The 110,540-nt window shown below is 38.3% G+C and overlaps 6 protein-coding genes and 1 long non-coding RNA gene across 17 annotated transcripts; 3 read left to right on the forward strand and 4 right to left on the reverse strand.

Annotated features, from left to right (window-relative positions):
• Positions 1-1,649: 1,649 nt before the first annotated feature.
• LOC129731284 (protein transport protein Sec24C) lies at positions 1,650-6,792 on the reverse strand. Of its 3 annotated transcripts, none has more exons than XM_055691149.1 (10): positions 6,636-6,792; positions 6,362-6,481; positions 5,622-6,302; positions 4,349-5,194; positions 4,003-4,291; positions 3,779-3,939; positions 3,552-3,720; positions 2,900-3,496; positions 2,640-2,833; positions 1,650-2,572 (listed from the first exon to the last, which is right to left on the reverse strand). In XM_055691149.1, the coding sequence occupies exons 2-10, from the start codon at positions 6,461-6,463 to the stop codon at positions 2,429-2,431; spliced, it is 3,183 nt and encodes a 1,060-aa protein (XP_055547124.1). In that variant the 5' UTR covers positions 6,464-6,481; positions 6,636-6,792; the 3' UTR covers positions 1,650-2,428. The 3 variants fall into 3 exon arrangements, with proteins under 3 accessions (XP_055547124.1, XP_055547122.1, XP_055547123.1); XM_055691147.1 differs by having other exon boundaries at positions 4,349-5,197; XM_055691148.1 differs by having other exon boundaries at positions 4,349-5,197; positions 6,362-6,495; positions 6,636-6,782.
• A 642-nt stretch (positions 6,793-7,434) lies between these two features.
• On the forward strand, positions 7,435-9,103 carry LOC129727918 (peroxisomal biogenesis factor 19). Of its 2 annotated transcripts, XM_055686200.1 has the most exons (4): positions 7,435-7,558; positions 7,648-7,821; positions 7,888-8,002; positions 8,101-9,103. In XM_055686200.1, the coding sequence occupies exons 2-4, from the start codon at positions 7,740-7,742 to the stop codon at positions 8,780-8,782; spliced, it is 879 nt and encodes a 292-aa protein (XP_055542175.1). In that variant the 5' UTR covers positions 7,435-7,558; positions 7,648-7,739; the 3' UTR covers positions 8,783-9,103. The 2 variants fall into 2 exon arrangements, with proteins under 2 accessions (XP_055542175.1, XP_055542174.1); XM_055686199.1 differs by having other exon boundaries at positions 7,458-7,821.
• Positions 9,104-9,678: 575 nt separating this feature from the next.
• LOC129729486 (probable ribosome production factor 1) lies at positions 9,679-10,957 on the reverse strand. The gene has a single exon (XM_055688094.1). The coding sequence runs from the start codon at positions 10,829-10,831 to the stop codon at positions 9,728-9,730; it is 1,104 nt and encodes a 367-aa protein (XP_055544069.1). The 5' UTR covers positions 10,832-10,957; the 3' UTR covers positions 9,679-9,727.
• An 8,210-nt stretch (positions 10,958-19,167) lies between these two features.
• On the forward strand, positions 19,168-22,797 carry LOC129731266 (Golgi phosphoprotein 3 homolog sauron). Its single transcript, XM_055691124.1, has 5 exons — positions 19,168-19,315; positions 19,377-19,693; positions 20,797-21,043; positions 21,121-21,296; positions 21,423-22,797. Exons 2-5 carry the CDS (start codon positions 19,481-19,483, stop codon positions 21,669-21,671), a joined length of 885 nt encoding a protein of 294 aa, XP_055547099.1. The 5' UTR covers positions 19,168-19,315; positions 19,377-19,480; the 3' UTR covers positions 21,672-22,797.
• Positions 22,720-24,876, reverse strand: LOC129731267 (uncharacterized). The gene is made up of 5 exons (XR_008728989.1): positions 24,781-24,876; positions 23,734-24,719; positions 23,456-23,651; positions 23,171-23,398; positions 22,720-23,102 (listed from the first exon to the last, which is right to left on the reverse strand). It is a non-coding gene; the product is annotated as an uncharacterized LOC129731267 (long non-coding RNA).
• A 2,689-nt stretch (positions 24,877-27,565) lies between these two features.
• Positions 27,566-34,457, forward strand: LOC129731232 (cullin-associated NEDD8-dissociated protein 1). The gene is made up of 9 exons (XM_055691064.1): positions 27,566-27,838; positions 29,814-29,983; positions 30,042-30,545; positions 30,606-30,768; positions 30,826-31,084; positions 31,149-32,544; positions 32,608-33,497; positions 33,553-33,699; positions 33,761-34,457. The coding sequence occupies exons 1-9, from the start codon at positions 27,803-27,805 to the stop codon at positions 33,898-33,900; spliced, it is 3,705 nt and encodes a 1,234-aa protein (XP_055547039.1). The 5' UTR covers positions 27,566-27,802; the 3' UTR covers positions 33,901-34,457.
• A 15,441-nt stretch (positions 34,458-49,898) lies between these two features.
• Positions 49,899-105,544, reverse strand: LOC129727266 (protein piccolo-like). Of its 8 annotated transcripts, XM_055684917.1 has the most exons (14): positions 93,033-93,241; positions 92,554-92,844; positions 73,562-73,805; positions 73,032-73,494; positions 72,091-72,956; positions 71,885-72,035; positions 71,471-71,819; positions 71,226-71,297; positions 70,517-70,755; positions 70,316-70,444; positions 57,414-57,473; positions 57,175-57,306; positions 52,694-56,543; positions 51,209-51,333 (listed from the first exon to the last, which is right to left on the reverse strand). In XM_055684917.1, the coding sequence occupies exons 2-13, from the start codon at positions 92,745-92,747 to the stop codon at positions 52,984-52,986; spliced, it is 6,459 nt and encodes a 2,152-aa protein (XP_055540892.1). In that variant the 5' UTR covers positions 92,748-92,844; positions 93,033-93,241; the 3' UTR covers positions 51,209-51,333; positions 52,694-52,983. The 8 variants fall into 8 exon arrangements, with proteins under 8 accessions (XP_055540891.1, XP_055540892.1, XP_055540896.1 ...); XM_055684916.1 differs by lacking the exon at positions 51,209-51,333 and adding an exon at positions 49,899-50,571 and having other exon boundaries at positions 92,554-93,241; XM_055684921.1 differs by lacking the exons at positions 92,554-92,844; positions 93,033-93,241 and adding an exon at positions 104,860-105,544.
• Between the last annotated feature and the right edge of the window lie 4,996 nt (positions 105,545-110,540).

Consider the following 110,540-nt stretch of genomic DNA (forward strand, 5'->3'; position numbering starts at 1 on the left):
CCAGGTTGCATATTCAATTTTAGAGTGTCAAATTCATTCAATCGGTCGCGTGCCGATAATCCGCTCCACAAGTACAATTTCGAAACATGCTGTACGACATACTTGCAGTCCTAAAGTAATGCTACGAGTTTGTCAAAGAAAGCTGTGCTCTAACTCTTATGCCTAAAGTGTGAGAGCCCATATTCGGTGGAGTGTTCAGCCAATATACCGAATGTTGACTGAATATTGCGCTGATTATGGGCTCTCACACTTCAGGTAAAGAGTTAGAGCATTGCACTATTCGACAAACTTGTAGTACTACTTAGAGATTACAAGTTTGTCATACATCGTTGCCCTTGTGGAACAAGTTATCGGTACGCGGCAAAAAAGCACGTCAAAATTGAATATGCAACCTTGGTCCACACCGCTAAAATTAGCAGGTTACGGTGGGCTGGGCATGTCGTAAGGATGTCTGACGACAGCCCGGTGGTTCTTGAAACTAATCCGTCAGGGACGAGACGAAGAGGTGCACAGTGGGTAAGGTGGATCGATCAGGTGGCGGACGACCTACAGACCCTACGCAGACTGCAAAGCTGGCGGACTGCAGCCATGGACTGAGTGGAATGGAGACGACTCTTACGTACAGCAAAGGCCACTCCACAACTTGAAACTGTTTGGTTAGTATGAAAATGGCAACCGACTTGCTTGCAGTAAATATCGAGCTATTACACGCCTGAATTCTGCGTATAAGATTCACTTCCGCATCCTGTTTTTTAGACTGAAACCATTGCAGGATGTTTTTGTTGAAGAGTACCAGTTTGGTTTCCGGGAAGGGCGATTTTCAACGGACCAAATGTTCCTGAAGTCAAATGCTTGACAAGTTTAAAGAAGTAAACTTGCAGAATTATCATCTGTTTATAGACTTCGATGCGGCATATGACTCAGTTAAGCGCAGCGAGTTATTGTAGATTATGCTTGAACACGATTCCCCAACATTCGTGCTACCTTTGACGGTTTTTCATCATGCCTCTGGTTAGCGGGCGTAATTTCAGACCCGTTCGTGAATTTGAACAAAGTTACGGGCTCTCGAGTCTGTTGTTGAACATAGCCTTGAAGCGTGCAGTACGAAGAGCGGACGTGAAAAGAAGCGGTTTTATTATCGCGAATCTCATAACTCCTTGGCTTTGCGGATGATATTGATACTATCGGTATTCGTCGCAAAGCAGTTTAAGTGGCATTCGTGCCTTTTAGGAGGGAAGCTCCGAGAATTGGACCACCAACAAAACAAAGTAGGTTCTTGCGGAAAACTTGAGAATGAAGTGTGGCGCAGCCGCATAAACCACGAGTTGTACCAAGTATAAAATACGGCAAACTACAGTGGACCGGTCACGTGGCATGAATGTCTGAGGAGCGGCCAGCGAAGATAGTACTCAGCAGAAAGCCCAACAGAGCCCGTCGACGGGGATAGACCACGTACTAGGTGAATGTGTGGTGTGGCTGAGGACGCCTGATCGGCGGCCGGTAGAGGCGGTCAGAGAAGAATAGCCCAAGATTGAGTGACGTGGAGACGTATTCTGGATTCAGCAGAGGTTACTTCACCTGTCTTATCGTGGAATTCGTTGATGGAAAGTTTTTTTAGTATAAAGCAAAAACTTCAAGCGACAGTACCGTTTATATTAATAAATTTCATATATTTTTGCTATTTTGCTTCATCTTTTGAGGGTGCTGACAGTTTCAGTGCAAATATTATTACCGACACGTGCATGCCTGCAACAACGCCACATACACCCTGTTGAAAAATTTCCCTCAAATATGATTCATTGTAATAACAGATGTAAATCGGTTTGTTTTTCTTTTAAGAATTTAATTGATTCATTACACATTCAATATAAACACCTAAGCAAAACGTCCCGCTAGTACAGATTTCTTATGCGTTATTACTAGGTATTCTCGCACAGATTATTGTTAAATATATATATTTCTAAATTGGAAAATAATCGTAAAGTAATAAAAAATAATAATTGTGTATAATTTGAAACAGTTACAATTATTACCACTTTCCCATGAACGCTTTACGATATCGCAATACTCTGGTACGATTTTGAGAGATGCTCCTGTCAGCTGCTGCTGATCCTTTGAGGTGACCATGGCGACACTGGCTAGCTTGTACTGAGCCATCATCATCCTCTTCGTCTTCCTCCTGGATGGTTTCATTCTCGTCATCTCCATCATCACTTGGTGGTCGCTGTGGGTAGTGTCTGTAGATCGCCTGTTGATTTCCATTGTTATCGCTACTTCTAGTCACATGCCGCTGGCATTGTGCATTATTCTTACTATTGTTGTTCGTTGACCGCGTAGTACAATTTGCATTGGTAGTGGAACCGCAACTGTTGTTATTGTTACCGTTAAACTTGAAGCGACTACTAAAACTCTGCTCAGAGCAATCCAGCTAGCTAAGTAATGTTCGAATCTCTTTGTGCATGTGACAGAGGAAATCCACGTAGCTAGCAGAACCATCAGTCATGCCACGATCTTCAACCAGGAAGTGACGTAGAACGTTTTCCAGTTTGTCTCGTTGCTTAACCAGGGTGAGCTAGTTAACAAAAACATGCAATTGATTAAAATATAACTGGTATAAATAAAATACAAATTTCACTAACCCTCATGTACCGATGTTTTGCGTTCTGTATACTGTCGACAATTCCTCGCACACGTTTGGAAAGCGGATTATCGAATACTGGTAAACCCGTACGATCGGTGTCAATTTGTTGCGTGCATTGGGCTCCAAACACAGATAGTGTGAACTCGGATGGCAGACCCAACCCAAGCCACATGAACATATGGACACCATTTTCTGAATGAAATTAGTTTTTATATGTTATTTATCTCCACGAAAAAAAAAAAAAATAATGCCAATTACCTAAGATATAAGCACCGTCCTCCATCATCTTGTCAGCAGTGCAGCGAATGAAAGCTGGAACATTCGTATCATCTGCCTTAACATCGTGAACCGGTATCAATCGCGGATAGAAGAATTGAACGGATGTCGGTAGATCCATGCTCATAACGAAATAAATCACGTATGATCGGTCATCCACAGTTAAATCGGAACCACCCGAAAAAGCATCATTTTTCAGTAAACACGAAATGTACAATGGCAGCAGCTTCATACACTCAGGTAGGATCAACTGTCCAGCCGAGGTTGGTGAAGCACAATTTTTCCGATAACAAGCCAAAATTTGCGCGGCTCGGTTGATGAGCGAATCTTTAATAGCTTTTGGAGAGTTTTCAAGCAATTTGAAGAGGCCTTGTTTCGCAAAGAATAGAATGGTCGTGTCCAAGTCGCAACTGCGGAACAAATCTGCCAGCTGGTTGCATGTCTTCAGACTGAGATTAAGAATACGCAAACGACGCTGCCCAGAACAGCTGGTATATAGGAGAGCCACCTGTATGAATACATTTTCATCGGTTAGCTTATCGTCATGCTTGATCTCAATCGCAACTGATTTGTCACAATCTGAAAAAAAATACGGTTCTATGAAATTTGAACAAAATTTGAGTCAGTGGCTTACCAATGCTAGCAATTTCCATGTCGGTAGTATTAGACATGAAAAAGTGTCCAAAGAAATCTGTTGGTCTTATTCCAGTGGATGTACGCACACGCATAACTGTATCAAAGGCGATAGGTCGCGAAACATTTTTAATTAGATCGTTCACTAGGCGTTGTCCATCGATGTCGGCCTAAAAATATTTGGTGCATTTAAAATAAAAGTGCCACGTTCCGCATTCGTTTAGCTACCTGGAAGTATGTGTACTTGTAGATTTCGCCACCAGTTAGTCGTGGTACTTGGCCAATAGTGGCTAGATCTATGTATGAATTGTTGAAAACAAAAAGATCTACGGATACTCCGACTCCTACGCATTCCTGTCCGAGCATGTTATAAACGGTTGATTGCGGAGCTGTGAAAAATTAACCAGCAATAAGGATTAGTATATCAACTCAGAATCATAAAAACAACTTACTCAGCACCGTCTTTTCCTTATCCGTTCCTAAGAGTTTGCGATCATCGCGTGATTTTAACTTTCCTGGTGCTTCTGCAGTTGGTAGCGAAGAATGGAACACGTATAGCTTACCGGCTACTTCCGAAGCTTTTAAAGCTTCAAGACCCGCTTGCAGCGCAGGTAGCAAAATAGTTTCCGTTTCACGGGTATCCCCAAACATTTTGGGAATCTGTTCCATCAATGCATCAATCACGGCAGCCGATTCTTCAGGATCAACCAAAAAGCCGTCCAACAATGGCATGAACATCTCCTGTTGTGATAAAGCTAGTTATAACATGGTCTGTAATAATTATTAATAGTATACAACCTGAACGTCACCTACGACCATCATCTGAGGCTGAGCAAGGCTGCTCTTCACATTGTAGAAATGAACCGAGCTGTTGTAGGTGATAAAGCCTACTTTCATGGCGCTACGCGATTGACCTTCGTCGATAGGCAAATGTTTAATAATGTTTTTCATCTCCGAGCAAAGCAGCTGTACCAAACCTGATTTGACGTTATTATATGAAACATCAATCAGGAAGACCATCGCCGGTGGCTTGGTTGGTACATTGTTGCGACAGTAGTCCTTTGTCGCGACAAACTCATACGTTCCCAATACCAGTTCGGGGCGCTCATATTTATCCATGCGTTGACCAGTATGGTCAAGATGTTGAAAATACTCAGATGGTACATCTGTAGTCGCCTTGCACATCAAACACTGGAAGCGTCGACCACCATCAATGAACTGCATAAATGGACACATGTATGCCTTACAACGGATGCATCGAATGGGTCCCAATTCACCAAAGTTAACGATCGGTGGCGCCAGTTCTTTATCGGCTACGCGCGCAAATGGAGAAATAATGAGTGAAAATGGAACTGCACTCTGCTTCATCATGTCTGTGTTAACCGGTACGTTGTACATTGACGAACGTATGAAACGTGGACCAGAGTTGCCTTGGTCTTGAGTTACGAAGTCTGAAGTTACCAGAGGTGGCACTAAACCCGCTTGATTGGTAGCAAATACTCCCCCACAAATGCGCTGATTTTCATTGATCACTTGAATTGGATTAGGCATACTGTCCGGATCGAGGCGTTTCTGCTGTGGCGGAGACGGCATCCCACCTTGGGGATAACCAGGCATCTGATTGAATCCCTGTGGCCCGGGAGGCTGCTGAAAGTGTGCAATATTTTAAATAAGACATGTGAAAAAATAAAGATAACCAATGGCGCGGACTTTGCATGATTTTGTGATTGGTGTTTTTGTAAAAATCTGACAAATCTACATAATATAAGTGTGTTTGGCTGTAGAAGTAATCCAAATCTCTCCCTTCAACTCATGAAACAACTTTTTGAATAAATAAAAGTCGTTAGGATGTACATAGTTTTGACAAAGTACTACGTCTGTAAATTAGATAAAGGGGCAAAGCTCAAATTGAAACATGTGACCGTCACAAAATGTTGTCCAAGACTAAATACTACTGTAGTATATCATATATCAAATATATGTAGTATATCATATAACATATATCCCTTTCATTTTCCAACCAGGTTTTTGTACCAATATAAAACATTCAAGTACATAGACGAGTACTTACATTATACCCATGAGCATGGGGTGGGGGCAGATGGGGCGGACCCGCCATTTGGCCTGGTTGTGGATAACCAGGCATTCCACCAGTCGGTGGCATTGTTGGAGGCATAGATTGTCCAGGTGAGTACTGATTGGAAACACTACCTACAGGAGGCATTGGGGGCATTCCAGCTGGATTGGTGAAATGTTGCGGCTGTTGCGGTGGTGGTGCACCCGATTGTTGTTGATATTGTTGATTCGGTTGTGGTGCATATTGCTGTGACGGCGGTGCTTGTTGTTGTGGCATTGGCTGGTACGACTGTGTTGGCTGAGGCGGAAAAGATGGTGGGGCACCAGGTATTGCTTGCGCAGGATATCCCATAGGTGGCTGAGCTGGTCGGACGGCGGAGGCCGGTGGAAACTGGGCACGCGGTACACCAGGTGCCATAGAAGGTGCAGGAGGCATTCCTGGCTGAGCAAGCAAAGGCTGTTGGTGACCGTTTGAGAGTCCATAGTTTTGTCCAGGTTGTCTCGGTCCTGGTGGTGGACCATTCTGTGGCAGGGTTTGAGGTGGGAAGAACCCTCCAGAAGTTGGCGCTGTCATTGACGGGGGTCTACCAACCTCTGCTTGATTAGGGAATGGTGGACCACTTACATTTCCTTTTGGTGGCCCACCAAGTGACATATTTTGGAACTGATTGGGAAGCTGAAAATAATGCAAAATTATTTATTGTAATCAATTCAGTTGCCTGAACAAAAATATACATTTTGCGGGGTTCCGTTCACAGGTGGTGGTGGCACCTGGTTCATTGGGGCCTGTTGCCAACCTTGCGGGGGTTGTCCATATGAAGTCATTTGGGGATTCATTGCCAGCAACGATTCAATCTACAAGGATAAAACTACATTGAATTCATTTTTTGGCCTGTATCGTCTACAGCGATGACATGGAACTTTGTCAAAAGATACTCTTAAGAGACGTGACGAGTTGCAAAAATACATTATCGCCATGGTAATAGCTTAACCGAAGCCTGTAATTTACCTGAACTGTACTAAAGTATGTAACTAAACACTCTGCTGCTAGAAAGCACAGTTTTTAGCATAGTTTAAGAGCAATAAAGGTAAAAGAGCCTGCAATTTGCAACCGACTTTGCTTTACTTTCCACGTCAGACATGCACAAGAAAACAGAAAAATGTCAAATCAAATGACATTCACGACTATACACTCTACTAGAAAAATACCTAACATAACGGCATAAATACCTACTTTTAGATAAGATTAACTTTTAAAGTGCGGTATGCAGTTGAATATTAATTTTCCTAAAAAAATTTAGGCACTGAATCAGACAATGACATTATTTTCCTTGAGCGGTGCACAGCTGAAAAGGTATCATAAACGGAAAGAGACAATAAAGGTAATTTGGCGTGAATACTGCTAAATGTCACCTGTTCCGGTGCGGAATCATGAGCAGTGACATTTTAGGTGCAGAAAAGGCCAGGTAGTTGGTTGTTCGCTCGTCACATTTTCCCATAGTTCTGAGATGTTTTTAGCTTGCGGGGTGAAAAGTCATAAACTGACGCCAGATAACCTTACTGTGAAGCACGCTCAACTGTCAAAATATTTTGCAGCAAAAATGGCAAAAATAATTGGCCCGCTTTTTTTTCAACTGCACTTTACGAAAGCGAATTTGATTTGTATGTCAATTATTTTTGGCCGGTGAAACGTATCAAATTGGTATACGATCATTTAATTTTGTCAAAACTGTAACCGCTTATAACTTCACAATCCGTTTTCTGTTTACCCCATTTACACAAGCTGAATTTCATTCATATTTGAAGCTGTCGTGATTTAACGTGTCTGTGAAACAAAGCTGTCATTTTCAGCTCATTACTCTTCACAAATTATGTGTATTTGTCAGAAATAACTTTTACATAAAATAGTCCGTTTCTTGCTCTTTCATCATTGTAATTTAAAATATATAAATTTCATGTAGTGTAACGAGTTCCAATAAAATATATTTTTCATATTCCCTTGACGTCGTAAAACCGAGCAGAGCAAATAAAGAATATCTAGGACCACACTACACTGTCCGTAAAATCGGTAAAGGGTCGAGAAATATACATTTGAACCCACAAGCAAAGAACAATGTCCGAACAAGGCAACAAGAAGTCTGAGATACCGTCAAATTGCAGCTCCGATGACAAAGAGCTTGACGACTTGCTCGACAGTAACTAAAATTGTTATATAATCGTACGTACCTATTAATAATCACATGCACTTGTTAATTTTGCAGGCGCTTTGGAAGATTTCAGCAAACACAAGGAAGAAGATACCAAACCCATAAGTGGAGATATTCAACAGCATGAGGATCCTCCAACTGAACAGCTTTGGAATGAGGAATTCATCACGTAAGTCTGAATTGCGATAGTAAGATGGGTTAGATATTCGTTAATATACAAAAGTATACCTATAACCACATCGCAAAATTAATATCAATTTGAAATAGTTCACAGGCAAAAATGTTCGAAGAAAAAATGGCAGCGCTATTCGGTGGAGGAGAAACGGTCGATGCCGACCAGATCACTCTTGGTTTCCAGCGTATTGCTGAAGCCGCAGCTATGGCGGTTCGTGCGGCTCCTACGACCGTTCCAGCAGATTCAATAGATCCTTCTGTTAGCCAAAGTATCACTGATGCATTGAAGGGCTTGAGTGAAGGGCGTGAAAACTTGCAGACGCCATTTTCCCCAGAGGACATTGCCGGCATGTTCGGCAACATTGACTTGAATGAGAGCGGCGAAAACAACGCGTTCTTACCATTCATGCAAAACATGATGCAGAGTTTACTGTCATCGGAAGTGCTGCTGCCTAGTCTAAAAGATTTAACCGGAAAATATCCGGAATGGCTGCGAGAGAATGGTGACAAGGTACCGAAGGAAGATAAGGAACGATACGAGAAGCAGCTCAAGCTAATGGAAGACGTTTGTCGAGAATTAGAAAAGGAGAAACCCGATGATTTGGCTGAAGTGAAGAGGGTACGGTTTCAAACTGTATTGGATATGATGCAAAGTATGCAGGACCTTGGTCAACCGCCTGCAGATCTTGTAGGGGATCTCGGGCCTGGAAACTTGAACTTGCCAACAATCGACCCGTCGGCATTTAGTGACCCTAACCAGTGCGCTACAAGTTAATTGCTAATTATAACTTATTAAGAGGGTAATGGTTTTTAGTACTCTTCAAAGTTAATACGAAAATTTACGTTATTTCGATACCTTCAATGGTATAAATTTGGTTTACAAGTTGCATGTCGCGGCATCACTGGTAGATATGGTTTGCATACAAAGGTTTATTTTTTTTTTGTTTACGCTACAGGTAGAATGTGTACTGCTGAAGATGGCTAGAAGTTTTTTACGGTTGAAAGCCGTATGAGAGCAATAGCTGAGTCAGTGTGATTATTTGTAGATGAGTATATTTTTACTTTAAATGAACAAATAAACTGTAACAGCTATGAATACTTTCGTTTCACGAACTTTGATTGTTCTGTTCCAAGTCCTTCTCATAACATCATAATAACTCCGGTTCTTGTAAAAAATAATTTTAAAGTATTGGATTTCATTGGTAAACCACAATAACGAAAAATGAATTTATGTAATGAAAAGCCGACCTCGTAAGAAAAATCGATAATGTTTTTCGGCTACCACATATCTGCATTTCGATCTTCAAGAATACTGGCGACAGCATAAAATTTTACAAAAGGTTTTCACTGATGAAACTTCACAAATTTTGATTCAATAAAGTTCGAACATGCGAATTGATTTGTACAAAAATAATAGGAAGTTCCAATACTCCAATATTATAAATATTTTATCGTTCATAAACTCTAGTCCTTTCTCTTTGAATTGGTTGGACAGAAGCTCTAGTTAAAATTTCAACCATTTCAACGAATCAAGTAAATTAAAGATGCACAATAATGATGATACTATAAATTTAGGTATGAAGTGTTTAAAACAGTTTCTTAAGAAGTTGAGAAGAAGTTGAATGGGATGTCATATTTTTCAAACCAAATACAAAACACCAGTTATCCGTACTTATACTTTATTTAACAATTATCATTTTCTAGTCGAATAGAAGTGGCATCAAAGGAAGAAACGCCGTCTACCCTCCATCTGGTGCCGTTTGTTGGTAATCATCCACTCGTAATCGCCGCATTTGACATCGAACAAACCCTGCTGAAGTGAGCGCAACTTCAGAGTGAATCTCGGCCCCAGCTCACGTAACTTTACTCGTTTACCATTTTTATCGAACTCATACAAATGATGGCGGAAAAATATGAAATCGCGCTGATTGTGGAACGTGGCGACTCGACGACCAACGAATTCGGGTTCGTAATGAAATAGTGCACCAAGCATTCTTCCTATCGTTAAACCCAATCGAGTGGTGAAATTTGTCAGAATAACCTCCGGTCGGTGGGCGGTGATAAGCGAAGGGCGTTTTTTCAAATCTTTCAACGATTTGAAATTACTCACTTTAAAGTGCGCAGTAGGCCCCTCCGGAAGATGAATAACTAAAAGCCCTTCGGGTTGTTTATTATTCTCGTTAATGACGACAATGTCGGTGTATTCTTCTCGGATAGCACTCTTGCAGACCTTTTTCAAGGTAGCTTTATTTCTTGAGTGTATCATTGCGTTTGGAATCATTTTCTCCATTTCTGCTCCGAACCGCCGAGTACGAGTATGAGGGGTTGCATTGTATGTTATCAGTACTTTCGGTTCATAGCTTTTCTGAAAATATTTGCTAAATTCGTCATTATTCAAATCATTGGCTATTTCCTCTTTATCATCATCTGTTGCGGTTGTAATTGCCGTTTGATCTTTTTCTCGCAAACTTTCAATTGTATGACCAACAGACTTAGGGCCTCCTTCAAGTTTTCGTGCTTTTCTGGCCGCTTTTTCTTCTTTTTTCTTTGAACCTTGCATGCGCTTGAACTTTTTTGATCGGATTTCCTTATTTTTGATAAAGTTGATCGGATTTATCACCGGATAGCTAACATCCTCACCTTCTTCATCATCATTCAGACCTCTCTTCCGGCGTTTCCTTAGTTCGTGTTCAGCTCGTTCCGCAGCTTCGCGAGCAGCTTTTTCATCTAAATAGTCCTGTAAACGTTTACGTTTTTTCGTCTGAGTTTTATCTTTAACCGAAGCAGTTTCCTTAGCGACATCGCTATCGCTATCACTAGACATTTTTGAGCAAATTTATACACTTATAAAATTGAATAGAAATTTTCTCGACAGGTAACCAAACCACGTTGCTTTCCTGATATTTTTTTATAAAGTCGGCGATGTCGGAGATTGTAAACAATGCCAAGCAGGAATGCCAGTTTTACCCGTTTTACCTGTTTTCAACCAACACGCTCAAAATAAAAGCTAATAGAGTTATTCCACATAATCGAAACGAAATCTTCCAAAAAAGTTGGTACAAAATGAACTACTCGAGAGTACCAACCTCTGTAAAAAAACCTCTGTTTGAGTTGTTTTTGAAGGCAGTGTTCCTGCGCAGCCCTGCATTTGTCCCGTTCCTACTCGAAAAATGCTGCATTGATTTTGTAAATAACTTTTCGACAGTTCCTTATGGGATTTTTTTTTGGGGCTCGATAAGGCCGAGAAAAAGAAAATTCATTTTGTTCATTATTTATCGAGCAGTTTGACAGGGCGAGGTACGGAGTACTATGGGGCAACGTGTACCAGAAAAAAAACGCCAGTGTTACGTATGTCTTATGTATGTGGTTATTCTCTCACAAAGCGAATTTCATTATTCTCAGAGGGGTTTATTAATGTGATAATGTGAAGTAAATTCGGTAATAAATACCTTTCAGCTGTCTCTTTTTTTAAATTAGTGTTAACCGTGAACGTTTCTCACGTTGTTGACCAAGCTGAAAGTCATTCGGAAATATTGTTAAGATACTGGAATACAGGAATACAGTATACAGTAGATGTAGCTAAAACAATATCGCACGCTTAGCCTTGGGGCTCATAGCGGTCTCGATCAACTAGAAGTTGAGAGAAATCGTTATCGATATTGTTTTTGGCACATTTTGTATGTGTAGGATAAGTACAACGATACACCGTGCCCCAGTGCTAAGTCGAGAAAATTTCCAGCTCGAAAAGATCCTCGACTCGATCGGGAATCGAACCCGATATCACAACCGTGTGGGAGAACTTTACCGTAAAAAGTGAGAGAGTGGTATCACAGACATACGAGACGTCCAAGCAAGAACAAAATTGATCGTAAATCCCGTGTAAATTTTCAAAGAGAATAGAGTGTTTTAGGGGTATGCATATTATTTTTTCTTTTGACAAAAAATTTCAAAAGAAATACATATTCTACTGACTTTTCTTAATTTAAACAGCGAAACTATTGAAAAATCGATTTCGAATTACACTGCTCGTTCGCTAACTGGGCTGAGGGCCTAGCCCAGTTATCGAATGTCGCTCGCTAACTGGGCTGACATTTCAAATGTCGTCAAATACCGAGGGGGATTTCGATGCAATGGCGCTAGGCAAAACTCCCTCAGCGAATATTGGAAAATGTTTTAAAACAAATACACTAAAAATTCTGATTGATGAACAGTAACTGAGAAATAATAAATTGTCTTTAGCTATGCGTGTGCTTTATTTGCACTAACCGTTGCTTGGAAACATTTTCTTCCAACAAAATATTTATTTGACCTGGAAACGAGTAGATGGATATCTGGTGGATCGCATGTGTGATGACAACCAAAATCCATTGAACTGAAAAAATCAATTTCAATTTACTATTCATGTGCCCCTATCTCGTTTTGACAGCGATATGCCAAACGCTGATTTTTGACGTTCATCTGCTTTTTAACTGGGCTATAGCCCAGTTAGCGAACGCCCAGTTAAAAAGCAGCCCAGTTAAACAGCACCCAGTTAGCGAACAGTTACTGTATAACAAATGTAAGTGGTTTTAAGACATACCCTACCGTCAAGAAATCATGACACAGGGAGGCCAGGTCATTTTTTAAATATCTTCACACTCCATAAAACAATGTCTATACATAGGAAATCTCTAAACACGGTCCTCGTTGAAAGTTTACAAAACTTTCAGTGACACATTAAATCGAGTGTGGTTAATCAGCCGATTATTAGGCTTCCACTTATTACCACACGCGCTCAAATGATTTCAATATTAAGACATGTCTGCACATCTGGCATCACTGTCATAACACGTTAACCAGGGGTGGCATATACACGCTCGTAAATAATAACTCATGAACTGAGCAACTCTGACTCAGTTTAGAACGATGTTCGTAGACGTCAAAAAATGAGTAGAAGTCCTTCTTGATTTTGAGTAACTTTGACTAACTTTTTGGATTCCCTTCATATAACTTCTTTCTGAGTAACGTCGCATATAACGACGTCCGTTTTGAAAGATGATTACGATGTGCTTTAGTTTGTGACATATGTTTTTTAATTGTGTGCGCCTCAGAAGGCATTATAACTGTTTACTTTTATTACAAGGTAATTATTGATGAACATGTGGTGTCGTTTATTGGCCGTGGCGGATTTCTAGCCAGTAATGAAACTGAACTGTACCCAAAAAATGAGTAATGTCGTACTGAAATTTTGAGTAGTAATGACTCATTTTAAAGACGCCTAGTGTTACTCAGTTTTGAGTATTTGTGGAGTTACTCAATTTAAGAGTTGTTCCACTTTTTACGAAAATGCGTAAAATGTTACTCATTTTAGAGTTATTATTTACGAGCGTGTAAGGCAATCCATGGGTGACGTTTCTTCGCTTGTACGTGTGTTATTGTTGCTGTTTTTCAAGCTGCAAAACCAAAACACGACCAGAACCGGAATCTTTTAATGTCGGCAATAATATCAAAAGTGATTTTTTATTGTTGTATTTCAGATTGGCACTCGCGATACTAGAGCTACCGATCGGATAACATTTGTTTTTCACGCTTCTATATCCGGGTTGCATCCAGTTGCGACCGGTCTAACATACATAAAGCTGTCATAAGTTGAAAACAGACTGAAATCAGCTGATCGCAACTGTCTCGTGGATTGCCTTATTGCGCAGCTCGATTCGAACGATTTTCGCTATTTTCGAGTAGGTCACATACTGCCAGTTATGCTTTAAGCAGAGTCTATGTTTATAATAAGAGTCCCGCAAAGATGAAACCAAAGGAACCAAATCAGTGTCAAACGAGGGTACCAATCGAGCAATATAAATAAACAAGGTGATAATGTTAGGAGTGGATGAAAAGTGTTGTAATTGAGCGTAATAAAGAATATGTGTTTTTCCGATGTTTTACTTACACATTTCAATCCAACATTAAACCTGTACACTGGTTCACTCAAATTTAACAAAACATTACCGGTGTAATCTTTCAAAACTGTGTACCTTGTGAAGAATTTCAAAAAATGCTATTCGCTTATGCATGGTGAAAAACAGAGCTGTATAGTTCTTGGCAACAAACGGCACAAAAACTGTGTTGCCGAAACGATAGATTTCCTCTTCGCGCGACTCTATATACACATAGACTCTGGCTTTAAGCTTAAAAGGAGCTGTCATTGTCATTTGTCCTGCGGCTCATCTAACCCGCAATTTGAAAAAAATACGAAAAATGAAGCATAACGCCCCCAGCGATCATTTATACCCCGTTCACACTATAGTCACTGTATTTTACTAGTCTGGCGGAGTGGGGAGCCATGCAACTGGCAACCCACTTTTTCACATTAAAATCCTGACACCACTGGATATAATTCATGTTGCATATGACTTCTTTGAAAGTAAACATTTGATGTGAAAATGAAGTGCGTTTATAACAAATGTAACAGCAATTGGCGAAGGATAAAGAAACAAACAAGTTTACTCCGGTTTCCAAAAAATGTGGAGATTAGAGAAAAATGGCTAAAATTTTGCGAGTTACCTGATAATGCATTTATTCGTTGAAAGAGAAAATTATAAAAAAAATCATTTTGTTTCGATTGAGCATATCCCGTACAATAGTACAGCGTGAAAAGCGACAGGACAGCAAATCTATGGTAGTATAATGTTATCAATAAACAATTAATTATAAAAAGAGCACGTTATTGATGCGACGAAAAAAAATATTCCTTGTGATTTTCTCACATCTATAAATTTAACATTATTGTGATATCACTAATTCATCACAATAACTATTCTCAAAAAATAGCAATTGTCACAAAAAGTCCAATTATTGAGTCTAATTTATTCTGTATCTTTTTACGGCACGATCACAATACTTCAAATGCGAAAATCGACGCCCTATCCACTGGTTCCCGTTTTGACAGTTCACACTGGTTCCCGAAATCCAGTCCGCCAGACTAGTAAAGTATACAGTGACTATAGTTCACACTACACCGCATATCACCTGATATCAGGCGATTCGTGCTATCGAGGCCATATCACCATCCATATTACCTGATATCCCATACAATCGAGCTGTCAACGGATATTACCTCGGCTACATGCTATCGCGGATATCATGTTCGAAAACCAATAATAACCACATTTCAAGCAGTTGGCAACACGGCCAACAGACATTTGACGCAACCCTACAAATTTCGCACTTCGCGTTGCATGCGAGAAAAAGGCAAGGAAATATTTTTGATATTTTCATCCCGCACATGTTGACAATTGCATATGAGAGTTCGCGTTGGTGCGAGCCAACAAACTGGCATCTCTATCCTAATCCCGTTTCTCTTGTTGTCTTGTTTTAGCTTTAATTTGTTTTTGTTTTCTTCTCTTTTCAATTACCAAAGCAAATGTCAAATCATATCAGCTCACTGAAGTGTGAACGCTCGAGGTGATATCCGATATCATCTTGCGATATTAGGTGATATCCGGCGTAGTCTGAACAAGGCATTAGTTTTGTTCGAGTTGCTCGAAACGAAATGCGCAATGTCACCACAGGGTTATATTTCCCAAAAGCCAGCAACAGCAACGTCACTCGGTGCACTACTTGCCAGTTAGTGAAAATTTAAAACAAATATAATTTTTCAATTTTAAAATCAAAGAAAACTCGTGGAGATCTTAGACAAATTACGTAATGCCTACTGAAAGGTCGGTTATCGATTAGTATAAAAAACAGGTATTTTTTTAAAATTAAAACTCCCTATTGGGTAATAATGACGATATCCCTAAGTAACCATCTAATTTATAAGCACTATTTCAGCCTTGTTAATGCCAAATAGCTTTATATAATGTTATTTAATGTTTTGGGCATGCTAAACTAGCATTACTGAGAGCAAAATATGCGCTTAAAGGGCTACCGTAAATGCTACGATGTAGTGTTAGAAGAATAAGTTCTTACCCAGAATATAATTGGAATAGTATTGTTGTAGGGCAATGATTACTTACTGGTTACTTCCCAAGTAACTTATTCTGATCTAAATGCTTGTATATATTTGATATAATTTTAAAAAGATGACATAGCGAGCTGATAAAGTGCTGCAGGTGGAAACCATTGATATGCATTACTAATGTTGATATGGAGCACCCATGAGATTTTTCTTTTCTGACATGTGAGTTAAGAAAACAAACGAAAAAAATTTAGAACCTTAATTATTTGGTGTCTGAACGAGTGCAAAAAAAATATTCAGAAGTAATACCTATGGTTTGTTTTATGCATTTTATGCATTATGCATCCTCAACATCGTTTGGAATTCGAAAGGGACTTTTTCCATCTTTTGATATTGACGGTTCAGAAACCACGAGCCCAGGAGATGTAAATCTTGGATCCAACTGACTAGTTTGCATTTTATTTGCATTAGGTACACTAAGGTCGCTTTTTACGCAGTTTTTTTTACGCGGTTTTTTTACGCGGATTCCGGAATTCACGCTTTTTTTTACGCGGATTCCGGAATTTAGGCGGTTTTTTTTACGCGGATTCCGGAATTTACGCGGATTCCGGAATTTACGCGGTATTTTTTTTGCCCGGATTCCGGTTCCCCTTCACTCGGAATGCAAAATTAACGATGGTTTTTTTTACGCGGATTCCGGAATTTACCCAGTTTTTTACGCGGATTCCGGAATTCACGCGGATTCCAGAATTAACGCGGTTTTTTTTTTACGCGGCACGTATCCCCCGCGTAAAAAGCGACTTTAGTGTATTTTGGAAAGTTTCATGCTTTCATATACCCGAACTTTGCGTCGAAAATTTACACTCCTCAAAGTTTTTTTTTCATTTACGTGGAGTATCCATGTTCTGTCTATTTTTAATTGACCACTCAATATCGCTCGTTATTGGCACTTCTTTTGTTAGGGAATTAGAATTACGTTGTCCATTGATGTGAACTTTTGTAATAAGGCATTGGCGCTTACGAAAACATGTAATGCGTCTTCTATATGCACCTAAAACACTACATCGTAGCACTTACGTGCACTTTAACCCTTTCTTTACCACAAGGTTTTTACTCATACAAAAATCGAAAAATAGGGTTTTGGCGAAAGCGCTTAAACAAACCCTTCTTATTTTATCCCAAATTATAGTTTGAACGAAAAAAAAAAAATCCAAAATGGTGCTGTAGAGCACCACTGGGTCTTATGAGTCACATTTTACAATCAATACAAAATCAACAACTAACTTCATTTTGTCTAGATATCTTATAAAAAGTTAATAAAACAGAACGGAATAATATTTTATATTATGTATGACATGCTGTAAAGCAATTACGGTCTCTTAAAAGGCATAACGGCCTTCCAAATTTCGAGCAACAGAAATATGTGAAATGGTTACGAGAATCACAATGGTAACAACGTGATCGCTCGTCACATGCTACAGGCCAGTGAGCAACACCATCTAATCTGGAGTTCAACTCGGGAGCTTTCAGCGTAAGTCGAGATTTTTTTACAGGCATCTGTTTCTGGGATCGACCTCTACGCTTTACTATTTGTTTTCCACGCTGAATGAGCCAGTTTGCAATTTCGATACGAAAGTCCAGCAACGTAATTCTGGTTTCATCAAGTCGCGTATCGTGACGTCGGTATTGTATTAAAGGCATCGATGTGCTATTTCAGTCACTCTTTAGAAAACAGCACTTTGAACGATAATTCTTAATTTTCAAACGTGTTGAATACAACTTCATTTTTGTTGTTATTCGCCCAGTGGTGCTCTGGTGCACCAAGGTTTGAACATTCATAAAACTTGATTAAAATGAGAAAAATGACTACAATTTGTTTTAAGGAGTGTTGTGACACCTAATTAATAAGAAAATATTTTTTGCAAAAATATTGAATTATTTTTCTAAGAAAAAAACGGCACTTTTTCAAATGTTTGATACTCTAATAAATTATTGATTGTACATTTTGGGATAATTTTTTGCCGGAACATAAGTTAGGTGTGCAAAAATATATTTTCGAAATTTGAGCGAGATTGCCAAATAATTCGTAACGATACACACGTCCAAACTTGTGGTGCTCTAGAGTAACCATGGTAAAGAAAGGTTAAGCGCATATTTTGCTCTTAATAATGCTAGTTTAGCATAATGCCCTAAACAATAAAAAACATGACATAAAGCTATTTGGCATTAACAAGGCTGAATTAGTCCTTAGGAAATTCTATCTCCCAATGCTTATGGTTACTTGGGTTGGGTCAACTTCGATTCTGACAGCACACTGAAGGCGGCATCAGGGGTGTCAGGTTTATAGATTGAACTCAAAACAGACGTGGTATCTGTGTTTTGTTTGATTTTTCTGTTCCTCTAGTGATTAGTTATCCTTTTCAGTCGCCGCCGTCGCCAGCCGTGATTCCTTCAGGGATTTTTCTGATACTTTAAGGTTGTAGTGTGTAGAAGCCCCATGGAAGCCACCACGTGGTTGACTACGAATTTTCATTGGCACTAGACTCGGAAATAATTGATCCGTTACTTAGGGCATACTTTACGGTGCGCTTCTATACCCCGTTTGGTAGCGCTCTATCATCACTTCATACCGTACCGGTCGCTGCTAAACGCGTTAGAGAAATAGTAGCCGGGCCTCAGAAAAGCATCGCGCTCTCAAATTTGGTAGCCCGATAGCAGCGCTGCTAAAGGTTTATGCTGGATGAAACGTCAAACTGAGACGATAGCAACGACCGGTGTGCAAACGGGTGAGTGCGTAAAATAGCCGCGCTGTACACAGTCGCCATAACAACTTAAATAGTAGCGAACTGTTGAGGATGCCCTTATGAAAACACTGTTTTATGTTTTCAGCACCATAGCAAAAATGAGGATGTGTTTTCATTAACTATTACCGAGCAGTATGCCGTTGAAAATTCGAAGTCGACCACGTGGTGGCTCGAAGTCGGCCATTTGTGGCTTTCACACACTTTCACCTTAACAACGAAGATTGATGCAGATAAAAACAGCATACTTCTGGTAACTCAGCGCGGCCCTTGATTCAAGCGCGGTACTTGAGATAGACCGCGTTCAGTTTTGGGCAAATTTCTCAATATTATACATATTTTTGTTTCAGTGCAAATTAGTGGATGTTTGCCTTCTCATCAAATAATTATTATGGCAACACTATTGTTCTTTTCGATGACGTTTAATTGCTCTGTTCCTCTGTATTTTGGAATCTTTTCCATTTTTCTTATGTCTTCGTGATTTGTGTGATTTGTACATTCCGCCATGTTTTTTTCGTAAGTCGTGTCAAGTTGCTGGAAAATCTCTTCGTGTTAAAACCAGCTTCTTCGGGTGAATTTACTTATTGAACATCATCAACAATATTGAATAAAGCGTCCAATCCCTTTCGCAGTGTTCTGTGATATTTTCAAGGTGCCGATAAGACGGAAAGAAAAATTTTAGAGCTGCCAGCAAAAAACAACAACAGAACAAGGCAAGTGGATTTTTGCTACAGATATGAATCGGAGTGAAGGGTTGGTCCGACGTGTTAAAGCACGCGACACGGAATCGAACAGTGGTAGTGGCGGGAATGGAGGTGGTCCATCCACTAATAATTATGACCAAGAAGTGAAGAACGATAAGGAAGAAGAGCTAGATGATTGCGACTCGAAAGAAACGAGACTTACCCTGATGGAGGAAGTGCTACTTCTCGGCCTCAAAGATAAGGAGGTAGGTCGTATGAGTGTTTATCCAGTTGGTGTTTGTAAGTGTATTTTGCTGAAAAAAGCTTCTGAAATTCCATAAAAAAAGAAACTAAAATATTTATTTATTTTATTGAGAGTTTAACCGACAGTCATTCGCCTCAGATATTAGCTATATGCCTATAACATTAGCATGTTCTTCTTGAGTTGGTATCGAAAAAACTAAAATAGTCGTTGCATATTAGTGTAGGTATGCATATATAATTTGTTCAAATATTCCAACGTACAAATATGATATAAATGCCAATGTGTTTGGTTTTAGTTGTATATAATAGAGATCAAGTTATCCTACTCGTCTTCTCTAGAGCTTGGATAAGTCTGGAAACTGAATCATATATCTTTTTTTGTTGTAAACCTTAGTCGATTGCAACTCGTCATTTATATATTTACTGTTTTATTTATCTTCCAAAAATACTTTTGTTAATTTTTCTAAATGCATCAGTTTAATTTAAATTCCAACAACCAATTATTCATTTGATCGAACAAGGAGATTGTCTCACACTTTTCAAACAGACACTATTTTCAGTTTATCATTGACTCGTGAATCGGCTTTTTTACTGATAGAAAAAGAGGATGCCACAATACGCGCATGATGTATACTCTCGGTGTAGTCGCATGTAATTGGTTCATTTTACGTGGAAATTCTGTTCAAAGACATACAACAGGTTTATTGCAATCTATTATGTTGTTAAATTTTTATGACCGTTTGAAAGTTGATTTCATTTTTGTTATCACAGCAATTACCCTTAAAGACAGAGCCCTACATCAGAAAAGATTTCATAATTCGATGTGAATCAATGACCAGTGTTTAGAGAAAAGGTCATGCGTTTCGATATATCTTTTGTAGGGCTCTTGCATGTAGTTAAACACGGTATGTAGTGTTCAAACATAATCTTCAATTGAGTTATCAAAATCGGTCAATCATGATATAGCTTTCATTCGTAGTATTATCTTGATGGAATTGTATTGAAAATCTTGATTACCAATTTTCAGAATATTGAATCTTTCAACGAATTATTTTAAAAGCAGGCGATTTTAGTATTTTTTTTTCTTTATGCTAATTTCTATCAGGGTTACACATCGTTTTGGAATGATTGCATATCGAGTGGGCTACGTGGATGTATCTTAATAGAATTGGGTCTACGAGGACGCGTTGAGCTTGAACGGGCTGGTATGCGGCGGAAGGGATTGTGTACGCGGAAAATAATCCTAAAATCAGACACACCTACTGGCGACGTTTTACTTGATGAAGCACTGAAGCACATCAAAGAAACTGAGCCACCGGAGACTATACAGAACTGGATTGAGTATCTGAGCGGTTCGTATACGCAATAATGGATGTTACACGAAAATACAATTATTCAACTTCAAATCTCTTTCATAATCTTATTTTAGGTGAAACGTGGAACCCACTGAAGTTGCGGTATCAGTTAAAAAACGTACGCGAACGACTTGCCAAAAACTTAGTGGAGAAGGGAGTGTTGACCACCGAGAAACAAAATTTCCTTCTCTTCGATATGACCACTCATCCGTTGAATGATAACGTAATCAAGTGTAAGCTGGTTAAAAAGGTAAATTATATTTGATACGGATGCCAAATCTGGCTAGAATTGTTTTATATTTTTTGAAGAACTTTTCATTAATTGCCTAGCGATTGCTCTTACTCAAAAGAATAACTAATGAGTGACTATTTCTAGATTCAGGACGCAGTGCTAACAAAATGGGTCAATGATCCGCAGCGCATTGATAAGCGCATGCTGGCTCTAATCCTTCTCGCTCATGCGAGTGACGTGTTGGAAAATGCCTTTGCCCCGCTGAACGATGACGATTATGAACTAGCAATGCGACGCGTTCGGGAACTTTTGGATTTGGACTTCGAAGCGGAAGCTGCCAAATCGAACCATAATGAAGTGATTTGGGCTGTGTTTGCGGCGTTTACTAAGTAAGCTCTAGTTAGGTAGATTGCCGGTAGTTGTCCCTTCTCGCCCTTAGAAAGGGATATGATATGAGATGTAAGCATAGCATATTATACGAGTAAAAGGACACGAGTTCCGGAGTGCTACGAAGCTCTGGTGCAGTTTCAGAGCATCTCTCCTGATTCCGAACTTGTTCCTTGCATTCCTTTCGACTCCCACTTCCTCGTATAGTCCATATTACCCACTTACAGCGGTAAATCCACACAGCATAAACAATGCAGATCATAAGACAAGCATGGATCAAGCAAGATAGTAGCTCTAGTAATACACTTACTGAATATATTTTATTTTTACCTATTTATAGCGAATAATCCAATAATCACAAAAAAACGTTTTTAAGGATACCGATACGATCGTTACAAGCAGCGCTTATGATAATGATTAATTAGGTTATCAACTAACAACACATCCAAGTTACTATATATGACACAGGTAAAATTGAATGCGATCAGATCTTTTTTTTTATCTCGGTCATAGCATTCAACAAGAGAAACCTTCGAGGTCTTTAAAACATTGTGATTTCATGTTTTTGTTTTAATTTTTAGTTTGTCCAATACCGTTTATCAGCTGAATTTTGACCATTTCGTTCATTCGAATAGAAAGTGAAAGTAATTCTACCTAATTGAATTCAATCATTTATTAAAGCATGTTGTGTACTGCAAAGGGATTATGATTTTTATTTTATTTTTTGGGTGCGCACGCTGATTTTTCATTGACACTTTTGACGCTATCAAGTGTATGTTTTGTATATGTGAAAGTTTACGACGGCAACGAATGGAGTATCGCTCGTTGTATCTCTAGAAACAAAGAAAAAAAAAACACTATTTCAGTAAGATGTTTTTTACTGATTACGAAATTAAAGAAAAGGCAACAATGATTGTTGGTAATAGCTAAAAAGTAACAGAAAGTAGTGAATAATCGTAGGATGGTTATGTTCAACAACTGCAGTTGGAGTTATTGCACGCTGTAACATAACTCATTCGGTATTGAGAGATCAAGAAACGCTCGATTAGGGGAGTGCTGTGTAAATAGATTGAAACGGAAGTTTATTGTTATCAAACATATATGTAAAATACATTAACGATTTAAAAATAAATAGTTCTATGTACTTTTAGTATATCAACATTATCACATCTACTGAATATAAACAAGCGATGATTTTCAAAGGCCAGAATCCGACCTGAAACGTCATTTTGAAATCCAGATAGGCTACTTGTTCCTTGAACACATCCCAAAATGGTTGAATACTATCCCGTATGAGTTTTTCCGTGACCGAGTATAAACTTCAGAGATTTTGGAGTCCAAATTGGCGATTTCCGATTCTTGAAGAAGCCCAAAATGGGTATTCCTGTCGGAATGCCGCTCAGAAGCCGGAAATCAGCTCCAGATGTATTCCAGTGTCTGCAAAACAGTTTTAAATAGTCAAATACAGTCAAATCTGTTTTTGTGCTAATTTTATTTTGTGCTACTTTTTATATGCGGTTTTTTTTTATTTGTGCGACTGTTTTGTGATTCTTTTTTTGTGCGGTGTATGTAAAAGGGTCACATCCGACGAGATTTTCAGCAATTTAGTTTTTCCGATCCACGCATTACATAAGTATTGCTTCAGCCAATTACTATTTGAACCAGTTTACGTAGGAAAAGTCACGTGTTGCTAGCCTACGAAGGATAGCGCTTGGAAAGATTAGTATATAAGACTGAAAAAGTGATGTTTATTAATCATATGTTCAAAGACGTTCTCGACGCTGTATTACCAAATCTGGGTATTTCTTGAACGGATAACGGCGAGGCTGAAAATTAACGGCAGATACAATTTTGAATTCGAATGCACCTTCCAGTTGGTTTTGATGTACGATGCTGGCCTAACAAGCCAGTCGTCGTAGGTTGGAGTTCCGGCTCGGGAGAGACTGTTGGTGCCAGTAGGATCGTAGCGCTAGCCCCGCAATTGTCCTGTACATTAAATAAATTGTGTAAAATGAAAAGAAGGTCAAATTCCAATACGGGGTGTAGCACCGAGGCTTGCTTCGCTTACAAATTTGAATTCCAAGATGACGAGGAACTAAAAATCAGCGCCAGTTGCCAAAACCAAGATTGCGACTGCCGGTTTCTGAAAGCCTAAAATGGTCAAATACCCTACAATGTGGCCAAATTTCCAGAATCGGGATGATGCTCAAAATCGAGAATCGACTTCAGACGTCTTTTCGAAATTTGAAATGGCGACGTTCAGTTTTTGTCAAACCACCCAAAATTGCAGAATTCAATCCAATATAATAATAAAATTAAAAGATACGAAATGTAACGTCATATGTGTGTAGTTAGTTAAATGGAAGGTTGAACCACTATAAAATTTTGTTTACCAAAACAAATTTCGAATCAACATTTATATTACATCGATTTGTTTACAATAATTGTTTCAAACATTATCGAATGTGATTCATCGCATACAATAGAGAGTAGCATTGCTATTATGTATATTAATTGGAAAAGGCTTCCAACAGCTCAGACAAAATCTTCTGTCGTTTTTTCTGCTTCGGAACTGCTTCCATAACTTCTAGCAAACTGTTTTTGATCGAGCATTTTTCGTCAGCAGCTTTCTTTTCCAATTCCTTGTATTTTTTTGCAATAGGGGTTTTCTGTTCAAGATCTATTTTGAGCTTGTCTACGCGCTTCAGGTATGGTTCAGATATTTTACGGCAAGCTTCGTTGAACTGTTGCTTATTCTCGTGTGTCGCTTCTTGCATGTTATTCATACTTGTATCCATCAAGCCTAAGCTTTGGGAAAAATGCTCATCCATTGTATCATCATTATTAGTAATTGTTAGCTGGGTCTGGTTTACTGTTAGCTTTGTCTTTGCTGGGACTGCGCCACTGCGTTCCACTATTTCCGTGTATCGAGCTGATCTTGTGAATTCGATAGTTTTTCGAACTTTGTCATTGCCGGATTTGTGGGAGCGAGCCTCAATCGATTTATAGAAATGCTGGTGTTTTGTTGATGACATGTTTGAATATATCTTTAATCTACAGAAGAAATAACGGTTCAATAAAATCAAAAAATAACAAAACAACAATACATAGTTACCTTTACAACTCGTTTATCTGATCACGTGTGAGAGAGAAGTGATGCTAGATTTTGCATTTTGCAAAATGTTTGCTCGAAATCTAAGAAAAATTTGCTCGAAATCCGAGCAATATTATGAACGAAGTTTAGAGCTGTGATCAAATTAGCGGAATGTGAGCTTTTGATCCTTTTGATATTGAAAGTTTGACTGAAACTTATTCGCCGCGCTGTGAACCGCTACTTTAAAACCAAATCTAGAGCAACATGTCAAAAGGTTCTATCTCGGATCTGATAGTTTCGAGAAAATCAACTTCGAAGTTTTAGCACATACATAAGACATACGTAACACTCAGGAAGAAATCTTCCAAAAAAGTTGGTACAAAATGAACTACTCGAATGGTACCACATTCTGAATAAAATCACTGTTTGAGTAGTTTTCGAAGGCAGTGTACCTGCGCAGCCCTGCATTTGTCTCGTTCTTACTCGAAAAATGCGCATTGATTTTGTAAATAACTTTTTGGCAGTTTCTCATGGGATTTTCTTTGGGGCTCGATAAAGCCGAGAGAAAGAAAAGTCATTTTGCTCATCATTTGTCGAGCAGTTGGACAGGACGAGGTACGGAGTACTATGGGGCAACGTGTACCAGAGAAATACGCCAGTGTTACGTATTTCTTATGTATGTAGGCAAACTGTCATTGTAACTTTTTGGAGCAGATTTCGAGCAGTTTTATGCCGTGATTTAAAAATTGAAGGACAACGAGAGAAAATTTTTGAAAATCATTCTTTGCTTAGAAAATGCAGCTCTTTCAGATGATATAAAAAACTGATATAGCTGAACAACCCAATTCGGTTTTTAGAATTGGATTTTTGATTTTTATATATTAGCTAGAAGAGTGTAATTTTCTGAGCAAAATGCTTGCCCCTGTGTTGATATATATCCTATATTTGATATTACAAAGTATTTATCGTTGCATTTGCAGATACCCATCTACCTGTATCACAACTCCTTGACAGCACAGCATTGTCGGAGTCTGTCGGAGTGATATGAATGAAACAGATAAACAATAAATATCAAAATATATCCACCAATATCGAATAACATTACCGTAATATTTCTCTTGAAAATAAAATTGTCTAGCCCCTAGGCAAAACGTAATTTTTCGAAATTTTATAAATAAATTTTATAGTCCTTCGATTTTTGAATGGAAAAATAAAATTCGCTCTAAATCGCTACAATGACAGTTGGTACATGGGCGAACCACATACATAAGACATACGTAAGACTCAGGAAGAAATTTCCCGAAAAAGTGGGTACAAAATTAACTACTCGAATGGTACCATCACATACATAAGATATACGTAACACTGGCGTTTTTTTCTGGTACGCGTTGCCCCATAGTACTCCATATCTCGCCCTGTCAAACTGCTCGATAAATAATGAACAAAATGAATTTTCTTTTTCTCGGCCTTATCGAGCCCCAAAGAAAATCCCATAAGAAACTGTCAAAAAGTTATTTACACAATCAATGCAGCAGTTTTCGAGTAGGAACGAGACAAATGCAGGGCTGCGCAGGTACACTGCCTTCAAAAACAACTCAAACCGTGATTTTATTCAGGGTGTGGTACCATTCGAGTAGTTCATTTTGTACCAACTTTTTTGGAAGATTTCTTCCTGAGTGCTACGTATGTCTCACGTATGTGGTACCATGCTCTGAATAAAATCACTGTATGAGTAGTTTATGAGGAAGCTGCGCAGCCCAACATTTGTCTCGTTTCCACTTGAAAATTACTGCATTGATTTTGAAAAGAACTTCCTGACAGTTTCTTATGGGATTTTCCTTAGGGCTGGATAAATCCAAGAAAAAGAAAATTCATTTTGTTCATTATTTGTCGAGCAGTTGGACAGGACGTGTAACAGAGTACTATGGGGCAATCCCATAAGGAACTGTCAAAAAGTTATTTACGAGATCAATGCAGCAATGAAGCAATGAAGAAAAAGAAACAACCCAATTGGGTTGTTTAGCTATTCACGGATTTTTGATTTTTATATATCGGCTAGAAGAGTGTAATTTTTGTCCTTCGATTTTAAATGAAAAAATAAAAATCGCTCTAAATCGCTACAATGACAGTTGGTATATGGGCGAACTGTCATTGTAGCCATTTCGAGTAGATTAAGAGCAGTTTTAGTTCGTGATTTAAAAATTGAAGGACAACGATAGAACATTTTTGAAAATCACGTTTTGCTTAGAAAATGCTGCTCTTTTAGATGATACAAAAAACTGATATAGCTAAACAACCCAATAGATCATTGCACGATGACGTCACAAAACAAGAAGAAAGGGATTTGACAGTTGTCGCGGGTTTGTTTACATAGTAAAATTTTCGGCTCGAATGAAAATGCGGAAGTGTCTTGTTAAAAATTGAGTTTCTCAGAATAAACCAAAAGATAACAGTAACGAATTCGCCTAGGCGGAAAGTTTTCCCACCTTTTTCGTACTCGTATCATTCAATTTCACTCATATCACATAAAAAGAGAATGAAACACATTGTAAACAAACCCGTGGGAAGTGTCAGAAAAGTGAGGTTATTTTTCGTGTGCAATGATCTATTAGAACTAAATAAATAACTTATAATTTTTAGGACTGTTCTCTTTTTTTATTTTTTTTTGGTTATGAGTGTTGTACTGGAACGCCGCTGTGCTAGCAGAGCTGCCATAGTTTTAGTATTGGGCATTGCTCGCTATCGGGTGCTGTCAAAAGTGCACATTGTAACGAAAACTGTAAACCCTATTTTTTGTGTTTCCGTGTGTTTGTGAATATAGATGACCGGTGCACGATATTTCACGGTTAGCAAAATTCGCCTTTTCATTGAGTTTTGGTCGGAACGTCAATCGAGTGAAGTGTTGTGAAAAGTGCAGAAAAGTGTACAAATTTTCCAAGGAAATTTTTGCAACGCAGTCGAAAAGTTGTGCGCTCGCTCTGTTGTGCATCAAAAGTTTCAGTTTTGTTTAAACGTAATCAAAACCATTGGAAAATCAAACGCTATGGCGTCCTATCAAATAGCAAATCTGCTGGAGAAGGTACGAAATACAAAAATGAATTCCGTCGTATTCCGATTGCCTTGAACTTACTTTTATACTTTAATCGGGAACAGTAATGGTGAGAGAAATTTTGGTGTAGCTTTCCTTGAAAGCATATCAATCGAAGTAACATTTAAGGAAACTTCCTCTTCTGACAAAAATTATACACAGATACAGAGCATAGACAGCAAACTGCTTATCAATATGCACTCTGACGGAAATCAGGTTGTCCGATCTGTGAGATAATTATTATAAGAAGTCTTGCTGTCAGTCATTGATTTTTTTACAAATATTTGTAAAATATGCCGTTTTGGACAAATTCTCACCTTAATTATAAAAAAAATAAAGTCAACAGGTAGTGATGAAAAAAAAAACTCAAATACTGAATATAAATACATTTATTTCACGGGGAAAAGGCCTTCAATGAAGTGCAACTGTTGATTAAATTACAGTTTTATACAAGTGCTTCGTGTTTTGTATAGCTCCATTCCTTCCGAAACGCATATGATTTAAAAGATTTCAACAAGGCATTTGCTGGATTGTCCTTAGCTCTGTGTATAGACCTACATAATTGAAGTATACAGTATTACGAAACGTTCATTCGTTACGAGAACAAACCTAAACTGCCTTTCAAGCATACCGTATCCTGAATCAGTAGGAAATTTAAAAAAAAAACAGGAATGAATGTGTCAATGGCCACGCCCTATGCTGATCAATCGGGGGAGGGATTGTAGGACAGTTGGATTAACCCTTGCAGCTACCAGTGAGCATCATCAGCATCCACAGATGACATAGGAAGGAGTTAATGTTAGTGGGAAGGCATTGATCTGGATTCAGAGAGGATGTTGGTTTGAACTTTATCTTGCGAATTCGGGCACTGTATACATACTTTGCCGTCTTTGAGTATCGGTCCACCAGGAGACTGGCCATTTTAAAAGAAAATCGCTAAATATCTGCTTCGCGCAAAAATAAATAAAATTATAAAGGTAGTACATATGATCCTTATAGACTTTTATCACAGTGACTTACTAGACAAGAAATATTTAAGTTTGAGTTATATAAATATTAAAAACATTGAAAAAGCAGAGAAAACCAGTTTGTTTAAAACATTCGTATGTACCAAAACTGGATTACTTCTCTGCACATCCTGATGTGATTTATTTTTTATTTTTTTGGGATTTTATACATTACTGCTAACTTGTGACTCTGCTGTAATTACACGATGTATGTCTCTGGGCACCCGGTCGCATTGACATTCGAGCGAATGTTTCGTTACCAGCTGTTATTTACATATTTACTTGATTGAGTACTTAAGCTTACTGTATCGGTTGACTAAATAATCTTCTAAATATTGCAATCTCTTCGTTGGAAAGCATTTTTACTTATCAACAGAAAACGTAAAGTTATAGCGTTCTACACGTAATAAAATGGTCGAATGTTTTAATGAATGTTACTGTAAGAAGATGCTAATTAGTCTTGCCGTCTCTACTACGGCTCTTGTACATGAAATTTGATCTTAAATCTTTCAAACAACACATTTCAAATGGTTGGCGTGCGACCAGACCGAACCAAGCGCCAAAAACTTTATTTCGAGTAATCGGCGATCAAAGTTTAACCACCCCGTATGTTTCCTGCAAACTGCTGCGGAGAAATTTCGTTATAATACCATCATAAACTGTTCCAATGATTTCGTTTTATCATGAAAGATAGATTTAACATCCACTGGTGTTAAAAACTCAATTTTTTAAAAAAATGGCGCTTGGTTCGGTCTGGTCGCACGCCGACCAAATATAGTTCTTAAGATGTTGAGCTGGAGAATTTGAAGTAGGTCGAGAAGCCGTTATCAGACTTACATCCAGATTTTAGTTATAGCGCCTAACATTCACAACTTTTGGTTCAATGGTTTTTATTCTCAGGTTTTTATTTGACGATATTGTACAATCTTTTATCACGATTTTATCTCTGCAATCAACAGATGACCTCCAATGACAAGGATTTTCGTTTTATGGCCACGAACGATTTGATGACGGAGCTTCAAAAAGATAGTATCAAACTAGATGATGAGTCAGAGAAGAAGGTCGTCCGTATGGTTCTTCGCTTGCTTGAAGACAAAAATGGCGAAGTACAGAATTTGGCGGTTAAATGGTAAGTTTGGTGAATTTCTCAAGCTACTAAAATTTCAAAACCTTTCGATTTGATACAGTCTCGGTCCTCTGGTTAACAAAGTAAAAGAGAATCAGGTAGAGACGATTGTGGATTCGCTCTGTGCAAACATGGTCTCTAACAATGAGCAACTCCGTGATATCTCGAGCATTGGTCTCAAAACAGTTATTTCTGAGTTGCCGCAATCATCGAATTCGCTGGTTCCGAACGTATGCCAACGAATAACGGGCAAGCTTAGTAATGCTATCGAGAAGGAAGATGTATCGGTTCAGTTAGAAGCATTGGATATTTTGTCGGATTTGTTGTCTCGTTTCGGTGACTTACTAGTCCCGTTTCATGAGTTAATTTTAAAGGCATTGGTTCCACAGTTAGGATCTGCCCGCCAAGCAGTTCGCAAGCGAACGATCGTGGCTCTATCTCATTTACTAACTACTTGTAATAATAATGCCTACAACAAGGTGATTGAGCATTTGCTGGATGGTTTGGAAAAACCACAAAATGAGGGAATGGTGCGTACTTACATCCAGTGTCTGGCTGCTATTTGGTTCGTTTTGATTAAGTTTTTCTTGTTTGCAAAAGTAAAAATAGCCATAATTTTCCACAGTCGACAAGCAGGTCATCGTCTCTGCAACCATATCGAACGTGTGATGTTCTTGTTGAATCAGTACAGCCACCGAGATGACGACGAACTTCGCGAGTTTTGCTTGCAAGCCTGTGAAGCCTTTGTTCAGCGCTGCCCGGAGGCTATCTTACCACACATTCCTGCGGTATTATTAGATACTGTTATTGCGTAGAATCTTGATGGATTGCTATTTTATTTTCAGATTGTGGAATTGTGTTTGAAGTACATTACTTACGATCCAAACTATAACTACGAAGCAGATGACGGTGATGGAGGTGTGGCCATGGATATGGAGGATGACGAAGATATTGACAGTGAAGAGTATAGTGATGATGATGACATGAGTTGGAAGGTTCGCCGGTCAGCGGCCAAATGTTTGGAGTCGGTTATTTCTACAAGACACGAATTGCTTGAGGACTTCTACAAAACATTGTCGCCAGCTTTGATTTCTCGTTTCAAAGGTATACTTTACAAACTAAGAATAATTTTTTTTGTGGAAAGCTCTTCAAATTACCTCTATTTCAGAACGCGAGGAAAACGTAAAATCAGATATTTTCCATGCGTATATCGCATTGTTGAAATCCACTCGTCCCATCGGAGATGATATTGCTCATGATCCGGATTCAATGGAACAAGTTCCAAGCTCGATAAGCATGCTGCAAGACCAAGTGCCAATGATCGTTAAAGCGGTGCAGCCCTTGATGCGTGAGAAATCCGTTAAAACTCGTCAAGATTGCTTTTTGCTCCTTCGTGAGCTTTTGAATGCTCTCCCAGGAGCTTTATCCAATCATATCGATCAATTGATGAGTGGCATTCATTACTCATTGAATGACAAAAATTCTACATCAAATATGAAGATTGATGCGTTGGGCTTCGTACATTGTATGTTGGCAGGTCATAACCCGCAGGTTTTCCATCCTCATATAAAGACTTTGGTGCCACTGATAGAGGCTGCTGTTTTTGATGCATTCTATAAAATCGCAACTGAAGCTCTCATGGTTCTGCAGCAGCTGGTGAAAGTCATTCGCCCACTGAATATACAAACTGATTTCGATTTTACACCTTACCTCCAGCCTCTTTATTCGAGTACTTTGCAAAGGTTGCGGTCTCCCGAAGTGGATCAGGAAGTCAAGGAACGTGCTATTGCATGCATGGGTCAAATAATTGCCAATATGGGGGACATGCTTCAACAGGATCTAAATACTTGTTTGCCGCTGTTTATGGAACGTTTACGTAACGAAGTTACACGACTCAGCTCAGTCAAGGCTCTTACTATGATTGCTGCTTCTCCGTTGCGAGTTAATTTGAGCCCAATAATTGCTGAAGTGATCCCTGTACTAGGATCATTTCTCCGAAAAAATCAGCGAGCTCTTAAGCTCAACTCGCTTACTTTACTTGACACTTTGGTCACTCATTATAATCAGTTTATCGACCCCACACTTCTACGAAATGCTGTTTCAGAGGTTCCACCCTTACTCTGTGAATCGGATCTTCATGTGGCTCAACTTTCGCTGGTTTTGTTGACTTCTGTTGCTCGACAGCAACCACACGCATTGATCGGTGTACACGAACAAATTTTGCCAGAAGTTATGATCTTGGTTAGATCGCCGTTGCTGCAAGGAACCGCGCTAAACTGCACACTGAACCTGTTTCAAGCGCTGGTACAAGCCAACTTACCAGGACTCAGCTATCGCCATCTACTAAACATGTTAATGCAACCGGTGTATAGTCAACAACAGGGACAAACTCTACACAAGCAGGCTTATCATTCATTAGCCAAATGTATCGCTGCATTGACATTACAAGTATCAGCAGAAGCTGTCACAGTAGCTCGGGAATTTCTTCGGGAGATACAAAATCGCCGTAGCGACGCTCACCTAGTGTTTTATTTATTGACCATTGGCGAAATCGGAAGGCACTTGTAAGTACACCTCTAAATTTAATCGCCAACCCAATGTCTAAAAAATGTACTTTTCCGTTTCAGTAATCTAAATTCCATCGATTCCCTCGCACAGATCATCTTAAACTGTTTCTCGGCCTCTTCCGAAGACGTTAAAGGAGCCGCCTCACATGCACTTGGAGCAATAGCTGTTGGCAATCTTAACCACTATTTACCATTTATTCTCAATGAAATCGAAGCTCAGCCAAAAAGGCAATATCTACTGCTTCATTCTCTGAAAGAGGTTATTTCCTCACTTTCAACTAGCAAACAAGGACTGGAACAATTGCTTCCATCTGTTCCATCGATCTGGGCTCAATTGTTCAAACACTGTGAATGTTCCGAGGAAGGGTCTCGTAATGTCGTTGCTGAATGTTTGGGTAAACTGGTTCTGGTTAATCCTGAGGAATTACTTCCGCAGCTACAACTAGCGTTACGCAGCGAAAGTCATTTGATGCGTACAGCTGTCGTCTCAGCTATCAAGTTTACAATTTCTGATCAACCACAATCGATAGATCCCCTGCTGCGACAATGTATTGGTCAATTCCTTTTCGCGCTGCAGGATCCCGAGCCAGCGGTACGCCGAGTTGCACTAGTTGCATTCAATTCCGCAGTTCACAATAAGCCTAGCTTGGTACGGGAGCTGCTGCCGGAATTACTACCCCAATTGTACTCGGAGACAAAGGTAAAGAAAGATCTCATTCGGGAGGTCGAGATGGGTCCGTTCAAGCACACCGTTGATGATGGGTTGGATATTCGAAAAGCCGCTTTTGAATGTATGTACACACTGCTGGAACAGGGACTTGATCGGGTGGACATCATGCAATTTTTAGAACATGTTCAGGCTGGATTGAAAGACCATTACGATATTAAAATGTTGACTTACTTGATGACGGCTCGACTAGCTGTTCTTTGTCCTTCTGCTGTGTTACAAAGTAAGTATTTAACTGCCATAATAATGACACGCGCTAACATGACACTTGTTTGTAGAGCTCGATCAATTCGTTGACCCTCTGCGGGCTACGTGTACCCTAAAGGTCAAAGCTAATTCTGTAAAACAAGAGTATGAGAAACAAGATGAACTAAAACGATCTGCTCTACGCGCTGTGGCGGCACTATTACAGATTCCCAAAGCTGGTATGTTGTTGATGTTTGATGTTTTACTAATATAGGCAATCAAATTGTTTTTTTTTTGCAGATAAAAATCAGCATTTGGCAGAATTTTTGTCACTGATTCGTAGTTCCTCTGAGCTGCAACCATTGTTCGAATCAGTTCAAAAGGATTCTTCAGTTTTAACTAACAATAACGCAGATAATCTCTCGATGGACCAGAGCTAGGTGGAACGCGGATTTGGTATCGTCGTTTCGAATTATTTGTTTAAAAAACGTAAAGTATGGTAAAAACGCTGCTCATTGAGAATAATTTTGGTTTGATCAAATGCATGGATTTCCTGATTTCCTCTTCCTAAATATATAAAAACGAGAAGAAGGTGTGAGGTGTTTGAGCTATACTTGATCACTCGATTCATGTATTCAAAATATACTTTTTAGACGGTGTAGAATCCCAGACTTTTAGAAAACGAAGATGTTAACATACATTTATTGATTGCATTTAATCCGGTTGACATTTCTGTTGTGCGTTATCTACGAAGAATCGAATAGGATTGATTATACAATTTGAAACATTGATATTAATCATGCCAAGCTCTATCACACAGATTAATACGTAGAATAAGGGGTCGCTAGTGCACGGTCACAAAACTCTGAAAATGCATACGCGTTGTAAAATAATTTTCATCCCTTATTTTCTAAATTTAGTGTTCAATTGGAGACATACAAAACGATGAGAGATTACTGTTTAAAGTAACCAGTAAATAAACACGGATTATTAGTAATTGTCGGAGTTTTTTTTGTAACTTCATCAAAAAATTCAGTAACATTTGTATTCTTGCAAAAATGCGTTATGATAGTTTCCTCCCAGCCTACTCCCAGTTGTAAATTTACGGAATCAAATTGCATCATTTTAAAATGGCTGTAACCTTTTACTCATTGGGTATTTTCTAATGAACATTTGGATGGAATTTGTGCCATGTGCAACTATGTAAGTTGCACTCAGCTGCTGGTGCAATCGTTGCGAATATGTAGTCGGAAGAACAGAAGAGGTGTAAAACAAATTTGCGCACATACCTCGAAAATCCGAATCTTTCCCATCGTGCAATCAGTAGGAAGCTGGGAATGGTTCAAAGTGGTCAAAATGGATCTCCGTATGGTGTAAAGGATTACAAGCGGGTAGTTCAAGCTTTTAAGACGAATCCGAACAGTTCAGTTAGAGCTGTGGCTGTAAAACTTTCGTTCAGGATGCGGAAAAAACGTGAAGTATTACACACGCACAAAGTTCAAAAGAACGGTTCTGCGGTGGCGAAAACACCTGCACGGAAGCTCTATACCCAGATGATGATATGTAAAGTCAGACTTCCGGCAGTATCCGGGGCTCCCGTACTTCACCGCTCATCATAAATTCTAAGTTCCTGAGGATGTTAGAAAGCAAGAAGTGTCAAAGTTTGCCAAAAACGTGATAACCGGGACGGTCAATGGGCAGGTATACCTGAAGAGATGCCTACAAAAGCGTTAACTTCACTTCTGAGGTCACACAATGGTCCTACAACTTTATGGCCGGATTTAGCGTCGTGTCATTGCTCCAAAGATGTTCTGGAGTGGTACGAGACTAAGAAAATCAATTTCGTACCGAAGCATCTCAATCTCCTGAACGCACATGAACTGCAGCCAATTGAGGATTACTGGACATCATGAAGCAGGCCCTTCAGAAACATCCTAAGGAAGTTAAACCGGAGGAGGATAAAAAGAGTGGATTTAAACGTTGTACAAGACCATATAAGCAGTGTTAAGAGGAAAGTTCGTGCATTTGGATATGGGGAGGAATCGAATAAAACGAACAGTGAAAAAAACTACATAACATGTTTTTTTACTATACCTGTAAGTTAGAAGCGATTGGTTGGATGAGTGAAATTTACCATTTTTTTATGATGCAATTTGATTCCGTACATCCTTTATTTTGAAATCATTTCGTCCGTTTCTGATACTTTGCATTTTGAATGTTTCAGAGAACATGTGCAGATTTTAATGTCTGTACAGGACCGGGTTAAGGCTTGTGGGGGCCCGGGGGGCAAGTAGCATGTCAGACGGATCAGGCATCAGGCGGAGAATCTCTCGTCTCTACTGCATCCTGTTTTATAGACTCAGGCCGTTGCAGGAAGCCTTTGTTGGTGGATGCGGTTTTCGAGTGGGACGATCTTTAACGGGCCAGATGTATACTTCGAGACAGCTCCTAGAAAAGTTTCAACAACACAACTTACAGACACGATCGATCGACGATCAAACAGTCCTAAGCCGTGGTGTGTGTACGCCCAACAAACATTTGGGCTGAATAAAACAGCTAATAATTTTAAAATAGCTGAATAAAGTCTGTATACAGGTGAAACGGATTGCCACAACGCTCAGGTTGATTTATCAGCTGAACAAGCAATAAATTCGGGTTAAAAAAAACTTGTGAAATACTCCACGCCATTATTTAATTGTTGGCTGGTTAAGCGCTATTTCGGTTTAAAAAATAGCTATTAGACAACATTAATCAAACACTAAACGAACTGGTTGAATAAACGCTTCTTGATACTTCCCAAGAAACATTTTTTGACTAAATAAGCTCTATAAGCTTATAACTATCATTATTCAACTGACGGCTGAACATAGGTCGAATAATGTATTTCTAAGTGTTTAATCAGCTTTCAATCAGTCGGTTCTGGAGGACTAAATCAGCTACCTGTTACATTCGGCTTCCTAAATAGCCGACCACGGGTTTAATAAGAAATAACTCAGCCATTTGAACAACTTTTATACATGCTGATCGGTTCTGTAGAAGCGATTATTCATTCTTTGTACAGCTTATACAAAAACTCTTTTACAGCCAACAGCAGCTGGCTTGTAGTATAAATAAGCGTCTATATGACAATTCCATGGCTATAATTGTACATTCTGTTTTTCTGAAAAAGTGCTTTTTCAGTTTTATTACAGCTACGATTAATATAATTTAAAATATTTATTCGTCTAAATTAGACAATTTTTTTACTGTATAGGCGATTCGAACACATCTAAATCTTTCGATTTTTTGCACTTCTGCCTGTATTTTCCATCGCTTATTTTCTATTATTGTTAGTGAAAATTACCTTTTTAGTATCCAATTCTCCAATTCCAATTCAAAAAAAAAAAAAACTCGAATCTCGAACTCATGCTCATGAGGTTCCTGGTAGAACACGTTGCCGATTCGTCTATCTTGACATACATGCATAGGTATCGATTTAACCCGTACATATATTTCCAGTTTATTTCATAAACAGTTCTACATTGACTGTATATATACTGAATTGTAGCTGAACAAGCGCTTTAGCATTTGTATCCCTAATTGTAGAAATTGTAGAAATCATTGCTAGTTTATCCACTTCGTAAATAGAAACGTACAGTGCATACGAAAAATAATGATAGTTTTTGCAGCACGGCTAGCAGTACCCACTAATATTAAAATTCTACAGTGCCTTGTATTAAATCGACCGAATATAGAGGGCCGTCACTTTGACAAAACGTGTTCTATCGTGTTCAAGGGTTATGATACAAATGCTGAAGCGCTTGTTCAGCTACAATTCAGCATATGTACAGCCAATGTAAAATTGTTTATGAAATAAACTAGAAATATATATACGGGTTAAATCGATACGTATGCATGTATGTCAAGATAGACGAATCGGTACCGCGTTCTACCAGGAACCTCATGAGCATGAGTTCGAGATTTGAGACTGGCAGTAAATTAATTGGATACTAAAAAGGTAATTTTCACTAACAATAATATAAAAATAAACGATGAAAAATACACACAAAAATGCAAAACATCGAATGATTTAGATGTGTTCGAATCGCCTAAGCAAAAAAAATTGTCTAATTAAGACTATTATATATTTTGAATCATAGCTGTAATAAAACTGAAAAAGCACTTATATAGACTATAAGCCAGCTACTGTTGGCTGTAAAAGAGTTTTTCTACAAGCTTTACAAAGAATGAATAATCGCTTCTACAGAATCGCTCAGCATGTATGAAAGTCGTTTAAATGGCTGAGTTATCTCTTATTAAGCCCGTGTTCGGCTATTTAGGAAGCCGAATGTAACAGATAGCTGATCTAGTTCTCCAAAACCGACTGATTAAAAGCTGATTAAACACTTAGAAATACATTATTCGACCTATGTTCAGCCGTCAGCTGAATAAGATTAGTTATAAAAGCGCTTATTTAGCCAAAAAACGTTTCTTGGGCGTAGTTCGTCAGCTCTGCAGTCTACGTAAGGTCCGCAGGTCGTCTTCCACCTGATCGATCCACCTTGCCCGCTGTGCACCTACCGCTGTCTCGTCACTGACGGATCCTTACAACATGCCCAGCCCACCGCAACCTGCCTACCTTAGCGCTGTGGACGATAGATGGCTCCCCAAGCAGCTCCTGCAGTTCGTGGTTCATTCGCCTTCTCCACACTCCGTTTTCCTTCTGCAGTCCACCGAAGATGGTACGCAACACCTTCCGCAAGGGCGCGTTGGTCCTCCACAAGCATAGTCCATGTCTCATGCCCGTAGAGGACTACCGGTCTGATCAGCGTCTTGTAGATGGTTAACTTGGTGCGGCGACGAATTCTACTCGATGGGAGCGTCCTCCGGAGACCAAAGTATGTACGATTTCCTGCCATAATGCGCCGTTGAATTTCTCTACTGGTATCGTTGTCGGCAGTTACCAGTGAGCCCAGATACACGAACTCATCGACCACCTCGATTTCATCACCACCAACTTGAACTCGAGGTGGGAGGTTAGCACTGTCTTCTCGTTAACCCCTTCCTTTCATGTACTTCGTCTTCGATGCATTGATTGGCTTCAGCCTTTAGTCCGATGTACGTATCCGCCATCTTCACAAAGGTCCGAGCCACAATGTCGATATCGTCGGCGAAACCAAACAGTTGAACCGAGTTTTGAATATCGTGCTACTCGTGTCAGTCCCCGCTCTTCTGATGACACCTTCCAGGGCAACGTTAAACAGTAGGCACGAGAGACCATCACCTTGTCTAAAACCTCTTCGGGTTTCAAAGGGACTCGAGATTGCCCCCGATACTCGAACTACACACATCATTCGATCCATCGTCGCTTTCACCAAGCGCGTCAGTTTGTTCGGAAATCCGTAGTCGTGCATAATTTGCCATAGCTGATTGTGTCGTACGCCGATTTAAACTCGATGAACAAATTATGTGTGGGCACGTCATTTTCGCTGCATTTCTGCATAACCTGCCGAATCGCGAATATCTGATCCGTGGTGGCGCGGGTACCCATGAATCCCGCCTGGTAGTGCCCCACGAACTGCTTCGCAAATGGTGATAGTCGACGGCAGAGTATTTGGGAGAGTACCTTGTAGGCGGCGTTCAGCAGAGTGATTGCCCGATAGTTGCAGCACTCCAGTTTGTCGCCCATTTTATAGATGGGGCACACAATACCCTCCATCCACTTCTCCGGTACTCGTTCTTCCTCCCAAACCTTGACAATGACCCAGTGCACGGTTCTAGCCAGTGCTTCCCCACCGTATTTCAATAGCTCGCTGGGAAGTTGGTCCACTTCAGCAGCTTTATTGTTTTTCAGCCGGCCAATCTCTTCCTCCACCTCCAGGAAAACGGGGGCTGGAATCCTAATGTCTTTCGCTCGTGCACCAAGGTCAGTTGCCATACCGTCCTCGCGCTCTTAGATGCTTGTCGAAGTGCTGCTTCCACCTTTCGATCACCTCACACTCGTCTGTAAGGAGGTTGCCGTCCAAGCTCCTGCACATATCGGCTTGCGGCACGAAGCCTTTGCGGGAGCTGTTCAGCTTCTCGTAGAACTTCCGAGTGTCGTTAGCTTGGTACAGCTCTTCCATCGCTAAGCGATCTCGGTCCTCTAGCTGGCGCTTCTCCCTTCGGAGGACCGAGTTTTGGCTGTTTCGTGCCTGTCGATGTTCCACGTTCGCTCTCGTACAGTGTTGCAGCATTCTCGTCCGTGCTACATTCTTCTCCTCGACTAACCGTTTGCATCCGCCGTCAAACCAGTCATTTCTAGGATTCGGGGCCCTTGTACCTAGTAGCGCTACAGCAGTGCTACCTATGGCGGATCGGATGCTCCTCCAGCCATCTTCAAGGGTAGCTGCGAGAAGCTGCTCGTCAGTGGGTAGCTCTGCCTCAAGCTGCTGCGCGTATTCCTGTGCAGCCTCGGCGTCTCGCAGTTGCTCAATGTTTGTTCGCGACGTTCGACTTCGGCGGGTGTTATACACCATCGATAGTTTTGAGCGCATGCACACAGCTTCTAGGTAGTGGTCCGAATCTATATTCGCACTGCGGTAGGTACGAACGTTGACGATGTCGGAGAAGAACCTGCCGTCGATTAAAATGTGGTCGATTTGGTTCTCTGTCTGTTGGTCGGGTGATTTCCAGGTGGATTTGTGGATACCTTCGCGGGGGAAAAGGTACTTCGGACTACCATAGCACGGGAGGCTGCAAAGTTTACGCACCGATGGCTATCATTAGACACGGCATGCAGGCTGTCTGGTCCGATTACCGGTCTGTACATTGCCTCCCGTCCTACCTTAGCATTCATGTCCCCAATAACGATCTTCACGTCCCGTCGCGGGCAGCTATCGTAGACCTGCTCCAGCTGCGCGTAAAACGCTTCCTTCTCGTCGTCGCGTCTTCCTTCATGTGGGCAGTGCACGTTGATGATCCTGTAGTTGAAGAACCGGCCCTTTATCCTCAACTTGCACATCCTTGCGTTGATCGGCTGCCACCCTATCACGCGTTGGCGCATCTTGCCCAGTACTATAAAGCCGGTTCCCAGCTCGCTGGTGGTGCCACGACTCTGGTAGAAAGTAGCCGCTCGGTGCCCGCTTTTCCATACCTTCTGTCCTGTCCAACAAAGTTTCTGCAGCGCTACGACTTCGCCATCTTGAATTTGGCCGCCATCTTGGATTATATAAAAAAATGCAATTTTGACCGTGTTCGCAACTACCGATTTTCGATCTGAGACCAGCATTGGAAAGCTGAGAAAAAATGCTATAAGATGCAAGAAAAAAATTAGGTGAGCATTACTGTTAACCCACCAATTGAACCTATTTTCCAAGCTGAGTTTCAAAATATTCAACGTACACCGCGCGATCAACGTAGTAACCTGTCTACTGAGACCAAGTGGATGCACATGTTATACCCTACTAGCTCCATAAATCATAATCGATTGATGCTACAACTAGTACGCCACAACACTAGCATGTTTGATACTAACAAAGCGATAGGTTTTTTATTAGCAGTTCCACAAAAAAATTTTAGTATTTTATTTATATTGTCATTTTTAATTTGGCTGAAACTTTGCATAGACGTTTCTATAGGCAAAAGATGTCATTTTATGCTATTGGTTTAATTTTTTGGAGCAAGACTCATTATTGAGAAGCAATTGAAAATGCTATTTTGGGAAGGTATTCATGATTACATATACATGACGTTTTCTATAAAGTTGTAGTTAATATTTTTGTCTCTTCGAAAAAATATACACTTTAAAATAATTTTTTTTTAAAAAAAAAAGGTAAAAGAAAAATGTAAAATTATCGTCAGGTTTTACCTATTATCGCCCGGGGGGACATAGAGAACTAATCTTTTGCAGGAAGATGCTCTGTATTATGAAGAACCATCATGCAAAAAATTAGCGCTCTAGGACATCATTTACCCCCCGGACGATAATAGGTAAAACCTGACGATAATAGAGTCGATACCTATCTAAAAAAGCTCATTTTTAATTTTTTTTTTATAAAAACTACAAAAGATTACCTAAAAAATGCAACCAAAGAAAATGTTGTAGAGTGTATATTCTTTTCGGAAAGACAAAATTATTATCTACAACTTTATCGAAATCGTCATATGAATCAAACAAACCGTTCTGGCTCTAAAAACATTTGTAATCATAAATACCTTCCCTCAATAGAATTTTCAATAGCTTCTTAATAACGAGTCTTGCTCCAAAAAATTAAACCAATAGCATAAAATGACATCTTTTGCTTATAACGTCTTTGCAAACTTTCAGCCAAATTAAAAATGGCAATATAAATAAAATATTAAAACTAGTACATTTTTTGTGGAACTGCTCAGTAATAAAAAACCTATCGCTTTGTTAGTATCAAACATGCTAGTGTTGTGGCGTACTAGTTGTAGCATCAATCGATTATGAATAATGGAGCTAGTAGGGTATAACATGTGCATCCACTTGGTCTCAGTAGACAGGTTACTACGTTGATCGCTCGGTGTACGTTGAATATTTTGAAACTCAGCTTGGAAAATAGGTTCAATTGATGGATTAACAGTGATGCTCACCTAATTTTTTTCTTGCATCTTATAGCATTTTTGAAGTAGAATACTTCTCTCAGGAAGTTCGGCTACATAGGGATGTGAAATGAAAATCTAAAACCGAAAAAAGTGAAAAATATGTCCAATTTCAAATGCTAATAAATCGGTTAGTATTCGATGGATTTCCTTCGTTCTTGCAGCAATAGATTGGAAAATCTTCTAAGATTCTTCCTAAATGCAGATTATTGTAATTTTATTTATCAAACTATTGTACAATTGAAAATAGTCAAGTCTTGTCAAAACGAAAACTTCGGCCTCTGATTGGTCGTTACATGATTGCTTCCCAAGCACGGTCGACAGAATCATAGACCTTGCCATTTGAAATGTGCTATTTGGTCTATATAAGAGCCTGTTTCACCCGAAGCCGCTCATTATAATTCTAGACTGCAACAACAGCAGTCCTCCCTTAGCAGCAGCAGTGCATACAGCAGCAGTAGCAGTGCAGCGGACAACGGCCACAGCTGTTGTATGGCAACGGATAGCGGAGTGTGTCGCAGCATCGATAGCAGGACCAGGTGATACAGGGCAGCGGATACCAATGGCAACGGAAGCGTCCACTACTGTGGCAACGGTGATAGCGCAGCGGTTGACGTTGGTCTCAGCATCAATATAAGCAGGGCCAGCTGATGCAGTGTGGCATTTTAGTGAAATGCTGTCTCAGAGCGATAGCAGGCACACTAGCAAATGCATCCAATAAAAAGAACGTTCTGGGAAGTTTTTCGGTGTTTATTTTCCCCCAAGGAATATTTTATTTGCACTGCCAGTGTTAACGCAGAGATGTGATCGGCATCTTATCAGACATTGAATTAAGCAACAAATTGTTCTTTTCAGGATGAAATAAAAACCTAATTGAAGGGTTAATATTTTCTCTTGAATCAATTTACACTTTCAAGAAATTCGGAACAGATATATATATATATATATATATATATATATATATATATATATATATATATATATATATATATATATATATATATATATATATATATATATATATATATATATATATATATATATATATATATATATATATATATATATATATATATATATAGATATATATATAGATATATATAGATATATAAACAGATATATATATATATATATATATATATATATATATATATATATATATATATATATATATATATATATATATATATATATATATATATATATATATATATATATATATATATATATATATATATATATATATATATATATATATATATATATATATATATTTGGTTTCATCTCCTTGTCTCAGAACGTACTGAATTGTCAATCCTTGTTGAAGCGCAAAATTCGACTGATCTGATTAGTCGTAAATATGATTGCTTCCCAAGCACGGTCGACAGAATCATAGACCTTGTCATTTTAAATATGCCATTTGTCTGTATAAGAGTAAGGATGGGAAATATCAACTGAAATGGCTATCGATAGTTATCGATGATTTCCTACTGCTATCGATAGGTTTTTCATCCTTATATAAGAGCCTGTTTCAGTCGAGAAGCCGCTCATAATAGTTCTAGACAGCGACAACAGCAGTCTTCCCTTAGCAGCAGCAGTAGCAGTGCAGTAGATACCAGGCGGATAGCGGCCACAGCTGTGGCACGGCAATGGATAGTGTACTAGTTGCAGCGGATCTCAGCATCGATAGCAGCTGGGCCAGCTGATGCAGGGACAGCGGATACCAATAGCAGCGTATAGCGGCCAAAACATTAGCATGGCTACGGATAGTGTAGCAGTTGCAGCGGGTTTAGCATCGATAGCAGCTGATGCAGTGAGGCACTTTAGTGAAATGCAGTCTCTGTGCGATAGCGGGCACTAATAAATGCATTCAATGAAAAGTTGGCTCATTTTGACAACACATGAGCCATCTAGTTTTGAGTGTTAAATCAGCTTTTCACTGTTTATTTCATCACAAGGAATACTTTATTCGCACTGTCAGTAATAACGCCAAGATGTGATCGGTAGCTTATCCGATATTGAATTGAACAACAAATTAAAAAATGACTGACACGCAAGCAGCCGGGTTTCATTGTAAAAGTATTCTACTTCTTCCTTGCGGTCGTGGCTTTGCACACAACCCTCCTGTGATTTTTCTCAGATTTCCAATGCTTGGTCTCAGTAGACAGGTTACTACGTTGATCGCTCGGTGTACGTTGAATATTTTGAAACTCAGCTTGGAAAATAGGTTCAATTGATGGATTAACAGTGATGCTCACCTAATTTTTTTCTTGCATCTTATAGCATTTTTTCTCAGATTTCCAATGCTGGTCTCAGATCGAAAATCGGTAGTTGCGAACACGGTCAAAATTGCATTTTCTGATATAATCCAAGATGGCGGCCAAATTCAAGATGGCGGCCTAAATTGTTGTCACTTCAAATGAAAGCCCTATTATTCCTCTTTACAGAAAAGTGCTACTTGTAGTACTTTACATAACGAATTTCAGAGATATAGCTCAAATAATACATCAAGAATTGCTAAAATTTCAACTTTTCTGAAAACTGTTCCGCCCCTTGGTGACCAAGGGGTCAACAAATTCGATCAAACAAAAATGGCATTATCATTTTTTCTCTATTTCTAATAACTATGTGCATTTATATCAAAATTGAAAGACCTTGTGCACCTAGTGGCCTAGTTTCAGCGAGAATTGCTCAGAGGTGAGAGATAGGAGCTTGTGGGGGCCGAAGCTATGTTTGACGCTCCTTCAAGGTTGTCAACTCACCATTTGTTGCCCAACTTACAGACACATCATCTGTTAATAAACTTCAAGTCGATGGACGATGCAACGAGTTGTAGCAGATTATGCTTGAATATCCCTTTCCGACCGAGCTCATATAGTTGTGTAGCTAGAAGGTGGCTAAACCAAGATCTTCTCTCTCTCTCTCTTTGAAGGTCTAATTCAAACTAGTGTATTCATTTAAGAATTACTTCGACTTAGGTTTTGTTCTTCGTATTTTTTTACCTGCACAATGGTGTGGGCTCGGTCGGATAGGGTATCCAAACAAAACTGATTGAGTGATACGTGCGACTTTTGACGGTTCCGCATCAAGCGTCAGGCAAAATTTTGGACGCGCTTGTGACGTTGGATGGTCTGAAGCACGGGAACAGGTGCTCCAACTTTAGGCTGACCAGACGTACCGTTTTGAACGGGACAGTACCGTTTTTTCGACTATTTTTAACCGTCCCTAATTTCTGCCATTTTGTACCCTTTTCGGATACTCGTTGAAAAAATCTTAAATAGAGCTTTGCATTGAAATTTCCCTGAATAGAAAATAAGATTCCAAGCAGCCAGGATTTTTTTTAATATTACTGAGTACGTTTTGTGCCTTCCTGACAGTACCGCACCACTGGAAGGACATCCCCTATCGAGAACTGACGAAAACGTTGCGATTGAAAGTTGAGATCATCTTAAATGTCAAAATCTTGATCATCATGTGACAAATTTCAGGAACTCATTGCAAAAAATCACGCTTTAAAGGATCGGGTAGGTTTATCAAAGCAATAACTGTTTGCATGATTTGGTTGGTAAAAATTTTCAAAGATCAATTTTATCATGTGTCCCGTTGTCTGAACCCATTTGTCCCGTTTTTATCCCGTTTTATCCCGAGAAAATCTGGTCAGCCTATCTAACTTCAGGGTGGCCACTCGAAACCCGACATAAAATTCCCGGTTTTTTCTTGGTTTTTCCCGGGTGGTTCAAATATTTTTCCCGGTTAATTGTACTTCTGAATTCTGCAGTTATTCCATACAATTAAGGATTAAAAAGTGTGACTTTCGATTTACATCCCAATATGCTCAAAGTCACTTTATTAAATGCTTTATTGAAATCAAGAGATATTGTCGCAGAAATTCGAAAAATCTGACGGACGTCATCTTTTCCGAGCGGAGATGTTATCTACAAGTATCTTATGAATAACGCATATAATGCTCATTACCGGGGACTCCTAGGCCAAATTAAGTTTGTAGGTACCGTTTTTACCTCAACAATATAAGAACCAATATATAAAAGAATTACGTGGTCCCCGTGGTTAGCGATGTCGGTCGGCTAGCTCTCCCACACACGGTCATGAGGTCGGGTACGATTCCCGATCAGGTCGAGAATCTTTTCGAGCTGGAAATTTTCTCGACTCAGCACTGGGGCACGATGTGTCGTTGTACTTATCCTACATTAGTAAAATGTGCCAAAGACAATATCGATAACGAATTCTCGTAACTAATCTAGTTGATCGAGACCGGACTAGCCCTCCAGGGCCTCCTGTTGTTTATAAAAGAATTTTGTTGCACGTTTCTTGTAAAACAAACTTCATTTTATTCAGGCAAATCAGCAACTCACGAATCTCCTCATCCACCAGTGCTGCCTCTTTCTGGGTGTCCGCGAGAAGTTTTACCTTTTAGGCTTCTATCGCTTCAATAGCACGGGCCGTGGCATTCTTCTTCCGGGTTTCTTCATCTTGATCTGACTGCTCTTTTTTCTTTATCTCCAACAGTTCAGCATATTGGCTATGTGAAATGCGAGCGTAGTGGATCAACGACTTGGTGATATCAATTTCGTCTCCACCACCGGCATCGTACACCAAGCGCTGCGCTACAAGTCTTCTCTCTTCCAGATTCATAATTACGCACTCCTTGTTCACGGAGAAACCTCACTCCACCCTGGCATTTAATCAAAATCTTCTAAACCCTCTAGTGCCCAGTGCCGCCTTTAGACGGTCTTCAGTTGAACCTTTAAAAAGTTTCAATCAATACTTGAAAAATGTTTATATAGTTTCATAGTGATTTTTTCGAAGTTTGTCTGAAAATTAACTAGGGCACTAGAGGGTTAATAAGCACGGTCAAGTTCGGAAGCTTCTTGCCTGAACCAGCTAGCAAATCTTTACAGAAAGTATCGAGGCGTATCTCGCTACGGTGGTATGGAAGGCAGCAATGTCTTCGTCGAATGCATACTCGATAGTTATGAGCATTCAAAAAATTTAAAAAAAAATTCTTGGTGACATCTGTCAGCTACAGTTCCCGCGAGTTTATCTCTGTGAACCATTTGCTCCAGGCAAAATTCGTGCTACTTTCGGGGAGCATACCATGGTCAAGTTGGCTTCAGAGAGAAAGATGAATAAAAACAAAAACTGATATATGCACTGTAAGAAATGAGTGGAATATACCGTCAGCCGGGGTGAGAGTGTGCCATTCACTCGTGACTTATCAGACATCTTTTCCGGGTCAGAAGACTAGTCTTTCTCGGTTAAGTATTCGAGGAAATTTATTCAAGAAATTTTAATCTTGTGATCGCCATGAGATGGCTGACAAACAATGGGTTTGTATGGCACAATCTCACTCCCACTGGCATAATCCCACCCCGGTTTGTAGTTAATATTCAGTGAAATTCCGAGTTTTTCCCGGTTCCAAACAATTCCAAGTTTTTTTCCGGTTCTCCCGGTTTTCCCGGTTGGGTGGCCACCCTGTAACTTGCTGTTCAACATAGCCTTGGACGGTGCTACCCGAAGGGCAGTATCATCACATGCTTCTTGGTTTTGCGGACGACATCGATATCAGCGGTGTCAATCTTAGAATTGGCGAGGAAGCTATTACGGCTTCCAGAGAGGAAGCTGCAGGAGTTGGACTCATTATAAGCACACACACTTATAAGCATCTTTTTTATTGAGACTAAAAATCTTGGAGTAGTTTTACATCAGAAACTCCGTTGGAATGCACATATTGAATATGTCATTGGTAAAGCTATGAGTACCCTCTGGACGTGTAGCAAAGCTATCGGCAGAAAATGATTTATTGGTTGTACTGAGCAATGATGAAACCAAGTACCTATAACATATGCCTCGCTATAAATTGTTTTTGATGGACAATTCTTAGCAAAAAATCAAAAAACCATCAATGAAACGTGAAATTCAGACAAATTTTATAAAAACTCGTAGATTTCTGAAACTTGAAGAGTTAGAAAGTTTGAATATTCTGTAAAGTTTCATAGAATGAAGAGATCTACAACTTAGTCGAAACCTGCAAAGCTTCAGCGTGTAATGGGAAAAAGTTTGTATCGCAATGCCACCTTCGCTGCTAAATTCCGAACTAATTCAAACATCCAAATTGAAGCCCTAACTATACAAAGAAACTGTGGAGAAGACCGGAAACCGATTGGTCAAACCCTGAGAATGCTAATAATTTCGTTCTACTGGATTCCAATCCTGGCCCAGTGGGCAATGGTGACAGCTGAGTTACGAACGAGTCGAGCAGTTTCGTCATCGAGCTACTCGTCCAAAATCCAGTCGACTGGCCATCTGCAATACCGAAACTTTGTCAAGTTGATGAAACACGGCAGATTCCAATGGGATGGTCTCGTATGGCGGATGGGCGACCGGCAAAGTTGATATTCAGCAGAGACCCGAATAGAGGTTGACGACTTCGAAGCAGACTCCGTACGCGATAGATGTGTACTGTCGACGAAGATATCCGAGCAGTGGCTGTAAGGGGCGACTGAAGAGGAGCAGCTTAAGGCCGAGTTTTATGGAGACGTGTTCTGGATTCGGCATAAGATCTTTTTATTCTGTCGCCAAAAAAGTTAAGTAAGTAAATGTGATTCAGAACAGTTATGTAGGTTTTAGTGTTAAGGCCCAAATATACACACGGCGCAATGACACCTTCTCCATACAAAATAGAAGGCGTGATCGCTATCCCGCCTTCCATTTTGTATGGAGAAGGCGTCTTTACGCCGTGTGTGTATTTGGGCCTTTAGGTTCGGTCAATTGTGAACGACTAGTCGAGTATAGACCAAGTTTTGGAAAGATTAATACTGATATCTTGAATTTCAAATGTGCTTTATAAAGTTGTTTGCAATGCTTTTTAACATTTATGTTATGATTTATTTGGTTTAAATAAATACACTAAGGTTCCAAGTTTGTATGGGCCCGCGTAAAACAAGGCTTATGAGTTACAAATATAACAAAGAAAACCGTCCTAAAATATTTGAAGCTCGTTTGGATATGATAGTGGTCAATCTAGAGACCAAATTGCAATATTTTAAATTTTGAGTATCTACACCAAAAACTGTGATTTTTTTTTTAAACTGAAATATAATCACTAGTGGCCTAAAACGGAAAACGTGATTGAAATGAGGTCGATATCTTGTACCGTTGTCGAGGAATGAAGGAAAGCATCCCGCGTAAAAAGAAACCGTGTAAAAAAGGACCTTACTGCATTTCGAAAATGATGTTAGGGTAGTCGTTCTTCTTTCGCTCCGGACTGGTCGTGAACGGGGGAATTTATAGTACGAGTTTCCTGCCGGAAGTTGCGTCGTTCGTCAAGAAATCCCATAAGAGCTGGCCGGATCAGGTGTCGACCCACTACTCGAAGCAATCGTTGGAAAAGAATATCGATGTAGTACCCAAGTCGGCGAACCCGCCCAACGTCTCCCACCTGCGTCCCATCGAGAAATTCTGGGTAAACCTGAAGCGTAGAATCTACTCAAACAATTCTAGAGAAACAATTTTAAAGGTCCTATCTGCTTTGATCGACTTTTTGAACGATCACTTTCATTCAATCACCACAACTTATCAAACACTTTTTAAGCCACCTTATTTGCACGAGTTGATAGTTGAGGGATCACTCTAGCCTTCTGAATGAAAATCACGCTTGGGAAAGTTACTAAAGCTGAACCATTACCAAAATAAAAAGACGCTTTACTAAACATGTTCTTGAATTCATGCTAGAATATGTATGAAAAAAATCAGTGAAAGCTTCTTCCAAATTGAAGATCCCTGGTTGTGATATGTGATTCATGCCATATGTAAAAGGGTTGTTTAGTGTGAAATATTTTTATTTGCCATGAATAAATTCTGAATTTTGCTTAAACTCCCTGCAGTATTCAATGCTTTGAGTATACTGCAGCATTCGGATTTGCCAAACATCGCTTTTTTCTTAACATTAAAAAACCTCAATTGACAGGCAAAAATAAATATCATATATTAATTAACAAAACCAAAAATAAGCATTATCCTTTCTGTTGAGTAACTTCCGACATGTTTTGTTTGGATATCCTTTGCTGCGAAAAAAATCTCTTGGTGTTGATCATAATGGTGCAACTAACAAAAGTTGACCCAGATAACAAGATTTCAGTGACAAGGCCAGAATCAATCATAACTATTCTTCATAAATTTGAGATCTCACACTCACACAAACTTTAGTGTATTCAATTGATAGCGGTATAGGATTATAAAAACCGTTAGGAGAAGTTTATTGTGTTTCGAATATAAAGTATTTTTTTGTGCTTTTTTCATTTTTTTTCTGAACGGTAAACTTATTTAGTAGGTAGTATACGCCTAACGCTAGCTTTTTATATAACTAGTAAAATGCTACAACAAGTTCGTTAGTATGTATGTGCGTCTACGGGATCGTGTAAATTTGTTTTATGTTGACGGTATAATTTCGTAATGTGATAGCTCTTCGGATAGTTCCTTGCTCGATTAAAAGTCAGTTTCTCCAGGCCCTGGAATGAGAGGAAATATTTAGTCCAAGAGATTACAAGTTTTTGATCGTTTGAAGATGCATCAATAACACTGCAAACAAATAGGTGTAAGTAAGGGTCCGTCTTCGATCAGGTATTGCATCGAAAGCTTCGTTGCTACTGTAGGGCACAGAAGGATCATTACGTAACAAACACACAAATAAATTAAAGCGAATTAAGGCACTATGCATGCTGTATTTAGGCGTTGGTACCTACACGAATAAGTTCTATTTTTACAGAATTAATTCATTGAGTTGATTCATACCAATTGACACACAAAGCAGTATTGTCAATGAATTTTGTTTATTCAGTATTGAACCAGACTCAATAAACGAATTCGTCTTTCAATTGATTTGGATTTATAAGTTTTAAAGCATAAAACATATATTATCAAGTGAATTATTACCAAATAAAAAATTAAAAAGAATAATTTTGTCTCTAATAACGGAGTAATGAGCCTTGGTCTAAATCTCGAGCAAAGTAATATGTGCATTTGTGTTTTTATAGACTTATGATATACACATTAAGTCTGTACTTGGCATTACATTGTTATGTTGTCGTGCTAAAAGCATTAAAATTTGATAGTTTTTTTATGCATAAAAAAACACAATTTACTCACTGTAAAGTGTTTGTGTGATGTAATAATCCGTAAAATCATTTTACTAGTTATATATCGTATTTAAGACATTAAACAGCAAGATCACAAATGTACCTTTTTCTTTCATTTCATCGGTACTGTTTTTACTGAAATAAAAGAACAGTGAGAACGGTGGATGCATTCCTTGATTATTACTTAAGGTGAAATGATGTTGAAGCCACAAGTGGTCGACTTCGAGCCTCTACTCCGAGTTTTCAAAAGCCCAAGATTCGGAAATAGTAATTGCGTTCCCTGTGAAAACACTATTTTGTGTTTGCTCCACCATAGCAAACATAAAATAGTGTTTTCACAGGTGACGTATAAGTTATAGGCGAGTTTTGTGCCTTTGAAAATTCGACGTGGTAACTCGCAGTCGGTTATTAGTGGCTTCAACACCGTTTCACCTTAATGGTAGGGGTGATACGTATTATAATCTGTATTACTTAGAGTCTCAAACAAAGCCTGCACAAGTTAGTTGAATTAGGCGGTACACTTTAGCTGTTCATAGATTGTTTCGTATTACTTAGGTTTAGTGTTAATAATTAGAGGAAAACTTCACCTTCAACTTATATCTCTGTTTTAGTATTTTGAAGAATGCAAAACAAAACTTGAGCAACATTGGTGTTGGATGGAATATTATTTATATCACTCCAATGCATTCGTAGGAAACTTTTGAATATAAATCTCAAATTTAGTCCGAGGATAATCTTTTTTTTATTAAAGTATTAATTTGACAGTAGTAAATGATTAAATCAATTTAACATATATCTTGTGTTGAATGTGAAAACTGAAAAAAATCCAGAATATCCAGAAAATACACCCTGCACTGCTGAAATCAGCTTAACTGCCAACATGTAGGAGATTATGCTCTTCTTCTTTTACGAGTAAGGTACTTAACGCCAAAGGTGGAGTTTACTCTTGTGTAATGGCGGGAGATTGTATTACAATTCTATATCGATTATTGTGGTTATTGATACAAAAAAGCACTATCTGGTATTGTGTCCAAAAACATATATATTTTGCAGCTATGTAGTGTACTGAAAAAACTCTGTTGCTGTCTAGAACTCACAAAAATGCAAAATAAAGCTTTGAGAGTTTATCGTATGTTGCAAAATCAAACAAAAAGATAAATTTAGGTTCTTCAGTCTTCTTTATCGAGCCCTAAACCTATCTTTTTTCTCGGAAAACGTAGTATTTAACGTAATATTTCAATGAAATTATTGATAAGTTTAGTGCCTGTCAACGTTTTTGAATGGTTTAAAAAAAGAAGAAGATGCACGCTTGTTCAAATTCCTTGATTTCGGCATAAGGCAGCTTGTTTTGGTACATAGTCATTCGATACCTTTCACGAAAGTGATTTCGAAACTTTTAAAATATTACTTTAAATACTACCGATATAAATCGATAAACACAGTGGTGCGATGAAATTACAGCCAATAAAACAAAACCAAGTAATTTGGAAGATACCTGCGTTTCTGAAATCTTGATGGTATGCTTTTGTTATTCATGCTTTCTGCTGCTTCATGTTTTGAACCTTTTCTCATAAATATACATTTCGCTAAATGCTCGAATTAAGTAAATCGTTCCAGTTTATGACAGAAAAAAAAAAAACAAAGCGCTTCGTTGCGGAAATGTGTTTCATCTCATGTGCAGAATAGGCTTCCTCGCGGATTTCAGTGCCCCCTAATTCTCAAATATTTAGTTTTAATAAATCTTGCGCCTTTTGCTTTTGCTAAAGCAAACACTAATTCATCAGCTCAATCCAAACACGGAGGCACGGAGCGACTGGATGCACGAGATGCAGGACGTGAGCGGGAAATTAAACCTGAATCAGAGGTGTCGGATTCTCGGACTTCCGCAAGTCGCGATATGCTTTTGTTACTGAGTACACATGGACACCTGGCAGACCAGTTGGTTGATTTTCGATTCGCGGTGTGCTCTTGTAAGTTTTTAAATGCTTTTGATGGTAATGTTTCCAGATGATTAGCTGTATCATGAGGAGATATGTTTCTAGGCGCTTCATTCCATGTTTCGTAGTAATCGGAATAAGAGTTCCGATAATCTGATTTAAACTCCTGTGGGGTTAAGGCAGGTGTCGAATCGACAGTTATTATATTATCCTCATTGGAACTGATTGTTCCGTTCGATTCTAGATCTTCCTGGAGAATCTTCAATGCAGCTGCATGCAGTTTCTCTAGCGGCAAATTACGGAACAATCTACCCTTCTTTTTCATCAATAAACTAAGTACTAGTTCCTCGGCAAGTTTTTCATTGCTCACTCCTGATACAGGAGATGCGGAGGAAGTGGAAGACGATAAGCTTTCAATACCAGAAGAAGACTGATGTCTGATTGGCAGTGATAAACGATCTCTACGATCGGCGGCAGTGTTCGATGTACTGGAGTTGTCCTCGAAAGATGATTCTTTGCAATTAATGTAACTAGGACGGTATAGATTCTTAGTCTGTTCGTCGTTCTGCTTGCTACCCTCGACGAACTCCATTGGTTGAACTTCTTCGTCCTCGCTATCACCATTGTTACTTTCGTCCTGCAAAAGTTTGAATAATCTGGAATGTGTCGCCGCTCGTTGGTAACGTGTCATTTTTCGCATCTCGGGGAAACATTCAGAGTCCGTTTCCACTTCTGATATATGTTTGCTTATATCCGACGTAACGCCAGAATCATCTTCTGCTTCCGATTCATCACAGGCTCGTTTCTGCGCTGCCGGAATTGATGAATGGCTTGAAGAATCACCTAGTTTTTGTCGCTTGGAGACTTCAGATTTTGTATTTGACGATTGAGTTTCGAAAATAGATATTCTTTCTCGCACCGAAAGTTTTTTATCGTCCATTTTAGAAATTTGAGTGAGTGTACTCAGAATAGTATTGCATTTGTGATCAATTTTTTCCAGGGTTGGTACAGTTTTCAAAACAACGGTAGAAGCTGTCTCTTTTTCTGCTGCCTGTGTATTATTCTGATTCTGCTCCGTTTCGGCAGTCCCCAAATCTGATTCCTCTTTAGAAGTATTAGTTGTTTCATACTCTTCACTGTTATCTTCGCTCTCTTCTTCAGAACTTTCTTCTTTCATATTGTAGGCCGATTGCTTCCTGTCTTCCGCAATGTCGCTACTATTCGGACAGTTACTGTCAGGTGCTTCTAGACCTATTGTCCGTATTTTGTTCCAGGTACTAGAGTTATTATTTTCGTCCAATTTTAAACTTTCCTCGTCAGTTTCGACGCTATGTTTTCGCTTATTGAACAAGTCGTGAGTCACTCTTTCGTTTTCGCTTTGCCAAAATTGAATCGAATCTTCTTTGTGCTCTTTGGTGCATTGTTTTAAGAAAGTCTCTACATTTTCGTCAGCCTTCCATAGATCGATTGCCTCCGTTGGTCCGTTTTCGTTATTCCAGAAATCAGGTTCACCATCCCTGTAGTTGTCATCATTACTTTCGCCATTGCACATTCCATCACGGACAATGCTAACCTCTCGACTACTCCAAAACTCTCTTGAGTATGATCTACTCGGTCGATTGAACTCTTCCTCTTCTCCAATTTGACTCCAAAAGTCTATCTCTTCATCATCGTTTTGCGGTTCAGCTTCTGCTGATACTTTCTCTTCGGCACTTTCTTCGGATTGTTTTACTGAACATTGAGACTCTGTAGTAGCCGCTGTTTTTGCTTTCAGTGGTAAAGAAACAGACACTGATACTTGTGTATCTTCCTCATACTCCAGCGAAAAATTTCGCGTATGATTTTCTTCACTCTCACCTGCGATTTCATTTATCGATTTGCTACTTGTTGAAGGAATAGTGATAGTAACTGTTACATCAGCATCTGTGCTTTTTTCAACCATTTCTAACGGTGAGTCTTTCTCACTTTCGTAATCATCTTTGCTGCAATTTGAATCTTCTTCACTTTCACTACTCTCGTCTTCCTCTGTGAATTGAGTGTTGAAATTTTCTACTACGTCAAATGGTTTAACATTTTGCTCAATCTTGTTTCGCTTGTTACCGATATTACAGTCAGCAATTTTTCCGGAACTATTTCTGGGATTATCTCTTTGCTCACTTTCATGATTAGCCACATCACCGTCAATACTTCCTGATTTGATATCCACACAATCTTTATTCTCCTCCATACTGATTTCCTCCTCCGATTCTGACTCATAACTTTCGTCTGAGCTATCCGAACCAACCTCATGTTTCTCATCTTGCACATTTTCTTTCAGCGAAATGCATTCATCCTCAAGGTGTTCTTCGATATCATCATCTGTTTCGTTTCCATTGTCGTTTTCCACTAATTGATCCTCATGGTCCACGTCGAGATCATTTGCTAGTGTAGATGAGCAATCGCTTAACGTTGAATGATTGCTGCAAACGCTCTCTCTTCGACTTGGATTCGCTGAGCACGTATAGTTACTTTCCTCTTCGAAAATTACACTCAGCTGGTGTGGCAGATGCTCCGGTGGATTGCTTTCGCAACCGACTGTTTCTTCGTCTTCGCTTTCCTCACTGGTGTCTTCTTTCTCGGTGTCTGGCAGTTCTTTGGGATTACTTTTTCCATTTTCCAGCGGTTTTTCTTCTGCACCTATGTGTGTTTCTATGTCATCTTCCTCATCCGAATCTGAACAGGCAGGCTTGGGGGAAGGTGTTGCTAAGGTACTTTCTTCGAAAGTACGATATCTTTCGTTCAGTGGACTACTGGGTGAGCATCGGACTATAGAGCCTTCGTCCGGTGAAAAGAAAACCTCCGGTGTGGTGCTAAAGTTAGCCAATCGCTCGGAGAGACGCTGCAAGCTGCTCTGGGAACGCGTAAGTGGATGTGGTCGGTTGTTAAGATCGCTCAGAATGGATTCGACATCGGACGAGTCGTCGGGAGTCGGTGTGACTACAATTCGTGGCGGTGGTGTCTTGATGACGTAAGTATGAGTCGGCGAATCCGAAGCAATGTTTTCACAGTAGGTGAAATGTGGTTGCCCTATCTGATAGTATGGAGGAGGCGTACATGGTGAACATGGTTCTTGAGGATAGTAAAAATGATGTGGTGAGATGTAACCCGGGTAGTAGGCGCCGCGCTCGTAGTGACCATGAGGTGGTAATGGAGGAAGTGGAAGAGGGGGATAGTAATAGCCTGGTGCATGATGGGGTGTTGGTTGTAACGGAGGATGGGGATAGTATTGTGGATTACCGGGATCGTAATAATGCCAATTTGGATTACAGCAATAGTGAGGTTGAGGCGGATACGGATATGGTGAATATCGGATTTCGCCGCCGCATGGTAAATTTTGATTACCTTCAGTGTCAGAGGAATTTGTGTCGGCTGTAGAAAGAAACGATAAATGAGATAAAAAATAATAGCGATTGTGAAACCGAATGTACCGATGGGTAAGAAAAGATGGTTTTATGACATTTATAGTCGGAAAATGTTGATTTAAGTGAATAGCAGATTGAAAATGATTTATACTGTTATCGGTTTTGCTAAATATTGATCACTGTCTACTCACTGAAAGCAACTCATGAATGACATGTATTTTATGAAACTGACGTAATAGATGTGCCCGCTATTATAGACAATATTATGCCTCAGTTTCCTACAAATTGTATCAAATTCTGTTTATTTCAACACAAGCCTGATGCTAAATTGATCAATCATTACTAGTTAATGTACTGAATATGGTTTAAAGGTTGTATTGAGAGGCAAACGTGTCAATCGGATAAATCCAGTTATTGTTTTCAAAATAATACCACGATTTTTATAGGATATAATTGGCTAGTACAGTTATTTGTTTGTAGATTGTAATTATAAAACAACCATCAGTTGTGAAAACTAGTTTCAATATAACAAGTTTGAGCTAAAAGTGTGAACTACTATTTGTATTTCAAAAGTTTCTGTATCAGAAGGATCAACTCTGAGTTGGGTTTATGTTACTGGATATAGAGAATCGACTTACCGGGTGCGTCCGATTGTGTCATAGCTTGCAGTATTTTGAACGATCGGCTCGGGATAGCGCTTCCAGTGTATTTCTTCGGTTCTTCCACTTTTTGTTCGCTGGGAGGCACATAGTGCTGCGGTTGATCATCTTCTGCAGGGTAAGTAAAACAAACAGTTTTTATATTTGATATTCAGTCTGCATAAATTCACATAACACTCTATTAAGCGTAACAATTCATTGTTCACTGTGTAACATACCTGATTCACAGAAATTTCCACGATTTTGCACAAACATCTGTTTCGGGCGATTTACTGAGCCTGTAATTATGTCAGAGTGTTACTGATATTTCACATATTTTTTTTAGCTCTGGTCAACTATGATTTAGCAAACAAAAATATAGCGTCAGTCAGAGGCATTGAGCAACAATCATAATATAGCGGTAAAAAAGCATTGTGTGAAGCTTTTATGTAAGTAAAAGTAAAACAAAGCCTTGGTGCTACATTCCGATGCGGAACTCGGCTGTTTATTATACACAGACTTCGCAGCCAATTGTTAGTTTTGCGGGGCTAGCGCTATGATCCTACTGACACCAACAGTCGTTCCCGAACCGGGGCTCGATCATACGACGACTGGATTTTAGGCCAGCATTGTACCTCGAGACTAGTTAGAGGGAAGCTTTTATGTACAGTATGCAAAAGAAGTTTATCCATCCCTCTTCAATTTTCATTTGTGTTCCTGGTAAAAACCAGGTTAGTTTATTAGGTGATCCTTTATGACTTATCAATTTAAGTTTATTTATCACATTGCCATTGAAAATACGGCATTTATACCTTTTTTTTTAATACCTTTCCTTTAGATTTTATGTGATGAATTATCACAAAAGGGTAAAAAATCAAGCAAAAAGAGTTAATCCACCCCGAAGGAATACTAAGATTTGTGTGTTTGAAGGCTGTATTACACTCTTTTATCAAGCGTCAAATATTTGTTCCTTTTTGACCGATAAAAATTTGGTCAAAGATAATTGTTTGTCACTCTAGCTGTCACTCTTGAAGTTTTTGTGCTCAAAATATAGGTTTCGTATTCAAAATTGCAAGTTATTTGTTGCAAAATGCCTAAAAACCCCAGACGTCATTTCAGGGACCAGTGATGACTGCAATAAGATGATTTGGTCAGACGAGACGAAAGTAATGCTATTTGGGTATTATGGTATCACAAGACTATTCAGCTTTTTACGCACGATAATGGCGGTCGCTATAATGTGTGTTCGTAATATGTGAACCTCTCTGCTTACGTCAATTTTGGGATTTCTGCTAAATTGGCAACAAAAATGTTGCCAGATATATTTCTTTTTTGATAAACTACATGAAAACTTCAAACTGACGTAAGCCGAGTTGTCAAAGGGGTGGGTAATTCAATACGAACTTTGCATTATAGCGTCCGTCATTATGGCTCGTAAAAAGCTGGATCAGAGGGGATTCACTGCTGTCAAATTCCATATATGTGTGCGTTATCGCAGATCAACTCTGGTCCATGACGTTTGTTGGTCCATGACGTTTGTAACCATGAACAATAACGGGGGAAAAATATCACTACACAACACATTCATGAAAGTTTTCCGCGGTTTCTCGCGTTTTGATAAAAAAACGTTCCAATTATATAATATTTCACATCGATCAATTTCATGACTAAAAAGAACAAAAACCAAAACAAACGCCATGTTGCCAAATATGTTGGTTACACGATGTTTGACAGATAGATCCCCCCTAAGCTGGATAGCGACGAAAAAGGAGTTTTTGCGGCCTACATTCAAGCTTGGCGGTGGTGAGTTACTTTGCCAACATTAATTATTCAACACACTGTGCATGACTTTGCTTTTTTCACCAGGTAGACTCATGGTGCGGAGATCTATGGCTACATCCGGCGTAATAGAACTTGAATTCTTCGATAAAATTATGATAAAGGAGGTTTATACGTTCCAACAAGTAGAAGATCCAAAGCATGGTTTCGCAGTGGTTCAGAGGCGTATCAAGGTCAGACATCCCAAGAGTAGAGATTTTTTTCACTTCCTTCTCAAAATACTTCTGTTGCCTGCACTAGCAGTCGGGCAATCACATTGAGAACGTATTGGAAACAGAGCCTTACAAAAGGAAACGAAAAATGTACTTCGTGTGTCGATTCGGCATCAGTTGGAGGATGTCTTCGAAATAGCGAATGTAGAAGAGAAAAGTAAGCTTGACGTTCGTGCCAGCACTACACAAACAACGCGTTTCGGGAACAGCTCGAATGCACCGAACACATTTTCCCCCTTTTTCATTTGACTATGACGAATGTCGTGTGAAGGCTGTTAAAAAATACTATAGAAAGAATAAGCGTTGGGAGTAAAATAAAGCTTACGGACAGCCTTCGGCCAAAGAAAAGCCAACTCGGCAATAGAGTGACTCTGTACTGAAGGATGTGTGAATCGCATACCGAATGAAAGATACAACCCAACCATACAAAATATCGTCGACATGGGAAAAAGAGGAACGGCTAAGAAAAAAACCTTCGTCTATGGGGAGCTAGATGACACGTTTTAGCCGCAAAACATTTGACGTAGGACTATGTCTTACCGCCGGTAGCCTTTCAACAGCTCACAACTTTTACCCTAACTATTTTCCCCAGCTCAGCACCATTGGCCTGAGCCTTGAATCAATTAACGGATTGGAGCTAATTGTCTAATCTCAACAGCTCTTAGATCAGAGTTGGAAGCCTTATTCACCAGCTTCTTGAGGGATGGGTGAAAATCAGCAACATCCAACGTTCCACTAACAGCAGACAGCAATGCTACGACGTTTCCAGGTCCAGCTCACAAGAAGAAATAATTGTTCGCGCGTATGTTTTTTTTCTTTTATACCCGCATACTGGCAACTGAGAAGCCCAGCCCTGCTTGTCATTTGTTCTATTCCCTAAGTTGCGTTTGCTTCCGCATCAGAAAATATCACTTGTAATGTGAAACACTTGAAATAGCCTGCAATCCTAATTTAGTGGGTGGAAGTGTTTGTGCTATGTCACAGTGCACATTGGTCCAGAAACCAAATTTAGGGGGAAATTTGGGTCTAGAGCTCTATAGCAATGTTTTAGAGAAAAACTTTTTTCTACAAAGTTGTTACATATGATAAAGCGCTTATTGAAAAATTATCAAAAATTAGGGTGACCAAAATTTTCGATGTAATCAAGTATCTAACTTTTTTATATTTGTAGATAGAAGAAAAACATGTTCTACAATGTTATAGCTTCAACAATTTTAAGTAACTTTGTAAAATAAAGTTTTTCCCTATCTTTGAAAACAAATGATTTATATTGTAAAAATATATTTTGCACTCTAACTTCTTTATTTTAAGTTTTACCTTGAAACTGTCGTTGAACGACTTTGAGAGTTTTTTAAGAGAAACAATTTGCAATGCTGATATCGTAAATATCTTAATTCTACTCAAAGTTATTATTGTTTTTCAAAAAAAACATGCGTTTTTCATTTGTTTGTCATTCTTTTTGGGGCAAACATAAAAAATATCTCTTAGTCTCATTTTGAAGGGCATGCTTGACTCTATAAATTAAGGAATTTTTAAAAATATGTTATTTTTGTCCCCTTAACAACCCAACGAAACAATACGGGTTTGATTATTTTCAACATAGATGCATCCGTGCGATTTTGAGCACAATTGAAGCACTTTGCGTGACCAACTTCGAAATAGGGTGACCATAAAAAACGACTGTGTTCGATGTATTTAATTTAAAAAAAAATCATAGCTTTTGAACCAGTTGATCGATTTTCGATCTTTTTGGGTCAAATTGAAGGTAATTACGTCTAGTTATAAGAAAAAATACCAAAAAAATAAATCTGGGTGCTTTTATATGCATAATGTATAAAATCATTGAAATTTTCGGCTTGTTTTTAAATTGAATTTACTCAAATTTAAAAAATAACATGTCTCTAAAAGTTGCTCCATTAATAGAGTCAAGTATGCCCTTCAAAATGAGACCAAGAGATATTTTTTATGTTTGCCCCAAAATGAATGACATACAAATGAAAAACGCATATTTTTTGATGAAAAATATTAATAACTTTGAGTAAAATTGAGATATATACGATGTCAGCAACGCGAATTGTTTCTCTTAAAAAGCTCTTAAAGTCGTTGAAAGACAGTTTTGAGATGAAACTTGAAATAAAAAAGTTAGAGTGTAAAATATGTTTTTTCAATATAAATCGGTTGTTTTCAAAGATAGAGAAAAACTTTATTTTACAAAGTTACTTAAAATTAACGGAGCTATAACATTGTAGAACAAATTTTTCTTCTATCTACAAAGATAAAAAAGTTAGATACTTGATTGCATCGAAAACTTTGGTCACCCTAATTTTTGATAATTTTTCAATGAGCGTTTTATCATATGTAACATTTTTGTAGAAGAAAGTTTTTCTCTAAAATGTTGCTATAGAGCTCTAGACCCAAATTTCCCCCTAAATTTGGTTTCTGGACCATTGTGCATTGTGCAGTGGTTACAGGCGTTATATTTACGAAATCATCGAAAGCGCGTCAAGTGGAAGAACCTAATAGAAAGCGTGACGGGAGCAGCACGCACCCTGCAGTACCGTAAAAGAAGGCGAGAAGTTAAAGGCATTTCGGCTGAAACTGTTGCTGGTCCGTCACATAGAGTAGACGGTTCTTCGTGTGAACCATTCACATGAATGCGTTCACAGATTTTGTTCAAAGTTGGGGGAATCATTCATCTACTGTCTCTTTGAAAAAATCCCAATTTTGGTTTCGATTGGAAAACCTCCCGCTCTCCAGGACCCCCCTCTTTATAGCCAAGTCGCGCAATTTCTGTCAAAAATCTCTTTTTTCTTTTTCTTACAATTCATAGACGTAAGATGTCCGAAAAATACTGATAGATGATTTTTGAAGAAAATAAACCAAGGAATCCAGAAAAAAAAAGTTTCGACCGGAAGTGTTGCCAGATAAATCATTTTTGTATTTGAAAACTAAATTTACATTTTTCGGCTTATGCCGCCATTTTTATTTTAAATTTGATAATTTTATCGTGTTCCTTGGAACATTTAACATATGAAACAACTATCATCCCGAGGTAATATGAGCCAATCTCGAGATATAACATTTTTTACGAAAAAAGTTGTAAACTTCGTAATTATTTTATTTTATAATTTATAGACGTAAGACACCCGCAAAATAGTGATAGGTGAACTTTGAGAAAAATTAACCAAGGAATCCAGGAAAAATATTGTTTTTGCCCGGAAGTGTTGCCAGATAGATTATTTTTGTATTTTAAAACTAAATTTGCATTTTTCGGCCAACGCAGCTAATTTTATCTTAAATTTGATGGTTGCATCGTGTTTCTCAGAAAATTTTACGTAAGAAGCACTCCGTGGTAATATGAGCCAATCTTGCGATATAACATTTTTGCGAAAAATTAATTACGAAATTCAAAACTTTTTTCGTAAAAATTCTACATCTCGAGATTGGCTCACATTACCACGGGGTGATAAGTGTTTCTCACGTAAAATTTTACAAGAAATACGATGAAACCATCAAAATTAAAATAAAATTAGCTTCATTTGCCGTAAAATGCAAATTTAGTTTTAAAATACAAAAATAATTTATCTGGCAACACTTCCGGTCAAAAACAATATTTTTTCTGGATTCCTTGGTTAATTTTCTTCAAAATTCGCCTTTCACTATTTTTCGGGTGTCTTACGTCTATAAATTGTAAAAAAAAATAATTACGAAGTTTACAACTTTTTTCGTAAAAATGTTATATCTCGTGATTGGCTCATATTACCTCGAGATGATAGTTGTTTCTTGTGTGAAATTTTCCAAGGAACAATTTAAAATAAAAATGGCTGCATTTGTCGAAAAATTTAAATTAATTTTATATTTTTTCTGGATTCCTTGATTTATTTTCTTCAAAAATCATCTATCAGTATATTTCGTACATCTTACGTCTATGAATTGTAAGAAAAAGAAAAAAGAGATTTTTGACAAAAATTGCGCGACTTTGCAATAAAGAGGGGGGTCCTGCAGAGCGGGGGGTATTCCAATCGACACCAAAATTGGGATTTTTCCAAAGTGATAGTAGATGAATAATTCTCCCAACTTGAACAAAATCTGTGATGGTCGTGTCCAGAGCCGGATTTACGATTGTGGGGGCCCGGGGCCCAGTTTACAGTGGGGGCCCTAGAATAAAACAAACCCGTTTTTTTATCGTACGAGTTAAAAACACTTATTTCTCATTGAAAAGTTACCAAAAATTTGCTAGATTTTTTCTTACGAGTTTTTTTTTGCAGAGAACTTATTGATTGAATAATCAACATTCAGCTCCTTCAGAATATTGTACTCTCAACTTAACAATGCTAAGTTTGACAGCCTTTCACTCTTCATAGTCGTACGCAACCTATTTTCAATCAATTTCATCTTCGATAAAGACCTTTCTCCAGTTGCGTTCGAGATCATTAGGCTCAAATAAATAAATGTATGCAACTTCTCGAAATCCGGATTTTTTTTCTTGATATCTGAAAAATAAAAACCTACCGCAATTCGAAAAAAAATGCGATCCGCAAGCAAAAATTTGCACACAATTTGAGAAAGACTGCGCAAATATAAGGCCACGCTGGCAATAATCTACAGAACCTAGGAAAAAACTAGGGGTAAGCGGGGTAAGACCGCCCCCTTAAGCAATTCTGTTTATAGAAATAAAGTTGCGGCTGCAATTTCATTTTTTCTTCGCTAAGAGGTTCTTCTATTCAATACCCGCATTTGAAAAATAAGAACTGAAATATTTCTGTACATTTTCCAGTTTTTTTTAAATTTTTAAAAATTCATTGAAAATGTGCAGATCTTTTTCATGCGGGGTAAGCCCGCCCACCAGCGGGGTAAGATCGCCCACCATTTTTTGAGGATAAACAATATTTTTAGGGCCGAAACGGTTGATTTTATCGGTATAGTGTCTCTGACAAAGTTGAGGATGGTATTTTTTTTTCTTTTTAAATAAAATATACACTGCGAAAAATCAGAAAAAAAAATTTCTAAGTTTCAACTTATTTTATTTTCTGATTATTCAAGTGCAGATCAATGTTTAGGTAACTTTTTTGGTTTTCAAAATAAATAGATTTTTTAGAATTGGGGGTTTTCAAGATATTGAATTCATAATATACCTATCTACAAGCTAAAAATTAAAACTCATTAAACCTGTCTGTATGATTCTTTTGAAGAATTATTATGTATAGAAAAATACTAATAATTATTCTTTCGTTTATTTATATTTTCAATTTTCTATGTTTTTTTTTTTTGAAGAACAAAATTATCAACGACTCTATACACCAAACAAACCGTCCAAAAAAAAAATTCTTCACAAAAATTTAGCTATTAATATTTCTATTACTCCATGATCCAACAACCATAAAATTTTAGCTTACCTTTTGTAGATTTTACAGGCAAAAACATATTTTTTCAAATAAATTTGAAAAAAAAAAAAATATATTTCTAATTCTATTTTTATATCTTTTCTTTAAATTTTTTTAGAGTGTGTATTTTTTTCGGAAGTAAAAAACTACTATTTTCAATTCTGCCGGAGACGTCATACCAATCAAACAAACCATCATGGCTCTAAAATTATTTTGGTTCATTAACACCATTTTCACACAGGTTTACTTTTTTCAAAAATAAGTCTTGTTAAAAGATATTACTAGAAAATCTTCAACCAAATCGAAAATGGTCGATTAACATCGATGTCTTATGTGGCTTGAAGTTGCTTTACTGATCCTGTAAATATTCCCTTTGTAGTGTCGAGGCATTTGGGTCTTGAAGTAAAACAACAAGCAGTTGGATACGTGGCGGTTTTACCCCTTGTATAGTGGGCGACTTTACCCCCAGTGGAACATTTTCATATTTGACCGAGAAAGTAGTCAAAATTACAAGATTACTCACGGCCTTCGATATTCCCGAAAGAAGATAGATTCAGGCAAGCGATTAAACGTATATTCACGAACAAAACAATAGATTTTTAGACTGAAAAACCTTAAGTCCCGTTGCCGCAAAACAATAGCGCATTGACTGGTTGCCAGCTGAAAGGTTGTTTTTGATTATTTCTGCGACCGTTCGCGCACTATCAAAACAGAAAAACGTGCAAAATGTTATGTAATTATACTGTGATAGACACGTTAAAGAAATTTTTCAATTATTCTATAACTTGGTAGCAAACTACAGTGGGCGGTCTTACCCCGCAGGGCGGTCTTACCCTGTTTACCCCTACACACTTCTGCAGGTCAATAAAATCTGCACACGGACTCTGAAAATCTGCATTTTGCAACGCAAATCTAGTATCCCTGATTCGGACAGGTAAACTTATTTTCGGAACCAACAGCAATGTATTAAAAAAAACTTGTGGATTATCTTCTTTCCTGCTTGATCTCCCATGCGCGCTGGTTCGATTCGAATGGTGTGTTAATGTGTGTCATTCCAAGAGAATCGAAGGTAAAATCTTATGGATGTGGTTGTGATATTGGCGCTCGCGAAAAAATAACACTGAAGGAAAGTTTCAGATTGAAATGGTCTGTTCAAATTTTCTTACTGTAAATTGAACTTTTGATTGAATCTCATTTTTGATAGAGAGAAGAACTTTTTCTCGTTTTGTGGGGGCCCCAAAAATGTGGGGGCCCGGGGCCCGGGCCCCCTGGGCCCCCCCTTAAATCCGGCTCTGGTCGTGTCCAAGTTTGTGCTTTTTCGTGGTCACTTCGTATGGAATGACCCATACAGAATTATATGATCTTTGACCACCAGTAGTGCCACTGGGCGTCCTCCTCATAGAAAAAAAAATTACGTAGTTCATGGACGACCCCTCGAATTAAACAAATTTTGCCTAAATATATATATTTTTTTAACATGTATATGTTGTCTTTCTAATCCGGTTTTTATGGTTAAAAGAGGACATTTAGATACATGTATAATACCATGAATTGACAACTTACTAGACATTGAATTAGGTGGAACCGCTGAAGTTGAAGGCTCCATAATAAAATTTAACGAATTTATGAATTTGAAAACCAAGACACTGGAATCACACAACGTTCTAAATGAATGCGAAAAGATGCGGAAGACGACGTATTCTTTGTTTTTTTTTTCTCATACAGCAAACTATGTGCTTTACTTTTGTATGCAAACGAGTGCGAAGCAAAAGCAATCTGTAAACGAGCTATTGTTAGCCGGAGTTTGATGGTATGAATTTGCTGCTAGGATTTGACACTTCAATCAGTTTCAATATTGTTTTAAATATGCAGAAAGTTATAAATTAGTTTGACAAAAATAAGATTTCATAAATATTTGTTTACTGTTTTCTTTTTAACACGTTATTTTATAACTGTTGATTGATAAATTCTGTGACTTTTGTCCAAATTTATATTTTATCCTTACGGATTGAGTTTGATATAATAAATTTTCATGTATCATGGTTCTGATTAAAATTAATCTTGGATGAAATTTCAACTTAAAAAAATTAAAAAATCTGGTATCGCTTTTTTCACTAAAGTGAAAGTTAGCGCAGTTTTGCGCTACAGCGGACAGTGTGCATTTGAAAGCTTACGTTTTTACCTAAATTTTGAATGTAGTCACAACCGTAGCAAACTGTGGCAACTAATCTTTTAAGCTACTTTTCTACAAATATTCACGTTTTTTTAAATGTCAGGCCTACTATGACCAAATTTTACAATATCTAATGAAAGGGGTTTGTTTTGCACAATATTTACAACAACTTTTCCTCTGACGTCAAAAAATCCAAGCTATCATTGAAGCTACAGAGCGTTTCAAAGTAATGAGCTTTTCATAAAAAAAATGTCAAAAAACGTCAGTATGCCAAGCTTTGAAAAGTCATAACATATTCAGATTTCATGATATTGCGCCCAAATTTTGGATTTAGACACTTGAGTGTTATAGCAATAAAGAAAAAATATTATGAAACAGCTAACAAAAAAAAATTTTTGGCTAATGGCCAGCGCTTCCCTATTGTGCAGAGGGGTGGATATACTTTTTTGCATGGGCGCAACTACGGGGAGGGGGGCTAGGGGGGGCTTCAGCCCCCTCTAGAAAGTGTTTAGCCCCCCCTAGAATTTTCCAGATAATGATTGTATTCAATATAAATACATTCCATACTACTTATCAGAGCATCAAAATCAACAAAATTGAAATGTCGTCATTCATTGGCTAAGAACTAGTTCTGCACCCAGGATCGTTTCTCAAGCCTAGCTCTCTTACTCATCTTACCAGTCAGACAAGAGCTGTAGTAACTCGTGCTGTATCAAGAAGTTGTCGCCATTTTACTCGGTTTTGGGCTGTGTTTCACCAGTTCCTGCGCCCCTTACTTTCTGGTGCCGGTAGGGTTTGCTGAAGAAAAGTGATTTCACAGGGTTGTCGTCCGGCATCCTTACGACGTTACCGGCCCACCGCAACCTATTGTCTTTCGCTAGGTGCGCAATTGAGTTCTCTCTAAGCAGCGCTTGTAGCTAATGGTTCATGAGCTGTCGCTGTTATCCGTCGTCCGTTTGTACTCCACCGTAGATAGTCCACAGCACCTTCCGTTCGAAAACACCAAGAGGACTTCCGTAGAGGACTACCGGTTATATCAGGGTTTTGTAGTTTTTTGTATTGAAGTAGTCATGTCCGATCAGCACTGTGGTTGGTGCGTACGTATGTAATATCTGTGAAGAACGGGCCGTCGATGAGAACGTGGTCAATTGTTTTGCTGTACGTTGGTCGAGGAAAGAAGGGACTTTGGACTGCCAGCCCGTGGGAAGGTGCGAAGTTGGTGTATAGCTGGCCGTTGTCGTTCGTCACGGTGTACAGGCTGTGCGGGCCGATCACTGGCTTATATAAGTCTTTCCTTCCGTTCATGTCCCCACGGACGATCTTGATGTCTCTACGCGAGCAGCTATCGTAAAGTTTCTCTAGCTGTGCGTAGAACGTTTCTTTTTCTGCATCAGGTCTTCCTTCGTGAGGGCAGTGCACATTGCGAATAGTTTTGTTTGTTTGTTTATTGTCCAGTAGCGTAAGATTATACATCTTTTAGAAATTTGCTACCTCCGTTTTCACCATGCGTATGAACTAATCATAAAAAACTTATTCTTAACTTGTTCTTAGTGTAGTGTAGTAGTGTAGTTGTAGAACCAGCCTTTTATTCTCAACAAACACAACCTGTAGCTGATTGCCTGCCATTTCATCACACGACTCTGCATCCTGCACAGCACTTAAAACCGCTACCAAGCTCATTGGTGATGCCACCGCTTTGGTGGTACTGTGCCTTGCGGTCACAAATCCACCGTACCTTCTCTCCTTTCAGGCAAAGCTCCTGGAGCGCAACGATGTCGAAGTGGCGGGATTCTAGCTGATCCAGCGGAATCCAGTCGACATCCGGGGCGTTGAGCGATCTACTGTTACATGTACCGAGCTTCTAATCGTCGTCCTTATTTCGTCGGCTGGGTCATTGCCTATTGTTCCGGTTCGTTTTGAATTCTTGATTCTTCGTAGTATGTTTATTTTAGTATGCTGCCTTACTAGGGCTGCGATGCCTAGTCTCGCGACGGGGCTGCCGCCATAGGTGTAGCTGGCGAGACACCGCATTTCAAAGTTCAGTCGTTTGGTCCGGATCAGTCGCTGTTTGAGCCGCCCCTGGCCTGTGGGGTTCAGACAAGCTGCTCTCTAAGAAGAACAACTACCCCTTTCCTGTCAGCATACGACCAAGTTCCCACCGGTTCACCGGTTTTCCCTTGGTTGCTCGTATTAAAGTCGGTAACACGTGGAGGTAGGAATAGGGCATTATGCCTTGAACCACACTGGGGTTTATTTTATTCCAGCTAGTACGGGTGTGCTGTTAAAAAGCACTGCCCAGCCATTTACCAAACCTGGCTCTCCTCAATATCAAATCAGTGTTGCTGAAAGAGGTTGGCGTTGACGCTGTGTTCAAGATATTCAGTACATCTCCGGAGATTCTCTCCCGAAGTGATTTTTTCTGCTGTTCCGACACTATTTTAAGCGATATTAAATAAGCATATTAAAACTCCTTTTTCCGTATTTTTTTAAATTACATACATGAAAACTAGCCCCCCTAGAAATTTTCCTTAGTTGCGCCCATGAAAGCGTTATTTTTGTTGTTACATAACTGGACAACAATTAACCTTGTTTTGATTTTCTGATGTTTATTTGGAAGAAATCTAATGTTTTACTTTCTGCATACTATAGGTATTTTCACACATTGATTTATTCTGCTTATTTTCAAATTATGAAGTTAATGGAATGACTGCATTAAAAATTATTTAGAAAAAATAAAAATAAAAAGCATTTTTACAAATTTACAATAAAGGCACACTGTTTTCAAGTCCCATAAACGAATAAACATTAATAACGGATACCGAAAAACCAAGTTAATAGGGAAAGAATAACTGATATTTTCGATTTCCCTGATACCTTCTGCGAACCATTAATTTTTGCGTATTAAACGGTTGATTGAAACTGTCGGAAAAGCATTCTATACATTTAAATCATCGTGATTTTATGAATTATATAAAAAATGGGAACGGAGCTCTTCACAAATATGCAAACCAAACTAATGTTTGCACAGTTGAAAAATCCGATTGCTGAAAACAAATAAGCGGATTAATTGCCTGCGGAACTTGAAGTGGTTACAAAGATTAATTCACGACCTTCATCAAGGTGATTTTCACAATTTGGGCTTAGAAATAACTGTCGAAGGAATGTATGCAAGGACAAGGTTCATCTGTTCTGATCTGACATTGACGATGCAATAAAAAACGTATACCCTTGAATCGCTTCTTACGTCGAATAGTGTAATAACTTCGCATGTGATGTATTTACACTTTGGTTATTAACAGCCTAATAACTGCTGTCTAGTACCAATGTTACTTGAGGAACTGGAAATTATTTCTTCCGAGAACGCGGCAGGTTCAAGAGAATTTGTTTATCGAAAATATCGAAGAAAGAAGGCAAAAGCATAGCAATGTTGAGTCACGATTTCAAAGAACATCAGTAAAGCTTAAACAAAAAAAAAAAAGAACAACGCAAGAAACACACAGCAGACCACACCGGACAATAAAAGAATGTCGTACCAGCATTACTCGGACCTGAAGGCTGACCGCCTTCAGTCATGTTCTGCAGATACCGGAACGCCTTCGAAGGTATTGCGGCCCCTCGATAGCGTGGATCTTCTTCATTATGGAGATATACTTCTCCATCGACTAGTTACAGTGATAGTAGTATTAGACAGTTTGGTTAGATTCTGTAGCATAATCATTTCGGAATCTACTCACCTTGGGTTTTGACTCGATTCAGCATGGCTTTGTCCTCCTCGTTTAGCTGCATCCTTCTGTGTTGACTATCCGCTGTCTCTGAATTTCGCTGTGACTCATTGCCGGGTGTCGTAGGTTTCGATTTAGCCTCATCTTCTTCCAATGTGTCTGTTATCTGTTGAAGTACCCTGAACGACCGCGACTGATTTGGTGTAGTTGCACCGTTCCACGACTGCGAATTGTTACTGCTTCGTGGATCACTAAAATGAATAAAGCCTTTTAGCCGCAGCGAAAGATTCTCAATGAAAGAATTAGATACTACAGCATGTGGGAATCTATAAAATGGCAAACTAATGTCCAGTTAAATTATTGGTCGATTATAGATGACGCACTAAGTCGCGTGTCGATTGATGTTTCGAAACATGCTCAGGACAGAAATATGTAGTTGTGTTTTAACGGATAGTTTAGGTCATCAATTTAAAAAAATAAAATGCTAGTCTAAGACACATTGTCATCAAGACTGACGTGTATAGTTGTCAATGAAACATAGAACTGAGCACGTGACGGTTCTTCTGCCATGTAATGTTACTACTTCATCCGTAGCATGCGTTATGCAGAAATATGGCAAAAATTGCAAGACAAAAATTAACGCGAAAAAACAACAACAAAAGAACAAAAATGTAACACGAAGCAACAAAAATAACTTGCTTCTCGTTGGCTGTCGGTATACCTGAGTCTATTTTTAAGAAAACGAAGCTTTGCTTCTAGCGGGATATCGTGAATGATATATCTATGATCGCCACTGTATTGGTAATTGGGCAATAATCATTTCGCGGATCGAAGAAGAAAAAGAAAGCGCAGAACGAGAGAAAGTTGGTTAATAGTCGCTTTCTATACTACAATAGGCTAGAAGAGTAGTAAGGATTCTACAAGCAAGTGTCAGTGTTCGCAAATGTCAACCATCGTAGACCGTACCTTTGAATAATCGCTGGCGTTTGGGACAGAGGTCCGCGGACATTCGTCGCACTAGCACCGTTCTCTGCATCTTCAACCTTGATCGGTACGATGCGGACACCTGCTTGCTGTTGGGTTGGCGTTTGCTGCTGTATTCTCTGCTGCTGCTGCTGCTGTTGTTGTTGTTGTTGTTGCATCATTTGTAGATATTGCTGTTGTTGATACTGCTGAGACGACGGTGGCTGGTAGTGTTGATGATGTTGTTGATAGATAGGATGATGTGGTGACGTTGGTGGATACGTTATGTTGTTGTATCCTTGATTTACAAAGTGGTTTGGGTTGGTAAACATTGCGGTGGGTGTTGTATATCCTGAAATATAATTAACACGGTTGATATATAAAACTGTTTATTAACAGTTGACCCTTCGGACTAACCACTATGAGGCATCGGGTAACTGACTGTAAGTGGAGACTGAACATTACTGTATTGTGGTCCCGGGCTGTAGTAAGGCGGTGGAGCAAAGTTGGGTGCAGAAGCGGGTGTTTGGATAGGCGAATGTTCTATTTGTATCGGTATGATACGTTCCTGGAGAGAGATCAATGTTAGAATATGTGCAGATATTTAACTTAAAGTATCTTACTTTTTGGGATGCTGCTGGTTGTGGAGAATACATCTGATTTTGCACATACACCGGAGTTTGCTGATAGCTCTGGTTAACTGGCATAGTGGCTGCCGGCATCTGCTGAGCAGCAGAGGCTATTTTTGGTGATGGAGTTTGCAGCTGTATATAGCGTGTCTGTGGTGCAGCTTGAGATTCACTGATTTGTTGCGATATCTCAGATGTGGTCAATGAAGCGGATTTGGCTGGACTTGGGGAAACTGCAGTAACAGATTCTGATGCTTTAGCAGGTGATTCTTTAAGATTAGAATTAGACACCCGTGATTTTGAGTCAGGATATTCAGGGTCCTCTTTATGGACCCATTCGGGCTGTTCTTTTAAACTATTTTGGCGAGATGACATCCATGGTGGACTTGTTTGATTGAGGAGAGTCTGCTTGCTGTTAGCGAATACTTCATGAGCGGGTGGGATATACAGTGATCCTAAGCCTTGTGGGGAAGGTTTTTGTGCAGTTGGTGGTTTTACACTAGCAGTTCCAGAATTGGTTGTGTTGTTGTTATATCTGGTGTTAGTGCCATTTGTGGTTGGTGAAGGTGAAGATGATGGTAAAATTTGCTGTTTAGGAGAGTGTTCTTTATCCTGTGATGGTGTCTCTGGAGAGTTGATGGATGACTCGGATGGAAGTTGTGACACTTTTGTCGGTGTGATTGGTGGTGGAAGACTGGCTGGAATTGGGCTCTGACTATAGACAGGAGGTGTCTTAATGGATGACACCCGTGAACCGTTTTCGAGCAATTTAGTTAGATTGGATGGGCTTGGTGATCGTTTATTTGGTGATTCAATCATAGCGGTGAGTTCTTCTGTGCGGTTCTGAGTGTTTTTGGCGACTGAAAGGACGAAATAATGAAGGTTATTAACACATTACATGTAGATGATTCAACAACGCATGATAATTAGTTTACCTTCGTTATCTGTTTCTTTGCTGCTCTGAAGGCCTGTTGGTCCTGGTCGGTTAGGCATTTCATTGAGTTTCTCATTGCGATATTCTTCGATCCAGAAGTCGTTCTTTGGCTGAGGTCTTGGTGCCTTCCGAAGATTTGACATCGGATTTGGTGGAATTTTAATTTCTGGTCTACAACCCATTGGAGGAGGTTCAAAAACCTGTGGTGGTCTTGCAGTCATTTTCTCTGCAGATGATGCTGACGGAGGCGGTGGAGGAGGAGGTACCGGGGCACCATTGCCATTAGACTGACTTGTAGTTGGTCGTTTGGCTGTGCTGGGTGGGGGAGGTGGTGGAGGTGCAGGTGGCTCATTAGGAAATACCTGGAAAGGCATACCCATTGCAGCGGCTCCTAACGTTGCCGCTGGTGACACTGCTGTCTGAGCGTTACCACTACCGTTATTACTATTACTACTACCATTGTTCTAAAGGTTATTATGGTTTCAATAAATGATCATATAGTGATTGTAATTAATGTGTTCGACTGCTTACCTGTGCTAATGGGGATATTTTTGGTTGCCCTGCAACTCCCTCGGACTGTGCGTTCCGTGAAATTCGCTTAGCCATACGAGGGGATTTGATTTGTGACAGGTCGATACCACCAGGTGTGTAGGTAAAGGGTTGTTTGTCCCGTCGCATCATAGCATTCTGAACGCATGCAGGTGGCTCCGCTGGTAGTTGTGCCTGTATTCGTCGTGCCGAGCTACCAATTGTGGATTGCGGTGCGCCTCCGTAACTGTGAAGTTCACAAAAGAAAATTTTCTTTGAAATGACACTGCCACTCGAGGGATAGATCGTAAATCAATGTTGACGGTGACACCTGACAAGTGGTGGCTACGCAGCTTGACGACGACGTATCTCTTGCACGCTTCACTAAAGATCTTATACATACAACTGTTTTAGCTCCAATGGCCTATTTTTACTATGAGATAGGACAAGGATACGCATCTGTTGCGCACCATTGTGACAGTGGTGTATATTACTACAGGTGTTGGGTGTACCTATTTACCTGATGTTTATTCATTTTTTAAGTATTGAAAGTGACAATAACGCAATAATCATGAAACAATTCTAGCCTCATTAAAGATTCGGTATCATCAACATCATCGATACATTTTACATATTCATTTTAATTCTTTTATTCATTCATTTTTTACGAGAAAAAAAATACGTCAAGATTCCTACGAGTTTTTTATTGTCACTAGTGGACACGTATATGTGCTGGTGATCCGGAAGCAGGATTCTATACATTGTTCATAGTGAACGGTAGCACAGCCGGTGTGAAGGTCAAGCTGGGTTGAATAGATACTATTTTTCTTGATGCGTAGTAATGGTTTAGTTGAAACTAAACATTTCTGCTACTACTTGATGAGAACCAGCATGAAGTGGCACTATTTTGATGAGTGACACTGGTTTTTAGTGTCGGAAATTGAAATTTATTTGAGATAAAGTGTTATTACTAAAAAATGTGACACATGACTTTATAAAAAATGTTAAAGGTGCAAATGGAGAAATAATTGGCAAATTTGCGGAAAATATTTGTGTATGATTCTCAATCCTTATTTGTAAGCAATGATGCCATTTGACTAATAAACTCAAAAATCAACCAGATATTTGACAATAAGCCAAATTTTTTCGGATTTCGTTGGCATTGTTTCGCAAAAAATGTCATCATTTTAAATTCTGCACAAAGTTTACGAAGCAAGATCGAAATAGAAAAGTCGAATTTATACTGGGTTTTACCTGAAACCTGTGAGTTCCTCGTGTCATTCCTAATGTTATGATCTATAGCAAAAGGGCTTCATTGTGGAAAATTCAGAGCAGCATAGAGGAAAAGTATGTAAGGGACCATCCATTAATGATGTCACGCGTTTAGAGGGGGGGAGGGGTTTCAATTGTTGTGACATTTTGTGACATATAGGGGAGGAGGGGTTAGCTTGAGTGTGACACCACGTTTCAAAAGTCACATACCTAACCACAGAGTTCAACTCAGAACTATTCGTGATATTTGCATCATTCATTTATAGTTCTACGATCCCTTTTTTGCTTAAGATTTGCTTTAGATAAAATAAATGACAATTTTTTTTCTCGTTGAAAAAGCATAATATTCGTTAATTCTGTTTTACCGTGCATGTTCGTTTATGAATGCCAGCGCAGTTTCATTAATTTTCAGTGTCTCTCCATCCAATCAATACAAAAATTGTGACAAAACGTAAATGAAAATGCTTGGCTATTATAACATGTGGAGAAGATTTGGATTGCGAATTGATTGAGGAAGAGGAACTTAATATTGATGGTCTTTCAAATATCAGCAATGATGCTGCAGTTACTGTCTCGGCTTTCTATGTCGTCGATATGCGACTCCATCAACAGCATCCTTGGACTAAGAACTAAACGCTTTTTCTAGTTATCTTCTATAATCTTCTTTTCCTTTTAGTTTCAGTTTTTCTTTCAGTAAAATCGTTCTTATTCAATGCATTCCTAACAAATTTCTCGATTTTCAATCAATTATTACCAAAGAAGGGAAGGGGTAGTATAAAAACGTGACGTAATTAGAGGGGGAGGGGGCTTCAAGGAAGTTGTGACAGCTTGTGACAAGGGGAGGGGGGAAGTTAATTTTTTCTAAATTTTGCGTGACATCATTAATTGATCGTCCCTAAGGGAATCACAAGATATACGATTAGATTAGATTAGAACCCACGATCACTAGCTGTCAAGGCGGACTCTGTATTTCTATTCATCACTATCAATCAATACCTTTGATCTATAAAGTTATTCGAATGAGATAAACTAGGTAATGGATCATTGCAAAGGTAACTAATATCATACCAATCAGTTCTCTGAGAAACAAACTATGCCCTCAATCACTGGTTCACTAACATTTGCTTACACAGGGTCTTTGCGTTGCTTTGTTTTTTGACGTGGGACAACGTCATCGTTTACTATACTGGGATACATTCTGTAAAATTTGAAAGGAAACTGGCAAATGTTGCGTCAGATTTCAAACATTAATAACAGCATAACCACAAGATGGATAACAATAACTAATATGTTGTTGGATAGATGAAATGTATAACAATTTTGTAATATGCTGGTTATCACTCTAATTTCATTGCTAAGCGGTAAAATTATTAAAAAGTTTCAAAAACAAATTTACACGAATAATGAACCAATTACATGCGAGCATTCCTAGCACAGACGACGTGAATGGACACCATCCGATCCCTGTGATATTCTCTTTATCAGTATCGGAATAAAAATTGACAGAGTCTCCCCGTCCTAATAGGTCATTTTGTTGTTGCTTCCATGAGCTTAGACTAATATGATGTCTCGAAAGTAAAAGTTTTCCAAAAAGTTTGAAACAATCCCCATTCTTGAACAATTTCTAAACCTGCTTTCAGAACCTAATAAAAACTGATGTCTCGAAAGAAAACATGCCGGTAAAAGCAACAGTACCAGTGGAGTAAGTATCCGCCGGTTTCTCGTCGTCTATGATTGCAGCGGTACACTTCTATTCGTACTGCAGCGGTACTATTCGTATTGCGGTGGTACACTTTTGCTCATACATTTATATACGTATGCAATTGAGAAAAAACTGCAATGCTGCTGTTGATGGTGATTGAGAGTTTATCTCATAAATATGATTACCATAAATTACTCAACAAAAATTGTAAATTTTTGCAACGGATATTTATTTAATTTTATTTTCGATATTCACTAAATAATCGTGACCGGATAGTATCGAAAGAGTAAAATCCTAAATATATACATTTATAGAAGAGTAAGAGCCTGCGAATGCTTGTGAACTTTTTGTTTATTTACTAAGATTCATTCAGAATCACTTTTTACATTTCAAAATTGTTAAATGATATATTATTATTCTAAGCTTTACCAGAATAACCCTTCCGACCAGGCCCATATAATTGTGTAGGTAGACGGTGACTTAAACGAAACCTACTCTCTCGCTTTTTGAACGTCATATTCATTGTTATATTGTTCACAACGCTAGTGTTAACATCGCAGCTGCTACAAAAAATAAAAATCCGCGACAAGCAAGTGTTTTAATATAGGACTTGCTTCGATTTAGGTTTCGTTATCCGTCATTTTTTACCTACACAATTGTGTGGGCTCGGTCGGAAAGGGATAAACGTATATTAGCTGTCTTCGTAATACAGCGAATGTAGGCAAATAAAAAAAATTATCAAGCAACAACCAAAAATGTAATTGTGGACAGTGATGGCATGAACTCGTGCAAAGTTGAACTGAGTAACACTTTTCCAGATTTGAATCCAACTTGAATCTCCTTCCTCTCGATAGTTTGAGTTTTTTTGCACCGCACACTCTGATCGATTGAGTTTAAATGCGTGCAATGCATGCAGTGCACGATGAATCCAGCGATGCAGGCGATAATGTAACGCGATGAGTTTTGCTTTTAGATCGAATTTATGCTTTCAAAGGACAATGCAACAAACTGTTGCAGCAGACGCGGCGTGAATTTCATCGCAATTCGATTTTTATGCAATTGTTGTTATGCAGGATTCAAGCTCAAATCCAACTCAAGTGTAGTGCACTGTTAGTAGGGCTTACGTGCAAACCGAAAATAAATGTGCAAGCAAGTTTTAAAACTCACTTGGATACGAGTGCAAAGTCACACTGCCTACTCTGATTGTGGATTGCTACGATTTTTTGCTGGAACAATAATTTTGTTTAAATTATCTTCTTATGTTTGCCAGTCAATGAACCTTTGTAAAGGCTTCCATATTTTTTTTAGAGTAAGATCCATATTATAGATTTTATTTTATCAGAGTTAAATAAGACAAAACCATTTATTATGATAACGTAAGAATTATTGGATTTGGTTTTTGAGGCTATAGAGTTAATTCTGACATTGATTCTGTCTGCAGACTCTGTATATTTTGTAACAAAAAATCCCCTAATTACAGTGTTTAGTCCCACGTCACCATTTCATGCAACCCTAGGGCTGTATACCTTGTAGGATTTTAGAATAAAATCATAAATTTTGTGTTCTGCAACATTCGGGTCCACTCCTACAGAGCACGTTTAATCCAGACCGATTCATAGTCACATGAAAAAAATATCCCAACCACATTGCACAAAGAAAACTGGGATCAAACCCGAATTCGGAGAAAAAGCGCATTTACCTACTTATAAATAAATATTGAGAAGGCAATGTAAACTGAATGAATCCAATTGAGTATCATACAGTTGGTTAGGTCCGTTTTTTAAAAGCAAATTCTAAAAATATTTGTGATGCAAGCGGAATCACACCACATGAATCGTGTGAAATAAAAATTATAATCCAAACTTTCTCGTTGGTTCGTGGTGGTAGTAATGCGTGTCCCGTCAATTTGCACCAGCGACAGTTTTATTTTCTTTAAATTCAGAGAACATTGTCATTCAGTTGGCTTTTCGATGTTTAAAAAAAGGGGTATTAAAAAGTGAAAAAAATCCCGTCTTGGCTCCAAATCCCGTTATTTTGTGGTCAGTGTCGGTTATTGCTCTTTTAACATTGAACTACCTTGCCTCATGCCAATCGCAAGATTGTTTTCAGTATCTAGGAACGGTTACAGCTCCAATGCAAGCGGATGTTTTAAATTTATTTTGTTTATCCGGAATGTGTCACAACATTTCAGACGAAGTATTTCCTTAGGCTATCTGTAGAGAATATTTTGTGCATCCTTGAGAAGCCATTAGCGAAGTGGTGCGTCACGTAAACATCATTCATAGATAGGTGTTTCATGTAAGAATACTGAACTATTGGAAAGTCAGCTATTGGAAACCAAACTACAGTATGCAAAAAAAATAATTATAGGCACAAATCAACTAACATTGGCTGAAACAACTGTTACATTTTGACTATTTTATTCTACATTCACAAGTGGAAGCACATGATTTATTACCCGAGTCAGCAGAAATGAAGGATTTGTTTTAGCTATTTGTTTGTTCTGTCTACACACGAGTTTTGCGCCTTAAAGCACCGAGCAATATTTACTGAAAATACTTAGCCGCGTCTCATTAATGTATATAAAAATAGAATCACCTCTGGGGTGCATCCACCTTACGTGATGCGATGCGCGGCGATTTCTGATCTCGAGTGACACGACATGCACAATTCATTCAGGTAATAGGCCACTAAAATCGTTACATTAGCGTTTTTAAACGATTTCCACGTGGTTTTGGTACATGCGTTTTTAAATTATTGAAAAAAGTTTCACAGTTTACGAAGCTCTCTAAATTTATTTTCACTTCTGAAAGAAATTTATTATACATGTTATAAGCCTTGCATCACTCCACAATGGAACAGAAATGATATCTATCAGGAAATACAATCGTTATCCGATATTCTACATAGTTTCTCAAAGAGGATGCTGCGATACCAGCTGTTTTTTCTTATACGCTGGAACTTTTTCGAAAAAATAGTTTTCTGCGTGCTTTGTCAAAATTCACCTATTTTATAAGAGGATCAAAATCCAGGCATTTTTCCAAACTTTTCCTCGATAGAAATTTAAAAAAATCTGTCCTGTCCTGTTAAGCGAAACAGCTTCTTTAGTATTTGAACAAACTTGACTCAAAATTTGAAAAATAAAAAAAAGTACAACATATTTTGAATTAGTTATAGACAGGCTTGTCGTTTCTTCTCAGAAAATACACGCTAGTGATTCTATCATTTTAGTAAAGAATTCACTGCGAAAACAATTGCTCTCACACTGGTGGGCAAAGCGATGCACTTTCTTGAATAGAGCAGCGAATCGTGTATATCTGAGGAGCTTGCAATGCTCTGCATGCTGTAGCAGATTGCAAAAACACACGGGGCGGTAAAACTTCAAACACCGATAACTCGAAATAATATTTTAGGCACTTGATTCGGTTTGAAAGAATGCCGACCATATCAAACGAGGGAAGCATCTAGATAGGAAAGCAGATTGCATTGTTTGCGTTGCAGCTTGAAACTGAAAAAAAAACATCCAACCACCCATCACGCATCTTTGCTCCTCGAATTCTTTTGAATTTATCTCAGCAGTGCGCTCCGCGGTGTACTTCTGAGTATTTTCACTAGAAGGATTCAAAAGTTTCACTCAACTGTGCTGTAAGCAGTAAGTGTATTATGTCGAATTCATTTTCGCGACGGTACTACACTATTCCGGACAACACTTTTTAGCTCGAAAACGAACACTCAAACCACACTAGTGCTGTTATTTTTTTCGTACAGTATTTGACAGCATTTGTTGTTGTTGTGGGTGTTTTCAAACTACACCCTGTCTTTTTTGAGAGTAGTCCGGGATGAAAAAGCGTAGTCCGAGACAGAAAAAGTGTAGTCCGGAAAGTGGAAAGAAAACAGTTACAGGACAAAAGTGTAGTCCGGGTACGACGCAAAAACGAATTCGACATTAATTTTTCCTGCGAGCAGCAGAAACATGGCACAAAGCAGAAGAAAAAAGTATGGCATGAAAAATTGCTACACGCAGCGTTCATGCTGGGCAAAAAGTGAGTGGTGAATATTCACAATGCTCTTCACACGTATTTAGGAGGAAAACAAGCCTGGTTATAGATATTAGTTATTATTTTTGAATTTTTTCAATTTTTCGTGAAAATATTTTTCTACTAAATTTTTTGAAGATGTGTTATTTGTGTTTTTAAGACATACGAATTTGAATGCAATCATGGACATACCCAGAATTTACAATAATAAGGCAATATGGGGCAATCAATTTTGTTTGTTAGAACAAATAATTAGAACTAGGATAATTTTCAAAAAGATGCAAGAGGCATAGAAGGTCATGAATCAGGGGGAAAAGAACGACTAAGATTCATATTAAAACCCAATTTGCACCGGTTATAAAAAACATCCGCGTGAAATATATCAAGTAAATATTTTAACTAGGTATATTGAGCCCTTTCATACTTGCAAGATATTCTTAATTTTAATCAAAAAATCAAATGTTAAAAGTAATAAAAAACCGAGTAGGTTAAGTTTAGCTTAGCTTGACTGACTGCACATATCAATGGTTGCTCTCCGTGATTGATCCGAACCAGTAAAATTGCACAGTAAATTAACTGAATGGGGTTGGGAGTGACCGATCATTCTCATTGTACAAGTTTTAGTGATTCAATACTTTGAAGGATCAATAACGACGTCAGCCACGTCCTTGCAATCAGGTGGGAAGAGGGAAGGGATGTTAGTGTGACCCTTGCTATTTGGAGACCGTGTTAACCTCTACATCTCCACAAAGGTCACAGGAAGGAGGTTTTTGTTAGTAGGGGAGGGCTCGTTGGATCAGAATTCACTTTGATAAGTGCTGCGATCATACATGTAACTCCTACCCGTCTCTATTTAGCTATTTTCAGTTTATTATATATTCAGCCGGCTGACTATAGGAACACACTTAGTTTTTTTATATTTGGTACCAGTTTAGACCAAGAGACAATGCTGCGCGAGAAGTTAGCTCATTACGAAGGCGAACGAAATATCTTAAAAGTAATAAAATACCGACTTATACAAAAATTCGTATATTTTCAAAATGAGAAGAGATTAAATTTATGTGTGATATACGAAGTTTCATATTTTTTATAGTTCACAACTTTATTTCCAAAATTTAAAAAATTAAACAATTGTCTTCAAAATAAATATAATTTTAAAATAGGAACTCAAAGTTACACATTTAGGCAGATTGAAGTACAGTGTCTCCGACAAAGTTGTTTCTTATAAAATGTCCCACAACAAAGCAGATTTTTATATGCAAAAAATGAGACATTTAAAATTTGTTTTTCACATTTAGGTAAATTAAAAACAAAATTTCAGTTTCTATAAAATGGGTAATGATTAATGAAACAACTTTGCTGAAGGCACTGTGGCCCTAATATCACTTTTTTGGTTCAAAATAATTTCGATTGCGTTTTTTGCACCTTTGGAAAAAGTGTGCAGTTTGTGCCGCCCAATTTTTAGCATAAGCCTGTTGATTGGATAGTTACTTCAAATTGGATAGTTACTTCAATCAAAACTTGTAAAAATAAATTTGTGCGACCATAACTGCCGTTCTACGCATAGTTGTCCCATGTTACTTTTGGTCGATTTTCGTTTTTTATCACCAATGAGTCTATTTTTATGTATATTTTTGAAAAACTTCCAAAAATAACATTGTTTGTTCCGAAAGTCTTGAAAAATCATACCAAATCTGTTTGTCCCATCGATGATTTTCTATACATATTTGTCCCACTAGATTTTTTCTATTCTAATCGATCCCACTAATCACTAATTCCCATATTTACAACTTGGGAAGTGCTACAGAGCAATAAAAACTTCTCCTTACAACGTTTGGCTACATTACGGGTGTCGGAAATTCGGTACCGAAAATCACTTTGCTTGATTATTTAAATGCGGTACGTTCATATCTTTGTTCGGAATACCTAAGCCTTGTTTACTGGTTTGTAATCTGAATGCCTATCTTTACTACTAATTGAAAGTTATAAGAACTGTCTTTTGTGTGTAGCCAAAATTCTAAAAGCCTAACAACGTTCAAATATGGGCAATCTGAAAAAACAATTCCCCTTTGTAATTGTAAGTCATCTGATACTTATTCAATTAACTAAACTTTCATCTCGACTATCATCACCTGCTTATAAAGACAACACGATTAGCGTGATAATTTTCGTGAAAGATTAAATAGCCTTGTATCCCCAAAATGAACTTTGTATTGGGAAACATCGAATGCAAGTGGTGGGACTGATATTTGTAGAAATTACCTATTGGAAGGCAAATTTCTCGGCCTTATTGTCCCAGTGGGTATTTTTATGAAAAAGAGTGTTAAACCGAAAAACTTTCAACTAGATTTATTGAAAACAGTCTATTGCAAGGTAAAACTGCTTAAAAACCCATGTCTGCAGTTGTCACATTGGCGCAATGCGTAAAAGCATTGTAAAACTTTAACATCGTTTTTCTCGTTTGCATGATTTGGAACATGGGACAAATATGCGTAGAACGGCAGATAACAGAGTTTTGTAGCCGAAATTCATTCGCATGTCCTCGAATGCAAGAGACATTGACTATTGAGAGACTAATGACTATGTATGGATTGAATGATGTTTGATTTATACATTAAAATGGAAATCATTTTGTTTGCAGATATTTGCGGGTTTTGTAGATATCTGTAAGTTAATTAGTGCATTACTCGAAAAAAAAAAATCTTCAATAGCTCAAGAAATATATATTTTTTCAAATATGGCTGATACAAATTTTGAATAGTTTTTATGTCCATGGTTAAAATAGTTAGCTAAGGGTAGGGCGAAAAATAAATTACACTGAGAAGAAAAAAAGGAATAGCTTTCATAAAAAATTGCATGCAAGTTACGACATTTGTAACTTGCATACAAAAGTGTGTTGAAAAATATCACATTATTATCATTATTAATCATTTGGCTTGCCTTTTGATGACACTTTCACTGTCACTGAACTTGTTTGTTGCTAAATTAAGCATATACGCTGTCGAAAAGTCAATAATAAAACAGCTTGAACTTTTTTTACTTCACCTTCCAATTTTCAACATTTTTGAAGGGGGTGGGGAGAGGGGGTTTGACATAAAATAAAAATGAAATTTGTACCGGCCTAAAGGCAAAAGAAAGATTCAAAACTAATTATCTTAAAAAGGTCATTTTTTCATTTTTTATGAAAACTCAAAAGGTTAGCCAAACATTGATGACTGTTTGATCATGGAGATATGGATTAAAAATATTTTTACAACCAAAACGGTTTGTTTGATTGAAATAGTTTAGAAAAAAAAGTTTAAGATACAAAATTTTCCTTCCAAAAAAATACACTCTGTAGAGAAATTTTGAAAAAAACTTTAACTTTTTTTTCTTGATTTCTTCATGATTGGACAGTTATCAATGTTTAGATGTCTTTTGCAGTTTTCATGAAAAAAAAAGATTTTTGAAAAATTAATTTTTAATTTAACTTTCAACTTTAAAAATACTGTGTGCATTTTTTTCGGAAAGATAAAATTTTTATTGACAACTTTGCCGAATATGTCATACCAATCAAACAAACCAGGTTTGACTCTAAAAATATGTGTAATCATTCCTACGACTTCCCTTCACAGCATTATCAAACAGCTTTCAGCCGAGTTTTAAAAAAAAACTGATAGCACAAAATGGTATCTTTTGCCAATAAAAACGTCTATGCAAAGTTTCAGCCAAATCAAAAATGACAATTGAGAAAACATTAAAACTGGGACATTTTTTGTGAAACTGACCAAAGGAGGCTTCCTCTCTTAGGATGATTAAATCGTTCCTCAACTAACAAATTAGACATTGCAAGATTTCGTAACATTATTCGCATTCTTTCCTTCTATGATGTGTACTGTGCTTTTCCATCAAACTAAATTAATGTGCTAGGTACATAATCTACATTATTCAATTCACGTCAATGAGTTGATTATTGCTTCGCAACAGACGCTAGACAGGTACATGAAATGGTGGTTTATATCGAATTAGTAAAAGTAAAAGTTCAAACGAAAGATGATGGTGTTATGTAAATGTACGTCTAATTCACGCAATAGACCCTCCGGCACGCCGAGCTGTCGTGTTATGATTTACACCGCATGAAGACAGTATTGATAAGTTGTTATATCGTATGTCCGCGTTTCTTATCGATAATTATCGTGATCATAATCGATCTTAGAACATGAAATGCACTCTCACAGGCAAGCATATTGCATGGCATAGTTACATATGAAAATGGGTGTAATCTTAGATTCGGGTTCAGGTGTACCAGACAGTTCGATCGCTCAAATCTGATCAACTATTGCTGAAAATATTTTGATCAATGGAACGTGGTCATTTAGGACAATGAAGAAGTGTTAAATGTTTCATTTTCCATGTGAAAGGTTTTATCACCAAACCCCTTTTTAATAAAATCTAATAATAAGCATTCCAATATATTTTTATTTAGCACAACCTAATACGAAAAAAATATGTTACAGATAATTCTAGGTGTCAATCAATTTATCTAGTGAAAGGTACAGCAATTGCAGGCTATTATTACTCGTTTATTATATCGCATCCATCAATATATACACTTTGTTATTTGGCAGCTATTCAATGGAATGTGCAGTTAAATTGAAGCCTGTGTTATATTTTAAAATGAAATCCAGCTTGTTACGTATTATTTATCTTGTAAAGCTCAAACCACTCCTTTATTCATGTAATAATTTGAAAACGCCACTATCGTAACGATATTGGACTTGGCCACATACGAATATTAATTACTGCACTTCTATATAACACGTGCTGTTAAATCGTTCTAAATTAATAATTGCGATAGTGATGAAAAATTTACACTCTATTAGCCATTGTTCCGAGGTAAACATTCTAGCCTAAAGGTGATGGTGAATCAATCGTTACCAGATTAACTCCAAGAACGGATTGCGACCGCCGATACAGTGGAAGATGTTGCACCAATTATGTGCTCTTCACTGCCCTGCCACATCGACTGGGACGGCGCCCGACGCTCAGTACTGCCGTGCCAAATGAAATGTTCAGTGATGCACCATCATTTAAATATAGTTTTGCTTACTCACACGAAAAATATTTCAGAATAAAACATCGTCGAATCGTACCACTGCTGGGCACCTACGTTGGACGATGGACTGTTCCGAGGTTTCGCTGCAACGGCCTGTTTGTTTTTGTTTTTGTTGCTCTTTGTGTGTGTGTGCGGTAGTAGTAATCGTTATGGGAAGTGTGGATAATTTTATTAGGTCTGATCTTGAACCTTTGGAATATGGTGCATCAGACTGAACAGTACGCCTGTGGGATTTCGAGTTGATCCAGGTAGTGAGTTTATCTATGGCTGAATTTGTTTGATTAAATTATTTATATTTTTTATAAATTATTTATATTTTTCAAACTAGTGATATAGTAGAATACACTCAAACACTATGGATAATCTATTGTTGAATGACAATTTGATAAGATTTTCAGAAAAATAAACAATTTATTCATATCCAGTAAGTATAAAAATTATATTAATCAAGATTTTGCTTTTTGTAACCAAACTTGGTTTATATCCGACACTCCCACACGGGAAGCTATGCATGAGATCATTACAGACGGCCGTAAAATTATCTCACGTCTTAAAGGGTAGGTATGGGGAACTAGCATGTAATAATGAAATTTTCTTCACGATTAAATGGGTTACCTAATAACCTAACCATTGATGGGATTTGTACGTGATGCTGATTCACATCCTTAGTGTTTGTGGCATACAAATAAATCATCTTTACTTCGCTAGAGTAAGAAAGAAGTTGCAAAATTTACTAAAACTTTCGTTCGAACATAAGGCACAACCGACTTGAACTTTGTGAACAATATCGAAAAATAAATTTAAAAAAAAAAAACATGCACAGAAACGGTAAATATTTCAATTGGGAAATAAAATGCGAAATTATAACAAAACACTATTATATAATTAAACACTACTACACACGGAGACGAAATTATCTTTGTTTTACATGTAAAATATTATAATTTTTTATGTTTATTCGAGTTAAGTTTGGCCGTAAGACTTTGTCGCACTTTAGTACTTCGTGTACTAATTGAAAAAAAAAATGCATCAAGGCAGTAAAACGTTTCCAGGACATTAAGGCAGGAAAACTATCTTAACGCATTTCTCTAATTTGTTCCTGGGAACGTTTAAATTTATGTTGAAAGAATATTCATTTTAAGGATCACCTTTGGAGCAAAAGTTCTATAACTCTATAACGAAGGCAATAATGTAACAAACTATCCTCGCCTTTTTATATAAATTTAAACCTTCAGGCGAGTGTAAATAAAAATATGGTATAACAAATTTAATGTATCGCGGAAGATGTATCTGTTGAGTCGCTTCTGCGAAATTCTAGTTACAATTATTTAATAGATTGCAACTCATTTAACTTACCACTCAGTCAGAGTTTCATTTCAGTTTTATTCACTAGGTAAACCTTCTTTACATTGAAAAGCTTTGTTTGCCATAAGGCATTTGTAGTTTGTGGTGTGACTAGTTTAGTAGGATTGCTTGTTCGAGTGTCGCTGTGGTCATTAACGCAAAATGTGAACATCATTTAATTATCACGATAGTTTTAGAGAAATGACAATGTTTTTTATTTTCACTAATAATTTTTAAGGTGAACGTCCGATGACCAATCCGCCCCGTGTAGGATGATTCAACTAGTTCCTAGAAATAAAATCTCATGCGCTTCATACGCTGATTATGACAATTGGAAAGTTACTTTCAGCTAACAAAATTTCTTTGTGCTCTTTCTCAGATATTGAAGGTGCTTTTGATAAATCGTCCTATTCTTCAATGTCTAGTGCAATGAGGAAAAAAGGATTTCACACGAGCATTGTTGACTGGATTCATACTAAAAAAGAGAAATCACTTCTGAGTTAGGAGGTTCATCTGTAAGGGTAAAGGCAACGAAAGATGTCCGGTGTTCTTTCGCCACTTTTGTGGTCTTTGGTGGCAGACGATCTTCTCAGAAGCTTAGAAGCACCAGGTTGCGAGGTTGTGGGCTTTGCGGATGGCATAGTCATCTTGGTAACAGGAAAGTTTGACAACATAGTCTTGGAAAGAATGCAAACGTCTCTAAAGTATACCCAGTCTTAGTGTATAAAGGAGGGTCGATATTTTTCACCGATGCTCAAAAATAGGTTCAAAAACTGGTGCAGGAATCTTCGGTCCTGGAAATAATATTACAGTGGCAATGGGACACTGACGAACAGTGTTTCAAGCGGAGATTTTGGCAATTCTTGAATGTGCCTGACTGTCAGAGAAAATATAAATGTGTGCGTTAAAAGCACTTGGAGCTTATATGGAGCATATAAATGTACATTCAAGATCATCTGGGAATGAATTCTCACATTGCGACAGCTGTGTCAAACAAACTTAGTATATTTGTATTGGGTTCCAGGACATTGTGACATTGGTGGAAATGAAAGGGTAGACGAACTTGCAAAACAACGATCTAACTCACAGTTTACCAGTGCAGTGAAAATGGAGCTTAAACGCTGGGATGAACAAAAGGTAATAACCAATTGCTTGAATGTTAAAAAGTGTTCCCAATCTCAAAGATTTATAACATCAAACGCAAATCATTCAAAAAAGCTCTTAAAATTACCGAAAAATTAGGCTGAAATATGCTATAATTTTGTAAGGAAAGGTTCTAGATATGTGTGGTCTTCAACAAAAGTGTGTATTTTGTATACCCAAATGCTTCTTTAGAACAATGTTTTCTTGTGAAATGTAACTAACAAAAGTTAAGCACAAAAAAACTAACTTTTAAGTGACTTTTATATTAAACACTCTGTAACTCTGTACCCAATGAAAATAGGAATTTTGTTTGGTCAGCATAGTTTCATATTTTTGCACGTTCTAAAACTTTGCCAAATAAACTATTCCTCTACTCTACTAACACAAAAAAGTTTGTACTTTTAATATATGAAAACCTAATGCTCGCCGTACTCTAATATGGGTGGATTGGGACAAACGGAACCTACAAGAGTTTATAGTACTTCAGCTTAACTTCGAGGTAAAGTATTGGCATCATTATTCCACTTGCCCCTTTTTAACCTATACGTTCTTGAATTTTTTTTCCATTCTCTTTTCTAGTAATTGCTTAGTCACCTTGAAGAGAAGCGTTGAAAGATTAGAAATCTTTCGAAAATGATGTTGAAGGTTGTTGGAACGCAGTTGTAGGCGGAGTTTCATTTCACCATCAAAGCAAAACAGCGTGGGTTGAACTGAATACTGCTCGATAAAGAACATCTCCCTGGACAATAGCGATGCTGGATAAAATCATTATCAATTCCTGGTTATTGCGGATAACCAACTGCAGATGACTCCACAGCCACCAGATCTACAGGTACCTACACCAATTTCCATTTCGCAACACGATGAACTCGACCTGATGAGAATTGGAGTAACTTTGTCCTTGACTTTGCTACGACTAGACATTGTAACAAATTCCATTGAACAAAACACCGATGTGATGATAGGGTAGTTTGGGGTAATTTGGCCCCCCTAAGGAAAACTACTGTTATTTCGTAGCCTGTGTTTTCTATCTCATAAACGTAATGTATTATAGTAATTATGATCTGTTTTCTATGTTTTTACACAGAAAAATCATGATATTGAGGTCAAAAGAACGAAAAAATAACGAAACTAAAAATAATGATTTTCGGACATAAAAAAATCGTTTGGGGTGAAAATGGACAGCTAGTGGGGTAATATGGACAGTGTTTTGGGTGATGTGGACAGAGTAAAAAAATGTGAGTATTATAGTATTAATGGTTCCTTGATACACAGTAGAAGGTGGTATTGAGCATACGGAATGATAATTGCAATTTTTAGGCATTGCACAGTGATTCCACCATAGGCCAAAAAATTACTCTCTTCCAATTATTCAAACTAGCGCGCGCGACACGTGTGTGTGTATGTATGTGTGTGCCTATGTGTGCGTCTGTGTGTGTATGTATATGTATGTGCGTGTGTGTGTATGTGTGTATGTGTGTATGGGTCAGTGTGTGTGTGTGTTTGTGTGTGTGTGTGTGTTTTGGTAGTACTTGAATGTTGCTGTACTTTGAATGTTGCTGTGTTAGGCAATTTCAATCATTGTTATGTTCGAAAAGCATAATTTCAAGCTCAACTTCGAATACTTGTAACTCCCTAAATTTTGATCTGATTTTCGATCAACAAGTTTTGTTTTTTTTTATTTTCCAGCGTTTATAAAAATACAACCAGTTTTTAAATCAAGTTTAAAACATTTTGGTGGAAAGCCAAAAATCATGTATTCTAGAACTCATGTGTACCGTACTCTTGTGAAACAGTTCGGAATGATTAGATGATCAACAGCCTATGGGAAATCGGTCAAACGGTTCAAAAGTTACAAATTTTTGAAAAATGGTTGTCAAATTTTGGCAACCCCAATTAAAAAAGAATCACCCTAAGGACCAAACAAAATAATACGGGTAAAGAAATTTCGATAAAGAACAAGTAACCAATATTGAGCATGATCTGAACAAAAAATAAATCTGATAATAAGAAAAGTTTAACGACATTTTAGGTGAATAACAATTTCTGACATCAGAAATGAGCTCAGCAACCCAAAATTGGCATTATTCGTCATTTTCCATCATTTTAAAAAGACTTAGGTTTTTTCCAGCTTTTGTAGAGAAATCCGCCACTGTGCGGGGGATTAAAAGCACTATGTGTACAGATAATTCATCCCGTATAACCTGTAATACTTTTGACAGTTAATTCTTTGTACACCACCGTCTGTCCGTCCGTTTTTGTATGCCCGCGGTATCAGTCCGACAAAAGAATTTACTTCAAACTCACCTGACCATATCAACCCAAAAAACTGTCCATTTTACCCCAAACAATACGCCTTACAAAAACGCCATTTCTTCCACTATTTCTTCCACTAGTTATCGTAATCTTTTGTCAAAATATAGCCTTTTACTAGACAAACACGGATGCAAAGCTGATAAGACTGAAAACATTGAAAAAGTTCTCAAAAAAACCTAAAATACACGAGCGTAAAACTTACAGCAAAATCAACTTTTGTTGTTTACTTTGTTTACATTGGCACTACGGCGCACCTATCACAGCAAACCATGAAATTTTTATGTAAGGTAGGGTTTATTAGTTCAAGGAAAGGATAAAGTAGTACATGGAACCCAAAAAAGTCATACTTTCCAAGATAAAGCACCTGTCCGTTTCACCCCAGGGGTCCAAATTACCCCAAACTACCCTAAATTAAACGGCGCCGCGTAAGTGATGAAATGAAGGAATGTGAAAGAGGGGACGGACTGCGCTGCACAGCGCAACGTTTTTCACGATGTACATAAGTTTTTTGTCAACTCTATAACTGTTCATTTAGTTTTTACAATCGACACATCACAAAAGTTATTTTATTGTTGTAACTGTTTAAAAAAGGTATTTTATTGTAGAACTTTGGTTACTTTTAGATACAATTACAGATTTAATTTTTTTCAATTGTCTAAGAGAAAGGGTACAGATGAGTTATGAAAAATGCAACGATCAATAATTAATACATGTTCAATTGCTCGAGAATAGATTTATTTTTGTTAAAGTGACGCGTATTTGTGCCTAACAAAAAATATGGCGTGACTGTTACATCAATATTTACTCTCGAAAAAAAAATATTATAGTAGTTGAATTATGAATTAGAAAAATTATGAAGTGACTGTTACATCAATATTTATTCTCGAGGTTATACTTACTTTGGAGGAATTATCTTGAAAAATCTTATCGCTTCAAAAATCATTGAATAATATGCATTGATTAGATCAACTAATGTTCGATATGAGATTGATCTGAGCGACCGACAATGTATAAATTTATTTACGGTATAGATTGTGATCTCTATGAACATGAATAAGATGTCTCACACCTGAGCTGTTACTATTGTTATTAGCTTGCATTCATTAATGCATCTGACAGTTTTTACCACCTATGGAACCCATGTAAATCATTAGTAGCAATAATTAAAATAACAATTGAAGCAGGAAACAAGCATTTGATGAGTATTTTGACCTTATAACGGGCGGGCGCAATGCAACAAACGCTACAAAGGTGCTCCGTTAGTTCAAATGCACCGAGGTTTTTTTTTACGCAAGGGATGCGTTCCAAATTTGTATGGGCCCGCGTAAAGTCTTGTTTGGGTTGAAAATATAACGAAGAAAACCGTCCCGAAATGTTTGAACCTTGTTTAAACATGAAAGTGGACAATCTAGAGACCAAAAAGCAATATTTAAAGTTTTCAGTATTTTCACCAACATTTGTAAACTGTTTTTGAAATCGGATATATACTTTTGGCTTAACACGAAAAACGTGATGCAACTGAGGTCAATATCTTGTACCGTTTTCGAATAATGAAAAAAAGCAGCCCGCATAAAAAAGGGCTTACTGTAGACTCAATAAAAAAAGCAATATCAAATAGATCTGATATATGCTGGTCACTAACATGATTTAGACCTTGTAACAGTGACATTAGTTTTCCAGGAAGACAAACTAAAAGGTGTGCAAAAAAGCAAGAGTATCATTCACTCTCCGTAATACCGTAACACGAGGTATAATTGATCATCGGGAAATCTTAACAATATTAGTTGATTTGATTTGGAAGAATGTATGGAATAAATTGACAATTTGAACTGTGTAAGAATGAAACTAGTTAATCAAATGTAAAAATTTATACACTATTTTGAAAATCAATTAGCATTTAATAATATTTGAAAATCAGCCAGATGAAGTTACCGTTGCAGCACTGCGTGATGCGTCAGCGCATTTTGTGAAGCAATACCAATATCGCCTCTTTCTAGACGGAGTGAACCTACCGCGAATTTCTGACTCACTTTTACCGCGATTATGAGTGAAGTCAGGGCAGTTCAATGACCAAACTGTTACTCACTTGTCTACGAAGTCGAATCCTTTGTCTTCCTTCACCATATACGCTGGATACGATTGCAATATTTCATTTGCTTTGCCGTTATAGGAGCCTAACATTTCACGGTACTTCGAGTAAACTAAGCTTTTTAGCTGGGGATTTGCTGCAGCTGTTGTTCTGCCACCCGGTGCGGAACTGGTTATGGTTTGCATTGCCATATTGGTAATAACTGTTTTCGATTTTCGTTTATGCACTTTGTTTTGGGTGATATCGCTGTTGTTGTCATACAAGGTTTCGAATGTTCACATAGCACGACTGGATGTGTCAATTAAATCAATTAAATTAAAAAAACTCTTGAATTACGACGCGCCATATGATCAAGTGACATCAACGGCAACCACCTCCGCAGATTAGCGCGAATTTCCTGTTATAGTAACACTAGTGAAGCCATTCAACCAAACAAAATTCGCACTCGTTGAGTAAATACGAAAAAAACACTACACCTATGAATCAATATTTAGAACCACTTTAAATAAAGCAACGAAGTCACGGTTGGTATGCGAGTTATTTCATCGATAAACAATTTGGGCACCCCACGACTAGAACCAGCGGTTACTTGACCACCGAGGAAGCGAAACACAAAGGATTACATGCAGCACTCGGTTCAAAATACGACCGTTCAGTAGGACGTTACTGTTCAAACTGAAAATCTTGCGCCTCATCAGCATCAGTTGAGCGTTACGAGAAATATACTAAATATGGTTTCGCGCTTAGCAAGAGGCATATGAAGAAGGAGCAACCGGCGGGAGAAGCGAACAAGTCTGGCTGCAGCTTATGGCTCCAAGCCACTACCGTTGCTGGCTAGCCGATACTGACGACACTCCGAGAAGTTGTTGACTGTTTCTTTGCTGGAGCTTTCGGCCGGCGTAGATCGAGCTTAGCCTGTCGTCCAGTGGGGTTACGAGAGGAATGTTTTTTATAGGCCGGGCGGAAAAGAAAGGCGATACGCTGATGATTGAAATCATTGACTGAGAGAGCGGACAGGTTTGAGTACCCATAAAAGGAGTTGGTATTCAGTAAATCACGAAATCGATTTTCTATGATTCAGAGAGCTGAATACTAGTGAGTAGGGGAGCTTTATTTACCTTGGGTATTTTATGTAAATATCATGTATCCATAATTTGAATGTGAACTATGTGAATGTTGTATTAAAATCGTTTCTTTGTGTATTATCTTCATTCAAACAGATTTAGATTTTTAGAGCTCTGTTGTTGAAAAGTTTAATTTTGAAATTCAAATCTTTAAATTCCTGTATTAGAATGGAGGGCTTGAATTCAGGATAGAAAAATATAAGACAATTTTTTTTTGGAGACTTAATCTACTTATTACAGAAGGAAAATCCCTTTTTTGTACAACATTACAAGTCTCCTACAATTAGACAACTTATTTTTTCAGCCAGAGAATTCTGAGCTACAATGAATTAAATAATGTGTATACTAAAATATGAGCGCTCTTTTAGAAAACCACTCGTGAGTCTAAAAACTTTTCCTGTTTGTGAAAAATCAATAAGTACTCCGTTAAATAATCAAAATATATTTCATTCAAATAAAAAATGATCGAATATGGCATGGCTTACAAGTTACAATCGTTCGCTATGACTGTGAACTATGAAAAAGTACATATGAAGAAATCTTATAATTTAATAATCCAAGCACTTTTTTCTGGAATTTTCGACTCTCGTCCCCACCATAATTAGGCATCATAAACTCGTCTGCCCCCTCTCAATCTTATGATTTGTCCACACTATAGACTGTAATTCGCAGAGCTGCGAATTTTCACTGTCAGCAACAGAATATCAGTTGAAGTTGAAAGCTGTGAATATCAATTTCAGCACGAACAAGCTGAGAATGAAATTACTTCATCGGTTTTATGCATAGGATTGGCTAAGATAAAATATATTTGAAATGCTTCTAGACAATATCATTTTTATCAGTGAGAATTAACACGGGTGACACTCAATATCAGTTTCAACATGAGAGAATGAACTTGCTGTTGTGTGATTTCCTTTTTTTAGATTCGAAATTTCGCAGCTCTGGCTGAACGGGTTGTTAATAAGATTTACTTCATTCGAAAAAAATTGAAATTGATTTAAAAATATATATATATTTTTAAAACTTTTTATTCTCATTTAATAAATTTGTATCACAGCCTATATTGGACACCATATATATGTATTCCGAATTTATCATTTATCTTTTTTTTTTTTCAAAATTTATTCTTAGAAAGATAGTTTCGCCCTGGCCACTGAATCAAGCCTGGCTTTTTTTCTCTTCCGATTTGTTTTTGCCGTGAGGAAGCCCTTTCGCGTGCAGAGCAAAAAGATCGGAAGAAGTGTCGTACACGCATGAAAGATAGCAAAACGGAACAGAGATACAATTTATGGTATTCAATTACAGAATGTTTTTATTGCTGTAGATTGAGTTATACGGCCGGCAGTATAAAATGGAATGTCGTTTAGTGTTGTTGTAGTTGCTTATGATAGAAATTGGCTCTGATTTTTTTGTGGGTCGCATTATTTCGATGCAATTGAGAGTGCATTGTGGGCAACTTTCAAGGTGCAATCAGTATTGTTGGTATTGTAAAAGATATATTTGCTCTTAAGTTTGACAGATCATCAGTCACGACTTTTAAATAATGATCAAAATAACTTGTATGAGTCATAAAATCTAATTTTTGATTTCAATTTTTATGATCTGTTATGCATATAGCATTGGTTATTTTATCGTGGAGAGAAATAATGATTTAAACTAAACGTACGTTTAAGTGACTCGTTTCAAATGACACGACACGTTTTAACTTAAAATGGATATGGTGACGGAAGAAAAAAATACCCACCGAGAGAGGCTTTGTATCGCCATCGACACACCAGAAAGGATTAATTAAATTCATTAACCAGTTGAAAACTGCAACTTTCAGCCTATTGCTCGCTTCCTACTTATTTTATGTACCCGAGGCGTGTGCGCCTCAAATGCAGAACAAGTTTCCGATTTGCCGCGACGACGACGCAAACTCTCCTTCTCACATAATCGATTCAAACGAACCAAACGTGTCGTTGTTCGTTGGTGTGACTTGAAACAGGATTTTCAGATGCGTCTTTCCAATTTGCTTTTAAGGAAACCAAGCGTACTTCTGTCCAGTGCCTGCTGGTTGTGCGCTACGAACTAGTCTTACCACGACTCATCCTCCAGCAGGGATTGTGAGGGCACAGTAGGTTATGGTTTGACCAAAATTAGGTTTATTACTTGTCTTGGTCACGTGTTACGAGAACATTTGCTAGTCAATAGTACTAGAAGTCGAATGACACTTGGAAATTGATTTCCGTTTTATCGTCGCGTTATAAAACTAATAAAATCTGAATAAAAAAGTAGAGCATTCCCTAGTGCCTTTGAAATACTGTCAAAAGGTGTCTATGCAACACGTGAATGAAAAATTTTACAACTTTAATGACGTTTTTTCTCAAATTGCATCGTTCGTCCGCTTGCGTTGGAAACGTTGGGGACAGGTTGTTTAGATAGCGATCCTACGTTCAACTGAGTGGTTATTTGCGGCTAGTGAACCAACAGTGATAATTTATGGTGTTGTTGTGTTGCTGCCATGACCAAAGCCTGCTTGAGATGCGCAAAGCCTAGTACGGAAGATCGGCGTTAAGACCTTTTAGCACTACTATTAAACCCCATTGATTTAAAAAAGGGGCTTTCAAGTAAAAATCTAATCTTAGAAATGTTTAACGATGTAGTTTACCAATAATGTCAGCTTTAATTAAGTTATAACGGGTTGTTTCAGTAAACAAAAAAACAAAAAAAGAAATCGGATTTAGCTTGTTGATTATAGCGCAAATGAAAAAGTTTCAACAAGTGTGGTCTACGTGTAATACTTATGTAATACTACTTCCTGTGGATTCCACATTCGATCATAGAAAGTAAAATTTTAAACTAGTGAAATTGTTAACAGACGTAATATTTTATAGCTAAATAATCTTTAGAATTGACGTAAAAATTGCAAATACATATACCAACCCGCTGTTATAATAAATAACACAAAAATAAAAGATAAATGTCGAAGGATGCTGGCGGCGTGCTTGTTTGCCATTGATCGGGATTACCTTGCGTCTTATTTATAATCCCATCGTTAAGTCGGGGAGTTGTGCTGTGCGTAGCCAGAATTGTGTAATAGTTCTGTGTATCTTTAGACTTATAACATAAAGCTTGAGGCATTGTCTCTTCGGTTCGTCGAACGTCCGAGCGAAGGAAAATGCAATGTCGCAAACTGTTTCTTGCTCGACGTGATAATGATGATGACTTCGTAATATTTGCGCGCGTAGAAATAGATGGGAAATATGTTTTTGATCGAAATTGAGCATCAATTGGCGCGGTTGTTCAAATATCTATGGAATTTATTTCTCAAATTACGTTTTTTGACGCTCGAATCTTATAAGACGAGCCTTCCGGGATTAAACCTATGATGCTGCAAGTTTTTTTCGATCACGGTTGGAAACAGGAATCGTTTCGCTATAATGCCGCACTGTTCCTGTACACTAACAGTCGGGTACACAGTATTTCTGTTTTGCAATTTTCTTCGGATATATTTGTTTATTTTAGTTTATGGGTCATAAATCGTATCATTGCTATTATATATTCAGTTTTGCTAAAAATACCAAACGAAAATGATTACGTTGATAGCTGTCACGTTAAAACATCAGCAAAATATACATATGTTACTTTTCCGTGAAGCTATTCGGGTCGACAACAACTATTACACGTCGCGAATGTTACTGGTTAAATGATATAAAATTTCTATAAAAGTATGTAAAATGTTGAGATAAAGCATGTAAATTTTTTGACGTAGGACTACGTCTCTTAGGAAGTTCGGCTACGCAGGAAAATAAAAACAGAAGAGGGGAAAATATATAATATATAAGTCGGTTTCAATGTTAAAAGTTTTCAATGGATTTTCTTTGTTCTTGCCGCAATTGATTAGAAAACCAAACCCAATTTGTAATTCGATTATTCAAACTATTATGCTATTGAAAATTGTCAAGCCTTGTTGCAACGCAGATTTCGACCTCTGATTGATCTTTAAAGCTTGCTTCCCTTAACACGGTCGGCAGAATATAAAATCTAGTTGACCGAAAATGCGCTCTTCTGGCTATACAGTAATCACCCGATCATATCACTCCCCGATTTTTTCTGCCCCCGATTTTATCGGCCCTCGATTTCATCATTATATAACACTTCATTGAAAATAATGTCAGGATAAACTGATTTTCTATTTATATTAAGTAATTTTGCATAACATCATTCTGGATACAGTTTACATCGAAAACCCAACCATTGCACAGTGTTTTATTTTGGCGTTTTCGTTCGATTAATTGAAAAGGGATATAAATGTTAACTATAGCCACAACGTATATTCATTAGGGTGAGGCAAAGTAACCGATTTTCCAGAACCAATTTTTTTTGGTTTCTTTTGGGGCCCCAAACAATCTTAAACTTACCTAAAGTCAGAATTTTGTGTTATATTTGTATGGGAGCCCTCCCTTTATGAAGAGGGAAGGGTCTCGAACTATTCTAATCACCTTTTTCGGTCCCAAAAACTCCTTCATACAAATTGGTACAGAAGTATCCACGTCTTTAAGGATCAGAGAGACAGACAGACAGATAGAACTGTTTTTATATGATTAGATGGCTTGTAGTAATTTAAATCGCTGATTTTACGTATTAAATTAATTGTTTACCATCTTCCATAACAAAACAATAATAAAAAAATTCCCGGTTTTATCACCTTCCCTATTTTATCACCTCAAATATCATCAAACATCAAGGGGGTGATATAATCGGGTGATCATTGTAAAATAGCCTGCGAACAGAGACGAATGCCAAATTAGGCAAAGCCTCATTAAATTAAAAACAAAAAAAAAACAAAATAGCCTGCTTTTATTCAAACAAATCATTTACTAGTGGATGGTGCAAGCGTAGGACATATTTCCGCATCAGCAAGTAGCAACAGTCGTAGCAGCAGCATATAACCAGCAGCGGCACCGGTGGCGCGATCTGTAAGGCGTCGTACACAAGTTACGTAACGCTAAAAATTTAGATTTCAGACCCCCTCCCCCCCTATGTAACGATAGGTAACGTTCGATATGATTCCCCCCCCCTATAATTACGTAACGCTGAACAGCTTGATCCCCCTCCGAAATTTTCAATTTAAAGCAAACATCACAGTTACGTAACTGTCTCTACTACCTCCCCTCCCTCCTTCGTATATATAAGTAACGAAGACTCAACCCCCCTCCCCATTCATGCGTTACGTAATTTGTGTACGACGCCTAATACCAAAACTGTTCAGACGAGTAACTCGTCGCTCGCCTCGCCTTCTGTATTAGGCCCAATAATCTGGCAACCGTGTCTAATTTTTAATGAGGAAACAGTTTCCCACTGTATTGTCAGAGTTTTTTTTATCCCCACCGTCGAGGTAAAACAGAGATGCAATCAGCATTATATCCGATATTGAACTGAACAACAATTAATTTAATGTTTTCTCGTTTTGCGCTTCAATTAAAAGTAAAATGTTGTTTCATTCTGCAATGCACTCTAACTGTTGAAACATGCTGGTGTTCCATTCCTATTCAGTGATGTCGTATTTATATATGCAAATTGAAATTCAGTAGCACTTCAACTCCTCTTTTGCACAAAATTTGAAAAAAAAAATCTGTGTTTAGGGATGGGTCAGCTGTGCACGAGCCGTTGATACGCACCGGCTCACGAAAATAAAATGGTTTTTAAGCGCCTCAAAACTGATCGGTCACTCGACCCGAAGTTTACCGAAACAGCAAGATTTTCGTGTGTGATATATATTCTGATTTCTATCTATGTCAATGTATTCATTGTACACATCTTGAGTTAGGTATTTCACACATTTTCTATATGAAGTCAGAGTAAATGTTGTTCGAATCGAGAGGACACATTGGTTGACTAAGGCTTGAGCTTTTGTGTGTAGAAACGCGAAAGATGCCAGAACAGAACACCAAATTTTGTTTTTGGAAAGATCGAAGAACTTTCTGCTGTATAAAGAAATAAGCTTTTTCAATTCGATGTCCAGACAAGTGAAATGTGCAAAAGTTAGTTTCTACTGATACAGCAAATTATGATTGCCTTCGTAACATTTGTGTTTCATACTTCACTCTTTTTTTTTGTTAAACTGCATTTTCTCACGCGAAAAACCTTGTTAAAGTTGAAGTATGAATAACCTAAGAGTTGTTGTTTGTTTAATTTTATTAACTAAAAAGTTTTGCAAAGCATAAACCAGACTAGACGAGTTACAGGGTGCGACAGGAAAAAATACATAATGTTTGAACTCTAATACAGTCATACCTCGATATAAGGCAACCTCGATATAACGTAACTCGATATAACGTAACTTTTACCTCGATATAACGTAACTTTTTAAAATGTATTGAAATTGAAAATAAATGATACAGCAACTGTTTTTGGGGTATAAATTGCTTCAAAAAAGTGTCTGTAGTAAGTTTCAAAATAATGAAACTAATGCGAAAATTGTTCAAATACTCATAAGAAAGGTTTAAAAATACTAATAGGTGATGGAAAATAGGTTTTCACGCATCCTTCACAGTTTTGCATCAATTAGAAAAAAAAAATTTTTTGCTTGTTGAAATTTTCTCTAAATGGGCATAAGATAATACTGATAGGTAATGGGAAATAGGTTTTCGCGCATCTTTGAGTAACCATCAACAGTCTTGCATCAATTAAAAAAAATTTTTTTTGCTTGTTGAAAATTGTCCTAAATGGGCATAAGAATGGTTTAAAATTGCTGATAGGTGATGGAAAATAGGTTTTCATGCATCTTTGAGTAACCTGTGTATCAATTGAAAAAAAAATTTTTTTTTGCTTCTGAAAATATTTCTAAATGGGCATAAGAAAGGTTTGAAAATACTGATAGGTGATGGAAAATGGGTTTTCGCGTATATTTGAGTAACCATTAACATTCTTCGATATAACGTAACGAAAATAAAAATAAAGTTGTCTTATATCGAGGTATGACTGTATTGGGTTAATTTGTGTAGACTGGTTTCGGCCCTGATCACGCAGGCCTATAAGAGTTATCAGCGACAGCTGACTCTTCTGCATGTGACTAGACATTCCTTTCATTCGCAAAAATAACGCCTGCACAGCTGTGTGCGTAGTTGATAGGGGTGAGCAATAGAATAGTCGTCAGTGGAATGTGAATGCTCGCTATTGTTTGTTTCGGTTGCTGACGGTGATTAGGGATGCATGAGTCTTTGATACGCATCAGCTCGCGAATGTAACCAGCGGTTTTTAAAGCGTTCCAGAGCATATCGTTCGCCCGGAACCGAAGTCTACCGAAACATCATGATTTTTGTGTGTATGATACATATTCTGATTTCAATATCTGTCAATGTATTCAGTGTACAATAATTGCGTCATGCATTTAACACATAACTTGAGCAAAGTCAGAATAATCGGCGTTTTGAGAGGTTTATTAAGGCTTGAACTCTTGCGTGTGCACACACTGTCTGCCTTTAATGATCTCAATTTGCTTAACTACTGATTTATCTCTGTTGACAGTGTATTTGGTTATGTTATGTTTACTTTAAAATGTAGTAGGACATTGAAATATTTTATTACAGATTTGCACCCAGAAGACGCCGAACGAGGTTTCCAAGATAATGAGATGTCATTTGGTCACAGTTCGCAACAAAAAGTCTCTACAGGATGCTGTTAAGCATCGGAGCCCGAAAAGTGCAAGTCTAAAGTTTGCACGTACGGTAAACGTGATAAAATTGACCCGCACAAAAATTTTTCGCTTTTCGGTATGTTCCATCAGGAAACTTGCCAAGAGTAAAATTTATGCGAAGAATCATCCTAGGAGACCTTTTTTTGCTCGTTACCTTTCAGCGAAGCGTCAAGTCATTTCAAATTTTAAAATTTTCTTACCTCTAATATCTTTAAGAAAGGAGGGCTCCATGAAAAGATCTACCCCGCCCCCCCCACCTAAACCCGGCACGTTTATTAAACGTCCTATTCTCTCAAATATTTGACCGTTTAATTGTTTTTTTTAACCTCTCTTCAACTCTTTCCCCTATTTGTTGGCAAGAAAATCGATAAAAAAGTAACATGGGACGAGCATGTTAAAAACGATAGTCGTTACTTATTGCTCAAGCTAATGCAATGTTTTTTTTTAAATCTGGTAAACATTTGTTGTAAAACGGTAATTGACACTACCAAAGTTCTAACAATCATCAGGATGTTTAATTGGCCGGCGTTAGATGGAATAAGATTAGACTAGTTAATACTCTAAATCAAAATGGAATTGAAATGAATTTCTTGAGCTAAACTAACTCTTTGTTAGTGAGATTCTTTTCGGGAGCTATCAAATCAAACTTAAGTATATTAATATTGTTTGCCTTCAAAGTCCGTAGCATTTTGGACTGCTACAAACTGTTGTTGCACGTGCCCCATCTGCCGGATCATGGGATGAAACCATATACCATTTTTAAAACAATCTCCATCACAAATCACCAGCAGGGCAGAATATTCCGAATTCGTGCATAAATTTGCGTCCCACGCAACACGCTTATTGCGGATCGCAGTCGGATTGGCCGTGCATTGCACAGTCCCGTGCGGCGCATGCGTGTACTACCGACGTGTCCAAAAGCGCACCGGTTCGGTGCACAGGACACGGGAGTGAAGGATGGGGTGTGTGAACACGGAGTGGTGCCAGTCTGGCTACATTCAGGTCCACGCCCAATAACAGCGCGCGTGTACTTACAATATTCGGAGTGGCTCAGCTCGACCGACACAGTCAAATTTTATACGAGAAATAAATTGTGAGATTGCAAAAGTGTTTAGTAGCGGATAAATTAGAGTAATAAAAACAGGAACCAACCAAAGCGTACGAATCCCGTCGTGTTGCAAGAAAGTAGGAATATCTGTTGAAAGGTATTTTTAACTGGCGCTTTTGATGGCCGGTAGCAGTACATGAAAATGGTGTACAGATATAGCAATTTGCTTGTTTAACCATTCCGGAGCGCAGTTCCTGTTGACAAAAATTCACGCCAAGAGGGAGGATATCATCGGTGGTTTCAATGTTAAGGTTGAATAAGCTTTCGTCACAATAGGAGAGTAGATGGTATTCTGAGCTAAATTTTAACTAATCGAATCTGATAATTCAAAATATTTCTTATAGGACCGTTTCAAGGCCAAATGAGTTCATCTGCCATGAATTGAACTTGCGTTCGGCCGGCTGATTTTATAATTCATATTTCTCAGTCATTACGAACGCGAAGCGTTGATGCTATGAATGATTTAACTGTATTGTTTATAGGCTATACAAATCTTTAATTAATATGCAGATTGTACAATTTATGTTTTATGTGAAGAGTCACATTACTTTTATGGCCTATTGAATATGTAAAATCAATACAGAACATCCGTGGGCTGAGTAAGTTAATTCGTGATTATATTAGCTGCACCATTGAGTATTTTACCCATATTAATGATCGACATTTTATGGGTGCTTATCCAACATTACATATAGGACCCTGGATTAGAACGTTGGTTAGCAGGCGCTTAAAAACGCAAAAGGTGCTACAATGCAATAGGAACCATGGCTTCTTAACCGAAATACTCAAACTCTTGGTGTTAAAAACACACAAATACGCAATCGATCTGTCCTGCTTTTTTGGTAAACTATTGGAGTCACTTTTTGATTATTTGATTCAAAAATCTGAAATTTCGCATGGTATGCGTGAATTATATAAAATATATAGCGAAAAGTAGCACTAACAATAACAAGGGTGGCTTGTTTGAACGATCATAAACTTATATGAGAAGAGAAAGAGTATCTCATAACTTCATAACTTCAGTTGTTAAGGTTAGTTAAATATGTTCCATAACATTTCGTCGGAGGCATTCCTCCAACTTAGGAGGAGGATGTTACTTGAAAGAACGAACGATACCAAACCAGTCGAGTTCTAATAGCGGGTTGTGTGGAGTTTTTTGGACTAAGGTAACATTAGAAAGGCTAGTTTTGACCGAGTCGGTCAAAAAGCTTTTCCATAAAAATGTAAGAAAAATATCATACACTAAGCAGAAATCGTTGCCTAAAACTAAACATGGACAGTGCATTTTTTTGCTGTGGTATTGATACATGAAAAATTTCCTTTTTATGTCATCAGAATTAAATTATTCAAAAAGCTTCTTAGAGCATAATTTTCAACTGAGCCTAAAATCTATAATTTTTTAAATAACATCACAAAAAGAGCAAAGCTATTATTTTAAGCTGACTGTAAAGCAGATTGCGCATTAATGGTAAATCGGTGTTGCATAAATTTTTCTAAAAACATTTATTTATCACAGAAGCTACAAGTATCGAGTAATGAAAGACCCAAAAGAAAAGTAAGAGAACGAAGTCAAAGCAGAACCAAAATCAAGGATCAAGTTTCAAGGACTCTCGTAGAATTTTTTTTACTTCATTTCACGAATTTTCTGGAATAGCTTCAAAGGCAAGTTCAGTTACTCAACCATTTGCTAAAGTTCATATTAAACGTAGACAACCCTTACGCCAAGATATATCTGATGAGATATGAGTGACGCAGTCAGCTTGAAAACAACAAGCGCATGTTTTTGCATATACGGCAATCAATGACCATCGCACGCGATTAATAGATGAATGGCGGTTTGGCACCATGCGTGCTGTTGAGTGAATGTACGAAAGTAAAAGTACAATCAACCTTGGCATTAACTAGTACTATTTTAAACTACAATGACTAGCTGTTGAAACACTTGCCTTGTGTGATCACTCCTCTCCTTGTTTAGTACATTGAAATGTGACATTTAACCTTTCTGCAAACAACAGCCAAATAAGAATATATCAGATAACGTTGAACTGCTGAGTACCTGATACCTGTTTTTTTAGAATACAGTTCTTAAAATACTACCAAAGTTTTATCTTCGATTTGCTCTTTTATTAAAATTTGTTATGATTAAGAAATTCCTCTCTTTACCTTACATGTAAATATTCTAGATATTGGTATTACAACCAAATCACAAATATGATTGTTCTATCACCATTATATCCATTGATGTTTATTTCAAATCTGGTGTCACCTCTAAAAATAACAACCAGCGAAGCTATGGTCAATATAAAAAGAAGTCTAATAACTCTGCTTGATCCACTGTTTCACCCGGCTGAGGCGATATGATATGACAGCATAAGAAACTCATTTTTTACCTTGTAGATCTATCCATGTTGCGACAGAGCGTATGGCTACTTTATCGTTGCCTCTCTTCGGGTGTTCGACTTCCGTATCAAGGATTTGCTGGTTGTGCTCAGCTTCCGGCTGATTGCGCCTGCTAGTGAACACACTTACACAGAATTCTACTAAGTACCATCCAATGTAACCAAATTTCTGCGAGGCTTAAGAATTCGTCCTCACTTCGAAAACATTCACAGATTAGTCGTTTTCGAGCCTGAAATATCACTTTTTTTTTCAACGCACCTTGAAATTTCAAATTTTCTAAAACGTAATTTTCATTTTTCTATTTTATGCTGCTGAAGCTTTAGCTCGAAATCGTTTCAGAGTGCTTGATCACTTTCAGTTTTCTTTTTCCTCTATGTCTCCTGGCTGAGAGTACATCCATAAAAGGATGCAATTCGAACTAGAAAAAAAGAAACCCGACAGCACTTGCTCTATAGTCATAGGCTCAACGTTACGCGTTCAATCGTCCAACTCACACTGAGCCGTGGGTTGAAAAATTTTCACGAGAAAATCTGTTCCAACGAATTTCCTCGGCTTACCAAGCCGAAGTCCGTTGTCACACACAATTCGCCGGCAGTTGTCCGTCTACAAGCAGACGACGACGGCCACCAATATACACAGTGTGACGTTCTAACGGCCGCCATGAGCCGAGAAAGTGCGGACGTCGCCCGCTGACCTGGCGGTGGTGGTGGTGACTACCGTCTAATCCGTAAATTTTCCCACGTTTGGAGTGTCTAGTGAACAATACATTAAGAAGCGGCGCACACCACTAACACGGTGCCGAACGGACTGTGTGGGTTTGCTCGGAACAGTTGGCATTGATCCTATTTTAACATCTAAACACGGCGAAAACACGATCGCCAAAGGCATTATTTTGGGAAACTCAAATTTTCCAACTGCCCACGGGTGTGTGACGAAAAGTGCCAGAGAAATCGAAAGCGGACCTGCTGACGGCGCGCAGCGTTTGTCGGTAGGTGTGATAAGCACTTTATTGGATTTCGTCGAGAACAGAGTGTGACTGGTAAGCGTAAGGTACTTAGATGAAAAGTGTATGCGGAGCGAGGTCATGCGCGAACGCGTCTTCGCACTGCGTGCTCTTCCTGTTTCTGTTTGACGACTCAAAGCTGTATATCTACTATAGCTCGATGGATCGTGCAGTGGCCAGAAGCGGCACTCAGGGACGCGACATGTGAAAAACATACGTAATCACAATCGATCGAGAGCTAGCCAGGCAAAATATCCTGTAAGCTACCATCGTGCGATCGACAATTTTACGCGCGCCTGAGTGCACGAAATTGCACGGTACGCGGTGGGTTCGTAATTCTCCGATCATGAGATCAAATGTTCAACTGGAAATAAAAATATTTTGTAATAATTCATGATTTGTTACTGACTGTTCTAATAATTTGTTAGTCGACATTTGGAAAAAGTGATGCTAATTCTAAAAAACTTTCGCAGGATATTATGACATTGCCAATACCAAGAATTTTTTATTGGGATTGGATAGTGGTTTTGGATCAAACGTTTTACTTCGCCTAAACAATTTCATTTTTTCTTTAACTGAATTTTTTTTTCTTTGGGACTTGTACTTATTGCAAAAAAAAAAATGAAAAGAGCGTTTAGCCTTTTTTCTGAAATATTTACAACTACAGAAGTTGCGGATTTCGTTCAGTGATGTAAATGTAGGTAGGGTCAATGTATCAATAGTTGCATATCTAGGATAACTCATTCTACAACATACAAAATGTACCAAAAATAATATCGATAACGAATTCTCTCAACTAATCTAGTTGATCGAGACCGCTATTAGCCCTCCAGGCTAGCGTGCGATTTTTTTAATGGCTTTATGTGTCTTAGCGACACTAACAGTTCGCTAACCAGAGCAATAAATTGGCGAGTTCGCGGAATGATGCCTACTACTGCTCAAACTCAACATTCGTGAAACGTCTAAAAACTATAAAACAGAGATGACAATCATGGTACGTAACATTACATTAACAAATAACAACAAAAACAAATAATAGAAATATCAGACTTCACGCGTCATTTTCAATAATTTTCATTATTTAAAATTATTTCCAAATTCAGTCATTCTCAAGTTACAGCGAGTTCAAATTTGAAAACTTTATACTTGTAACGTTGAAAGTTAAGGCGGGGGTCTAGTGTAGTTGGTAACATCTTCGCCAACCATGCTGGTGACCCGGGTTCGAATCCCACCGCCGGCATAGGTGTCGATGGTTGTGGGGTAGCGTGATCTACTCACATTTTTTGAGGTGGGAAATCTCTGGAAAAACGCCTTCTATCACATGAGGAAGTAAAGCCGTTGGCGTCTCCCCAGGCGTCTTATCATCCGCAAATCTCCTTCAATCTGGTCGAGCCATCGTGCACGCTGTGCCCCTCAATTTCTGGTGCCGGCCTGAAGAGAACTGATTTCGCAGAGTTGTCGTCCGGCATCCTTACGACGTGACCGGCCCACCACAACCTATTGATTTTTGCCAGGTGTGCGATGGGGTTCTCTCCAAGTAGCGCGCAGCTCGTGGTTCATGCGCCGTCGCCATTCTTCGTCGTCCGTCTGTACTCCACCGTAGATAGTTTGCGGCATCTTCCGTTCGAAAACTCCGAGAGCGTCAAGGTCCTCCGTCCGTTGTTGTCTCGATTCCGTAGAGGACTACCGGTCTTATCAGGGTTTTGTACAGTGTCAACTTCATGTGTCGTCGCACTCGATTCGATCGAAGTGTCTTCCGAAGTGAAAAGTGAGAAGCACGATTTCCGGATGCGTCTCTGGATCTCTTTGCAGGTCTTATTGTCGGCCGTCATTAGTGACCCCAAATATACGAACTCATCGACCACTTCAGGCTCATCGCCGCCTACAGAGACTTGAGTTAGGAGGCTGATGTTGTTCTCCTTGGAGCCCCTCGCTCGCATGTATTTCGTATTCGACGCATTTATTCGCAGTCCGATACTTCCGGCTTCAGCTTTCAGTCGGGCGTAAGTAAGTTACGTGTTATGATGTCAAAGTCATCCGCGAAGCCCAGAAGCTGAACAGACCTTGTGAAAATCGTGCCCCTCGTGTCGATGCCCGCCCTTCGGATCAAACCCTCAAGGGCGATGTTAAACAGCATACAGGAAAGTCCATCACCTTGTCTTTTCCCTCTGCGCGATTCGAAGGGACTCGAGAATATACCCGAAACACGCACGAAGCACAACACTTGCGCCATGGTGGCCTCGATCAGTCGAGCTAGTTTATCCGCTAAGAGCTCGCTCTGCAGTCTGCCTTTACCTGCGGCTTTGTGTTGTTTTTCAGATTCCCGATCTCACGAAAAACGTCATGAACATCGAGGGCTGGTACTCGGTCATCTGCTGCTGGTGCTCCTAGGTCAGTTCCTGTTCCGCTTCTGTTTACTGTATCGCCAGTCAGGTGTCCATTGAAGTACTCCTTCCACCTGTCGACCACCTCGCTGGTATCCGTGAGAAGGTTCCCGTCCGCGTCGTTGCACATGTCGGCTTTCGGCACATAGTCTCTGCGAGACTGGTTTACCTTCGCATACAAGGTTGTTAATCGATAATTTATCGTAAACGCCGATAACGATACCGTCTGTTATCGTTATCGACGATGACGTTTACGTCTTCAGACATTATCGTCATTGTCAATGACGATAGCTACTGGACGGTATCGAATCAATAACGTTTGTTCATTACCATCCAGTGCAATACCATCTTTTGCTTTATTAGATATATCATTTGAATACATTTTAAATGCCAATATGACAATGCTACATACCTTACTATTCGAATTTGTGCTTTAAAAAGCGCCTCATAAGCTAAAACAATCAAAACTGAGAAATTTATTTTCCTGATGAGAAGCGAAACATAAACAAATAAGGAAAAGTTTCTTCCTGTTGCCTAGTGATGTTTCGTCTCCAGTCCTCCGAAGTGAAAAAACGTTTCCTCACCCCGTGCCTGCTTTTTGATCAAGTCGTACACCATTCGCTACCACAGCATACAAAACTGGCATAAGGCGTTAGTGAGCTGATAACGTCTAGTGACTATCGTTATCGCCGATATCGTTAATGTTTGAAGACGGTATCGTCATCGTCAATAACGATACCATACGTTATCGGTAACGGCGATGACGATTATCGACGATAATCTATAGTATTAACAACCTTGTTCTCATATAACTTCCGCATATCACTGGCAAGACACCTGTAATGTCTGAGAAGAACCGGCCGTCGATGAGAACATGGTGGTGTACAGGCTGTGCGGGCCGATCACAAGCTTGTATATGTCTTTCCTATCGATCTGAGCGTTCATGTCCCCGATGACGATCCTAATGTCTCTACGCAAGCAGCTATTGGAGAGTTTCTCCAGCTGTGCGTAGAACGCTTCTTTCTCTACATCGGCTCTTCGTTAGGACGGGGATATTAAGAATAGTGTAGTAGTAGAACTGGCCTTTTATTCTCAACAAACACAACCTGTCGCTGATCGCTTACTACAAATCCTCCGTATCCTCTCTCCATTCCGGCAATGTTCCTGAAGCGCAACGAAGTGGCGGGATTCTAACTGATCCAGCAGAATTCGGTCGCCACCCGGGGGTTCATCGATCTATCGGTTCCATGTACCGAGCGTTCAATCGTCGTCCTTATTTCGTCGCCTAGGTCGTTGCCGATTGTTTCGGTCCGTACTCAAGTTTTGATTGTTCGTAGTATTTTAATTTCGGCATGCTGCTTCACTAGGGCTGCGGATGTTGGCGAGATACCGCATTTCGTATTCAGCCGTCCGCTTCGGATCAGACGCTATTTGAGCCGCCCCTAACATGGAGAACAGACGCTCAGGCAAGCTGCTCTCCGAAAAACAGCTTCTCCTTCCCTGTCAGCATACGACCAAGTTCCCACCGGTTCACCGATCTTTCCTTGGTTGCTCGTATCCCAGTTGGTACCACGCGGAGGTAGGGATAGGAGTTGCTGGACATTCTGCTTTGGACCACACTCGGGTATTGTTAATGCAAACTAGTACGGATGTACTGCTGGTACGCATCGCCCAGCCATTTACGAAATAGCTGAACCTAGAAAAAAGATTGATTACTGAAAATACATTAAATTTTCTAGAATTTTTCTCTTAAAATTACTTGAATTGGGTGAGTAGGCTTAATGCACTAATGTTGCTTTTTGTGCGGATTATTACACGGATTTTGCAAAAAAAGAAGGAAAACAATGTAATCGAAAATGCCGCTCTTATGTACCAGAAAGGGAAATAATTCCAGCCAGATATAAAATCTTGATTTGTTCTCTACTTGAATCCATTGCAGTTTTCCTCTAAAAAAAGTGAAACATTGTCACGAACACAAACACAGCTGAATAACAATAAAAATAGCCTACAATCATTATCACTCGCGTGTAAGAAATGCTGTTGATATTTTCCACAAATACAAATCGAACAAAACTTTTCTCTTTACTAGAAAATTTTAGATTTTTTCTCATTTCTTTGAGTTTTTGAGAAGACTATTTTTTGCAGTTTTACTTATCGTGAAGTATTTTGCTTCGTGTTGTAGTGCTTTTGTCTTATCCTTCAGACTTAGTAATTTACTTTCTTCCTTATCGACCTTATCATAAACCTCCTGCAAGTTATTACTCTAACAGCGTATAACGTGCTA

This window comes from Wyeomyia smithii, chromosome 3, assembly GCF_029784165.1.
Source record: "Wyeomyia smithii strain HCP4-BCI-WySm-NY-G18 chromosome 3, ASM2978416v1, whole genome shotgun sequence".
Lineage (NCBI taxonomy): Eukaryota > Metazoa > Arthropoda > Insecta > Diptera > Culicidae > Wyeomyia > Wyeomyia smithii.

What these genes read in the sequence shown, in the direction of transcription:
- LOC129731284 (XM_055691147.1), bottom strand. Translation starts at nt 6,463, where the DNA reads ATGAATCCCCAAATGACTTCATATGGACAACCCCCGCAAGGTTGGCAA. An exon ending in TGAACGGAACCCCGCAAAAT is followed by an intron (nt 6,303 to 6,361) that starts GTATATTTTTGT and finishes CATTATTTTCAG; the next exon opens with CTTCCCAATCAGTTCCAAAA. An exon ending in TGGTCGTAGGTGACGTTCAG is followed by an intron (nt 4,292 to 4,348) that starts GTTGTATACTAT and finishes TTATCACAACAG; the next exon opens with GAGATGTTCATGCCATTGTT.
- LOC129727918 (XM_055686200.1), top strand. Translation starts at nt 7,740, where the DNA reads ATGTCCGAACAAGGCAACAAGAAGTCTGAGATACCGTCAAATTGCAGC. An exon ending in GCTTGACGACTTGCTCGACA is followed by an intron (nt 7,822 to 7,887) that starts GTAACTAAAATT and finishes TTAATTTTGCAG; the next exon opens with GCGCTTTGGAAGATTTCAGC. An exon ending in TGGAATGAGGAATTCATCAC is followed by an intron (nt 8,003 to 8,100) that starts GTAAGTCTGAAT and finishes AATTTGAAATAG; the next exon opens with TTCACAGGCAAAAATGTTCG.
- LOC129729486 (XM_055688094.1), bottom strand. Translation starts at nt 10,831, where the DNA reads ATGTCTAGTGATAGCGATAGCGATGTCGCTAAGGAAACTGCTTCGGTT.
- LOC129731266 (XM_055691124.1), top strand. Translation starts at nt 19,481, where the DNA reads ATGAATCGGAGTGAAGGGTTGGTCCGACGTGTTAAAGCACGCGACACG. An exon ending in TCGGCCTCAAAGATAAGGAG is followed by an intron (nt 19,694 to 20,796) that starts GTAGGTCGTATG and finishes AATTTCTATCAG; the next exon opens with GGTTACACATCGTTTTGGAA. An exon ending in AGTGTAAGCTGGTTAAAAAG is followed by an intron (nt 21,297 to 21,422) that starts GTAAATTATATT and finishes GACTATTTCTAG; the next exon opens with ATTCAGGACGCAGTGCTAAC.
- LOC129731232 (XM_055691064.1), top strand. Translation starts at nt 27,803, where the DNA reads ATGGCGTCCTATCAAATAGCAAATCTGCTGGAGAAG. An exon ending in TCTTACCACACATTCCTGCG is followed by an intron (nt 30,769 to 30,825) that starts GTATTATTAGAT and finishes TTTTATTTTCAG; the next exon opens with ATTGTGGAATTGTGTTTGAA. An exon ending in TTTGATTTCTCGTTTCAAAG is followed by an intron (nt 31,085 to 31,148) that starts GTATACTTTACA and finishes CCTCTATTTCAG; the next exon opens with AACGCGAGGAAAACGTAAAA.
- LOC129727266 (XM_055684916.1), bottom strand. Translation starts at nt 92,747, where the DNA reads ATGGCAATGCAAACCATAACCAGTTCCGCACCGGGTGGCAGAACAACA. An exon ending in AACCAGCAGCATCCCAAAAA is followed by an intron (nt 72,036 to 72,090) that starts GTAAGATACTTT and finishes ATCTCTCTCCAG; the next exon opens with GAACGTATCATACCGATACA. An exon ending in ACGCCAGCGATTATTCAAAG is followed by an intron (nt 71,298 to 71,470) that starts GTACGGTCTACG and finishes TTACCAATACAG; the next exon opens with TGGCGATCATAGATATATCA.